The following is a 124,420-nucleotide window of genomic DNA, read 5'->3' on the forward strand; positions in this document are numbered from 1 at the left end:
TGATAATGATCTAGCATCGATTCGGTGGATTCATTCATTCTGCATCAGGCCTGCACCACTTTTGGTTAGGAACGCGATTTTTATAAAAACTAGTTGAACCGGTACCGCCCCCTAGCGTGGACACGGGGAATGCGATGCTGGTACAGCAGCATCCCTAGTAGGCGGCCCCGCTGCTTTTGCTATCCTACCCCAACACAGCCACAGGGGAGTTTTAAGGGTGACCCAGCCAGCCCTTAGAGAGCCTCAGTGCACGCGCAGCGGGCATGAGCAGAGCGCGCCCGGCTGGAGCAACACTGCCGCGTTGTTCCAAAAAGCCCCGGCCTGACACAGCCCTGCCCCCGGGCCCGCCTGGCTCTGAGCGGTCCCGCCTGGCAGCTGGCCTGGCGCCGAGCAGCCCAGCCCCGAGAGAGAAGCGCGCGCAGCATCCCAGCGCCTCGGCTTCTTTGTCTCCGCCAGTTCGCCTCCTCCCCTCGCTGCAGCCACCCCAAGGAGCCGCCAATCGGCAGGCGGGCGGAGCGCCGACCCCGAGGGGGTGTTGTCTCGCCGGCTGCCGCTGATTGGAGGCTTCCCCCTTCCCCATAAGGCCCGCTGCCCCCTCCTCGCGGCAGCATCAGAAATAGAAAGGGCGAGAGCGGAGCGGCAGGGCAGGCTGCGCTGCATCGTGCACGGGGATCGCCGCCCGCGGGAGGCCTCCGAGCTCGACAGATCCCGAGCCCCGCAGCCAGCCCCTGCGCCGCCGCGGGACGCGCGAGGCAGCCGCCGGAGCAGCAGCGCCGGTGCCCCCGCGCAGCGAGGAGGAAGCGGCGGGAGCAGCACGCGCCGGGCCTACAGCCGGGGCCGCGGGGAGCGGGATGGCGCTGGATTTCCTAGCGGGATGCGTCGGCGGTAAGAGGAGCGCGGCCCCTGCGATCCGGTTACGTAAGGGGCTGGGGGGCGATGGACGCGACGCGCTGGCGGGCGCTTCCCCGCCCTGCGGGCTGCTGCTAGCGTGGCAGCTTGGGTCTGCCAGTGGCTTCGGCTCCTAGCGGGGGCCGGGCTGGACCCATTGTCTGCCCGCGGCTGGGGCCGGGTGCAGGAGCAGGGCGCGACTCAGGCCGCGGAGTCACATTGCTCCTCGCGGCAACGCTCGTGCTGCTCAGCCCAGAACCCAGGGGAGGAGAGCGGGGGGGCTGAGCACTGCACCCTCCCCCAGCGGCGGGCCTAGGAATCCTCCCGCTCCTCTGCCCCTGCCCACGACGTGCCGAGCCTCTGTACTGAACTGCCTCTTCCCCGTGCACGACCCACCCGGCATGGCTCTCACGCCCGCAGGCCCCTCTTGTGGCCGCTCCATCACGCTGGTAGGAAACGTGCCTCGTTGCGGCATAAGCCGCTTTCTTATAGGCACTTAGGCGGCCGGAAGGAGGGGCCCCTTGTCACATACTTATTTCGTTATCAAGCTTGGCTCTAGGAACCATTCAGGTATTAGCCCTGGCGAGATGGAAGGTTAGAATAGCTTAGGTCAGTAGTGGCACAGTGCTTTACGGTAGCATTACAAGTATACACTAGTCCTGCGTATTTAAATAACGTCTAATGGTAACGGGATGAGTAAGGATCATCACTAAAGAATTTTTGGCACTAAGTTTTTTTTTTTTTAATACAGCATTATTCAAACACTTTCAGCAGAGGCTTCAGAATAGAAGGCAAGGAATCTTAGCCCTAGTTGAGTGTTGGGCATTTAATAGTGGATTTTAAAATAGCCATCTTTCTACAAAAGAATTTAAAAAACCAATAGAGAGACCACTGAATGGGAAATAACTTGCAAACTCAATACTATCAATTTTAAGATCCTTATTCAATCCTACTAGTTAAGGCAGTTTCGCCTCTCCCAAGTGTCACATCTCCACCCCAAATGCTGTCCATGACTCACTTCCACCCGGACTTAATTAGCTTCATTGCACAAGCTTCCTTTCATATACAGGCAGTCCCCGGGTTACGTACAAGATAGGGACTGTAGGTTTGTTCTTAAGTTGAATTTATATGCAAGTCGGAACTGGTACATATTGTACGGGAAACTCTAGCCAAACATTTCTCCAGAGCTCAGTTTTATTCTCCCTCACCTCCCTCAGTCCTTTATTCTCAAGCTGAGGTGTCTGCTGAGAAAAGCTGCTCCGCATCTCCCTGGTCTGCTGGGTGGGGCGCTAGCTTCGCGTCTCCCTGGTCTGCTAGGGGGAAAAGCAGCTAGTGCGGGGTTGCCTCACCCCGTTTGTAAGTAGGGATCCGATGTAAGTCGGATCTATGTAACCCGGGGACTGCCTGTACTCCTCCTGTAACTTCTACTCCAATTCATCTGAGAAAGTGGGTTTTATCCATGAAAGCTTATGCCCTAATCAATCTATTAATCTTTAAGGTGCCACAAAACTCTCCCTGTTGTTCTTACTCCTTGGCTTAACCATGCTGTACTGAGGACTTCTTCATTCCTGTCAGGAATAAAGCAAATACTATCAGGGATACGATTTTGGGGTACTGCTTTCCATCACAGCTGGAAAGACTGATGTCAGTCTGTTTTTCAAGAAGTCTTATTTCTCAGTTTTGCTCCTGTCTAATAAAGCTAGTATGAGACAAACCAGTCAAAGAACTAAGTCTATGAAGAAGTGATACCTGCAGTACCACATTTGCCTACTGAGGATGAAGACTTGACAGCAAGAAGGGATCACTGGATAATATAGCCTGACCTCGAGTCACATAGCACAGATTTTCACCACCTCTTTAGTCCAGTGACTTATTTGACTAAGCATATTTTCTCGAAAAGCATCTAATGTTGATATGAAAACATCAAGAGGGAGAATCCACCACTTCCTTCCCGATAAGTTTTTCTATGTGCCTGCCTGTACTATAATAAAGTATAGCTGATGTTAGTGTTACCCGCTCTTAGGAGTACTGTAGTGTGGATTGCTTTAAGAGTAAAAAAATACTACTGTTGTAATAGCTCCTACAATTGCCATTTGTCTTGTTGCAGGTGCTGCTGGAGTTCTAGTAGGACATCCATTTGACACTGTAAAGGTGGGTTGATTTTTTAACAGGTTTAACTTCTACACACACTAGGCAGAAAGAGTGCAAAAATATTTACAAGGAAAAAAATTATAAAGAGTGGCATTGCAGAAGCTTAAGCCTCATGATCCAAAACGTGAAGTAGTCCTTCTAAAATAGTCTTCTAAACTTGAAGGCCCAGATTTTTAAAAGCAAGTGAAAATAATTTGAATGCAAGATTGAAACCAGGGCAGGGTTTAAAGTGTCAAGAATTTTAGGTTCAGGCTTGCTTCTCTGCAACTGTTTATCACTAACATCTAAAACTGCCTCCACCCTCTTGTAACTTAATCCTGTTTTGTTATGAGCTGGAATTTTTCCTTTTAAAACAACTTCCCTGTTCATTCCAAAAGCATTAATACGCAAGTCATACCATTAGTGAACAAAAAGCAATTCACTGCATGAAGCAATAGTTTCACCATTTGACATGCTGTCTTGGGCTTTATTTTACCTTCCTAGCTAGAATTGAGCTTTTGTTTAGAGACATTGACTATCAGTAGTAGGTATTGTATACTGATGAATCCTAAATGTCTAAGTAGCTAGTGCCAGAAGGCATATTAGGCAAAAGCGTAGTGTTCTTAGAATTGACCATCTCTGGGAAGGTCTAGGAGCCTAAGGCTCCTAAGTGTTTGTCACTTCAAAATGGGGTCTAGTTACTTTGAGAGCTTTACTCTGAGTCCAGTTCACCTGTGAAGGCAGAATACAGTTAGAGCCCTGCACAATACAAAATTTGCATACACAAAAATGAGCTGCAGCTATCCTCAGCCACAGATGTAGCTATGACGTAGAGATTTGCAAACTTTCAGGGTTCTAAATATAGTTTCACAATAGATGTGCCCAATAGGGAGGTTACTTTACATGACTAACAATTTAACCAGTAAGCAGATGCTTATCAGTGATTGGTGTCTGTTACACTTCGCCTCTCAAGCCTTCTCCCTGGGAGCCAGGGGCTGGTGGCTCTGGTCCTGGGGAGACTTTGCTGCAGGCTCTGCAGTATAAGAGCTAAATTGTATGCTACACTCACTGCAGGCTCTGTAACAGACATTTTCAGTGGTTATATGATTACCCTATTACATGATATTGAAAATCACTGGTGCCCAATACTAAAACTTTAAACTTTCTTCCAGAGAGCATGCTATCTAATATTTAAGTTCAGATGAAGCTAGCTATCTAAATGCAATAAATAAGGGAAATAACCTTCAGCTATTAATGGTGTGCATCACTGTTTTTTAGCCACATGCTTTTTATTACAGAGATGACTTGCTAACTGGGCATTAAGTTCCTATCAGTCCAATGCAAGCTATTTTAATATTAAACTTAAGCACTTAAGGATATCTTTGCTGTTCAGCTGAATGTCACTAAACATTCTCATTTATTGTATTACTTGGATTTGTGACTTTAAAGCTGATGCAGAGGAAAAATACCAGGGCCTCACACCTGCAAAGATTTAAATCACATTTATGGCGTAGTTCTAGTTTCGTTGGCTAAAGTGAAACTGCTAACATACTTGCTTAATTTCAGGTTTTGGGAGCTGTATTAAGTCAGTGGAATTACTGATAGGATACAAAATAACCATATGCTCAAGTTTGAAGGTTTGATAGTCTAGTGTCGAACATACTAGCAGTTAAATTTTTTAAATTAAAATTTATTTAATGCTCAGTGAATGGGATTGGCCATAGACTTAAGTATCATGACAATTAATTGGAATACTGTCCATTTCCATAATTGTTTTAATAGTTGTTGGTTTATTAAATCCAGGGTAACACTCATTTTCATACAAATGAAGAAAATAGGTTTTTACTTTTTCATACTTGAGAAATAAAATACTAACCTGTATTAGTATAATCACCATTGAAGTGCAGGAGGAAAAAAATACGAAGAATCTGTAACCAGTCTTATAGCTGCATCAGAGCTAGAATTCTGCTTTCTCCTCAACATGTAAAACTTTGGTAGTGCTCATGCTTCATAAGGGCCAAAACATGGGGAGAGGGAGGGTGGGATTGTGGGGATGGTGGAAACATAGGAAAGAATACATTTCTAAAATCATGCTAAAACAAATCGAACAGTGTAATCTCAGAAATGGCAAACTTCCTTTCCCTGGTTTGTTGATGTAATGTATAAAATTGCTTTGTTGCTTTTAACTGCCTTTACTTTCTGAGCTAGGGGCTGTCTTCATTAACAGCAAAAGTGTTACTTTGTTGTAGATGACAGATAAGCCTCATCACTGGAGAGTTACCTAGTAAGTATAGACCAGGTGAACACTTCTGTTTCTCTCGGTCTTAATTTATTCCAAAATGTATGATTGGTTCCAACAGACAATCTTACATAGTCTCCCCCCCCCCCTTAAGTTTTAAACTGATGGGTCCACTACTAGTTATCTGAATTGGAGGGAGCGGGGTATGAGCATCCTTTAACGGGAACATTAAGTCTAGGCTTCTTCTGAAACTCATTTTCTGGCGTACATTTCTCACCATGTGCTTAAGGTTGTGCACAATGTGGTTATGAAACTGGATTTTTAGTTGATCCACTAAATCTGGAGGGTGTATTTGTTTAGACTTACCTAAAATGCACCAAACTTGTACATACTAAATCTTTTTGCTGCTTTTTTTTTTTTTTTTTTTGCTGTTCACTCATACTGAAATTATGGTAACTTGAAATTGTAAGACGCAGTTAGTTTTGGGTCTGTCTGTTTAAAAATTACCATGAATTGTCATGTGCAGGGAGGAAGATAATTTCAGTAGATTAATGATATAGAATAATTTTGTAGCTTTGCACACTAAGCCAAAATACATAGTATGGAAGTGTCAAACTATTTGCAGCTCAAAACATTATCCATAGCTCACTGCCATGTTTAAAATGCATTTATCAGACACTTACCTCCACTATACCAGTTAATACCTGTCTGCCCTGACCAGTTGTGACATATCTTCAAACAGCTGCCATTTAAAAAAAACCAAACTGCTCCCTTCTAAACTTGGTGGTTTTAAGCCTAATACTACCACCTCTCAGGCCTCAGGCCAGTATCAATCTTGTACCAGTGATAGGTTCACTTCTGCACAGTCAAGGCTACAAATTGAAGCATTATACCAGGGCTACTCAACTTTGGAAGCCCCTTGATACTCACAGCATGTTCTGAGGCCCGTAACTTAAGTGTGGTTGCATATACATAATATACATATACAAATAGCTTCTTTCACACTGATGGGCATGAATACAAAGTTTAAGGCAAGACAACACAACAAGCAGGCCCCATTTGAGTCAGTTCTGCTGATATTAATAAAATGCAATATTTACCTGATTTCCACTCATGACAGCACTTTTAATGAGCAATGACAGTCCAGAAACTTAACTACTAAAATGTGTATTAACAGAAGGCCATTATATTGATTACTTTTTTGTTTTGGCTCCCACCTACAGGCCTGTTCTTAAACTTTAGGCCTTGGAAATAATATACACTCGCTATAAGTCTAAGAAATTCCAAATTTTTTTGAATGTTCCCCACAGCTGACTTCCATTGCGCAAATTAGGGGGTTTTTTTTGGCATGACTTAAGACTGGGAAAGGGGAGGACTTAATGCTTTGGTTCCTACAAGTGTCAACGACTAGTGCAGAATGGATATATACTAGGGTGACAAAGCAAGGACAGGGTAACTTGGCTTTACAGCCAGGGGATATGAAAAATACTACCAGTAAAAATAAATTCTTATTCATGATAATGTAACTTTAAGAACTATTTGGAATAATCTTAATAGCTCATTTTACAGCTTTGCTACTTGTAGTCGTCCCAAATTTGGGTTGATAAATCCTTCATGCCACATTGATTTATTCAGTTATCTGTAGAAAATTTAAGATGCTATGATCTGTTTAAATAAAATTTCAGTACAGAGTGAGATTTAAGCAGATCTCTAGACAGGCAAAAAAAAGGGGTCTTCTGCTTAGCTAGTTCAAACTTCTTTAAAAGTGACCCATGATAGTTTACATATTACATGGCCCAGTTTAAAAGTTCAGGATTTTTCTCAAACACCGTAACACTTAGTTTAGTTTCAAAAGTATGAAGCTTCAACAAAAAGCCCTGGCCAAAAACTCTCATGACCCACACCTGGTCTTTGCTTTATCTTCCATTGACACCAGTGGGAGTTTTAAGCAGTTACTGGGGTCAAGAATCCATCTTGAAGATTGGGAAACTGCTGGTCTCTAGAATTAGGTTTTTTTTTAAATGTGGTTTTTCACTTTGAAATTGTAGCATATTGGACGGCTTATAGGTACCCCCTAAAAATGCTCACAGTCCTGCACTCTGGTAAAACTAGAACTTTGTTGTTTCTAACTACCGTGATAAGAAGCTACTTAGGACGCAAAATCCTGTTTAATCAGTTAACCAGGATCCTATAGGCTGGGCTTCTGGTTACTGGTAAGTATCACTGGGTGATGCTTATGGGTAACAAATTACATCTGTGTTAGCTACTAGAATATGGCTTTTTATGTGTGTGTATCTGAATGTACATTTTTTTTAAATGCAGGAGACAAAATGAGTGGGTGGATGGGTGGAATCAAATTTGAGTCTTCAGGACCTAGCTTAAATATATAATATGGGGCCACCTTCTCACATCCTATCCAATCTCACCATCAGTTATGGTAGCATCTTTCTGACCAAAAATATACCATTTTAGTCTAGAAAATCTAAGGGTGAAGTATATTGCATGGGGAGTGTATATATATAAATCAGAATAAAGATCACTTACCACCTCATAGCTTAGAAATATGCTTTAAAGCCTATTGAACACTTTAGGATATCACTTTTTAAAAATATAAAGCAGGCCCAGGCTTTTAATGAAGAGCCTTGTGATTTTTGGGTGCTCAATTTGAAATCCTCTTAGCAGTACTTGATTTTTCAGTGTGTGTTAAGCACTCACCCCAAGAAAAATCAGCTCTCACTAAGGTGTCTTAAGTTGGGTACCCACAAAATACTGGCCAGTCTTGAAAATCTTGATAGAGATTCTCAAATTGTTCATTTGAGGACTGATAGCTTGTCACTGGCCACATTCATGATTAGTTATAAAAATTCTCAATTACATCCCTAAGTGTTAAATATATCATTAAAATCTAGATTAAGGCGGCTTTAGTTTTTAGCATAGGTGAAACTTATAATCACTTCCCCCCCATTGCACTTTCAAAATGGCTAAATATTTTCTATTTCTGTAAATAGGACTTGATTTAATCAATGCTTCCCCCTTTCCCAAAGGTTTTATCATTGTCTCAAAAGCAATTAACTCTGAACATCTCTAAAATGACTGCAAGTAGCCATTTATGGCACTCTGGTATCTTAACTGTGTGCTTTGTGTAGACGCTACTATAGTATCTCTCTTTATATAGGTACCAAGCACTAATGTATCTAATACATTGAACTTGCCATGCAAATAATTTTTTTCCCCACTGAACTTCTTGTAGGTGCGTCTTCAAGTCCAAAGTATAGAGAAGCCTCTCTACCGTGGGACCTTCCACTGCTTTCAGTCTATAATTAGACAGGAATCAGTAAGTAGCCAACTTTTTATATAACGACAGATGCATTTAATGAGATTAGATAAATGGTACTGTTATAAACAGTTAAGTGTTTGCACCAAAAATTCATACCAGATTGACAAAGCATTGGAACTAATCTAGACCTGAAAAGAACTGGAACTGAAGCCACAATGCAGCTGTCAGTGACAGCCACACCATGACCCAGCTCCAGCTGCTACAGCGTGGGCTGTGGTGTGGCTGATCCTGGGATCATGCAGCCCACCCCTGCAGCCCACCCCAGGAGTGACCGGGCAGCCACTAGCCCCGTGGCAGTTGCCCTGGGAACAGCCAGGAAGGTGAGCGCTGCTGCACAAGGAAGTAGGCGGAAATAGGCACACACCTAGGGAACTCCCAGCATCTCCCAAAAGAGACCTATTTGGTTCCCTTGTGAGCCATAGGTTGGTGACCCCTGCAGTCAGACATGGTCTCTCAGTGGGGCATGGAGGAACATTCAGGGAGGCACATAGCAGGCCTAGGCCAGCCTCTACAGGGTGGCAAGGATGGAGCACTGAAGCTTTGCTCTACCCCTAAAAAGCTCCTCTAAGCCAATTGTGCAGTAACAGGATGCAGACAGGAAAATTTCAGGCACTGACTTGAAGTCTTTAAACAAAGATTGGAAGTCTCTCTGAAACTCTAATTCAACCACAAGTTACTAGTTTGGACACACACATAGCCGAGTAAAATATGGCTTGTGTAGGCAGGAAGTCAGACCAGATGGTCAGTTGGCACTGCAATCAGTAACTTTAAACATTTAACTGGCACTGGCCTTCTACAGAGATGCTTTTTAGAGTGCTAGCTGTTGATCAGACTGCTGCCTTAATGCAAACAAAGTGAATCTCTCCCCCTACCAGACATTTTGAGAAGTCAACGCAACAGTAGTATTGGAACTGTAGAAGCGCTTATTTTTCTGTGCCATCTTAGAAAATCATTTCACTATTCTTAAATAGCTATTTGTTTTTAATTTTATTTTCTAGGCATTTGGACTTTATAAAGGTATTGGGTCACCAATGATGGGACTTACCTTCATTAATGCACTTGTTTTTGGCGTTCAGGGAAACACCATTCGTGCTCTTGGAAAAGACACTCCTCTAAATCAGTTTCTTGCAGGTTCAGCAGCAGGAGCCATTCAGTGTGTTATCTGCTGTCCTATGGAGTTAGCTAAGACAAGAATGCAACTTCAGGGAACAGGTGAATACAATCTAAAGTCAAAGAATTACAAGAATTCTCTGGACTGCTTGGTTAAAATCTACCAAAAGGAAGGCTTGAGAGGCATCAACAAGGGCATGGTTTCCACATTCCTAAGAGAGACACCAAGCTTTGGCTTTTACTTCCTGACATACGACTCTTTGACCAGATACTTAGGTTGTGAAGTGGAGGATAGTTACATCATCCCCAAACTGTTGTTGGCTGGAGGAATGTCAGGAATTGTATCCTGGCTGTCAACCTACCCTGTGGATGTGATCAAGTCCCGGCTTCAGGCAGATGGAGTCGGAGGAATTGTTCAATACAATGGAATACTGGACTGCATTAGAAAGAGTTACCATGAGGAAGGTTTGAGAGTATTTACAAGGGGTCTTACATCTACACTTCTCCGAGCTTTTCCGGTCAATGCAGCTACTTTTGCCACTGTAACAGTCTTCCTTATGTATATGAGGTCAGAAGAGAATCTACGTGAATGTGAGCCAGGTCCAGCAATCCAGCAGCCTTCAAGCTTATGAATTCATTGTTCGGTGATCTAACATCTGTTACATGTTTATTTTCTGTTAATCTTATGGGGCTTTTTGTAAACGTTTTATCTATATAGAGTTTACACAATTTATCTGTATAAAAGCTGTTACTTAGGATTTCATCTCATCACTTCTGTAAGCAGTTTGCCTTTAATGATCAAAGTGTTAAAATGCAGGCAATGTATAGATCTGACTTTAGAAACATACTGTACAGACACTGCTGCCATATCGCTACATGTGGTCTGAAGAATCTCATCTCTAACCAGGTTTTCTTCCAATCAGGTTTTGAATGACCAAGTAGATAATATTTGAATAAAAGAGCATTTTTTTTGTATTTGACAGGGACACCTGTAGCCTTCATGTCCTGTTTTATACTATGCTGCAGGTGGTAGTGATAACTTACATGTTTTAAGACATATGGCTGAGGGCTACTGTCTCCTATGCTATTGTAAATTTCACTTTAGTTAAGTAGCCAGCCTAGTTTATTAGTCCATTAAAACTGGATCTGTTCCATAAAACTTCTCTTCCTTTTATACAGTTGTTTCATTGTGCTTAAAGGGAACATTCAAATCCCCCTACATGTTTCTTTAAATTGCAGTTAAGACTCAAGGCAGGTGAGATTGAGAGCATGATTTGCCTCTGCCTTCCACTTTATTCATTTGTGTGTTTGCATGGCATGTTAACTGGTTTTAGTGCAAGCAGCTTTCATTCTTCTGGGGAGCTTTATGTAACTACATGTCACTCCCACCATTCTCAGAATAGGCAATATGGCAGTCAGTGATACGTAACAGTCCTTTCTTTGTTACTGCTCAAATTATTAATATTAAACTGTTGGGTCACTTGTATAGAGTCACTTTTACATAGAGGTGGAGGCTCCATACTCCATAGAGGAGTAATGGATGGAGGTGTTACGCTGAAATGCCTAAAATGAGATTAGGGTTTGATGGTGGCAAATTTTAATCTGCACAATCCTAGTTTACTTTGCATTTGGTTACAGCACCTGGAAATGAAGTCATACTGAAAAGGCTTCTGGGGAACCTTTTGTTATCCATGGTAATTCTTAGTGTGCTTCAGAGGGATTATTTTAGTGACTTTAAACAGTTGAAGTTTGTAATAAGAACCACAATTGTATGGCACAAAAATGGAGAAGGAGAAACACATTAAAAGCATCATGCTTGCTCATTGAGGTAGTGAATGTTGAACATGTTACTTCTGTTTGGGACAGGTGCAATATGTGTATGCTTTTTAAAAAAACCTTTCAGTTCATAGCATTTTGTACTGTAACAAAATATACTGGAGAAACCTGTAAAGCTGGTATGTCTCTTTATACCTTGGAGGTATGTTGGGTGTTTTAGTGCCTACTTGCACTGAGATTCAAACTGAATGTGAAATGTCTAAGATGTATATGCACAGTTCAGAGAAAACAGTTACACCTCTGTATAGCATTCTGTATTTGACTGTAATATAAATGTAGGAAATAAATTTTAACTTACTTCAGTCTTCTGCGCTCCTTATATGACTAGAGAGGTAATTCTGTAACATCTGTATTTAACATACCTTTTGAGTGGTCTAAAATACTTGGCTTCCAAAAGTGTGTAAATTTTATGGCCTGAAAGAATTTATTCCACCTCCCCCCTGCCAGTTATGGCGTGTTACCATAGCTCAGCTTTCACATTCATGCTGAAAACAGCAACATTTTACCAGTCAGCAACTTGAAACATCTTTAAAAACAGTTTGTGGCCAAAAGAGTAAGGTAACCAGACATCCTGATATTAGGGATTTTGTCTTCTAGATCCAGCTACCTTCCCCCACCACGCTATTTTCCACACTTGTTAATTAGCTAGTCTCAAGAAGAGTGACTAGGTACACCACACTTCCTTATACAACAGCTCTGTGCCTACTATTTAGTTTTATAGTACTGATTACTTACTTATTCTTGTTAGCTGTGCTAATTCTCCAGCACTATGCTGGCTTGTTGATCAGAGGTAAGTTGATGCTTGAGCCAGAGTCACATGTGAATGCAGGGTGAGTTGCTAGTCTTTTTTTGGACAGGGGGAGGGAAGAGGACGAAGAGCTTTTCTGTTAAAGCAAACTTTTATAGAAGAAAAACTAAGAACCCAGTAATGCCACTTTTTAAACCCTAATCATACTTCTGAGGCAACTGCACAGAATGCACAGTTAATGCAAGCTGTTACTGGGACTTCTCATGCTTACTGGTATAATATTTAAAAAGCCATGTTGAGGCTTCTTACATAGAATCATAGGACTGGAAGGGACCTCGAGAGGTCATCGAGTCCAGCCCCCCGCCCTCAAGGCAGGACCAAGCTCCGTCTACACCATCCCTGACAGATGTCTATCTAACCTGTTCTTAAATATCTCCAGAGGGAGATTCCACCACCTCCCTTGGCAATTTATTCCAATATTTGACCACCCTGACAGTTAGGAATTTTTTCCTAATGTCCAATCTAAACCTCCCCTGCTGCACTTTAAGCCCCATTACTCCTTGTCCTGTTCTCAGTAACCAAGAGGAACAAATTTTCTCCTTCCTCCTTGTGACACCCTTTTAGATATTTGGAAAACCGCTATCATGTCCCCCCTTAATCTTCTTTTTTCCAAACTAAACAAGCCCAGTTCATGAAGCCTGGCTTCATAGGTCATGTTCTCTAGACCTTTAATCATTCTTGTCGCTCTTCCCTGTACCCTTTCCAATTTCTCCACATCTTTCTTGAAATGTGGCGCCCAGAACTGGACACAGTACTCCAGCTGAGGCCTAACTAGTGCAGAGTAGAGCGGCAGAATGACTTCACAAGTTTTGCTTACAACACACCCGTTGATACAACCTAGAATCATATTTGCTTTTTTTGCAACAGCATCACACTGACTCATTCAACTTGTGGTCCACTATGACCCTTACTTCCCTTTCCGCCATGCTCCTTCCTAGACAGTTGCTTCCCATCTTGTATGTATGGAATTGATTGTTCCTTCCTAAGTGGAGCACTTTGCATTTCTCTTTATTAAACTTCATCCTGTTTACCTCTGACCATTTCTCTAACTTGCTAAGGTCATTTTGAATTATGTCCCTATCCTCCAAAGAAGTTGCAACCCCACCCAGTTTGGTATCATCTGCAAACTTAATAAGCGTACTCTCTATCCCAATATCTACATCATTGATGAAGATATTGAACAGTACGGGTCCCAAAACAGACCCTTGCGGAACTCCACTTGTTATCCCTTTCCAGCAGGATTTAGCACCGTTAACAACTCTTTGACTACGGTTATCCAGCCAATTATGCACCAGCCAATTATACAGTCCAGTTAAAGGAAATATAGACCTGGTTATTGCCTTGGCTATAAACCTAACCATGCTGCACTTGATGGAGATGAGAAAAGGGTATGATATTGCAGGATGGTATCCCTAGCCTGTTTCTCTGGTGGTAGGTGACAGGAGGGATCACATGAGGATTACCTGTTGTGATCCCTCACTCTGGAGCTGTCATGGCTCCTTCCCCACTCTGGCATGATAAATGCAGAAGTGGGGGCCAGCAAGTGTACCCCAAAGCCTTATCTACCAGGCTTTGGTATAAAACTTCCCCCCAAGATCTTAAAAACCTAGATCTTGGGAATAAAACTTCCGCTGCCACCACCCAAATGTTGATAAAGAAATCAGGGGAAAGATCATTTGGGAAATCTTACCCCTAAAATAAAAATCAAGGCACACAATTAACCACTGCCAGGTTAATAAGAAAAGAAATAACTTTTATTATTACAACAATATTCCTGTTGCAACCATGACGACTAGATAGGGAGGTAACAAAATATACTCATGGAGAAACTCCATGGGCCTAGAACTTAGTTACAAAGAAAAGCCAAAACATCTTTTACAGTGCCAGATCTCAGATCCCATACCCAATCCTTAAAACAATAAAACCTAACGAAACTGCCTAAACTTTACCCTACTTACAGAAAATGAAGAATGGTGTCTTGGAGAGAGAGAGAGAGAGAGACATGCTTGTCCCTCTCTGTAGTTGCAGAGAGCTCCCTCAGAGAGACAAAAGGGAGAAAAAGAAAAAAACCCAAATTCCTTTGTCCCAGTTTGAAAAATCCCACCTACATTCCTATTGGTCACTCCACCTGGCTAGGTGTAGTTAACCCCTTAATCCCCAGGCTGCTGGCTAACCCTCATAATCATGACAGGAGCATCTGGTATTGGCCACTGTAGGCAGACAGAATACTGGACTGGATGGACCTTTGGTCTGACCCCATATGGCTGTTATGAGGAGAAACCCACTTGGGATGAGCAGGCTTCTTCTGATGGGTATTATGTGATCCTAAGAAATATGATCTAATTACTACCAGCAGTGGGGTGATCTCCATGGCAATTCATGTCTAACTATATTTACTGATGCTTGGCAGAGGGAGGCACATGTTTGACTTAGCTGAATTATCTGCACTTGGTTTTGTTTCCCAACCAGTAGAAGACTTAATGAAAAGAAACAGCAATCAGTCAGTTTGCTCTAAGAACTAACCATGACCTGTCAATTATTGCCAGACTGCTTCAGCTATCCTAGCAGCAACAGCACGTTGGAAGAGCAGGAAGCATGGAAAGAGTCAATGCAGCCTCAGAGCAGAAGTGGTTTCACCAAGGAAAGAGAAGGGTTGTGATGGGTAGGAAGAGTTATAGCAACACTTTGAAGGGTTGGCACATCACTTTGCACAAACCACACAATAGCCAGGTTCACTAGAAAAAGCTCAAACAGAACTCCAAAAAATGTTTTACTACTGTTAACAGGGTGGTGGAAAGCAACCATCTTGCTGCAGTGAGCCAAAACAGAAGCTAAGCCACTAATGGATGGACTAGGGAAATTAAATTGCAGTTAATCTAATTATATAGTCAATAAAATTTGTATTGACTACACAATTAGTCGATTAGGACAGCTCTGCAGAGCCACAGCAGGGATAGCTCCAGGAGTTGGCTCACCCAGCTAATGCTGGGTGCATTTTAAATGTAGTTAGAGCTGCCAGGCTCTTACTACCATTTAAAATGCAGAGGTGCAGAATCCCAGATCAGCAAGAGCCAGGACTGCACAGACCCAGCTCGCACTCAGTCCAGCAGCCCCTATTTGTGGCCATCAGGGCTGCTCTGGCACCTGCTCCTGCCCACAGTGTGCCCAACTCCCTGCTGAGACCCCTGTGGACAGGGGCTGCTGCTGGAGTAGCCTCCCCTCTTCCCCCACCCGCCTCTGATGGAGCAGTGGTGGGGGAGGGGCAGGCAGCACTACAGAGCCAGTGCTGGGGGGGAGGAACTGGCTTTTAAGCTGGGTCCCTCCAGCAACAGCTTGGGTTCCCCCTTTGCTGCCTCAGTGGGGCAAGGGAGAAGCTTATGCTATTGGGTAGTTGACTACTTGCTAGCATCCCTATGACAGACAAGAAAAAGTACTGCCTTTCCACCTTGTGTCACTTTCTGTTGGCAAGAGAAGCTTTCAGACTTCCACAGCTTATCTTCAGGTCTGCACAAGGGCTAACACCTTTCACCAGCAGAAGTTAATCCAATACAAAGTGGCTGAAGATCTCTTTTCTCTCTAATATACTGAAACAATCAAGAGTACAGCACTGCATACAACGAGGACATGGACAAACATGTCCATGTTTGGGGCTGGACTCGATGACCTCTTGAGGTCCCTTCCAGTCCTATTATTCTATGATTATTCTATGATCTGTGCTGCTTCTAACTATGAAATAAATTAGGCAGTAGCTTAACACCTCAATAGTATTCAGTTTGTGTTGCAAAGGATTTTTTTTTCCAGGAAAGCATTCAAATACCATGGAGTAAGTCAAACAGAATTACTAGATAACTGGGCACACAGCTATTGAATGTTGTGTACCTTCACCCCAGCTGAGATGGAGGAGACATACACCTGCTGTTAACAGCTAGCCAATTGAGGGACTACATCAGACTAACACATTGCTCTCAAATTACATTAAAAAGCCAAAGAGTTCTCAGAACTGTGTGTAATTTATCTTTCTATTATAAAAGTTTTTCAGTACTAGGGACTATGTTCTACCGTTTCCTCTATTTATTAGCTTTCCCTTGCAGGCTAATTAACAAAACGGTGTGGGGGAGGTCATAAATCCCATTTAAATAACTATAGGTTTTGACCACTACAGCTAAGACTACCACCTACCTCTTACAGAGAGTTTCAGTTCTAGGTCTCAAAACCTCACCTACTCTCTCTTTGTAAGAAAGAAACTGGACAATTTAAGCACTGGTTTAGGGTACAGCTTTGAATTGGAAACTATGCTGCTGTTACGTGGAAGGACAATTGTTGCAACTATTTCCTTTCTTTGACCCATTTAACAGAATGGGCAGACCCAGTTAACAAGACCCAATGACGACTCATTAGATGGACCAGTGCACATCAAAAGGGCCAAGCAGGCCCCCTCAGAACTGTGCTACGGCCAACTCCCATTTTTACTTATTAGCAAAATACACTGGCGTATTTAAATGTCTTATGACTTCATATAGTTGGGGCGCTCTTTATTTAAAGGGAAGACACATGTCAGCTCTTTATTCCTTGCCAAGGCAGCTCTTCCATGAGATGGATGAACACTAGTTTGGGGCAAATTTCTACTTCAAAAGTTTCTGTATCCCAGTAAAATCTCTCAAATTTGGTTTAGGGAACATATTACAGTGTTGACTGGCAGCCTTAGAAGAAAGGTGCACTAAGACATTATACTTTATCCCAGGACACAGGGAGGCAATTCCCTGTTTTACAGTAGGAAGGGGAAGAGAAGCAAAAACCATTTCACTTCAAGGTCCCACTGTAGTCAGCAGTAGCAATAAAACCCATGACTGAATGCTCAGTCCCACCCTCCAATCCTCAGAGAACACTTGGATACACTTGAACCTCTAAGTCTGGAAACCTTGGGAAACATGGTATGCTAGATTAAAAATCTTGCCAGGCCAGGGAAAATGCTGTAGGGTGTGACAACACGTTGGGGTTCCCACATCTCCTGCACCCCCGAAGTTGCACGAACAGACTCCACCAGCCAGTAGAATAGAGGGAGTTTATTGCTTCTCCAGGATACAGCACAGCACAGATGTAATTTGGTTATAGGGCAGGCCTAGGATGCCTCAGCCCCCCTTGATAAGGGGGAAACTGGGCCCCTAAACTCCAGCCCCTTTCCTAGGCTGTCTCCTCCATGATCCCAGACAGAAACTAACTCACTCTCCTCCAGTCCTGCCCCCCGGCCAGGGCAGCATTCCACCTTCCTTTGTTTCTCTCCTTAGGGGGGTAGCTGGTCAGACAGGTTGCGAGACCCTCTTTGCATAATGTCTCACTCCCTATCCTTCTGGGCTGTGGTACCGGCAGCAGCCAGTGGGGGTTAGCACAGAGCCAGCATAGAAAGCAGCCCAATACCCCCACTACTTCACAGTTCTCCCCCCTCCAAGAGCGAACTGAGCAGGGTCACTCCGCTCGTGACCTAGGGAAGTTCGGGTCCTCTGCGTGGGAACCCGCCCTGGGCACATGGGTGCTCCCCTTGACTCAGGCCGGCCGTGGCGAGGCCCCACATGAATTGGCTTCCCTCTGTCCACTCGCTGCACCACTCCAGGGCGACTGGCACAGGCCTGTCCTTAGTGGTTGCACCCACCCTTCCCCTGGCCTTGATCTCAGGCCAGAGTCTCTCGGGCCGGGGTCATGAGCCCAGCGAGCCTTCTCTGGACAGCCAGGGCGGCTTCCACACCTGATGCTCCATCCAGGGCTGTCTTCCCCTCCCATAACTCTCTCAGCAAGCCCAGAGGCTCCTCCATATGGGGTAGGGACCCCCAAGCCGCTTTCCTCCTGTCTTGGGCCTTCCCGCCCCTCTGGCAGGAGTCGCAGGACCGGCAGTACCGCTGCACGGCTGTAAATATCCCCGGCCAGTAGAAGTGTTGGAGCAGCCTCAGCCGGGTGCTCCGGATCCCCCAGTGACCCGCAACAGGGACGTCCTGGGCCAAATACAGCAGCTTGAGGCCATGCTTTTGGGGGACTATGAGCTGCCGCTGGACCCCCCATGCCCTCACCTTCCTGGGGGGAAGCCTTTCACGGAACAGGGACCCCCGCTCCCACAGGAATCTCTCCTGGCCACCTCCCCCCAGGGGCTGAGCCGCCCGGAGCCCAGCCTGGTCCCTCAGCCTCTGCAAGGAGGGGTCTGCCTGCACCTCTGCCTGGAATTCAGCCGCTGAGGCAGGGATCGGGACCTGTTCCCCACCTTTGCCTCGGCCCGGAGTCCCAGCCTGGCTGGACCCCGTGTCCACCGTGATGGTACTTTGAGGACCCTGTCGGGAGGCCTCCCCTGGATCCAGGTTACCAGCCCCTCGTTGGCTCTGGCTCCGGGTGGTGACTAGAGCCCGCTGGAATTCATGGGGCCACTCCTCTAGGTCATTCCCCATCAGCACCTCGGTGGGCAAGTGCGGGTGCACCCCCACTTCCTTGAGACCTTCCTTGGCCCCCCCCATTTCAGATGCACCCTGGCTACAGGCACCTTAAACAGGGACCCCTCTATGCCCTTCAGGGTCAGCTGCGTGTGGGGTAGTATCTGGACTGTGGCCACTATGTAGGATCGGGCCAGCGTCACCTCCGCCCCCGTGTTCCAGAAACCCGTCACCTTCCTACCATCCACCTCCAGGGGTATGAGGCACTCGCTCCGTAGGGGCCGCCCTGCCCCCACCCGGTACACGGAGAAATCTGCCTCCCGAGGGTCAGACCTCCCAGGGGAGGTGCACTGAGCATCCTTCCCCCCTCTCTCAGCTGAGGTTTGCCAGCCAGCCCCTGCCTCTGGGGCAGCCTGCCCTTCCTCCAGCCCCAGCCAGTTAACCCTGGAAAGTCCCCAGTCATGGGACCTGGTGCACTGAGCCCTCTTGTGGCCTTTTTGCCCACAGCGCTGGCAAGTTAGTCCCTGCGGGCCCCTTTGGGCTGTCTGTCCATGCCCTGGCTGGTTCTCTGGGGGCACAGACGACTTGTCTCTTGGGCTCGCCTCGTAGATGACTCTTGCCATCGCTCAGCCAAGATCCGGTCTCTACGCGATTCCCTTTCCCTCCAGGAATCCCGTTCACACCCGGACCGGCTCTCCATGAACTCATCTGCCAGTCTCCCGGCCTCCTGGGGGGGGTTCTCTGGTCTTCAGTCCTTGAGCCACAGCCTCAGTTTGGGTGTGTACACTTCATAGAACTGCTCCATCATGAACAGCCTGAGCAGCTCCTCTGCGGTCTGGGCTCCGACTCCAGACACCCACTTGCGGCAGTATTGCGCCAGGTGGGAGGCCAGATCCACATAGGTCTCCCGTGGCTCCTTCTGTACCCCCCGGAACTTCTTCCTGTACATCTCGGGGGTCAGCCCGAACTTGTGCAGCAGGGCCTCCTTGACTCAGTTGTAATCTCCTGGCTGTAGGTCCTCCAGCTGACCGAGCACTCCGGCGACCTCCTGGTTCAGCGCGGGGATGAGCTCCTGAAGCCAGTCAGCTGGGGGGACCCGTTTCAGTCCACAGGCCCTCTCAAAGGAGCTGAGGAACCCGTCTATGTCACCCTCGGTGCAGACTCACCAGTCTAGTGCTGCAGCGCCCCACGATTCCCAGGAACCGCTTCGCTCTGTCTCCAGCATGCCTGGCTCCAGGGCTCTTGCTTCTACTGTGCCTTGTCGCTCGCCACGGGGAGCTCCATCCACAGGGTGCAGTGCATCCCACCCCTGACACCAGTGTGACGACGCGTTGGGGTTCCCCCGTCTCCTGCACCCCCGAAGTGGCACGAACAGCAGCCAGTAGAAATAGAGGGAGTTTATTGCTTTTCCAGGATACAGCACAGCACAGATGTAATTTGGTTATAGGGCAGGCCTAGGATGCCTCAGCCCTCCTTGATAAGGGGGAAAACTGGGCCCCTTAATTCCAGCCCCTTTCCTAGGCTGTCTCCTCCATGATCCCAGACAGAAACTAACTCACTCTCCTCCAGCCCTGCCCCCCGGCCAGGGCAGCATTCCACCTTCCTTTGTTTCTCTCCTTGGGGGGTAGCTGGTCAGACAGGTTGAGAGACCCTCTTTGCATAATGTCTCACTCCCTGTCCTTCTGGGCTGTGGTACCGGCAGCAGCCAGTGGGGGTTACCACAGAGCCCAGCATAGAAAGCAGCCCAATACCCCCACTACGTCACACGGGGTATGTGAGAGAAGGGGTGGAGTGCTTACCTGGCACCCCAATCCAAAGGGGACACGTGACTCTGCATCCTGCATCACTACCAGGCACCAGCCCCCTCCCACCATGAGACCTTTGACTTATGGACACAAATATGCATAACTTAGATGCTTTGGACAAAATACCTCATGTAACCTGTCCATTTTAATGTAAGAATCTGCTGGATCTGTATCTCTTATTTTGGTATGTTTCACTCTTGTATGTAAAGTTAGAAATACGGAGTATAGAATGCTTTATGGTTTTCACTGTAGAAATTAACACCATCAAGGGTGTTCCCCTCAAAGTCTGAGTGATCATTGTAAACAGCCTCTTTTGTCCTTTGAGTCTAAGCAGTGGTCAGTCTTAGGAATACATATGACCATCCCAACGGGTAGGTCTGACCAGGTAATTTTCCATAGAAGGTGGAGGAGAGAACTCAAGTTCCCATCCAAAGTGGAATCTATAAAACAATGGGAAGCTAGCTGTTCCTTTGCCTGTGGCTGGCATGTAACTCCCAAGACAATGAACCAAAGACCCCAGGGGAAAAAGAGCTTCCCTGGCTTACAGATTTACCTGAAATAAGAACCATTTTAGTAGGTCAGAACTAGCTGTGCTTTCTGTTATTTTAAATTTGTAATCTACTGAAATTCAGCCTGTTTTCATTTGCAGCCACTTAAATCCTACTGTTTGCACTTAATAAAAATCACTTATTTACTATCAAACCCAGTATAAATAATTGTTCCCTGGGGGAACAAATCAATGTGTACATCCTCCTTTCATTGTTAAAGGGGGCTTACCTGAATCATTTATTTGGGATTCTGATCCCATTTGGGGTTGGGTTCCTGGAAGCTGGGCCCAAAACTACATTCTCCTGAGACCTGAAAAGATTCAGGATCTGTATTGTTCTTTTATTTAGGGGAGTGGTAGTTAGCTCAGCTCTGTGCCTTGGCTGGGAGAGACAGGGTGGTGAGAAGCCATAGAAAGCAAGGAGACGACTGTCAGTGGTTTTGTCAGCACACCGGGAAGGCATGCCCATGACATTATCTGTGACTAAGGATGTTAAATTTAGATTAATCAACTAATCGAAATCAATGTAATTTGTATAAACTTCAATTACCTCCGTGTTGGAAATGAATCCAGATAAGGAGACCTCAGTGTTGGAAATGAATCAAGAGCCCTGCTGGCTCTTGCTACGTTTCAAACGCAGGGGGAGCATGAGGCCAGAGTGGGACTCAAGCAGTCCCCCACTGGCCCTGCACTCCCTCCGGGGCAGTCTGCTTGAGTCCCCAGCTGGCCCCAAGCTCCCTGCACAGGCTTTGCTTTTGAACTATAGCCCCTCTGGGGCTCTTGCACATTGCAAACGCAGGAAGCGTGGGACCAGCGGGGAGCTGCTTGAGTGCCCCACTCAGCTCTTGCTTCTGTGATGCTTCTGCATTTGACATGTAGCAGGAGTGGGGCTCTTGCTACATTTCAAAGGTGGAAACACCGCCAGTTCCCCACTACGCCTCTGTCCCCACCCCCACAGAGATGGGTGCTGGGGGAAACTGGCTTTTAAGCCAGCTCCCCCCCCAGCACCAGCACCCCCCCTTGCTGCCTCTCTCTGGGAGGTTCAGTCAACTCTCTTATAAGCACATGCTTATTGGATAGTCAACCAGTCGCTTACAACCTAATCTGTGACTGCGCTCCATTAACACTAGCACCCTATTTTTCTAGCTGTGGTAGCAACAACCAACACTTCTCCTTCAATGCATTCAGCCAGGAGTGTTGAGCACAAGGAATAGACGTGCTCTTCCCCTTCTTTTATACCGTTACAGCCATTATCAGGGATAATCAGAGGGGATCATTTGATTTAAGCCCTCACAATTACCTCTCAGAACACTGGGAAAATTTTAACAGCCCTTAAAAAGCCAGAACCACACACAAAAAGAAGGAAAACAAGAGGACAAAATTAACCAGGTTACCATCCACAAAGGAGCTGACTCAGCCTGTTCCACCTTTGGAGGTAGAGAAAGTTCTGGAAGAATTCCTTCAGGGCAAGAAGCTAACCTGGTGAGCCAGTCCAGTCAGCCAAGACATCTGCCGCCTCTTACCGCATAAAGACTGAAGAGAATGATCTCATCTCCACTGAATTTATGGGCCCATCCCCCAATGTAAGAACCTCCTTTTTTGGACAGGACCAGGAAATACACAGGCGGCAAGTTTTGGGGGAAGTGAGACTTCCTGTGCTCTGTTCCTCTTCTTTAGCACCTATCGGGCACTATTCAGTCCATGGCTCATGAGCCACAAGTGGCTCTTTGAGATGTAGCCTGTGGCTCTTCAAGGCTCCCTTCAGGAGACAACCTTGCCTTGTATTAGAATGTCAGTGTGGTACTATTCATCCTTCCACCTAGATTGAGACTATTTGATATACACACAAAAGTTGAGGGAGTAGATTTCATTAGGATATTGCAAAGCTCTTACTGCAGTGTGAAAGCTATGAATGTCTAAAGAAATAGGAGCTAGCCTGCTCTTAGACGCTGGCCCCAGTTACCTGCTGCCTGCCCCAGCCAGGCTCTGGTTGCCAGCTGCCCCGAAGCTCTGCTCCAGCAACATTTGTGGTCCTGCCGTGCTCGTTTTCTGCTAGTCATTCCTCCCTCACCCCCACAGTGCTCCAGCAACATCTGGGGCTGGACAGAGTCCTGGACTAGAGAGATTCAACTTATACTATTACTAACAATGGGGTTCCCCAAGACATAAGTTCCAGACTCCAGAAAAGTGCCTTTGTTCAACGAACACATACAATACTGTGAAGTATACTCAGGGCCTATATTGCTTATATTTTTACGGAATAAAAAAATAAAATAAAAACTTCTAAAACCTAAAAATAACCTCCAAGATAGACTTGTAACAGGTCACAACTCCCAGCTGTGGTGCCTCCTGCTGGTCACTCAGGAACTAGGTCTATCTTCAGCAGATGCCTCCTTCTGGTAGGTGTCTCACCCATCACCACTCTGGACCCATGTCGCTCCCAGATCACAAAGTCCTCTTTAGGACACTGCTCTTAAAGCAGTACTCACCACAATGTTATGTCACCCCTGGATGGGAGCATAAGCAATCCTTAAGTCTCACCTGCCACTGAGATCTAGCCCCTTTGTCTCAAGGGCAAGCCAGTCTTCCCCATCTCTCTCTCTCTCTCTCTCCCCCCCCCCCCCCCACCTTCTCCTGAGCACCTCCTTATATACTGGGCTGCTTTAGCAAGCTGTCCTCTGGTTGGCTCCTTCCAAGCTCTTCTCCTGCCCCCCCCCCCATCGGCTAGGACTCTGTGCAGGCTCCCTCCAGCCTGCTTTAAGCCCTTCAAGCCAGTGTGGGGCAGCCACCCAGCCAGAAAAACAAATTAATCTGAGATTGAGAAAATACTTAGTAAAATATCCAACAGATGTAAATATTAGCATTAAACACACTACAACTGGTTCAAGTTTTTTTTAAAAAAAACTAATCTATATGCAGATATGCCTACATTATAATAAACATTCAAAACTTTTCAGCATTTAGTCCGAGTTTGAAAAAACCTTAAGTACACAGTGGTTAAACACTGGAATAAATTGCCTCGGGTGGTTGTGGAATCTCCATCTCTGGAGATATTTAAGAGTACGTTAGATAAATCTCTATCAGGGATGGTCAGACAGTACTGGGTCCTGCCATGAGGACAGGGGAGTGGACTCGACCTCTTGAGGTCCCTTCCAGTCCTAGTATTCTATGAATTCTGATTCAAGTCTTTCCAGTAATAAATATGCCCACTTACATGTATATTAAGCAAAGAATGAATGACTACGAATTACAATGAAATACTTGTTACAACCATAGCAGTTGTACTGAAAAACAAAAATGTAATTTTATACAGCAACATACATTTAAAATAAACTGTGTGAATCAAATAACTATAGTACTTGCCATCAGTTGGGAAAAAAAATGGGAATATGTCCTCTGCTGAACAAAGGCCTTTAAGTTTGCAGTGAGGTCAATCAAGACAAGATGAAGGCAATTGCACATATGATTGTCAATCAGAATGGAGCAATTATGTGATTTAATGATTGTTGAGAATACTGACTCAGATGTCAAGCTAAAACAGTCAAAATATTAAATGCCACCTTCCTTAAGTGGGGATGCAGGGATGGTCTACACAGTTTCAATGTCATTTCAGTGTGCTGCATCTTAAGTGCTTCATCTGCTTGTAATTCAGCAAGCTCCAGTTGTAGTATTCAACATCTAGAAAGGATGTTTTTGTTTAATCACACTAAGTGCCATTTGCTTGTACCACAAATGGGCTTACAAAAACAGGAAGAGGTCTTTAACACTTCCAATTTCTTGGAACCTATGCTGGACATATTGAAGAGGCTGGTCCAGAGATGTTGCCATCTGTTTCACATCTGCAGTGTCCCAGCAGCTTAGCAACATTGGGAGATGCAGCATCTCCCCAGTTTCCAAATCACTCTTGAAGAAATTACGTTAAAACAAAAAACAGCGACACTGCTGTGGAAATCCACTACATTTTTGTGACTTCTCCCCTGTAGCTTTAAGTTGAAATAATTTAAGTGGCCTATTAAAAAAAAATCAACAAGGAAGACCAAGGTACTCATGCTTGTATCTCTTATGCTCTTCTCCCTTGAATATTACATCTTCCACATGAACTCGAATTTCCCACAGCTTTCTTAGTACTTTTTTGGTCAACTAGCAGTTGTCATCCTCAAACAAGCGAAAAGCTTTCTTTCAGAAGTGTCCATGTTGCAATGAGGAGTTAAGACTGAAGAAAGTTGACAAATTCAAATCGCCACTGATATTCATTTAAACATACCACTAAGCCTTCCACAAAGTGTGGTTTGATGGATTATGCAGTGATAGAAAAAAATCAAATTGAGTTCAGATCTTGCAGGCATTTTGAGCCGTCAGTGAGTATCAATCATGGCAGGAGCAACATATGTAGTAACTGACAATCTGAGTCACTTTCAAACATGACTTAGAACAGTTTGAACAGAATTAAACAAATCCTCACTCGTATGTCATAAGGAAGACCTCCTCCCTCCAAATTTCTCATTAAAATACAAACAAACAAAAAAAAACGAAAACAAAAAACCCCAACCAGTGCTAGGCTGTGCTGTGTCCCTGATATCTTAAGATTCATCCTTTGCCATGGCAAGTTTTCCAGTTTCTCTCAACTGCTTGAAAACATCCTATGCCATTATCTCAATGCACTTAACAGTTGTTGTGTCAACGTGGCAGTTGTCTGAAGGCATCAGTGTCTTTCATCTCTGCAAAACAGGGTTTTCAGCTGCAGTAGCCATACTCTGCAGAAGGATGCCTCACTAAAGGATGCAATCCAGCGTGATCCTAAACAGGAACCCGGGTCAAAATTCATATGCTTTGTTTCATAGAGCTGATTGCTGTTCCCACTTTTAACATCCAGTTTGTTTACAAATTAAATGGAAGGGTGGACCAACACTTAACTGTTTTAATTTCAGGGTTTTCAAACACAATGATGTACACGGAGACCTTAAGTGTCAAAAACACTGGAGGTGGGAGTATGTTGGCTCCCCTTTGCGCCTTCTGCAGTTCTTGAGGCTTCAGAGTGGTGAAGAGTCCCAAGTCCCAACACGACTCCAGAAAGGGCTGAAGCGGTGATTTGCAGCAGGACTGAAGGGAGGCAGGGAGGGAGAGGCAGAGGCTCAAGAGTAAAAAGGGAAGAAAATCTCAGAGCTGCCACAAGCCATTGAACTCTTCCCTCTCGCCTGTAAAAGTGGCAGCTGCTGAGGGACAGAGAGCACCCATCGGCTTCCTGCAGCAGCCCTGATTGGGAGTAAGGAAAACAGCCAATCGGAAAAGGTTTCTCCAAGACAGGAAATAAGCAGCCTCAGCAGCATGGGTGGAATTGGACAGTCTCACTCTAGGGTCTGACACCCAGGGGTGCCCATTTAGATTTTCATTAGGGATGACAGGTAGCATCCCAGGGGCTACTTGGCTTTTGGCTGTCAACCCATGCAGCTGAGCTCCCATCGTCATAGCTTAAGTTCAGGTGCACCAGATTGATCTTTGATAAATGTTTGAGGAGCCTCCTGTCTCCCCCCTCCCTCCCCATGTCTCCCTGCCAGACTGAAGTGCTGATCCAAGAACCTCCAGTAGGGCTGAAACCCTAAGTCTCAGCATGCCTCTGCTTGGGCTCCAGCCCCAAAGCAAGCATGCTTGGACTCAGGGCTTCAGCCCACCAGGAACTGGTGCTTCAGTCCTGCAGGACGTGCTTTGGGACTGAATTACACCCCATGCAGGGCTGAAACCCGGACCAAAGTTATCTGCTGAAAAGGCTCTCAGTCTGGATTTGGGCTTTGGCCACCTACTGACTACCTCCTCCCTATACCACATCAAATTTGCTGATGTTCGCAAGGCAGGCTGAAAGTGAAAATGGTAGAAACAGTTTGCAAATTACCTGGAGCATGTTTAAGACTATTTCAAGACCAGATGCTTTGAGAACAGAGACCTAACACATAAGCATAAGTTCTTCCCCTCTGAGAGTTGGAATACAGGAAGTGTAAGAATAATTGGGTTATCAAATGTGCGTGATGCATAGGGCACAGACTAATGCCCCTTCCCCGAAATTCCCTGGCAACAAGCAGCGCTGGGCCCCAGCAAAGTTTTGCTCCCCTTACCTCAACTTGCTCGCAGGCTCAGTGGCATGATGCAAGTTCTTGTGGGTAGCAGACTGGCAGTGTTGAATTCCTCCTGCTTGCAATATCTTCAAAGTCCACAATGGGAGTTGATGAATCAGTGAAGTGTAGAGCTTTAAGAATAAGACGTGCCAATTATATTTTTAAAAGCTACTCCGAGAAGTGAATTTAATTTAGTTATATAAGCTATTAAATAAGGTTTATTCTATAGGTATTCCTAATCATTCACCAAAGTTACGTAAACACAATTGTGAATATGCCCCATTTAATAATGAGTCAGCATCTACTCAGGAGATCCAATACTCTGACCCAAGCTGCTCAATGGGACCTCTGCTTTCCCATACACAATATAAAGACACTTAAAAAAATTAATGGAGATTGCCTGTCTCCTAGAACTGGAAGGGACCTTGAAGGTCATCGAGTCCAGTCCCCTGCCTTCACAGCAGGACCAAGTAGCATCCCTGACAAATTTTTGCCCCAAATGGCCTCCACAAGGATTGAACTCACAACCATGGGTTTAGCAGGCCAATACTCAAACCACTGAGCAATCCCTCCCCCCACTCACTAGATGACACTGGTGAGTTATGTTTATAGCAGACCAATACAGAATGAAATTCAATAACCTGGCTTCAAATGCATTCTTGTTCCAGTGGCAAAATTGGCTGAAGATAAAGTGCAATGCTTGCTTCACCCGAAACCAACCTCAAAAGAAGTGTCAAACAAAATAGGTACCACTTCCCACAGAGGGGAAAGAAATACACCTTCTGAGGTAAAGACACTCAGACACCATGCATGAAGTATTAAAATGCAGACATATGCTTAGTAACACTAGATTAAGTTCTCGCTGTCCCCTTCAGAAAATGAAATGCCACATTCATGCAACTATAATGATCAGTTTCTGTAGAATAGAAGCTAACTATGAATTATTCACCGCTATGCCCCCCCCCAAAAGCCACATTATAAAAAAAATCCCAAAACTAATATTGTCTTACAGATACTCCAGTGTAGTTAGCCAACACTCCACTTTTCTTCTACCCCTAAAACTTCCCAAAGCCAGAGAGATGCAGGATCTGTTTTAGGAATAAAATCACTTGTAGATGAAAATCCTTGCTATATGGAAATTGGGTTATTGGTTGTGTAACTAGTTAACATTGCTAGTTGAAACTGAAATCCAACAACTTGGAAAAGAAGTTGCAGTACAGAAGTTTAAACTTGTAAAATCTTGATGGATTATATTCTTATCACATAGATGCAGAGAAGTTTACCAATATTTTAGAATGTTAAGTCTGTTTTGGAAATTCCTTTAAGACAATACCCATGAATTTTTGTGCGCATTCTGGTATGTGTTATTCTTTCACTGTTTACTACAGAACGTGCAGATTTCTTACTCAACATTTGTAACAAGAGTTAGTAATCCCTTCTGATTAAATCATGAAAATAATAGTGTATGTTAAAAACTTAGTGTTTTTAATTGGGAATTTTCAGGTCTTTTGTTCCTTACTCCAAATAGATCTCCATTACTGCACCTGATCCAAACTTGAAGGCTAGCTCAACCAAGCAACAAATAGTTTTCTTAGTAGTCAGACATCACCAGTAGTCAAACCAACTCCATACATTGGGTAAGTAAAGAAGCAGGCATGCACACACCTCTACTCCATTTACCCCTTACCTTGACTAAGGAGAAAAGCACTGTATTGGTTCCACTGATTGGCTGGCTCTGGAGGCAGAACACCACCAATTCTCCAACTCCATTATCCCAATTAATGGGAGTCCAGGTTACTCCCAAATCCAGGATTACTGTCACCAATTCTGACTAAAGTTACCACTTTCGTATATTATGTTTTGCTACAGATGTATTACTTAATCAAAAATCATTGTAATTGAATGCCAAGTAAAGGAAACTTGAGTTTTATTTAAGCTTCCAATTTCTGGGAGGTTCAAGAACTGTAATTATTCTGGACAAAGAAAATGAAAATAGACTGTGCTTACAGATTATCTTCTGCCATACTCTTTTCTTTAGGACCACTGTTTTATTGTTGTCCTTTCTATTACATGGGATGTACATATTATCAGGTGTTAATAAAAGGTCAGTGCCTGTACAATACATTCTACAACTGAGCACCACTTTCCGTAACTGAACAGGCAAAGAGAAATTACACTGAACATCAGCATGTGGCAGTATTTTTCCAAAAAAAGTGACTAAAATGGGTTTAAATTGATTAACACTATTAAATCACATCTAATATTTGATACTACATGATTTCATTACAGCTATACGATACAATTATACAAAAATGTGTTAACATCAAAGAATACAACCAAAATTAAGATAGCAAACAAAACCTATATAACTTTTTTCTTTACAGGAAAATACTTTTGAAGTATGCATGTAACTGCCCATTCTTTTAAAGAAAATCTACTGCAAGCAAAGTTATCAACCTCCAGAAAAATCACACATAGCATTACTAAGCATATCCCCAAAAAGTGTACAATATGCACACTTGGAAAATACAAAATTAAAAAAATTGTAAGCAACAGGTGAGCTTCATATTTATAAGAATGTGAAAAGAAGTCCAATTTTAGCACTGTTGTATAAAGAATTGTCTCTTTTTGATGCAAGTTCATGTACTGTCCCCTCCTGTTGGGAGCACACTTTACAAAACACCGTGTTCTTGAAACTGGATTACAGAGCAAGGTAGAGCATCTTAGCAACGTCATCTTAAAAGTTTTTATTTATTTTATTTACTACTTTATCAAAACGTGTCCTTTAGGTGGGTAGGGTTCTTTTTTTTTTTTAAATTCTTTCCTAGAAACAATATACAAAGGGGAGCCATATTTATTCCCATACTCCTGTAAGATGCTTTGAGAGTTCAAGAGCTTTCTTCTCGCTTACTTTCACTGGTTGTTTTTGGCCTTAGCATGTGTTAAGATGTGAGATTTCAGGTTAGTTGATTGAGCGAACTTCTTATTACATCCGTCAAACGGGCACACATAGGGCCTGTCGCCAGTGTGAATTCGCACATGCGTGCGTAAATTGAAGTCCAGTGAAAATCGCTTTCCACATCCTTCAAACGTACACTGTTGAAAAGAAAGGTGATAGCTTAAAAACAGTCTCAACTGGAGCAACAGATACTTAAGTCAGCAAGATATTCTTGGTTGCATTACTGGATTCCCTTTACCAATATTAGGTCCCGATCCTGCAGTACATTTTCCCTGAAAACTCATAGCAGTATTAGACTACCTTTGCCTCAGACAACTCTGCCAGTCTTTCCATATATGCACATCATTCATTACATATCATCTAACATGATTTTTTTTTTAAGTGAAAGCCTAAGGAGAAAACAGATAACTGGTATTTTTTCCTCAAATTAGTTGCAATATACATAGTAGATTACTATGAATAATAATTCTGGATTCAACAAAACTTCAAGCTTGTAAAAGCCAAGCACTTACTCTACACACTCCTCCTTTGCATTCTTAAAAAGGAAATTTAGCTAAAATTAAGAGACTTAGCTGAAAATCAGAAGTAATACTATGCATTACAATACTATTAAACAACCAATAGTTGAGGTCAATTTGTTCACTTTAATTTTCCCTCAACCTTTCAGTCAGAACAAGCTACAGCTATAAGCACTGCATACCCATACATCCACCCTGAAACTGAAGCTAGTGCAGAGCTAGCTTATTTCGTGATGAATTGTGTTGATCATGACACCACACTTATTGATCTATATCAGCTGCATGCTTGTTTCTGGGAGAAGTTTTGAAGACGTTACAGCTAACACATGATGGTCTAAAAAGCTGAGGACTTCTCTATTCCCTATTAGGTCTTCCACCCATAACTGCAAACAGTGGCAGAATTGGAGCCTTCTTAGTTTAGCAAAGCAATGGAGATTAGGGATGTTAACAGGTAACTGGTTAACAGGTCACCCAGTAAGCAGCCTTAATAGGTGATGCTTACTGGTAACAATTAACCAGTACCCAGGGAACAACCTGCCACAGGTGGAGGACTGCCAGCTCCCAGCCTCTCTGACGGGCCCCATGTGGAGCCAGAAGCAGCTCCTGCTCACCACTGTTTAATTAGTTGACTAGTTAACTGATTAAACAGGATTTTAAATCTCTAAAGGAGATTGCTGGAAAGAGTCACATTAGAACTTGGTAACTCCCCTCTCACCTGTTCTAAAAAAGCAGCTAGACTCCATTCAACTGCAGAGGCTCTGAAAGACTCTGCCATTTCCCCCTTGTTTTGGGGGAGAGATGGGCTACTGTTCAAATAAATATTTTATGAGTTGTTGCCAACTCAAAATAAAAGGGAGAAGTATAAAGCATGAGTCAGCTTCTCAACTGTCTTTAAATGAACACAGAGTAGTTAAAGCCTGGATCAGATTTTTCTTTTGGGGAGGGATAAGGAGCTACAAATAAAAGAAATTTATTAACAAAAAAATCTCCACAGCCACTGGAATATTCTTTCTAGAAAAAGCTTACTGATTTCAAGGCATCAAGTTCTATGAAAACTATAGATTATCAGAGTGATGCCTTTTGGCATTAATCTAATCAAGTCTCACTTCCTGTTCTGCTCAATGCTGTGTTAATTACACAGGAAGTTAAATTCATGTGTCCCATCTTCAGGTGAATACCCTAACCACTAAGCTAGAGAATCACTTAGAGATTAGTAATGCAGATAATGACTTGTGGACTTTATTCTTATAGCTACTAGGAACAATATTTTGTGACTATAAAAAAACCACGAAAAAACAAACAAAAAAATTGTAAGTTGAGGGTTTTGTAGTGAAAAAAAAAATCTCATTTTTAGAATATCACTGGTGTCTTGTGACAAATTAGTTTCTTGAAGAAACAAATGAAAAATAGATATCTTAACATGAATCACTTATTTCTACATGTTGTATAATTCAGAGTCTACAGTAATTTTTGAATGGTATTTATCATAGGAAGTAGGCTGGGGCCCTCTGGTGGCAAGAGTTCAAGAATCTCCTACATTAATTGTCAGCATCAGAGAATATTCAGTGGGTAGTTGATGGCTTTAATTTGTAAGCTAACACTCAGAACTTGAAAGTTAAGCATCTTAGTCAATAGTGCATCAAATAGAGCAAGAAAAATAAGTGTCTGCTGACACAGAGGACAAAGTGGAGACAAACGATTTTTCACCCCACAGGTAACTGTTTTAGCATCCCCACTGTAGATTTTAATGTATTCAGGCAATTTGGTTACAAATGTGTTCCAAAAACCACTCTAAAGAAAAATCCACACAATGAATAAATATATTGTTGTCTAGTTTTGTGATCTTGATCTGACAAGCTACATAGTATGATTCTGAGTAGTGAAAGACATTCAATCCATTTATGCATCCTAACGAGCATAACCTGAGGCCTTATTTACACTGGAAAAAAAGACATCACATTAAAAAAAAAGGAGGCAAAGAGTTCTCAAATACAATATTGAAAGACTACTAATTTCCAAAATATACCTTGAAACAGACAATCATGATTTTGCCTAAGTATGAACAATTAGTAACCAGAGAACTTATGCCTTGGACTAACTTCTCTAAGGATCTGAGCCAAAACCCTGTAAATTCAATGGAAAGGCTGCTATTAGTACCAATAGACTTTGGATCATGCCTTGATTTTGCATGTTGAGTCACCACATGCAATTTTATTTTGAGAAAAGGTGCTTCCTTGGAAGGGAAGTCATCTAAGCACACAGTCTCTTGTAGTTTAATTTTTGTTTTTAAAAAAAGCAAACATCTGCATGTCTCAGAAGGGACCATACCTGAAAGGGCTTCTCTCCAGTATGAACTAGTTGATGTCGTTTTAGTTTGGAGCTCTCCACAAATGCCTTGCCACATTCTGCACATACGTGTACTCGAGGACCATGAGTATGCAGGTGCTTCCTCATAGCAGAGTTGTCCCTGAACATTTTTGTGCATCCCTTAAAGAGAATAATAATAAACTTAATCACTACACAAACAAGTTGATAAAATTTCTAGGGTTTTCATAGATGAAAGTTTAGTTACTACCCCCTTCTCCCTGAAAAAAAAAAAATCTTAATAGAAGCTGGCCCTGGAAAGAAATATCCCCTCACAATGACACATTTTACTTTGACTTAGGTTAAAAATATAAAACACTTTACAGCAAAATCACCACAGCTTACTACTGACTATGAATATAAATTTAAGAGGGGGGAGGGGGGAGAATTAAACTCCTCTACTCACCCATACAACATTAGTGTACTACATGTAGTCAAGTTTTATTAATAAAACACTGCATCTTCCCCATAAGATTATATCCTATTAACAGAAGCACAGGTGAATAAACTGAACAAAAATTCATGGTAGTCCAAGGGCTAGCAAAAGGTAAAATGATGGTAGTCCACCGCTACCTTTGGTGGGCCCCATATTCTTTGGTGCAAGTGTTGTCTGTCTCTGTCCATCTCCTACTGTCCCTCTTTCTTCTTTCTTTGTCTGTTTCCCGTTCCTGACAGAGAAAGAAGCAAGAGGGTCTCCAAGGCACAGCAGCTACAGAAGAATGCACTGAGAGCAAAATGAATCTGACAAATTGACTAGAATTACAAAGGTAACAGCTGTATGGTTTCTAGGAAGCGGGAAGGAGGATCTGGTCCTGGTGGGTCATGAAGCCTGACTTGTGGGGCCAAAAACTTCGATCCTACATGCCATCACCTGTCATCCCCTCACCCAAAGGCCACAATCTGGTAGCTACATCATAGGAAAGCAGAATACAGATCTCACTCCTGAGTCTCTGACCTCCATGTAAAGTGAGCCCACCCCCCACTTCTTGAATCTGCAGATTTCACTTATTTTTTGAATACTGCATTTGCAGACAGACTCAAGACAAGATTAGTCCTACTTAGTCATAACAGATCTTGCCTGAGCTATCCTCTTCTGCGCACTCCCAATCTACTGATTTCCCATGCCGAGATTTGGAAAATTATGGTCCATTTTTACAGAATCCTACTTTCCCAGGTATTCTACTTTATCAATATTCATGCTACCTTTAAAATCCCCATCTCTTTCACCACACATTTCTTCTATCCCCTTTCTTACAATCAATTGTGCTCTTATTTCTTCTTAGTTGGTCTGTTTCTGCCATCCTCTCTCTAAGCATCCTTTTTAATAAGTGTTTTTCCAACAGTCCTGCAAACTATAAATACAACTAAACACCAACCAATACCTAGATGAGGGACAGAAGTTAATTACTTATTAATGTTACCCCCTAATTTTTATGTAATGCTTTCATCAGACCCTAGAAGGACTAACCAAAAGTGGTAAATATAAATACCCATTTTACAGTGGGGAACTTGATGCACGGAGGATGACACCCAAAGTCACCTAGCAAATCAGAGACATCTAGGAGTTCAGCCAGTGTCTCTTGAATCCCATGTACTAGTGGACAGAGACTCTTATCTACATATTGTAAGGCAGCCACACCCTCCCGTATACTGGTAAGCAAGCCTAACTTTGTAATCATCTCTTTACAAAACTAGTCTACAAAAGGAAGATGACTAGCTACAATGTTAGTAAGAAGCTTCATATTTTATACATATGCCATTATATAAAACAAGCTAACTATATTATGAAAAAGGTCCCTTAATGTCTTTTTGGCCAGCTACCATGAAAATGAATGGACTCTCAGAATCAAAGCATAAATACAGAATCCTGCTGTTCCCAGCACTTGAACTGCAGGGGCAAGCAGATTGCAACAGCCACATTTAGGGTACATCTAGATTACACGCTTCTTTCAAAAGATTCTTTTGAAAAAGCTTCTTTCAAAAGATTTTCGAAAGATCATCTAGACAGCCACAACTTTTTTTGAAAAAGCGATCCGCCATCTGGATGCTCTCTCTCAAAAAAAGCTCTGTTTGTGGTCAAGAACACCTTCTTTCAAAGAGCTCTTTTGAAAAAAGTTCTTCCTTGTAAAATGAGGCTTACCATTAGTCTAGATGCTCTTTTTCAAAGAGGCTTTTTCGAAAGATACTTTCAAAAAAGCCTCTTTCGAAAGAGGCTTGCAGTCTAGACATCGCTATAGAAATGTGTCCATGCAGGGCCCTAAATAAGTAAGTATTACTTTTACTGCATATCTGCTGGATGTTTGTTAACTTATAGGACATTTATTCGGTGCAATCCTAGTATTTATCCATTGCAATCCTAATACTGAGTATTTTAATGTATTTATAAGGCTACTTAATTGTCAATGTATCAAACAATTTTGATTAAAAAACCATATCAGATTATTGGGGGGAGGGGGGGAAGAAATCAGAACAAATCCAAAAATCCACAGTGAAACTACAGGTCGAACCTCCCTTGTCCAGCACCTTCAGGATGTGAATGGCTCCGAGCCAGAGTTTGCTGGGCAACGGGAGCTCAAGGCTCCCTACCAAGGTGTAGGGCTGCGCTCCTTGCTGTTGCCAGCCTTTCTGGGGATGAACTTCTGAGGTTCAACCTGTATTTCACAGGGCCCTAAATATCAACAGGATGAGTTTCTTGGTCTCACCCCCCCCCCCCCCACCAGCATAAGAGTTGAGGCAATGGATTTGTGGGATCAAAACAGAATTTCATGGGAAAGATAGACACCCTTACAAATTCAACCCACCTAAGTTAACTTAGCTACCAGGGCTTTCCTTGTGAACAAACATAAGATGGGAATACACATGAACTCACTTGTCAATGGATCTCTTAAGGCATGAAACATTTTCATAGTGCCTTGTTTTGTTAATGGATTTCAGACCCCATATAAATTTTGAGTGTACATGAAAATAAACCACAACTGCATGAGAAGTACAAGCTCAAAAAACAGCAAATGATTTAGAGATCCACCTTTCAATCTGCAGGCTTCACTCTTTGGAAGCTACTTCCATCAACCTGGCAATAATTTTATCTGAACACATCTGAAGTTCAGAAAAGCCAAGGAGCCACCACATCTAAATAGAGTTTTCCCCAAGAGCTTTACAATCCTTTTGATTAACAGGCTTTCAGATTTCCATGTATTTATTCAAAAGCTGAACTTCACAAATGAGCAACATAAAAAAAAAAAAACACAACATACTGGAAGGGGAAATTATATTGTTTTTAAAAATCCTAACTATTCCGTGCAGAGAAGAAACAAAGACTTGAGAGGTTTGGGGTTTTTTTTGGTTACGCAGATGTAACCAAGTTGTCCTAAGAGCTACTCCTACATTGATAAAGGAACTTTTTTGGGAGAGGAAGTGGAAGAGAAGCAGTAAATACTACTTTTGTTCTCCCACTTGACAACACAACATTAGAAACAGAATTAAAGCAGAGAAATAAGAGCAAGATTAAATCAAAGTTGCGAAGAATAATTCTTTGAGAGAAGAATAATTTAACTCCAGGTCTCCAATTTTAAGGAAAGGTGAACTTGCATCCTGAAACCATGAGAGTAAAAGTCACCATCTAAATGCTAAACAGGAGGTCAATGCTCCCAGAGTGGACACTTTGGCTCAAGCCTAGTATGGAACAACATCTTCTCTACAAGTTACTTATCTGCAATGAACACTATTAAATATCTACCCAGACAAGCATTATTGGTATGTAGGTAGTGTGAGCCTAAGTCCCATAACTTGTAATGACTTCATAATCAAGGCTGGGTACGTCTAGATCTCAGAATATCTTGGACCATTTAAGAAGAAGTTCACCCCATCAAATAAGTATTCTAAGTTACTATGGACCAGGCATTACGACAACAGCATATAGTAGCTATAGAGACATTTTTACAGAAGTGCTAACCTTAAGGAGAAGGGATATGAATGCCCTCCTTTAAGTAGTGGCCACAGAAAGGTCTGAGAATTAAGTAGTCCAGAGCAGTGACTCATTCTGGGTTAATCTGTACCTCTGAGGCTACTCAGGTTTTTTAGGGGATGCAAAGTCAGCTAGACATTTGCCTAGTTTTACAACAGACTACATGAGAAACACTACTGAAGTCAATACAAACTACAATTTCACAAACAATGTTAATATTGCTTTGTATAATATACAATAAAAGTACAATATTAATATTCAAATTGATGGTAAAAATAAGCAAGCAGTCAGTTAAGTGTGCTATGATACTTGCATGTGTGTGTCTGATTTTCTAAGTTTTGAGTGAACTGAAATTTGGGGTAACCCAAGACAAAAATCACTCTTGAAAGAAGTACTGTAGTCTGGAAAGACCGAGCGCCTAGACTCTAGGGCTTTGTCTACACTACATGCTTTGCCGAAAGAGGCAATACAAATCAAGTGCGGATTACCATTCTCATATTTCATTTGCATACACTTTAGTTCATTTTTGCACAAGGGGTTTGCAAAATCTTTATGCCTCGCATAAAGATCTTGCGCAAAAAGGGGTTTCTGCGCAAAAAGGAAATGTCCATACAGTTTGTTTTTGTGCAAAAAACAGAGCAAAAGAGCATGTAAATGAGGCATGAGAAAATGCTAATACACAATTTGCATTGCCTCTTTCGGCAAAGCATGTATAGCCGTAGCCTAGGTATATATCTACAATGCAGCTGGGAGATAGCCTGGATAGAGACTTGTGCTAGAAGGGCTCACACTAGCGTGCTAGAAATAGCTGTGTGGACACTGTGGCAGGCTCACACTAGCCAGACTACCTTGGAGCCAGGATGGGCTTGAGTTAGACCTGGGGTAATTCTGAATTCAATATTTTAAAATAATTCTGAAAACTGGGCAACACACACCACTTATATAATCATGCCAGTTTCAATTATTTTGGTATTTCAAAATGCCAGTCAGCAAAAATTCCCTTAGCAGTAGAGAGAGATGATTCTCCTCCCACAACCCAGTTCCCACGTCACTGCCCTTCCTTTCCTACAGCCCTGTGGGGAATAGGGAGAGACACACTCTCCTAGAGAATCCAGAGGGAGAAATAGCTTGATGATAGGTCCTAGACTTGCAAGAATTTCCTGCACACCACCACCACTTCCTTCTTTCAGTGTGCTAAGTGCAGCTATTGGGAATCCCCCTAGCTTTGTGCTGGGTCTTGTGGCCCCCTATCTGCAGCCCATTTCTGCAGAGACAAAAAAGGAAATTCTGCAGATGCAACATTAATTACTTCATAATTCTGCATTGCACAGCAGCAGAATTCCTCCAGTAATAGTTTGAGCTCAGGTGCCTAGCTTGAGCGTCTGTCACTGCCACTATGTCTGCACAGCTAGTTCTTGTACAAATCCACATACCTGAGCTGGGGAGTTACCACCCATGACCTTTACTGAATGAAGTTTTCCAGTGATCCTCCAAGTTAACAATATAATCGAACCAGATGAGATACAGCAAGACAGAAACTTAAAGAAGTATGCTTTGGGTTGAGTCTAAAGGATTAACGACGTACTTCATAGTGTCCAATGGAAAATTACATTACTAGGACAAAGAGCCCTGCCATCCTCCTATGACCTCCCTTACATGCAAATAAGGCTCCTTTTTGCATTACAAAATTCAGTTTGTTGGAAGAGTTGAAGAAATCTTTTAGCATCTAGAAAGCACCTAAAGAGGAGGTGACTGTATTTAAAGAAATAGGCCTCAATATTTAGCCTTAACAGAAATATTTAGTTTATTCTTTCCCTAACAGAGAAAGAATTAACCACACCAAATTCAGTTCCCCAAGGGACTGATCACTGAAATGCTTTAAGTTGTATCTTAAAGACAGACTTATCACTTACTTTGTGAGGACATGCTATCGTTCTTGGAGCATCATCTTCTTTAATTTTTCGTGGCTTCATTCTTATAAGACAAAAGGAGGAAAAAAGAGGATACTGTGAGTATAAAAGCAACTCTCTGAAAAACCTCTTGGCTTTAATATTTAAAAATCCTTCAAGTTACAAACACATCAACTGCACTTGGAATTTATTTATGTATTTTCCCCTCACTACAAAATTTAAAGATACAGTATTTTTGCATTTTCAAAAAAGCAGTTTAGTCCATACAAACCTTAAAATCTGATGATCTTCAGATGAACTCTGATACAGAACACTGTACATTTAAAAGTAGAACTGTCAGTTAACAAGCAACACAAAAGTAATTATATTTTAAAAGTCAATTAGTTTTAATCATGTTAACAAAAAAATTAAATTTATGAATATTTTAGATGTTTTCTACATTCAAAAATAACAACTTCAGTTACATTATAGAATAAAGTAACCGTGCTCATTTTATATTTTATCTTTTTACAATGCAAATATATGTAATAGTATTTTTCAATTAAAGTACTATAATCTCTGTAGTGAAAGTGCAACTTACAAATGTAGAATTTTCTTCCCCCTTCACATAACTCCACTCAAAAAACAAAATATAAAACTTTAGCATCTATTAAATCAATTCAGTCCTACTCCTTCAGCCAAACATTAATAGAAACAAGTTTATCTACATTTATGAGAGATAACACTGTCCACTTATTTACAAAGTAAAAACAGTTGAAGGTGAAAACAGGCCTTTGGCATGGCATTTTATCTATGCTGTAAATTGACATACATTAGCAAATGTAGAAAACATTCAAAATTTTCATAAATATAAACTGGTATTCTATTATTTTTTAACAATGCAATTGTGACTTTTTTAATCTTAAATGACTTAAAATATCTCAACAACAGCCGCCCCAAGGTAAAGCTCCTTTGTAATCCTCTGAAAACAGAAAAGTGTCCTCCCTTACAGTAAATGTAGCTTCTTTTAAATGAATTATCTACATGTATTCTATTTGTGATACCCACAGAAGCTATTCACGCTGTCCCTGTACCCTAGATATCTGCCTATTCACCAATATAGAATCCCAAAGAAGTTCATATCTGAAAAGGGTACTGGATTATGGAATTCCTAGACACAATACATCTCAAAGAGCCGTCATTAAATGTTAAAATTAGCTCTTACATCGAAGTGATTTTTTTTTTAACATTGCCACCAAAACAGTTGTTTGCTTGGAGACTGACAGTATGAATACTGCTTAAGCAAATGACAGATCAGTGCTACCAAAATGGTTATTCAATCTGGAAGTCTCTACCAAATAGTGTCTTGTAAATATATGGATTAAGATCCACACAGCAACTCTACGCATTTCAGAAGTGGCAATTATTTTTTGAAAGACGCAACAAGGACCACCCAAGTTCCTCAACCCCAATAGGGGATGTGTGTCTTCCAACACCAGAATCATCTTGTCAGGAGTGCCTTAGCTCTGTCGTTCTTTCCCCTAAGTGGATAGTCAGCTAATTTGGTACCAGAGATATCTTCTTTACTTGATAGATCAACTTAGTATTAGCTACCATTTCTTCTGGTATCTGATGGCACAAACAAGGAATTGTGTCACAGTTAACTGCATCCATCCATCAATATAACAGGGCATTTTATAACCAAATAGCACACAGTTCTTGAGCTCCATAGGAGCAGGAAGCCCCAACAGTAAAGATGCAAGTTAAACAGTCCATGACCACAACACATCCCACTAATGAAGGAGGATATCTTTTGGTTCAGATGATTATTCTAAAGGATTTGAGAGCACTAATCCTGAATGTCTAGGGAACACAGATCTGAGTTGCCTGGCTGCTAAGAAATGTGCCATTGCTCCAAAAACAGTGCCACACCACCTGTTGCCACTGTTCCTTAAAGGTGGTCTGAGGTGACCCACTATTTCAGAAAATAGTGAGTAGCTTTGAGATAAAGTGAAGTCAAGCGGTCTTGACAGTTGACTGCACACAGTAATACGATCAGGGCCTTGTCTTATGCCCAATTACTTAGGAAGCAAGCCCAACCAGGATTGGATAGTTGAAAATTAGAGATTTCTGGGTTGTACCATTGAGATACAGGACAGACTTGAGCACCAAGTCCAACTTATCACAATGACAACTGGAGCCTCAAGGTGCTTCACAGTATTAAGCAGGTGCAATCATTAGGGCACTGGTCAACTGGCTTTTTTAAGTCGTCTTGATGTGACAATTGGACAGAGCTGTTGAGCTTTATTGCCAAATACATAGGGTATGTCTCAAAAACAGCTGGCTGATGGAATAAGGGATCTTCCGGAAAAGGGCTTATTTTCCGCAAGATCCCGTCTAGACTGGCGCTTTTCTCCAGCAAAACCCCGAGCCGGAAAAAAGCAGCAGCCATGTTCATGCAAATGCCGCGGGGGATATTTAAATTCCCCGCGGAATCTGCAATTCTGAAGTGTCTCGTTAGTATCCCTTTTACGGAAAAGGGTGCCAGTGTAGACACAGCCGAGGCGCATAGATGAAAAAAACGGAGGAGCTAAAAGGAAAAAAAAGGAAGAAGATAGAGAGAGAACGTTATGACTAAGACTCAAGGCTGTGGCAACTTCCCACCCATTTTCCCCCTTTCTTTCTTCACATTTTACTTCCTCTTCCTTAGTTTCTTTTGCTGTTTCTAAATAGTTCAGCCACATAACAGTCCTCAGGAAAAAAAAAAGCCCAGCTTAAGCTACAGTTTCTAAATAAATATGCCCCTCCCCCCAGAAAAATAAGATACCACTGTCCATAAACAGCAAAATTACAGCTGCTGCTTACTTAGACTAGGTTCTAGTATCAGACAATCGTGGAATAGTCTCAGCCAAAAGGCAGAGATGTGATAGCCCAACCCACGTCCCTTCCCATAGACCAGGAACAGCAAATTGCTGCCATAATGGTATCTGCCAGCTCATGGTTACAGAAGAGCACGGAAAAAAATTGCTAGGTTATTGAAAGGCACCTTTCATATTAATGCACCTACAGCTGGCTGTGGATCTGGAGATTAACTGTAGCCTCAGAACTTACTTCCCATGGATAATAAGCAGCATGTAATAAGGTGATTTCTGCAAAACAGTACTGTATTCTTCTATGAACATACAGAATGGAAGACACCAACAGCCCCTCTACATAACACTGTGTAGCCAGTTTTCCTATTTCCTCATGAATTTTGTACACAGAAACAAGAGAAAAACCTAATCTAATTATGACTAGATTGTTAAACCATAAAAACAGCGATGGGGGTAGACCATGTCACTTTCAAAATATTACTAGATGTGGGGATACTGTGAGGTGTGACACTGAGCAGATCAGGAGTGACTACAGGGCTCCGGGGGTACGGGTGAAGGAGTTTGGAGCGCAGGTAGTATTCTCTTCGATCCTTCCTGTCAAAGGTAGGGGCCCAGGCAGAGACAGGTGCATCCTGGAGGTGAATGCCTGGCTGTGAGGATGGTGTCACCAGGAAGGCTTTGGCTTCCTCGACCATGGGATGCTATTCCAGAAAGGGCTGCTAAGCAGGGATGGCGTCCACCTTACGAGGGGGAAGACCCTATTGGATACAGAATGGCTAACCTAGTGAGGAGGGCTTTAAACTAGGTTTGACGGGGACAGTTGAGCAAAGCCCACAGGTAAGTGGAGAACATAGAGACCTGGGAGATGGGACGGACATGGGAGGGAGCGTGGGCTACAATGGCAGAGAGACAAAGGAGGGTCAGGGCAAAACTGGGAGGCAAGGTCAAATCAGGATCTTAGATGCCTATCTACAAATGCGAGAAGTATGGGAAATAAGCAGGAAGAACTGGAAGTGCTAATAAATAAGTACAATTATGACATTCTTGGCATCACAGAAACTTGGTGGGATAATACACATTATTGGAATTTTTGTATGGAAGGGTACAGCTTGCTCAGGAAGGTCAGACAGGGAAAAAAGGGAGGTGGTGTTGCCTTATATACTAAAAATGAACACACTTGGAGTGAGGTGGAGATGGACATAGAAGACAGAAGTGTTGAGAGTCTCTGGGTTAGGCTAAAAGGGATTAAACACAAAGGTGATGTCATGCTAGGACTCTACTATAGGCCACCTACCCAGGTGGAAGAAGTGGATGAAGCTTTTTTTAAACAACTAACAAAATCATCCAAAGCCCAAGATTTGGTGGTGATGGAGGACTTCCACTATCCAGATATGTTGGGAAAATATGCTGGGCACAGACTATCCAATAAGTTCTTGGACTGCATTGGAGACAACTTTTTATTTCAGAAGGTTGAAAAAGCTGTTCTAGATTTGATCCTAACAAATAGGGAAGAAGAACTGGTTGAGAATTTGAAAGTGGAAGGCAGCTTGAGTGAAAGTGATCATGAAATCCGAGTTCACAATTCTAAGGAAGGGTAGAAGGGAGAACAGCAAAATAGAGACAATGGATTTCAGGAAGGCAGATTTTAGTAAGCTCAGAGAGCTGATGTGTAAGGTCCAATGGGAATCGAGACTGAGGGGAAAAACAACTGAGGAAAGTTGGCAGTTTTTCAAAGGGACATTGTTAAGGGCCCAAAAGCAAGCTATTCCGATGTGTCAGAAAGATAGAAAACATGGCAAAAGACCGCCTTGGCTTAACCACGAGATCTTGCATGATCTAAAAATAAAAAAGGAATCCTATGAAAAATGGAAAGTAGGACAAATTACAAAGGATGAATATAGGCAAACAGCACAGGAATGCAGGGGCAAGATTAGAAAGGCAAAGGCACAGAATGAGTGCAAACTAGCTACAGGAATAAAGGGAAACAAGACGACTTTTTATCAGTACATTAGAAGCAAGAGAAAAACCAAGGAGAAGGTAGGCCCACTGGTCAGTGAGCAGGGAGAAACAGTAACAGGAAACTTGGAAATGGCAGAGATGCTCAATGACTTCTTTGTTTCGGTCTTCGCCGAGAAGTCTGTAGGAATGCCTAATATAGTGAATGCTAGTGGGAAGGGGGTAATTTTAGAAGGTAAAATAAAAAAAAGTCAAAAATCACCTAGAAAAGTTAGATGCCTGCAAGTTACCAGGGCCTGATGAAACACATCCTAGAATTCTCAAGGAGCTGATAGAGGAGGTATCTGAGCCTCCAGCTATCATCTTTGGAAACTCATGAGAAACAGGAGAGATTCCAGAAGACTGGAAAAGGGCAAATATAGTGCCCATCTATAAAAAGGGAAATAAGAACAACTCAGGAAACTACAGACTAGTTAGTTTAACTTCTGTGCCAGGGAAGATAATGGAGCAAGTAATTAAGGAAATCATCTGTAAACACTTGGAAAGTGGCAAGGTGATAGGGAACAGCCAGCATGGATTTGTAAAGAATAAATCGTGTCAAATCAATCGGATAGCTTTGTTTAATAGGATAACAAGTCTTGCGGATAAGGGAGAAGCAGTGGATGTGGTATACCTAGACTTTAGTAAGGCGTTTAATACGGTCTCGCATGACATTCTTATCAATAAACTAGGTAAATACAACTTAGATGGGGCTATTATAAGGTGGGTGCATAACTGGCTGGATAACCGTACTCAGAGAGTACTTATTAATGGTTCATAATCCTGCTGGAAAGGCATAACAAGTGGGGTTCCGCAGGGGTCTGTTTTGGGAGACCAACAGACCAGGGAGTCGGGGAGCAAAGCTGGGGAGCTCGCAGGCAGCGGACAGCCCAGACGGTGCGTCTCGGTCCCCTGCCTGCGTCTCCCTGGTCTGCTGGGGGGCAGGCGCAGCTAGTATGCCCCCCCAGCAGTCCAGGCTTTTCTCCGGACGCCTGTGGTAGAGCAGCTGGGGCGCTGCCGGTTGGTCCCGCAGCACCGCTCTGGGCGCTACTGGACCAACCCGGCAGCACCCCAGCTGCTCTGCCCCAGGCGTCCCCAAGTCAGCCGCTGCTGAAACTGACCAGCGCTGACTACAGGAAGCCCGAGGCAGAGTTGCTCTGCCCCAGGCTTCCTGGAATCAGCCACTGATCAGTTTCAGCAGCAGCTGACTTGGGGATGCCTGGGGTTCTTCAGTTGAATCTGTATGCAAGTCGGAACTGGCGTCCAGATTCAGCCGCTGCTGAAACTGATCAGAGGCAGATTCCAGGAAGCCCGGGGCAGAGCAACTCTGCCTCGGGCTTCCTGTAGTCAGCCGCTGGTCAGTTTCAGCAGCGGCTGAATCTGGACGCCAGTTCCGACTTTTATACAGATTCAACTTAAGAACAAACCTACAGTCCCTATCTTGTACGAAACCCGGGGACTGCCTGTATTGGTATAGAAAGTACGCTTATTAAGTTTGCAGATGATACACGCTAGGAGGGGTTGCGACTAATCTGGAGGATAGGGTCATAATTCAAAATGACCTGGACAAACTGGAGAAATGGTCTGAGGTAATAGGATGAAGTTTAATAAAGACAAATGCAAAGTGCTCCATTTAGAAAGGAATTATCAGTTTCATACATACAGAATGGGAAGCGACTGTCTGGGAAGGAATATGGCAGAAAGGGATCTAGGGGTTACAGTGGACCACAAGTTGAATATGAGTCAGCAGTGTGATGCTGTTGCAAAGAAAGCAATCATGATTCTGGGATGTATTAACAGGTGTGTTGTGAGCAAGACACAAAAAGGCATTCTTCCGCTCTACTCTGCGCTGGTTAGGCCTCAGTTGGAGTATTGTGTCCAGTTCTGGGCACCGCATTTCAAGAAAGATGTGGAGAAATTGGAGAGGGTCCAGAAAACAGCAACGAGAATGATGAAAGGTCTAGAGAACATGAGCTGTCAGGGAAGATTGAAGGAATTGGGTTTATTTCTTTCAGAAAAGAGAAGATTGAGGGGGGACATGATAGCAGTTTTCAGGTATCTAAAAGGGCATCATAAGGAGGAGGGAGAAAACTTGTTCATCTTGGCCTCTGAGGATAGAACAAGAAGCAATGGGCTTAAACTGTAGCAAGGGAGGTTTAGGTCGGACATTAGGAAAAAGTTCCTAACTGTCAGGGTAGTCAGACACTGGAATAAATTGCCCAGGGAGGTTGTGGAATCTCTACCTGTGGAGATATTTAAGAGTAGGTTAGATAAATGTCTATCAGGGATGGTCCAGACAGTATTTGGTCCTGCCATGAGGGCAGGGGACTGGACTCGATGACCTCTCGAGATCCCTTCCAGTTCTAGTATTCTATGATTCTATGAAAAGCAAAGGTGTTAAAAGAGATTTACTGAAAGCAATTTCTACAAGCGTTTACTATTTTAGGAAGGTTTTGTCCATCCTATTGCTCCTATGCATCACAATTATATTGGCAGACTATGCCTGACAGTGATAAACACATAATGGCCCGTAATTTTGAGGTTTGTGAATTATGACAGCATTCCTAAGGTATTCAAATAGCACAGGAATGGCTGCAAGATCAGATGAAATAACCTTAAAGACAAAAATGACTTCAAGGAAAATCTGAATTAGGGCTGTGAATAGTCAACCGGTAAGCTTTGCCCTTAATAAGTGAGGCTTACTGGATCTGGTTAACCTACAGGGGCTGCAGCGGCTCCCTGGTCCACAGCAGGGCAGAGGCAGCTCCAGGCAGACTACAGCACCCCCACCACCACCCACCTCCCTTTAATCAGTTAATAGGTTAAATGCGGCATTTAACTGGTTAACCATTTAAACAGGATTTTACATCCCTAATCTGAACAATTGTGTGCTCAAAACTTAATTTTCCTGTTGGTTTATGGAGCTACTCACTAGAAATTCTAAGACAGCAAAAAGTAAACAATAAGCAAATCATATTTTTTATAAAAATGTCTCCTTGGTACAAAAACAAAAGTACTGCACAAGACCCAACAGAACCCATGTGATAGTTAAAGCTAAAAAACTTCAAACTCCAACCCTGGCAACAACTATCAACAACAGTTTGAGTATTAAGACAAGCCATAGCATAACATTTAGTATTTTCAAGAATGATTCACATTAAAATATCCAGAGGAGCATTAAATACATTCTGTAACAAAGATAATCACTCAGTTATAAATAGCACACCAGAACCAAACATTTACATTCATTTTTAAAAACAAATTAACTAGATACTAGCCTAATGAGATGCAGCCACAGCAATATACACACACAGGATATATACAGAACTAAATTGCTTTGACAAAATACCTCTACATAATACTGACAAATTAAGATCAATGCAAATGTTTTTCGTGTAATAGAACCTTGTTTTGAAATTAGTTTGTTATAGATAAAATGTAGGACTACAACACCTACATATTATAAGCACACAGGAGGAATTCTCAGGTCTGCTGCAGGCCCACTAACTAGAAATTTTAAAGGAAAAAATCCCAGTTTAACCATTTCTTAGCATTCAGGACAGCAAAAAATATATTTTTACCAACATTAAAAAACTTGTGTCACCATTTAATTGAGATGTTCTAGTGCCTCCACACTTTGACTACCATGTTTCAAGCCCATGCTCCAATCATGTTACCAGCAATCTGTCTTCTTGCTATCCTTGTGAAAGTCTTCCCAAAGGCTTGTATGTTAGCCTAATTTGGGGAGAAATACTGCAGTTTGCACATGTTCAGTAAAGGCTACCAGAAGCTGGCAGCTTTACAATCAGATTTAACATGCACTGAGCATACTCTAGTGCCACACAGTTCCTACAGGCAAGCTAAACTGCACATGTGCTTCCCTTAGATTGAGCGTGCCCATTCATAGACACAAATGTGTTTACCGAAGTAGTTCTTTCTACCTGCTGGTGAGCCACTTGGATACCACAAACAGGAAGACTATATCCTGTTCTCAGTCCTACTGTGCTATCACCTAAAAAACATAGAAGGAAGATGATTGGTGACTCATGGGAGGGGCAAAAAGGGGTAACTGCCCCCCCACCTCCACCGGCAGTCAAGTGCTCCTTCAGCAGCCAGCCAGGCAAGGAGAATAAGAGGTGGGACAAGAGCAGGACCAGAAGAGACAGGGGCCTGTGCCTCTTCCAGGAGAATGCTGCCCAATGAAGAGCTGCTTTAGCTAAAAGACTGCAACAGGCTGCACCCTGCCCAGGTTCAGCTTTTGGGGGTCGGTGGCTGAGTGAGCTGGAATCCCTCTTCCTTGCTCAGTTGCAGTCACTGCAGCTAGACTTCTTCCACGCAGTTATCCATTGTACTGGTACTGTATCAGAGGCAGCAGTGGGAAGAGGGGAGGATCTGGTGCTGTGGGGAGCCAGCTTAAAAGCTGCTGGACCTGGCATGAGCCAGGACTGAGCAAGGCTGGCTCAGTTCTGGCTCATGCCAGCTCTGGGACCTACCCCTGCTGTGGCTATACTTATATTTCCTGAACTTTAGCGCTCACTATGCAACCTTATTCTTTTGAAGTTTTTTTGCAATATTATAAAGAAGATATAAAAAACTAGGGGGCTGCACTCCCTGCTCACTCCGCTCACCAACCCCTTTCATGAGAGATAAGCAACTTCAGGACTCTCCCTGGCCCATTGGGGAGGTGGAGGCGGCCCCCCAGGCACCTCCCCACTGACCCCAGGCCCCTCCTCGCCAGGTTGGTACTTTCCCTCCCATCCCCCAACACATAGGTTCCACCACCAATGCAATGAAGCAGCTGTTTTTAAAACACTGGCTGCCTCCTGCCACTTGGTGACTGACAGAGCTTCAGCCAGCCACTGTGCAGCAGTTCAGGGGGCCAGTGTGCACCCCAGTCCTCCTCCCCCCCTTCCCGTGAGTCCCACTACCACCCACCACAAAGGAGAGGGGCTGCAGGATCCAGAGTTATATGGTGATGTCACTGTGGTCCTGCAGGAAACACTTTTTTTTAAATAGGTAAAGTAAGATATTTTCTCTTACTAAGAAAATATGGATCAACAGATTGAGAAACTGTACAGAACCAGTCGTTGAAAAACTAAATTTGATAGAGCACTGAACATTTGGATGTTCTTACTATGGATGTAAAATCTTGGTTAATCAGTTAAACATTAGGTTAACATAATGCTTAACTGATTAACTGACTAAAGCAGAATCTGGGTTGGGGAGCTGCTCCAGCCCCCATCAATTACAGGTTAACTTTTCACATCCCTATTCCTTACTGTGCTGATGAACTTTTGACTATCCCACATCTGATTTGTCAAGCCTAACCAAGAAGTAACTCTCTCACTCAAATGCATTTCTAGCCTCATGTAATGTTTCAAACAGCAATAGTAAGGACACACGTGAAGATGCAACTTGAGAACATCTGATTTCTATAAGCCCTACAAAAGACTAAAGATCAGGGAGTGGAAATCTGCCATAATTAAAATAAATCAAATTTTAGAAGATTATAGCATTTGGTTAATGAAAACAAAATACTGAGAATATTCTAATGACAAGTTCCTTTGAATGTTTCACAGGCTCCTTATGTGAAGTAATATAGGCCACATGGAGTCAGGCAAAAGTAATTAGACAGCTAGTATTCACATTTTTGAAGGTTTAAGAAAACAAAGGACTAATTCTTTTTAGATTTAAAACATATATTCTTTTGTGACTTACCTAGCAAATTCAGCTAGTTGCTTGGGGTCTGAAAGATCAATGCCAGGTATTCCTCCAGGAGGAAGTTTCTTTCCTGTCATGTACTCTGAGTAATCAGGTGGAGAGTTCTCACCAATAATCTGTTCTTCCACCACTGTTTCATGGTCAATATCTTTTTTATCATCTGAAATAGACAAGATTACGCTGGACATTTACATATATAAAGTCAAACAATATAAATCTATCATAAGCCTTGCACGACCAGTATTTCAATGCTAGTTCGCTACTGCCAAATTCTAACGTTCTCTAGCCAAGTCAGAACACTTCTAGATTCCTATGCTACTTGTAAGCAGTTAAAAGGAATTGGGCAAGGTGAACACACACACCCCTCTCTTAATTAGATGTATACAGATCTAGTTATAGTGCTAAAATTATGGCGACAACTAGCAATCATCAGAGATGAAACATACTTTCCAAAATCCACCCCACACACACACACACACACACACAAAATATGTCTGGTGACATAGATAAGAGCATATTGCTCCTCCAGAGATTATTTTTGAAGGCAAAACACTGATAATCTGATGGAGGATTTTAGTAACCAAAGCCAAACAGGTATGTAAAAGATAAAAGGAAGACAAAAAATAAAACATCTGCTTTCCTATTCCTGACCTGGTTCCCTGCAGCAAACCACAATTTATCTAACTTTGACCTGATATTTAGACCTAACACTTAAGTCAAGTTAGCTACATTGCTTATGGCTACGAAAAACAGATTGTGAAAGATGCAAAATTTAGGTTGACACTAATTCACTCTAGCTGCAGCTAGGTTAACAAAATATTTCCTCAAGTAACCTACTTACTACTGCCGTTCAGAGAGGTAGATAACATACAGCTATAAAAAACCTCTTCCATTGATATAGGAAGCATCTATGTTGAACCACTGTAGCATAAACAGAGCCTAAAGAGGATCTCTTTACAGTTCTTGAGACATTACAGCATTCAATATCCTCCCTAAGACAGCAAGAGACCAAGCTTGCACTTCTATTATGAAATACTAGAAAATGTACTGACATTGCTCAGGTCCTTCAGGGCAGGGAATGTGGGGAATGCAGGAGTCAGGGCAGGGACTGAGAGGTGTGAGGGGCCTCAGAGGAAGGGGCAGCCACTGGATGCTCTGCAGGGCCAGCCTGGGGCAGCAGGAACTGTGCTGCCTAGCTGCCAGCTGCTGCACAGAGCTTCAGGGCAGTTGGGGAGGCAGGGGCACTCTTGCTTGATACCACCTGTGGTCACTGTGCAGTGTAACTCTCTTTGTTACCACAGCTCTCTTTCTGTTTGAGAAACAATCCCATTTCCTACACATCCCATTTCTGGGAACAACCAAACCCTGATCTTGCTTTAAGTTATAAGAGGAAGTTGCAAACCAAATTTGGTAATTCTAGCTTCTACCACTGAAGAGGTGTTCTTGAACCAAACAGACTCACTCTCTCAGATATAGGCAGTCCCCGAATTACGCGGATCCGACTTATGTCGGATCCGCAGTTACGAACGGGGTTCGTCTCCCTGGTCTCCAGCAGACCAGGGAGAGGAAGCAAAGCGGCGGAACACGTGGGCAGCGGACAGCCACGGCGCGTCTGGGCTGTCCCGCTGCCCCCGTGCTCTGTGGCTTTGCTCCAGACACCTGTGGTACAGCAGCTGGGGCGCTGCCAGTTGGTCCCGTAGCGCCACTCTGGGCGCTACTGAACCAACCGGGCAGCACCCCAGCTGTTCTGCCCCAGGCGTCCTGATTCAGCCACTGCTGGTCAGATTCAGCAGCGGCTGAATCAGGACGCCTGGGGCAGAGCAGCTTGGGTGCTGCTGGGTTGGTCCAGTAGCGCCGAGGAGCGGCGGCGCTACTGGACCAACCCAGCAGCACCCCAGCTGCTCTGCCCCAGGCGTCCCCAAGTCAGCCGCTGCTGAAACTGACCAGTGGCTGACTACAGGAAGCTCCTGCCCCGGGCTTCCTGGAATCAGCCGCTGATCAGTTTCAGCAGTAGCTGACTTGGGGATGCCTGGGGTTCTTAAGTTGAATCTGTATGTAAGTCAGAACTGGCGTCCAGATTCAGCCGCTGTTGAAACTGATCAGTTTCAGCAGCGGCTGAATCTGGATGCCAGTTCCGACTTACATACAGATTCAACTTAAGAACAAACCTACAGTCCCTATCTTGTATGTAACCCGGGGACTGCCTGTATATAGTAATTATATTTTACCAGCATATATTTCCAAAGAGCCTATTACTGCTGTGAAGAGCTCTCTACCACATGATTAGCCATATTCTTACTCAGGGGTTGGCTCTATTACCAATCTTTTCCACAAACAAAATGCTTTTGCCCCAAATTACTGATGTTTTCTGCTTTTGTGAGTTGACTCAGGTGGGGCTGTAGGAAAAAGTCCAAGTGAGGATTTCAGTCCAGCTGGTAACCCACCATTTGTAGTGAGCGTGCAGGCTAAGCTACATGTGCAGTTATCGTTAGGAATGTAAAACCTTGTTAGTTAGCCCATTAAACAATATGTTTAACAGCTGACTGATTAAAAGGAGCAGGTTGGGGCCGCCAAGCTAGAGCAAGCCCCTACCCACAGGGGATCCAATTCACTAGAACAATGCATATAGCAGCTTAACTTACTATAGCACAAAGAACCATGGGATGTGCCCCCAGAAATCCTAGCCCCACACAGGTGAATAAAGCATCACTAGCTCATACCCAGGCTAAGCTAATCAATTAATTACACAGGAGCTAGCACAGGTGAAGAATCTACTATACCTTGTATCTCAGTTGCTGGCTGATTCACCTAGATCAGTGGTCACTAACCAGGTGATCCTGACTTGTTTGGTGGGGAGGCAATCAAGTGCTGGCACTTCAGGTGTCCCTCCCCCACTACCATGTTTCTCCTGCACCCTGCCTTGGAGCTGCCGCCTGGAGCCTCATGCTTGCTGTACAAGGCAGGGAGCACTGATGTCAAGGTATCTCCCCTCTGCCCAGTGCTGTACCCCATTTTTAGAGGTGGGGGGCATGCAACAGAGCTCAGGATGGAGGAAGCTTGCTGGCAGCTGCTCCCATGTCTGAATGTGTTCAGCATACTTAAAGGGGCAAAGAAATCTGTCACCCTCACACAGTGTCTTTGTCACTTACACAAATATTATCTTTCACACTCACATCCAGATTAAAAGCAGTAACACCAACACCACAAGTGTGTTATTTTAGGTTTTTTACTTAAATTTAACTCTTGAGTAGTGAGTTCAAAAATGTCTATCCTGTCATAGCTGAAATAATTATCCCTATGGTAATTAAAAAAAACTCTAAGTTTTTGGTTTCTAGTGGTAGTGCAAATTACTTCAATATCATGCAAACAAATTCATTCCTTCTAATTTTTTCCATCCATGGGCAGAACACTGGCATCTCCTGGAATCAGGCTCAATTTTCTGGAGGCTCCTGCAGCCAAACTGGCTGCTAACATTCCAACAATACATTGGAACGAAGCCCAATTTCCCCCTGCGCTGCCCCTGAAGCGGCTAGTTCACCCCAGCAGCTTCCGAAAGAGGTTGGGAAGGGGCATTCACACACTGCCCTTGCCTTCAGGCACTGTCCTGCAGCTTCCTTTCAGCCAGGATCAGGAACCACAGCCAATGTGTGAGGGCAGTACCTGTAGACAAAGGGAAGCTAACAGACACTTGCCCCTCTAGCTGCAGAGCTGCTGCTGGACAAGCCAGCTGCTTTTGGCAGTGGCACAGGGTCAGGGCAGGCTTAGCCACATCAAGCCACCACCCAGGAACTGCCTGAGGTAAGTGGTATCTCAGGCCTGAGCCTCACTCCTGAACCCAAAGTCCCTCCCAGAACCTGTGCCCCCAAACCTTTGCCTCAGGCTCAGCTTAGGCTCCCTCCCACATTCTGAACACCTCAGTCCAAGATCAGAGCTTGCCCTCCAATCCCCTGCCAGCCTGGTGAAAGTGAGTGAGGATGGGAATGGGGAGATGAGGACGGGGAGAAGAGGGCCTTGAAGAAAGAAGGGATGTAAAAAGGTTAACCAGTAGGAGGTAGAGCCTCAGGCAGGGTTTGGTTCCAGCCCTGCAGGGCCCACCAGAGCAGCCCCTATCCATGGCAGGCCTGGCCACTCCCCCTGCAAGTTGCCTCCCCAGGAACAACCCTGCTGCTGCAACAAAGCCTCTTTCTGGCCAGGGGAAGCTTAAAATATAAAGCTTAAATACTAGCTTTATACGGCAGACCCCACAGCGCAGGCAGTCACTATGATTTTTAGCAGTTACATTTTTGCATCCCCAAGAAGGAGATGGGTCAAGAGTATCTGGGTATGAGGTAGCTCCTGGAATGCACTTAAATTTAATCTTTCTAAGCACAGGACCACTTACCTAGATATTTTAGGCTTAAGGACCCCCTCCCCCCCCCCGCTTTACATCCCTAATTTGGGCTTTCACATGGTTGTAAAGGGTTAATCCTTACCATCATACTTACTTAATCGGCATCCCACCTGGCCAGAGCAGCCCACAATGTGCTCCAGCACCCCCACCTCTATCTGTAGTGCGATGGGCCAGTTAAACAGTTTAACTGGTTAACATTTTTAATGGGATTTTACATCCCTACTACAGATTATCTTTATTTTCTGAACATTTTGTATTTAACTAAACATATGTTTAGCACTGTGTTCACATACTTGACGTGCCAGAGCTTTTCCAATAGTAAAATGGGACAGGACTAATGTGCTCTATCTAGAATTGACTTTATGGACAAATGCCAGGTTTGCCCCCCACCCTCCCCAAGAACCACTTTATCAGTATGCAAAGACACTATCGGCACTCTCTCCTTAAGAGTGTAAATTCCAATATTTGTTTGGCTGACCTGACTAACTAAAATCTTGCAGGGGACATACAAAGATACAGCCTTTATGAGAATTAGGAGAGATTGTAAGAGGACATTTAGCATGATACAGACATCTCAAAGTGGAATCGTGTGTCTCTGCTGAAGATACAAGAGAGGATGCTTGAGTAAACTCTAGACCTGAAGTGGAAGTTTTTCCTAGTGGACATTTCCAGTGCCCTGGATATGTGATACACAAGTGTAAGTTGGGCACCTTCAAACTCCTAGTGATACTATTGTGAAGGAAAACTATTCACAACTGTAACTCAAGCATGCTCAAGCTAACTGTATTGTGAAGTTGTACCCTTATATGCAACTTATTGACTTTGATGCAACTCTACTCTGCGTGCCCGATTTTAAGTTAGAATGTGCTTTGTAATGACATTGTATTATTGGATTTTACCTGGAAATTGAAAGGTGTCCAAAACACCTCATCAAGCAGCAGCCTGGCACTGTGGTAGGAACAGTGGAAATGGTCATATTTATTAGACCTGATCATTAGGATCCTCCACACTTTGTGGCACAAAAAGACAAAATTCTGTAGCAAATTCTCCCAAATGCCATGACTGAATCTTTAGCTTCTGTAGTCAATTTTGTTTAGATGACTTACTTTGAGATCTCGGTTATCTGACCCCATGAATGACAAAATAGGGAGAATATACTGCAATTCAAATAAATCCCCTTTCTGGGAAAGTGGAAGTGCATAAGGGAGCTGCACCAACTCCTAAAAGGGCACAAGAACAAGTCACTTGTTACCTGGTTCGTTAGCCAAATTCTTGCAGCCTCCCCCCACCAATCCTCAAGATACCACAAGTTTTGCAGTCTTTGAACCTCAGTAGAGGCATAGGACAAGATGCACCTAAGAGTTAGTGTTTCAGGCCTTCCATCAACTTGGGAAGAGGAGCATAAACTGATGGAATATTAAACCACCCTTTTCAGTATTATCTTCATTATCACATGGTAAGGGTTTTTTTTTTTAATTGAAAATCTGGAATAGAGTTCTGTAGGTGGGGAAATATGTAGTATTCTATGCCAATAGTCATGGTCTTGCACTCACTTTCAGCATTGTTCTGGACAAGAACAAGAAGAGTTAAAAGTCATACAAGAAAATTTCTGTGCCAACACAGCATACTGTGGCGATTGGTTGCTGACCTCTTCCAGGAAAAGGACTGCTTAGTTACTATGTTTGGAAGACTTTTTTTTTTTGAAAAGCGAGCAACATTCTCCAGTTAAGTACCAAACCTCCCATTACAACTTTCATTCCATCCCATCTAATTGACTAGAACAGCGGTTCCCAACTTCTTCCAGATGGGGACCCATTTTGACAATCCAGGAAGACTTGGTGACCCAGGGCAATTCAAAAAAATGTGTGAACAGCTTCATAAGAGCCGCCTGGGGAAGACACCCGGTGACCCTTTTGAAATGTAATGGCAGCCCATATTTGGGTCCCAACCCATAGGTTGGGAAACCCTGGACTAGATGCTTTTCCTTTAATGTGCATTGCTCATATTGTGAGCAGTGCTGTTCTCTGTCCTCTTTACCCCATTCTGATGCATCACTACATGATACATGAATTGCACACATTGATCTGGTCATAACTAGAAGCAGGTATGCCACCAGTTAACCAGTAAGCATCTAATGGGTAAGTCCTGGCCCATGTTATCATTGGAAAAAGCTTACCAGGAGATGCTTACTAGTTAATGGTTGAATGGCAGCCCTTGCTGCATGTGGTGCAGGGCACTACTCAGGCCCGGCCAGAGCAGCCGATGGCACTGCAAGCAGCCTCTCCCCCACTGTAGACAGGGGTAACTGCTGAAGTTAGGGATGTAAAATCCCATTTAAACATTTATGTAAAGATGCCAGGAAACACTGGGACAGTGGAAGTTAAATAGCGGTTAGGAAGCTAATGGAAATTCCATCGAATACTCAATCAACTACTTGATTAGTCAATCAAGGGGTTCCACTGTGGCTCTGCTTTTTAAATGTAGTACGAGCCACTCTTACTACATCTAAAAAGCAGAGCTGCAATGTCCAGACTGAGCAGTCCCGGCCTGCGCCATTTTGCCCCCCCCCCCCCCCGTGCCTCTGCTTCCCCCACTCCCCGCAGAGACAGTGCTGGAAGGAACCAGCTTTTAAGCTGGCTCCCCCCCACTTGCTGCCTACGCTTATCAGGTAGTCGAGTAGTCACCTTAATCACGACAGTGCAATTAGCTCTCCATCTCAACAAACATCCAGTGTAAGGGAATAGAAAGTCACAGTGTCAGGAATTATGAAGTTACAGTACCAATGAATTCCTCCTACATCAAGGTATATTGTCCTTCAGTGATCAAAGTAATATGCCTTGCACAAAAGTTCTTACAGAACTTACAATTATTCCAAGGTAACTCACTGCAGCATAGCCAGAAATCTCATTGGTTTGGGGGTGACCCGTCTGCTCCTCCGTAGCTAAGCAATAGTACAAACATTTGTCACCTCCAGATAGTATTTTGTTACACTTAACCTGTACCTGACCTTAAAGGCCACCTAGTCAAAAATGTAATGGTGCGGCTGTCATAAGAAGAGGGAGAGTGGTGATAAGAGCAGAACAAGTGTTTAATGCACCAAAAGGACTGTGTGTACATGTCCATGCTCATCCCCCTTGTAACACAGCAAAAACATTTTATTCTAAGAACTAAGCCAATAAATCAGCATTAAACAAAGCAGACACATCGTCAGCTACTGAGCAAATGCTGAAGAGCGCACAACTGAAAGTTAGACCTCAGACCACTGTGAGATTTTCTATACTAAGTCCTGGATTGGTACTAAAGGTTACTGCACTTGTTCAAACAACCAACACTAGATTTTTCCTCTGAACAGAACTAGAAACAAATGCTGCCCACTGCTGGGAAAATTCGGTTCTCACCTATTCAGTGGTGTACTGCACTCTGCAGACCGGGGGGGGGGGGGAGGGGAGGGGGGGGGGAAGCAGAGCCAAGCCGCAGAGCGCGTGATCAGCTGACAGCCCAGACGCGTCTGGGCTGTCAGCTGGCCGGGCGCTCCGCGGCTTGGCTCTGCTTTGCCCCTCCCCCCCCCGTCCCCCTGGTCTGCAGACCGGAGGGGCGGGGGGCAAAGCAGAGCCAAGCCTCGGAGCGCGTGGGCAGCGGACAGCCCTGTCCGCTGCCCACGTGTTCCGCCGCTTTGCTTCCTCTCCCTGGTCTGCTGGAGACCAGGGAGAGGAACGGCCCCGTTCGTAACTGCGGATCCGACATAAGTCGGATCCGCGTAACTCGGGGACTGCCTGTACCTACAAATCCAGTTTAAAAATCCTGTATCTGATTTAGAACTTCCATATCCATCATAAAGAAAAATTCTCTCCCTGTAGGAGGATCAGGAACATGAAATATGATCTCCTATTTTACTGGAGGACTCATGGGGAGGAAAGGGGGTTAGATGTCGTGTGTACTTTCATTTTAATTGCAAAGAGCAAGTCTGAAACTGACCCTTTAAAAAAAAAAAAAAAAACACACACACATACGCACACACACACACACACACACAAACAAACCAACACCCCCACAACAAAAAACACCTTTTCTCTATATGGTGACCAGGCATTATAGTTCATTTTAAATAGATGATTAAAATAACCAAGACAATTTGACTAAAAACTGAAAGACTAGGACTCTAGGGTAGAAACAGCCAAATAAGAGACAACTTGATAAATAAAATGTTACAAATATGAGACTCACTCATATATCCTTTTTTTTTAAATGTCATGTTTTTCAATTATAAGGGTGAGAGATAGACTGTTCCAAGTTTGACAGCAAATTAATATTTTGATACAAAGAAATCCATGATTCTATGAATCAGAACAAAAAAAAGTTTGTCCTCTTCTTGAGGCTATAGTTCACTCACTACTTGCCTCAATTGGGAATAAGTTCTCCCTATAAGCACCCAATCTCAGTTCTTCATTACATGGAGATTTTTGCACCTTCCTGAAGTACGAGTCAGGCATTAGATGTCTGGTCTGCTTAGTATGGCAATTCCTGTGCTCCTAACAGGCAGTACTAGATGCTAGAAAGATAACAGCCCACAAAGCTCACAAGTCAAAACTTCCTAGATACTTTTATGCAAGGCTAAGCATAATCTTAAACTGACTTAAAAAACACACACCCCCTAACTCAAGCCTGGGCAAAAAAAGGAAAACCAAGCCACCAGATCTGGCCCAGGGACATCTGCAGGGAGCCACAGGCAGGCTCCCCACTTGCCTCGCCCCACCCACACGCAAGGCTGCCTGGTGGTTTCCTTTTAAAATCTGTGAGCCTGGAAGCAGGGGCCGGGGAGGCAGGGGGCACGTGGGGTGGCGCAGGTGGGCGGCCAGGCTTTAGGAGCAGATCCTGCCCCAGGCACAATCCCATTGGCTGGTTTTTTCCCAGAAACTGGCCAATCAGAGCTGCCTGTTTCAGTAACAGGCAGTGAAGAAGCATCATGCCCCCTCCGCACCAGGGCTGGTAGTTATTCAGAGAGCACATGGCTGAAGCCTGTGTGGGGACGGGGCAGGCAGGCTGCTTCAGGAAGTGCTGGGCTGCTGGCTGGTAACTCTCCTGACCAGAGCCAGTCTCTAGCACCCCAGCTCCCTACTCCACATACCCAAATCCTCTGCCCCCAATCCCGTTTCCCATATCACAGTCCCCTCCTGCCCTAGCACACAACTCAAACCCCTTCACCCCCTCCTGTACCCCAATTCCTTGCCATAGGTAACAATCGAGCCCCTGCACCCCAGTCCAGTGCCTGAGGTCTCAATCACCTTCTTCACCAAAACTCCCTGCCTTACCCCAAGCTCCCTTCAGGGCCTAACCTCCATCCCAAATCCCGCACCTCCTCTAATAGTATCATGGACGAATGAGGCACTCAGCCACTTTGCATATTCTTGGAGTGCATGTTCCCCCCCCCCCCATTAGGGACATGAATGACTAGTTGCTCCCCGCTTCCCCCCCCCCCCCCATCAGAAAGAGGCAGCCAGTGAAAGGAAGAGAAGGGGGTGCTTCAAAGCAACAGCACTATGTGGAGCCGAGGGTCAGCTGGGGACTCCCCATTGACCCTGGGCTCCATGAGTGCTGCTGCTCTGAAATGCCATGGGTAGCACAGAGCCAGTGGGGGAGTCCAATGCTTCAGTCCCCTGCTAGCCCCGTGCTCCTCACACCACTTTCGCCTTTGAAGTGTGCACTTCAACAGCAGAGGTGCCCTTATTGACTAATCAACATTTAAACATCCCTAACCTCCCCACCCCCCATCAAAAAGTATAGCCCCCCCTGCCCTAACTTCAGCACAAAGTCTCAAAACTCAGGAGGCCCATTGAGATGGAACTAATGTATATTATGTTTATAGGTTGCGTATTTTAGCCCCCCCAAGACCACTACATCTTGTATTTGAGGGAATTCTGTGACAAACATCGAAACAAACACACCTGTTTCAATTAGTTGGGTTATTTATTTTAAAGTACCTGTCAGCAAATGTGTCTAAACACACACAACTCCATCCCTTCTCAAAAAAAGGGAGGAAGGGGGGGGGGGAATTAAGGAAATGATTTTTGTGTTAATATGTCTTGTAAGGAATCTATTTAATATGGAACTTATAGTTTAAATGAACTACAGTAAAACTCCATTAGTCTGGCATCCAATGCTCCGGACTCCCAGAAGTGCTGGGGCAACCGGACAGGCTTCCCCTGTTCACCTGCTGCTGAAACTGACCATCAGCTGAATCGGGGAAGCCGGGAGCAGAACAGCTGGGGTGCTGCCAGGTTGGTCCCGCAGTGCCGAGGAGCGGTGCTTTGGGACCAACCCGGCAGCACCCCAGCTCCTTTGCCCCAGGCGTTGGGATTCAGCCGCTGCTGAAACTGACCAGCAGCGTCAGTTTCACTAGCTGGCTGAATCCAGACACCTGGGGCAGAGCAGCTGGGGTCCTGCCGGGTTGGTCCCGCAGCGCTAAGGGGCAGCGCTACGGGACCAACTGGGCAGTACCCCAGCTGCTCTGTCCCAGGCGTTCCCAAGAGTAGCTGGAGTGCTGCTGGGTTGGTGCCGTAGCGCCGCTTCTCGGCGCTGCGGGACCAACCCGGCAGCACCACAGCTGCTCTATTGCAGGCATCCCCGATTCAGCTGCTGCTGAAACTGACCAGCAGCAGCTGAATCGGGGACCCCTGGGGCAGAGCCGGACTATCGTAAGGGGGGGGCTATGAGGGGTCTGGGGGTGGCATCTCCGCCCAACCCCACTCCAGACCTCCCATAGCCCCCCCCCCTTCTGATAGTCCGGCATATCGGATAATCCGGCACCCCCTGGGTCCTAAAGGTGCCGGATTATCGGAAGTTTACTGTACTTTAATGCAGAAACATATTTCCTGCACACCTCAGAAGGAAACACTTGGGAGAGTCATGGGTGAGGTAGGAGCTGAAGGAGAGAAGGAGCCTGGAGGACTGTGGGGTGGGAGAAGTATGGAACAGGGTTTTTTTTGGGAGAGGGGATTGTTAGGAAGTTGAGGAGCCTCCCCCATGCAGATCCTTGCTGCCCCCTATCCTAGCCTCCCCCATTCAGGCAGGCACATCTTCCCCTCCCCAAAGTGTCCCATAAGCCCCTTTTCTGTTCAAGCCCTGGATCAATACTGTCTCCCCACTAATTCCTGATCTCACACTTCAGTCTGTGTTCCCTTCCCACCACATCCTCTGCCATTCTGAACTCCAGTTTCAAACACATGCCAACAGCTCCATGTGCCCATCTTTACCCATCCTTTACTTGACCACAGTGTGAGAAACAAGTCTCTCCTTTTCCACCCACTGTTTGACATCTTTGACACTACAGCAGCCCCTGATGGGCACAAGATGCAACTGCTGTGCCTCGCCAGAAGAATCTATTATTTTGAAGGGGGGGGGGGGGGGGGGGGGGGAAGTGCCACGAATTCCACACAGCCACCGAATTCTCCTAGCAGTAATCTTGTTAATTCCTGTCCGAGCACACAACATTCATGTTTATTTCTGGTTTTTTAAACAATGCACAATAGTTGAAGGGGATGACTTAGTCCTTGTCTACTCTCAGAAACTTCACAACTAAATCAATGCAACACTTTCATGGTATTACCAAATTAAATGAAATCAATTTTTGCTAGTCAGTCTGTTTTAAGAGACTTCACAGAATGAAGTGCAAATTTAGTTGAATCTATACAATGCGCGTGAAGTCTAGGCCCTTGTCTTTTCAGTTTAGAGATTAATACATACAAGTCTCTGAAACTACAATTTCAATACTATCTTCTCAAGTTGGCAAAAAGGTCCATGCACAGCACTTTAACAAGGTTCAGTAAGAGTACTAACAGAATGGGATTTTTAAATTTTTACTAGTCCCCTGCTGCCTCTATCAGAGAGGCACGGGGGGGGAAGAGCCATCTTAAAAAGCCAGTTCTCCCTCAGCACCATTTTCACATGGGAGGGCAGGGGAGGCACAGGCATAGTGGAGAACTGACATGAGCCAGGAATCACCTAGTCCCCAGCTTATGCCTGGTCCTCCCTGCTGCGCCTGTGCTTTTAAGACGTACTAAGAGCCTGGTGGCTCTTAATACATTTAAAAAGCAAAGCTGCAGTGGGGTTAGCTCCTAGGGTTGGGAGCTAATCCCAATGCAGCTCTGCAGTTTTCCCCCTTATCAACTAACCAATTAGTAGAGGGAAATTCCATCGACTAGCTGTTAAACGCCATTTAACATCCTTACCCCTGCCCTGACCCCATGTAGCCAGTTAACCGGATCAAATTTAGGTTAACCTAATCTTTGACCTGTTCGCTGCTTAGCTGCGATTTTGCATCCCTAGTCCAAAACCAGCACCAAAATCAGGTACAACGAAGAGCAACAGATCTAGTAAGTTACAGATTTTGTTCAGCGAGAAAGATGAACAGCAATGCATTATATTGAATCAGTATACATTGCATTTAAGAAGGTGTATAAAAAAAGTGTGTATTCTTATGCCACAAAAGTTGCAGAATTTTCCCCACTACAATTATAAAATCAGGGCTTTTTCCTCAGAGCGAGCAGTAAGTACCATTCATCCCAGAGATGATTTTCTCAAATCATGAATGGCACTGGAAGGATACCTCGGAGATGAACTTGGCAAGCACGTTCCTCCACTGACTAGCCTCTCCGTACTACCAAAGACTTATTATAATTCGCAATAATTTGAAGAAATATTTGATAGATCAGGGATCATTGTGCTATATAGGAAGTCAGCTTAATAGCTAGAAAGCTTAAGTTAGCTTGAAGAACTGCTATGAAGTATTACTGTTTTCAAACTAACATTAAATAACCTTGCAATTATCAAGTTCTGATATGGCAGAATACAAAAAGGAGACAGGAGCACTTAGACAAGCCTAAATGGTTACCAACAACACACAGTACTGTAACGGATTTAATCATTCAACAAAAGTAAATAATCAAGTTAAATACATAGGCTCACATCTAATAGATTACCATACATGCATGATTTTACAAGGTGTATGGTAATGCTCATTTGCAGAAAAGCACTTCAATAATATTGGAAAACTAATGAGCAGTAATTCATACTGCTCAACTGAAGGCAAAAGGTCCTTGGTTCCCCATTCAAATACCCAGAGGCAAGTTACACCAAATCTAGGTCTTGACATACCACCTGTTTAGTCTTCTCTTTGATGAATTTCAATTCCTAAATAAGAAAGTCTTGCCCATCAATTAAAGATTTGAAAAAAAAAAAAAAAAGTAAAAACCCAACAAATAGTCCTGTAGCACATTAGAGACTAACAAAAAATGTAAATGGTATCATGAGTTTGTGGGTACACCCCTCTTCTTGAGATGAATAGAGTTCAAGGGTTCAAGGTACAAATAAATAGCAGAGAATACCCAGGACCCCTAAACTCCATTTATCTAAAATGGGCTGTGCCCACAAAAGCTCATGAAACTATCTATATTTTGTTGAGTCTCTAAGGGTGTGTCTAGACTACATGCCTCCGTCGACGGAGGCATGTAGATTAGCCAGATCGGAAGAGGGAAATGAAGCCGCGATTAAAATAATCGCGGCTTCATTTAAATTTAAATGGCTGCCCCGATCTGCCGATCAGCTGTTTGTCGGCAGATCGGGGCAGTCTGGACGCGATGCGCCGACAAAGAAGCCTTTCTTGATCGACACAGGTAAACCTGGTTTCACAAGGCATACCTGTGTCGATCAAGAAAGGCTTCTTTGTCGGCGCATCGCGTCCAGACTGCCCCGATCTGCCGACAAACAGCTGATCGGCAGATCGGGGCAGCCATTTAAATTTAAATGAAGCCGCGATTATTTTAATCGCGGCTTCATTTCCCTCTTCCGATCTGGCTAATCTACATGCCTCCGTCGACGGAGGCATGTAGTCTAGACACACCCTCTGGTGCTGCAGGACTATGTGTTGTTTTTAAATGTTTTCAGTTAGAGTTCATCACGCAATCCAACTTGGATTAATGCAACTGCACTATAGGTGCATGGGGGGGGGGGATCCTGCGGGGGGCCAAACCCATCCCTATTGGCAGAGGACAGTGGGAAGAGTACTTAGAGGAGTGACAGGACACCTTTTACTTACGGCCCATGTCTATCACAACCCTGGAAGTACTACTATGAAATAACTACCCCATGTTTTAACAAGCCGCCCGTTATCTCAAAATATTTTTCAGTGCACGCACGTTGTTCTAACTCAGCATCCCTGTTATCCCTTAACCCTCTTGGAACAAGGGTGTCTCAAAATAGGGTGTTATTTTGAAGCCTGGCACAGTGTAGACACTCCAAATTTCAAAATAAGCTATTTTGAAAAAAATCTAAGATTTGTCTCATTTTGACTTTAGGGGGCTGTGTAGCCTCACCTTTACAGACTAACATGGCTACAACCCTGAAAACTAATGATTTGTTCACTCCACACTGTATACAGTTTTAACTTAGTTGGATCAGTGATAAACATTTCAAAGCCACAAATGTAAACCATATTTAGGTGAAATTCACAATGTCAAACTTTTAATATCTTTCATGGTAATAGTATACTCCCTGTAAAGAGAAGTGGAGTTTTGGGGATATGCTTTTGATGTTATTCTAGTACCCATTCTGTTTACACTCTGGAAATTCTGAAAAAACCGACTTAATTGTTAAGTTTCAGGACTTTTACTTGTGTTCATATACCACACTGACCATGTGTCCCAATTTTTCCAGGACAGTCCCAATTTTAAGTACCCTGTCCCAGTGCCCCATCAAGTAGTGCAATGTCCTGAAAAGCCTTACTGGACATTTCACTACTTGATGAGGACACGGACTTGTGGGAAGAAGTGACTGAGTCCATGCACCGCCACTGCTCCTGGCACAGTGCAGCAGCAACAACCATCCTCTCCCCCCTCCCCCCATAGTGCGTAGGCAGCTCCCTTTGGAGCTTTGCCAGCTGGGACAGGCTTCTGGTGGTGTGTGGTTCTGGCCATTACCCCACCCACTGTAACAATATGGCTTTTCTGTAGCCGTATTGGAAAGCCTGTGCTAGACCTGAACCAAAGCCGCCTTCTGCAGCCAGACTGAAGAGCAGCAGCCATTAACTATAAGGCCTGGAGTCGCATACAATTCCATCTAAATTGTATTAAAAAGTGTCACACCAGGCTGTGAGGAGGCAACTTTGTCCTGATAGTTTCCCCCACTGTCACCAGATAAAGAAAAGGATCTCAAGATGGGTAAAGAAAACTTAAGTCACACTATTCTGTCTGGCAAGAAACTGCTTATCAATACTTGAGGTTGTGGAATCCTCATTCTATGATCAGTGTCATTACACTTTCCTATTGTTTGACTGTGATATCAGTCTGGTTTGTAACTGTTTCTGTCTGTTGTATAATTAATTTTGCTACGTGTAAATCAATTAAGGTGGTGGCATATGATTGGTTAGGTAATTGTTATGATTGGTTAGTAAAGTTATACTAAAATAATTGGTTACGGTACACTTAAGCAAGACTCAGGTTTCATTATATAAACTGGGGTCCAAGAAGGAGAAGTAACAGAAGCAGAAGGAAGGAAGCAAAAGGCTGGAAGAAGACCAAAGGGAGACAAGGAACACCAAGAAGAACTACTCACCTCTGAGACCCAGCCTAAGATAAGAGATGCCAGGACTCTCCTGCACAACCATGATGTGTAGCGGCTAAGATCCAGAGAGACTGACCTTGCCTGGCCAACAGGGAAAGTCTGCCTGTCTTTATCAGGATTGGTGAGCATGACATGGTGTGCTTAACATGTATATTCTGCTTGTTTGGGAATTGTCAATAAATAGAAGATAAGGATATTACTGTGTGAGGCTCTTTCAGTGGCTAAAGATCTTGCCACCCTGCAGGAAGATGCGCCCTGAGCCCTAGGAACTGGGTACGGGTGGGTGTGTAAATTAACAGGGTTGCACCCTGAGCCCTAGGAACTGGGTAAAAGTGTGTGTCCCTACAGTGTGGAAGGGATGGAGAAATTTGTGCAGGTAACACCTACTGCACCACCACTATCCCCCATGGGACTACCTCTGTCACATGGGGTCCCGGTCCAGCCATGCAGCCTCCCCCTCCACATGTGCAGGCAGCAGCTTGTTATAGCAGCTGCTTCTGCCAGGAGGGGGAGGGGTGGCAGGGTCCAAGGCAAAAGGTACCAAGGAGATGCTCCCATGTGCTTTTGAACTGTCTCCTGTGCCCCAGAAGAGGCTGCACGGAACCTGGGTGGGGTGGTTGCCACTCCCTCGGAGCATGCTCAGTTCCCATTCCCCCTCCCCAAATGTGCTGCCGCTCTCTCCCCTGTGCCTCCTCTCACCCCTCTGGGGGAATGGCAATGAGCCTAGTCTGGCGGGGAAGGGTGGGGTTTCTTCAAACATCACCATGCCCACCCAGTGGTAAGCCCATCCTGGTGTTGCACCCCACAGCTGCGCTGGGATCCCTGCTGCATCGGGGGTGCGGGGGAGGAGGGCTGAGCTCCCTCTCCCTTCCCACCCCTGGGGGAATGACAGCATGCTGTCTGGAGGCTTTCCCCACTGCAAGGGGATGCCAAGCCAGGTAAATGTCCCCTTTTATGCCCAGGCCCTGCACCAAAATCCCCTTCACTCACTTCCATCTGCCCCCCCAAACCCTGCATTTCCATCTTGCTCTGACACCCTCCCCTTGCTCCTATACTCTCCTGACCAGACACCCTGCCCCAAGACTCCTCCTGTATCTTCCCTCCTGGCGTGACTCCCTACCCCAAACTGCCGCCCAGCACCCTTCCTTCTGGCCAGAGACCCTACACCCAACTAGTCTCTGCACCCTACGTCCCACACAGACCCTGCAACTTCTCCCCCTTCTGCAACCCATCCCTACTGCCCAGATCCTGTACCCCATCCCTATCCAACATAATGGCAGTCCTGTCCTGCATACTGAACTCCTTTTTTTGGTCCCCCACGCCCAAGCCTAAGGGAGTCCATAAAATCCACTAACTCCAGAGCCCCAGAAAAATAAATGTGGCCTTTGGGAATCCCTGAACTAGTGCCTCCCTCTGAGAGGTAGCAGAGAAGAGAGAAGTAGCTGGTGCTGGAGGAACTGGCTTAAAAGCCGATTCCCCCCATAAAGTCTCTGCTGTGCCATCTCCCCCCGGCTCTATCAGAAGCGTGGAGGGATGGGGGGGGGGGGGAAAGTGCGGGGAAGAGGAGAGAAAGAGGAGGCTGCTGCAAAGCAACCTCTGTCCACGGCAGGCCGAGGCTCACCATAGCAGAAGCTACTCTGGCAGCAGCCCCTTTCTGTGGGGATCCCAATGGAAGTTGGACTCCCACAGACAGAGGCTGCTGCTGCTGCCAAGCATTCCCTGTTGATGGTGGACTGGTCTGTCTGCCGTGAAGAGGGGCTGCTGGACTCAGTGCGAGCTGGGACTGAGCAGGCCCAGTTTGCGCCAGTCGCTGCACCTCTGCATTTTAAATGTAGTAAGAGTTCAATGGCTCCTCTTATATTTAAAATGCAGAGCTGCAGCATGGGTGGCTCCCAGAGCCAGAACTGCTGAGTCCCAGCTTCAGCCAGCTCCTGCAGCTACCCCCATTGTGGCTCTGCAGAGTGGAACCTATCAACTAATCACGTAGTTGATACAAATTGCATTTACTATTTTATTAGCCAGATAACCACATTTAACATCCTTACCTTGAACCTCAGTCCTCTTTGTCCCATCCCCATACCTTGTGGGCTGGAACACCAGAGGATCGAGGTGTCTCAGTTGGGGACGAGATGAGTGAGGGTTGGGGGTTTTTGGAGGAGTTGTTTTTGCTTCTCATTTGTGTGGTTCCCAGCTGACTTTTCTGTGGGTCAGTGGCCTCCAACCCAAAAAAGGTTCCCCGCCCCTACCGTAAAGAAACCATTGAAACCTTGTGTTGGTCAAATTAATATTTTACTGTATTTAAAATGAAGTTTGATAACCACACACAAGAAAGTTAACACTTAGTCTGCTTAATAATTTAAATTAAACCATTCACCCTATCCGCAGCACTAGCAAAATAGCTCAAGCATAATTATGTAATTAATGGTGCGTTTCCATTAGCAACTGGTGGTCCATGGCAAGGTTTACACTGAGCCAGGTGGTTCACGTTCCAAAAAGTCGATAATCACTGAATAGAGGCAGCCCAGGCCTCTCCTCCAAGTTAATGCAATTAAAGTTGGATTAATGCAATTACAGTATAGTTGCATGGGGAGGTCCTGTGGGAACCAAACCCATCTCTATCGGCAGAGGACAATGGGAGTTCTTAGAGGAGTCACACAACACCTTTTACTTCTGGTCACGTGCCTATCTTAACCCTTGAAGTACTACCTCCAAGGGTGGGACTTTATGTGACAGGTGGGAGGGGCCTAGGGATGGGGGTGTGGCTAATTAGGCTGGGGCATGGCTCCTGTGTGTCTATTTTTGGTTCAGAAGATATGGTCACCATATATATACACACACACACACCCACACACCACTCCAGACTCTGCTTTTACATTTTATAGGATGAACCTACTGAATAGTCTTGGTGACCCTCATAACATTAACTACACATGTCTATGAAGCCAGCTACACTGTACAGAAGTATCTAATGTCTACACAGAGGTGCTAGAATATCTTCATTGATAAATAGGCATTCCCATAAGAGTAAAGTAGGAATTCAAAGTCCTACTTAACTGGTTAGATGTGATGTTTAACTGATTAAAGGGGCACTTCCCCCTCCCGAAAGGCTGGACAGGAGCACACACCTGCCACAGACAGAGGCTACTCCAGCCCGGCCCTGTTCACAGCGGGCCCTGGCACATCACAGACAACCAGAGCAGCCTGTCTATGGCGGGCCCCACTCTGGGCTAGAGCAGCCCCCTGCTTCAGTCCCTACCAGTTAAGAGTTAACTGAAACCAGTAAGCATCACCCGCTAAAAATAATGCTTACCAGCTAATCTTTCACGAGGGATGTCAATGTGTAATCATGGCTTGCTGCAGACAGAAGCTGCTCTGTGGGATGCCAGCACAGCCTCTGTCTGTGGGGAACTCATACTTTGCTGCTGCCCCATACTGCTGTCTCTGTATTAGGTTTATGAGGGAGCTGATTTTAAATTGGCTATCCTCACAGACCAACTCACACCTGCCACCCCATGCTACTGCCTCTGTATCAGACCAGATTAGGTGCCAGCCCCACCTCCAGGGACTATCAAATAGTCATGTAACTAATAATATTTTGTGTGGTTACATGACTATACAATTAATAGCTATTTAAGATTCCTAGTATAGTGGCCCGACCAAGCTGCCCCCCATTTTAGCAGTTAAACAGTTTAACTGGTTGGGGGGGGGGGGTCTAGATTTTTTTCATACCCAATACAAATACCACATTCAAGAGATGCAGCTGTGTCAGTAAGGTCCCAATGTAGATCTGCCCTAACAAAGTTGCCTTGATTGCCAAGAGAAGACTATTAGTATAAGAATTAAAAATAAGCATCTGCATCTTTGCACCACATTTACCCTGTAATCTAGTTTGTTGTGCCAGTGTGATTCAAAATCTCTGATAAACTGTGACAGAGGGAAGTCTCAGAGGGTCAAGCCATGTTACTCATAACCTAAAGTGAGTAGTCCTGAGGCACTTTAAAAGACTAACAAATATATATTATCACAAGCTTTCATGGGTAAAACTCACTTCAGATGAGCTGCAGTTTAAAAACAAACAAACAAAAAACCACCACAAATTCTCCTCTCATTAGTAATAAGAAAAAAAACACCGAAATCAATGAAGTTACCATAATGTAAAATGGGTATGTATGAGAGAATCAGGCTCATTAATGATATTATGCTTCATTTAAACCAACTAATTTGTATGCATAAACTTTAAGCAAGCACTCAACTGGGCACTTTGAAGTGCAGAATTCATATGCACAGTGTCACAAACAGATTTTGACAGTCTCCAATAGCCCTTTACTCAGTTGTTCCTCTGTCGTTTATTTTCAGCTATTTTAACAGTAGCTTCTACAAACCACAACTAAGCATAAGCTATAGCCAGACGCGAGTGTACAGTGGGTGATGCTTTAGTATAAACTGTATTTTTCTCTCTCCAACCTACTTGGCCACTAGAAGTTAAAATTCAGAGTATAAATTTTAAGTTATATGGTACTCAAGTTAGAAAGAATCTCAGAAGGGTAGCCAGTTCGTCTGTAACTGAAAAAAACTTAAACAATGAAAGTTTCTAAGGGTGCTGCAGGACCAAACAAAAATGTAAATCGTATCATGAGCTTTCATGGACACAATCCACTTCTTCAGATGAAGTGGATTGTGTCCACAAAAGCTCATAATATGGTCTACATTGTTTGTCAGTCTCTAAGGTGCTGCAGGACCATTCATTGTTTAAGTTTTTAACATTAGGAATAGTTTGCAAGGGAAGACTGAATTCCTCAATACTCATGCAACAGCCACATTAAAACAGTTCTCTCAACAATATGCATTGTAAAAGTTATGACACTGAATTATATTCATAAATGTCTGCAAATAACTCATTTACTAAACACATTAATACCAGCAAACTATAGATTCTTACCAAAACACCCAGCACGTAACAACTCTGCACTGATAGGCAACCTACTATATTGTGTCTCTTCCAGAAATCTACCAAGAACTTTTAAAACAAGGGGAAGAAAACAGTATGAAACGCATTGCAAGGCATTAGCAATCCAGAAACAAAATCAGATTGATTCCTAACTTTGCAGACAAGACCTTTCATTATTCCTATCATAAAAGATTAAAAATCTTATATCATGCTAGACATCACACTTCTTTTCGAAAACTTTCTTTGCCAGGTGCATTTTTTTATTTGCTCCTAAAATGTAGATGAACTGAAAAGCTTCTGACACAACTATTACTAAACGGAAAAAGGCAGAGCTGGAACATTTCAAAGGCCAGGATAGGATCCACAGCCAAATCCTCCTCCCACCCTCCAAGATGCCACCAGGGACCAATGCTTCCCTGACATAAGATCCACCCCCTTCTTCTGGGGGGGGGGGGGGGTGGAGAGTTCCAGGCTCCTATCTTGGGTATATCTAAGGGCCCTAACACTTTGGTATCCACCAGATATAGACATACCACCACCACCCCACACTTGAGAGGTGTTTCCCCTCTCTTAGCCTATACTCCGCATGACAGCCAGAGGAGCCACCCACTCCCAACCCCTCTATGGCAAAGGGCTGGAGCACTCAGTGCAGAGGCTGGCTCACCCACTGGGCTCGCTTGGAATCAAGACAGTTGTAAATGCCTTCCCAAGCACAGCACTCACGCCTCGTCAAGCAGCGCCTGCAATCTCCCACTGCCCCCAACGACCAGCTCGCAGCTAGGGAGCCGAAGCAGGCGGCGCTCAGGCAGCCATTTATTCCCCTCCGCCCCCCTGAAATAACGGTCACGGCCTGAAGTACACGCGTCATCCGGGGCTGCGGCCCATGTTCAGCATTAAAATGCAGCCCAATAGGGCCCCGGGTGCGCGGCGGACAGAAGGGAGGGGAGGGAACCGCCCGGCAGAGCGAGACTGGGCGGAAAGGGGAGCTGGTGGAGGCTACTGCGAGGGCGGCAGCACGGGCAGGGGGGAGAAGAGGCGGAGACCCGAGCGCTGAAGAGCGGGAGCAAGGAAGGGAGAGAGCCGACGGCAGGGGAGAGGGAACGGGGGAGAAAGAAGCGAAGGGGGCGGAGATGGAGCCAATAGAGGGGCGAGGAGAGGAGGCTGGGTTCGCCCCGCACCGTGCCCGCCCGCACACCCCGCCTCCCCCTGCTGCAGAAACTACGCCATTGCGGCCTACTCCAGGAGCCAGCAGCGCGCTGCCTCCCCTCCCGCTCCCCTCCCCCCCGTCGCCATCTTGGCAGCCGCCGCCATCTTTCCTTCCCCCCGCCGGAGCCGGGCAGGAGCAGGAGCAGCAGCAGCGCAGACCCCGCCATCTTTTCGGGGGAGCCGCCATACTTGCCCTGGCGATGAACATGGCGGCGCCCATCACACACATCAAAACATGGCCTCCCTTCAAAACAAAACCGGCCGGGCAGAGCTGGTGGGACACCGGCGGGGCCTAGTGCCCGGGGAGGGAGGGGCCCGACGCGCACTTACCCGAGGCCCACATGGTGACCGAGAACTCCCCCTCCAGGGTCTTGATCTGCACCTGCTTCTGCTCCCACTTCCTGCCTCCACCGCCCTCGGCCCCGCCGCCGCCTCCCCCGCTCAGGTAACTCTTCTTGCTGCTCTTCTTTCCGCTGCCGCCCTTCTTAACGCGCCCTCCGGCCGAGGACGAGCCACCACCCCCACCGCTCTTGCTGCCGGCGGCGGCCACGGTGACCAGGGTCTGCTCGATATACTCGTCCTCCCCGGCGGGGGCAGGCACCGGGATGAGGATCTGGTCCTCGAAGCCGTCGTCGGCCCGCAGCCCGTCCGAGTCGTCTCCCCCCACCACCTCCTCGCGGGTCTGTACCAGGATCACCTCCTGGTGATGGTGCAGGTGGAGCTGCCCCCCGCCGCCGCCGCCCGCGCCGCCCCCTGCTCCGCTGGGATCCCCGTCCGAGACTAACGGCTGCAGGGCGATCATGGGCTGGTGGTGGTGGTGGTAGTGATGGGGCGGGTGGTGCGGGCCGCACTCCTCGCAGCATTCATCCTCGTCGTCCTCGTCCTCATCCTCCTCGCCGCCCACCACGGTGGTCTCGATGGTCTCCACCGGGATGGTCTCGACCTCGATCTCGTGCAGCTCCACGATCTCGGCCGGCATCTCCGAGCCGTCCGTGGCAATGTACAGGGTGTCTCCCGAGGCCATGGCTGGCCGAGGGAGGGGACGAGCGGGTGGGGGCGTCCGCTCCGCTCCCCTCGGTAGGCAGGCGAGGGGACTCGGGCTCCTCTCGCTTCCCTTCCTTCTCCTCCCCCTTCCACACAAACACCAGGCAGCTCCTCGCAGCCAGCGAGAGAGGGAGGCAGCCAGCCGCCAAATCCCGGCTACGCTCCCTCGCGAGACTTCCACCGAGACGGACCTCAGCCCCTGGAGGCTGCTGCTGCTGCCGCCGCCGGGACTCACCCCTCACGCTAAGCAGCCTATCACACCGCGCCTAGCGCCGGGGTCACGCCCCTCACCTCCTGGCAGCCTACTGGAGAGCGTCTGGCCCCGGGGCCCCGCCCTTTTCCATAAACAGCCTATCGCTGGGCAGTAGGGCACGCCCCCTCGCTCTTCCCAGCCTATCCCCGCTTCGTGCGGAAGACCCGCGCCGACATTGGGGAAGGAGGACGCTGTCCCGGCCGCTCGTTTCGCCCCCCGAGGAGACGCTCTGCGAGGTTTCTAGGGTCTTGACTCCGCTTCCCGCCGGATCTCAACGTCGGTCGGGACATGCCGGCGTTGTGCGTGCCCCGGGCAGCGCGTCCCCGTCGCCTCGCCCTCCGGTCTGCCGGGCCGAAGGGAAGCCCGGCCGCTCCGGCGGGAGGAACCAGCCGACTGTGGTGGAGCCCCGGAGATCGCACGCTCCCGTCCTCCGAACACCTGGCTCGGCGCCGCCTGTGGACGTTTTCCGTTGTTGTTCCTAAGGCCGAGGTCCGGTAGCGCTCTGCTCAGCGAGCCTCGCGCGGTGCGTCTGACGCTTTCTAACGAACTTGCATCAGATTGCGGTGATGCCGTTTTAGTGCAGCGCGTCCCCGTGTTTCAGGGAAAGGCTGTTTTAAGCCGTGTGGCCAAATCAAATATTAACCGGCAGACATGCACCCTCGGAGGTGATTGCAGTGGGATCTGTGCAATAGGTAAGACGAAGAGGAAATTATTGTGAACCTACAGTACTTCCACAAGCTCGGATAATTAGGTTTACTTCGTCACTGCTATGCGTCTGTCTGTCGAAGGAGAAAAAGTCAAACAGTTTAGGTTCGAAAGTGAAGAACCTCTAGCGAACTACAAAAGAACCTGCTACTTACTACCTCTTGTCTATTTAAAGGAAAACTCAAGCTGTATCTTCTAAACTATTTTCCTTCTGTCTCTCTTCCTCCCCTTCCCCACCATATCTCAGCGTCAGTGTGGGAACGCTAGTGTAAGACTGTAGATCCGATTGCTGGTAAACCTCTCTGTGGCCTGGACCTGCTCTGAGCAGCAATCTAAGAACACTAGTAGTCTAACCCGATTCTACCGTGTTTGCTATTAGTTAGATAATTGTACAATGAAAACAACTGGAGTGTTTTGTTGGTAAGTGTTGGTCTGGTAAAACAGTAATGACTGATAGCTGCATTGGAACTTGTCCTCTCAAGGAGGAGGGTTGGGGAAAATTTTGTCACAGATTAAACAATGTCAAACTAAATTTGATTCAAAGTTTCCAGTTAGTAAGAATGAATTCCTTTTAAAAGCTTATAGAAATGATTCAAACTTATTTAGGAATTCCACAGTAAAATTGTTTTTAAAGTTTCCAATACATTATAATAACAGGTAAGAATTACTGCATGATTATGTTGTTTGTTTTCTTTTAATCCTTTCAGGTGCCTTAGGCCAATTCTAAAAATTGTGACACCACCTCCCTTCTATTTCACCTAGGCTACGTCTATACTACAGGCTTTTTGTGCAAGAATGGACATTCTTGCATAAAAACTTGCAGAGTGTCTCCACTCCACACGTGTTCTTGTGCAAGTAAATTTACAGTAAAGCATCAGAAGAGAGGGCTTCTTCCGCAAGAGTTATTCCTCTCGCCACCAGGAATAAGCCCTCTTGAGCAAGAAGGCAGTGTGGATGAGAACAGGGGTTCTTACCCATTTTAGCCATAGAGGTTTCTTGCGCATCAGCTTTCTTGTGCAAGAGAGTGTCTATACTGCCACGGACGCTCTTGTGCAAAAGCACATGGCAGAGTGGACACGCTTTTGCGCAAGAACTCTTGTGCAAAAGTTCTTGCGCAAAAAGCCTGCAGTGTAGACATAGCCCTAAGGACTAGAGATGTTAAATATTGGTTAATTGAATAGTCAATGAATTCTTACCCGTTAGTCGACTATTCTATAATCCCCAGGGGTGAGGCTGGCAGCCAGTGCACTCCTGTCCCACTTCCGAGGAGCCTCCTGCCACTCCTCACTGCTACTTCTGTATCAAAGGCAGCAGCGCAGGGTGCCAGGTGGGAGCTGGTCCGCAAGAGGAAACAGTTTAAAAACCTGTCGTTCCGCGTGGCTGCCTCTGATATAGAGGCAGCAGCTACTGTCCGGGGGAGGGACAGGGTCTGAGCCACAGTGGTGGTTGGTCCCAGAACCAGCGCGAGCCAAGACAGCTGGGCAGCTGGCCAGCCTGCTAAAAAAAATTATTGGTAAGGGTGGGAGGAAATTCATATAAGCTATACATTAACCTATAAGCTTTTGCTTATCGGTTAATTGACTACATTATTACATCCCTACTAAGGACAAATAATAACCATCTCCAGCAATTTGTGTAGGCTGCCTAGTATACTTGTGCCAAGTTCAGCAAAACTTCAAACATGAAACAGAGTTCAAGTGATCAGTGCCTTAATGAAACAAGATGAAATCATATCAAAACAAGTCATATGAAAAATCAGCTGTAGCTTTTCAATGTGATATAGAAAAGATTTAAAATATAGTAAATGTAGACTATAACCAACAGGTATCCCTATTTCCTAATCACTTTCTAACTTTGCGCTCTCATACTTCCTCCTCTGTGTGACTTGATCTGCAAGCCCTTGATTTTGGTAGGACTACTCACAGAGGCAGCAGCATGGGGGCCAATCCCCACTTAAAGGCTGGCTGCCCACAAGCACCAGCTCCCATGGTAGATAGAGAGGCAACAGCATGGGGGATGAAAGGGAAGGTGGGAGTCAGTTCACGTGGAAAGTGGCTTTCAAGCGGACTCCCTATGCATATTTGCTCCCCACACTGCTATCTCTTCATCTGGGCAGCACTGGGGGGAGGGGAGAGGTGGTGCTCTCAGAGCTAGATTAAAAGTTGGCTTCCCGGAGCACTGGCTCCTGCCTCCCCACCCATTTCCAATGGTTACACATTTACACAAATAATAGTTAACATCCCTAGTTTAGGCCCTACCTTTCTGTCACACTTCTCTCTTCTTCTTTTGACAGCCTCTCTCCTTCCAAGATCAACACAATTTTCCCCCAGGGGCTATTTGTGTTCTTCATTAATCTTAGTAGAAATGATTTTCTTTTTTTTTTCCCTTCCCTTTTTTCAACTTATTTTTTTCCTCTCTCACATACTTCAAGCAACTTAACTGTCTTTCTCCTCCAGAACCAACCCCCCTTCTTTCTATGCTACTTCTACCACTAAAGGTTTTTTGTTTTGTTTTTTCTCCCAAACTGCCAAAACCCACTGCCTTGGATCGCTCTGCTTCTAATATTCCATCCTTTGTCTTGTTAAAGTTGTATCATCCAGAACACTCTACCCAATATTTGAATAGCTGTGGAAGAAAATATCACTTCCCTTGTAACCTAGCACCAATCTATTCTATATTAAGGCTGATGTTTTTGTTTACCACTGTCTTTAAAATATATATACTAGGCCATTTTAGAAATAGGTAAGTATTTGTGAATTGCTTATAAATGACCTCAAATATCAGACACATTTACATCCTAGTGGAAAATAAAGTCACTGGTTCTTAAGACCAGACTCTTTTCTTGGCTCATACTCAGTGTAGCAAGGCAGGTTCCCCCGGGACTCCTAGTCTGGTTCCAGCTACACCCAGCCTTGCCTTTTAGTCTCTCTCTTGCTTGCCTTATTGGAGTTTTCCGGCGTCGTCAGAGTTCCAACTCAGTCCCAGGTCCCTCACTCGAGAACTGCCCCTTGTCGCTACCTGAAGACGCTGCGCTGGCCCTCTGGCCCTGAGAGTCTCTTGGGTTTCTCCCTGTGTTCTCAGCACCTTTGGGGGGAAGCATGGCCTCGTAGTCCAGTCAGGATCTTCCTTTCCCCCGTCCTTTGGGTGCGCTTCCCTTTTTAAACCAGCCACCCTCCTTTTGGGCTGGCCCCTGGGGATGATATCCACGCGTCCCCCGCCCGTCCTGTAGGCTGGCGCATTGGGAGGACGTCAGCCTGCGCCCCCTGTCCTGTGGGCTGGCACACAAGAATGACCCCAGTGTGCGTCCCCAACCTGTCCTATGGGCTGGTGCTGAGGGGTGACAGCCCACTGCGGGCTCCTTTCACCCCCTCCCCGGAAGTGCCTGGGCCCCATTCCCCAGCGCAGTCAGATGCCTCATCTCCATGGTGCAGACCTGCGCCGGGTCCTAAGGCCCCAGGCCACCAGGCGAACGTGTCCTCTGCCCTGCGCTCAGAGTGCAGGGGGGCATGTCCTGCTGAGCGGAGGGAGGCAGCTCCCTGTCACGCTCAGAATAAATTCTATGATGTCAGGCTACATCTACACTGCAGGCTTTTTGTGTAAGAAGAGATCTTCTGCAAAAACTTCTTGAGCAAAAGCGCATCCATGCTACAAAAGCTCATCACAAAAGCAATGCGCTTCTGCTCAAGAAAGCGTCCATACTGGATGGACGCTCTTGCGCAAGAAAGCTCTGATGGTCATTAACAATGGCCATCAGAGCACCTGTGCTTTTTCTGATAGGCTTTCTGTACAAGAAACCCATTAAGTGTCCATACACACCTTTTTGCGCAAGAACTCTTGCGCAAAATGGAGTTACTCCTTCTAGAAAGAGATATACCTATACCACAAAAAGCCCCCGGTTCTGCCGTTCTACTGTAAATTTTCTTGTGCAAAAACACGCTTGAGGTGTGGATGCTCCGTGCGGTTTTGCACAAAAATTGGCCGTTTTTGAGCAAAAAACCTGCAGTGTACACTTAGCTTAATTGTAGCAGGTATTACCGCTACCTGGGAAATACTTTCTATTGATAAAGTTTAGACAAGGAGGGGGAAACCTGAGGTAAATTCAGGGTGGAAATGTAGACTGAGGTATAGATTGAAATACTGTCAAAGCTAAACCATAGGAAGGTTTCAGAGGGGGTATTAGTCAGCTTCAGTCTCTTCATTGACTCTGCCTTCACCTCTACATCAGATAAGATTTTTATCTTTAAGGTCCTTCAGAAGTTACCCAGCTGGGATCCCCCACTGTGGGCAGGGGCTGCTTCATGTAACAGAGACAGCAGTGAGGGGGACAGGAGGGAAGCTGGTGATGGGTTTCCCCAGAGTGGGCAGGGCTTGAACCCTCCATCTCCCACTCTGGAGGCAGGTACTTTAATCCATTGCACAACTGGAGGAGCCCCCCAACCTCTAACAGAGACAGCAGTGAGTGGGAGCACATGGAGATGGTGCTAAGGGGAAATGGCTTATAAGCTGGCTTCCCCCCCGCCCCCAGCACCAGCTCCTGCTCCCCACCCTGATACAGAGGCAGAACGGGGGGCAGAAGTGAGCAGTCGATTCTACCCAATAAGTACACTCTTGAAAGTTCTCTACACCTGAGCTATGGGATATTCTGAGATGGGTAGTCCCTAACTCTCTCCTGTTGACGTTTTTACTGTCAAGAAATAATGAAACATGACTGGTGCAGAGGGACAGGATCCAGGGACTCCTACATTGGTGCTCTAACCCCGGGACCGCAGTGTCATTTTCACATATATTTTCTCTGTTGCACTCTGGCCCAATGATTGTTCCACTGTCATTAAATAGTCATTGGGCCAGGGAAAGAGCTAGAGAGACTCTGTAGCTTGTGCTTAGGGTACCCACCTGGGCAGTGGGAGAGCAGGAGTCCAATCCTCTAGTCTATTCACTCATTATTTATCTACAGCAGAACTGCTTCAACAAGATACACCAAGGGACCCATACAGCAGACTATCCCATTGCTCAATGGTTAGAGGATTGTAACTGATACGGCCATTTCTTATAATATCCGTAGAAGCCATTATCGTGATAAAGGATTGTATGTAAACCCTCTAGAGCCATAGTGACCAATGCATCGATCGCGATCAACTGGTCAATCATGAGGGCTCAACCAGTCGATCATAAGGCATTCGGGGCACCCCTCGTTTTCCCCCAGGCCCAAGAAGCCCCACTACCTACCTCCAGCGACAATGGAGGTAGTGTCAGCTACCTGCGGTGTAGACAGAAGTCCTGCAGCTTCATGCCACTTCCGGGGGTTCTGGAATGCGCTGGGTGCTTCTCTCTCCCAGGTGTGTGGTGTGCCAGAAACTTTCTAGGGGGGAGGGTGAAGGTCCTCACAGGAGGGCTTTCCTCCTCTGCGGGAGGGCGGAGTCGTCCCCAGAGGAGGCATGCACCAGGGCTTCCCTCCTCTGTTGGGGGGAGGGGAGTTGTCCTCGGAGGAGGTGCATGCTGGGGCTTTCCTCCTCTGCAGGGGAGAGAGGAGGATTCCTGGGAGGGGCGCTCCCTGCCCCCATTGGCACCCTGCCCCTACCCCAACACCCACTAGCACCCTTCCCCAGTACCATATTCCCTGCTTCCACTAACACAGTTGGGGCCACATTAGTGAGGCTTGGAGGGTTACTGGAGGAGTTATTTTTTGCATCTCACTTGTGTGGCCCCCGACTGACTTTTCTGTGCGTCAGTGACCCCTGACTCAAAACAGGTTCCCCACCCTTCTCATAAATAAAGACAATGCAGAAACTTTTTGTGTTTGACATTGTATTTTATTTAAAAATGAAGTCTGGCCAACAAACCCCCCAATTGGGGCCAAGCCCCCATCTGTATGCAGCATCATAACACTCCTGAACCCCACTACTCAGAACCTAGATCTGAGCCTATCATCACTGGACCTCCCTGCTCTGAGCCCCTCACATACCCCAACCCAAATTCCTGCACCCTCACATCCACAAGCCTGTGGCTTGCTTAGTACCCCAACCCTCCATCTGACCCTAACACTCCCCAGCCTGGAGCCCCCTCCCTGAGCCAAAATCCCCTTCTCCACCTCCTCCTGCATACAAATTTCCTCCCAGAACTTGCACTTCTCACCCCTTCCCACACCCAAATCCCTCATTCCCAGCCCAGAGCCGACACACTCTGTCTCAACCCAGTGAGGGTACGGCTAGACTGCAGGAGTTTTTCCAGGATTCCAAAGATATCCCGGAAAAACTTCCGCATCCAGGGACACGTTTGTTCTTCCTCTTTTTATAGTGGAAGAGCAAACAGGCTCTTTCGGTAACCCCTGTATTCCTCGTTCCACAAGGAATAAGGGGGCTTCCGAAAGAAGGGTTTTTTCTGACATTTGGTCCAGTCTAGACAGGCCAAATGTTGGAAAAACCTCTTCCTTCAGAAGAATAGGGGGGAGGGGGGGGGGAAGGGAGCAGTGTAGCGTGTATAAGGGCTGGGGATAGCAAATGATGGAGAGGAGAAGAATAGAGAGGGCGGGGCTTCAAGGAAGGGGTGGGATCTTTGGGGAAGGATGGGGCTGTAGATCTTGGCTTGTTCTGACATTTAAAAAGTGATCCTGGATGTAAAAAGGTTGGAGAGCACTGCTCTAGAGAGCACGTGACAGAAATGAGACCTGGGAATTCAAAAGACTATACTGAAAATACACCAGACATGGGCACCTATAGGGAAGCATCTGTGTGCAAATTTAGACTCAGGGAGAGTCTATAATTTAGTTACCTAGGAAACTTTTATATGGGGAAGTTTGGTGTCTACTGGGCTAGCCAGCAGCCAAGCAAAAGTTTTCAAGATGGCAGTGGTGCTGCTCCGATGATGCAGGTGATGCAGCCTGATTCTGAAGTTTAGGTGCCTAAATTGCTTTATGGTCTGTACCATTTGTGTTCAGGAACATAAATGCTGGCTGAAATGTAAATTTAATGCATACACAGAAATAGGGTGAAAAATAACCAAACAAAATAGAATACCCTAGGGTACGTCTAAACTACATGGCTCCGTCGACGGAGCCATGTAGATTTGTTGTTTTGGCAAAGTAAAATGAAGTCACGATTTAAATGATCGCGGCTTCATTTAAATTTACATGGCTGCCATGCTGAGGCGACAAACAGCTGATCAGCTGTTTGTCTGCTCAGCGTGCTAGTCTGGACGCTCCCCTGCCGACATCAAAGCCCTTTGTCGGCAGGCCCAGTAAACCTCACCCCACAAGGAATAACGGGGCTGCCGACAAAGTGCTTTGATGTCGACGCGGGAGCGTCCAGACTAGTGCGCTGAGCGGACAAACAGCTGATCAAATGTTTGTCGGCTCAGCGCGGCAGCCATGTAAATTTAAATGAAGCCGCGATCATTTCAATCGCGGCTTCATTTGACTTTGCCTATGTGTCTAATCTACATGCCTCTGACGACAGAGGCATGTAGTCTAGACACAGCCCTACATGTATATTCTTAATTAGGGAATATTAATATCTATTTACAGGGCTCGCCGAGCCGTGGCGAGCCCCGCTTGCCAGCCACACTGTCCAGTGTTCTGCGCATGCGCAGATCGCCCGAACCCAGCTCTTCCAGGTTGTAATCTACTCACCATGGGTGAGTAGATTACATAGTTTGTCGAGCCCTATTTATATAATATTTTGTTGCCTTAAAAGCAAAAGCATACCTGTCTGAGATTTATTAACAGTTTATATTGGTATTGGAACCCTAGAATGAAAGTAAAACTGTTCCTGAAATCCCAGAACGGCAGCATTGTCCATGATTACAATCCCTAGGTGTAGCTCAGTACTCATAACATGGAACAGCAATTCTGTCTCTCATAACTGAGAAAATAACCATAAATCCTAATAAAGAACAAAATAAAATTTTTGTAAAATAAATTATTTCCAATTTCAGTACAATGCAGATGGCTTTCCAGTCTATGCTTTATACTATTATAAACAGGAATCATATAATCATAGGGCTGGAAGAGACCTCAGGAGGTCATCAAATCCAGCCCATGCCCAAAGTAGGACCAACCCCAACTAAATCATCCCAGCCAGGGCTTTGTCAAACAGACTGAAAATCCTCTAGCGATGGATTCTACCACCTCCCTAGGTAACCCATTCCAGTACTTCACCGCTTTGTTCCTGAAATAGTTTTTCCTAATATCCAACCTAGACCTCCCCCACTGTAACTTGAGCCCATTGCTCCTTGTTCTGCCATCCCTCACGACTGAGAACAGCCTCTCTCCATCCTCTTTGGAACCTCCTTTCAGGAAGTTGAAGGCTGATATCAAATTCCCCCCTCACTCTTCTCTTCTGCACACTAAATAAGCCCAAATCCATCAGCCTCTCCTCGTAGGTCAAGAGCTCCAGCCCCCCTAATCATTTTGGTTGCCCCCCGCGGGACCTTCTGCAATGCGTCCACATCCTTTCTATAGTGGGGGGGCCCAGAATTGGATGCAATATTCCAGGTGTGGCCTCACCAGAGCCGAATAAAGGGGAATAATCACTTCTCTAGATCTGCTGGCAATGCTCTTCCTAATGCAACCTAATATGCCATTAGCCTTCTTGGCTACAAGGGCACAATGTTGACTCATATCCAGCTTCTCATCCACTGTAATCCCCAGGTCCTTTTGCTTGGGATTCTTCCGTCCGAAGGGCAAGACTCTGCATTTGTCCTTGTTGAACCTCATCAGATTTCTTATGGCCCAATCCTCTAACCTGGTAGGTCACTCTGGACCCTATCCCTGCCTTCCAACGTATCTACCTCTCCCCCAGCTTAGTGTCATCTGCAAACTTGTGGAGGGTGCAATCCATCGCCTCATCCTGGTCATTAATGAAGATGTTGAATAAAACTGGCCCTGGAACCGATCCTTCAGACACTCCACTTGAAACTGACCGCCAATCAGACATTGAGCCATCGATCACTAAGCTAAGGGGAGAGGTAGATACATTGGAAGGCAGGGATAGGGTCCAGAGTGACCTACCAGATTAGAGGATTGGGCCAAAAGAAATCTGATGAGGTTCAACAAGGACAAATGCAGAGTCTTGCACTTGAGACGGAAGAATCCCAAGCAGTATTACAGGCTGGGGACTGACTGTCTAGGTAACAGTTCAGCAGAAAAAGACCTGTTGGGCCCGACAATCTAGTCAGTTTTCTATCCAGTTTACAGTCCATTTATCCAATCCATATTTCCTTAACTTACTGGCAAGAATATTGTGGGAGACTATCAAAAACTTTGCTAAAGTCAAGATATATCACATCCACTGACTTCCCCATGTCCACAAAGCCAGTTATCTCATCATAGAAGCTAATCAGATTGGTCAGGCATGACTTGCCCTTGGTGAATCCATATTGACTATTCCTAATCACATTCTCCTCTTCCAAGTGCTTCAAAATGGATTCCTTGAGGATCCCTTCCATGATTTTTCCAGGGACTGAGGTAAGGCTGACTGGTCTGTAGTTCCCTGGATTGTCCTTCTTCCCTTTTTAGAAGATGGAATTCTTTCGGGAACAGAATTTTCCATTTGGATGTTCATTTATCCACTACCATCATAACTTCACAGAGACATAGAAAAGAATTGTCAATGCAAAAAAAGTTGTTAAGATTAATCTTCAAAACTGATTGACTCTGAAAACTATTCTTGGTGTACGTTTTACTTTAAGAATTTCACTAGATAGTACAATATAATATAATTATCTAAGCATTGTTGTTATGCTCATCACCATGGTAACTAGGTGCTAAAATCAGTCTTTGAGCCAATTCTACTGGATGAGAAAGGTTAAGAATAAAAAAGAACCCTTTTTGGTATATCATGATAAAAGAACCATCATTTTGATATTCACTGGGGATTGAATTGGTACCCCCAGAGCTAAAGCAGAAGCTTCTTCAGCTTGAACTAAACGTTTGCTCTCCTAATTGCCTCCTTAACAGATATCCTTTGTGCATTGTGGAGTGAATAGAGAGAGAGTTACACTTGCCTTCACCCCTAAATCCAAGCACAGTCATATTTCTCTAATTCTGTGTCTAGATTCCAGGTGATTGAGCACATTATAGACAGACTGGTAGATTAAAAATGGAATAATGTTGAACAATGAATGTCAAAGAAGAATTATTTTAATTAGAAGTGCCAATGAATGCTAATTCAGATCTAGAAAACTAAAATACTAAATACTGTAGTATACAGAAAATTCATTTGTGACTAATCTAACTGACCACTAGGTGTCAGAATTTCAACAAAACAGTATTTTACAAAGCAAAGAAAAAAATCCATCCACTGATGGTCATTTATCTTGCCAACAGTTCTTTTGAACGTCTTTCTGAATTCAGAGGAGAGTTGCAGGTGCAAATAAGCAGCAAGATATGGCGTTAAGAAGTTAGTTTATGCATAAGGGAGAAGCGGAAGTACAGTCATTATTTAAATAGAATGAGCACATTATCTTGGATCACTTAATTGTTATAATAAAATCAATAATTTACATCATGATTTTTACTCTGTGTCACTAGACTGGGAGTCAGGAGAGCTGGGATGAATTTCCAGTTCTGTCAAGAAATTGCTGTGTGATTTCAGGCAATTACCTGTTCCATGTTTCAATTTTTCTGCCTGTAAAAGGGGTTTAGAGCAGGGTTACTCAACATGCGGCTTGCAGCCTGTTTGTTTGCGGCCTCCGGGGCAGTTTGGGTTTACGCAGGGCTCAACACACAGCCCGCGTGTGGGATCCTTTGAACAAGGCCTCCACTGGGAATGTGCTCCATAATGGTGAGTCAATATAATGGTTTTCTGTTGATACGTGTTTTAGTAGTTAAATTCCTGGACTGTCATTGCTTATTAAAAGTGCTGTCACATGAGTGGAAATTGGGTAAATATTGCATGTTATTAATATCAGCAGAACTAACTTAAATGAGGCCTGTGTGTTGTGTAGTCTTGCCATAATCTTTGTATTCATGCCTGTCAGTATGAAAGAAGCTATTTGCATATAATTGCATGTACATGCAACCACACTTAAGTTGTGGCCCTCGACATATGCTGTGAGTATCATTGTGGCCTCCAGGGTTTCCAAAGTTGAGTAGCTCTGGTTTAGAAAGACCTATCTGCCTCTGTAAAGTACGTAGAGATCAATGGATGACGAGTATTATATAAAAGCTAAGTATTAATGCTTAATAGTCTGAACAGAATAAATATCTGAAATAAGATTTTCCGTATTTTTCATATACTATATTTACAAAGGTGCCTCTTAATTAGTAATTTATGTACATAACAGAAAATAATTATATTCAACACATTTTTAATGTGTAATTTCAACCATAATAAATCCTGTGAAACATAGTTTCTAATCAAATGAATTCGCTGATCTTTATTATATTAACATCAATTGATCAAAATAGCTATGCTAATGAAACAAGACATTCAGAGAAACATAAATGCAGGTGTCACACGCTAACTCAGTGGGTTCTTAATGGGATACAGAGCTTTTTGCTTGTATGTTGCAGGTCCAAATTTAGATCACAGGTCAGTAGAGTACATCTACACAGTAGTGTTATTTCAGAATAACTGATATTATTCCAAAATAATAGTCCACATCTACACTAAGGGGCTGTGTCTAGACTGCATCTCTTTTCCGTAAAAGGGATGCAAATTAGACACATCGCAATTGCAAATGAAGTGGGGATTTAAATCCCCCCCGCTTCATTTGCATAAACATGACTGCCGCTTTTTCTGGCTCGGAGCTTTGCCAGAAAAAAGCGCCAGTCTAGACGCGGATCTTTCGGAAAATAAAGCCGTTTCTGAAAGATCCCTTATTCCGCTTAAAAGCTCCGAGCTGGAAAAAGCGGCAGCCATGTTTATGCAAATGAAGCAGGGGGGGGATTTAAATCCCCGCTTCATTTGCAATTGCGATGTGTCTAATTTGCATCCCTTTTACGGAAAAGGGATGCAGTCTAGACACAGCCAGGATGTTAAAGACTCGTCAACTATCTGATAAGCATTTGATTATCGGATAGTAATGTCGACTAGTCAGTTCTTCCCCCTCCCCCCTGCCTCTATAAAATAGAGGCAGCAAAAGTAGGGGGGAGAGGGGTATTTCAAAGTGGCAGCAGCTAGCTGATCCTGGGATCAGCTATGCAGCGAGCTGCCCCTTTAAAACACCGCCTTTGCAAGTATTCAAAGGGGCAGCCCTGGAGCCCAGGATCAGCTGGGAATTCCCAGCTGATGCCGGGCTCCCTGTGGCATTTCCCCGGAACCCGGGATCAGCTGAGGAGTCCCCAGCTGACCCCGGGTTCCACACAGCACTTCCCTCCCATCCCTTTGAATTACATGGAGGCAGCATTTTAAAGGGTCAGCCTGCCGCACAGCTCATCCCAGGCTTCAAAGGGGTAGCTGCCATTTAGACCGGGGTCAGCTGGGGACTTCACAGCTGATCCCGGGCTCCACTCGGCATTTCCCCAGGACTCAGGATCTGCTGGAGAACTGCTGCATGGAACCCGGGGTCAGCTGGGGACTCCCCCAGTTGATCCTGGGTTTGCGAGTAGCCTGGGCTCAGCTGGGAAGTCCCCAGCTGAGCCTGGGCTCCCCTGCCTCCCCTCTGAATCGCACAGAGGCAGCAGTTTCAAAGGGGCAGCTGCGGCACAGTTGATGAGCTGTGCAGCGGCTGTCCCTTTGAAACTGCAAACTCCACATGATTCAAAGGGGCAGGGGAGCCAATAGCATGGAGCCTGTGGCTAGCGGGGGACTGTGAATCCCCCGCTGACCCTGGCTTCCATGGCTTTGAAATGCACAATAGCCTCCGCTGGGGACTCTTGTGCATTTAGAAGCAGGCACTTGCGTGGAGGATGGAGTCAGCAGGATTTCCCGTCTCCCCTCACTGTACACGAAGTTCCACATTCCTCCTTTGAAATATACATTTCAAAGGAGGAATGCAGAAGTGCCTATCAACTAAACAGCTAGTCGATGGAAATTCCATTGATCAACTAGTTAGTTAACCGCATTTAACATCCTTAGTCTACACTACAAGTAGTTATTTTGGCATAACGTCAAAATAATGTTGAGCTGGAGGACTTCTTACTCTGACTCCTGTAACCCTAATTTTATGAGGGGCAAGGGAAGTCAGAGGAAGAGTGCTCTTCCTCAGACTTTTGCTGTGTAGACCGCGCCAAAAGCTGGAATAAGCTTTTTCGACTTAAGCTACACAATTGACGTAGCTCAAGTTGCGAAGCTTATTTCGGCTTTAGCCCTGTTGTGGAGACATACACTAAGATATGTAAGAATATTCTGTGATTTATGTGAAATTACTTGGTAATCACAAAGCAGAAAGACATCAATAGCTCAGTAATCACCACCTAATGGATTCTTAACATTTAGCCTTGTTGTGGACAGTGTTAGCAAAGAGGCCAAGTAGGTTAATCATGTAGCCCTAGTAAAAATAGTGCAAAAGAGAGAAGATGCTAAAAATAAGGGTGTGCAAGGTGTATTATTAGCCCATCAATCAGTGTAAATTCCATTTCTAGACAAATGTTGCAGAGGCACTGCTCTCCTACATACCCTTCAATTAGTAGCATACATCTCACTAAATCACATACATCCCAAATCTTAAGAACAGCTATACCAGATCAGACCAAAGATCGATCCAGTGTCCTGTCTTCCAACAGTGGCCAAAGCAAGGTGCTTCAGAGGGAATGAATAATCATCAAGGGTACGTCTAGACTACATGCCTCTGGTGACAGAGGCATGTAGATTAGGCTACCGGACATAGTAAAATGAAGCGGCGATTTAAATAATCGCCGCTTCATTTAAATTTACATGGCTGCCGCGCTGAGCCGACAAACAGCTGATCAGCTGTTTGTCGGCTCAGCGCGATAGTCTGGACGCTCCCCTGCCGCCATCAAAGGTATTTGTCGACCACCCAGGTATGCCTCATCGCCGCTTCATTTTACTGTGTCGGGTAGCCTAATCTACATGCCTCTGTCACCAGAGGCATGTAGTCTAGACGTACCCCAAGTGAACCAACTTCTGTCATCCATGCCTAGCTTCCAACAACAGAGGTTAGGAACAGTCAGAGCATGGTATTGAATCCATGTCCAACCTGGCTAATAGCATTGATGGACCTATCCTCCAGCAACTTACCTAGTGGTTTTTTTAATTATAGACATAGTATCAATCTGACATTAAATTGATGTCCATGTAATAAGTAATAGCTAAGTTATGTGAAGAGTCCATTCTACAGGTATCTAGAATCCCTAAAGAGAAATGGCCCCAAAGAAGCACTTATATCTTGTTAAATATTTACTACCATAGTCTACATCCCAGTGCAAGTAGCAAAAACTCCTTCCTTTTAACTTCTACTCTTGACTTTTCTGATAAATGTGTGCCATATTGCAGCATACTTTACACTCTGGCTTATAGTGTGTGATAAAAGAACTGAAACTATACTATTCATTATAATGGTCTTGTTACAACTCTCCTGCAGCACGAAGTACTTACAGATATTTCCAGGCACAGTTATTGCTAATCCATTCCTTTCTCTTCAAACTGTGGCCATTTCCCATCTCTGTATAACCCACCCATGCCTTGTCATTCTAACCCATCCCATCCTATCCCCATATAATCCATTCTAACAAAACCATCCTATTCCAACCTCTTGTATCCCAACCCACCTAGTTCCATATATTTCCATTCTAACCTATTGTATTCCAACCCATCTCTAGAACACATTCCAACCCTACCCACTTTATTCTAACCCATTGCATCCTAACCCACACATATAAGCCATTCTAGCACACAGCATCCCATTTCATTCCAATCCCTTGTACCCAATGCAGCCTGTATCCATGTAACCCATTCCAACCCATCCCATTCTAACCCCTTGTATTCCAACGCAGCCTATGCCAGCCCTCTGTATCCCAGGGCAGTCCCAAGGCAGCCCGTCCCCTATGGCCCAGACTAACCCCACAGAGAATCATAGAACACTAGACCTGGAAGGGCCCTTGAGAGGTCATCCAGTCCAGTCCCGTCCCGTCCAGTCCCCTGCCCTCATTACAGTCTCTCTCATGCCATTCCAACTAGTCCCACCGCAGGGTAACCCGATCTCCCCCACACCGGTGTCCTTGGGCAACCCACTCTACCCTCGGGGTGCAGCACAGTCCAGGGCAACCCAATCTCCCCCACACCTGGCTCATCCCACCCTCCCCCTTGGCCCCCAGCCCAGCCCAGGGTAAGCCCGTCTGACCCACATCTCAGCCCGGTGGCTCCCCCTTCTGAGCCGCGGAGGTCAGAGTTGGGCAGCTGGGCGGAATAGAGGCGACCCAGCCCCGCCAGCAGAGGGGAACAAGGGGCTGGTCGGAGGCACAGAGCAGCCAGTCCCGGGCCGGACTGGGCGGGGAGGCGGGGCCTGGCCGAGCCTGCGCCCGCCCCGCAGGTGAGCCAGGCGCTATAAAGCCCGGGGCCGGGGCGGGGCGCGCTGGCAGGGCGAACATGGGCAACAGGGTGACCCGCGGGGACTTCGAGTGGGTTTACACGGAGCAGCCGCACACGCAGCGGCGGCGGGAGATCCTAGGTAGGCGCCCCCCGCGGGCAGTTCCTCCCTTCCCTGCTGCCTGGCCGCGATCAGCGGCGCTGCCCCTGCCCTTTGCCGGCTGCTGTGATCTCGCTCCAGTGCCTGGCGCCCCCGCCTCAGCCAGCGCTCTCGGGGCTGAGCAGCAGCCCTCGGGTCCCATCGCTCGCCCCTTCCCGCAGGCGGCGCTCCCCCGGCGACACCTGCTTACGAGCAGCCGCTGCAGCGCTTAATGACCGCTCGGACCCTGCCCGTCCCCTTCCGCGGACGCTACTCTTGTGGGAGCTACTCGGCCGTCATCTGGGGCTCTTGCCCTGCGCCCTTGCCCTGGCTGTTCATCTGCTCCTTCCTCTTCTGACTCTCCGCTCCCTTCCTGGGAGAGTCACTCGGGTGAGGGAACTTCAGCAGCCCGTTGCTCGGGCCGGATGCCCGAGGGATAAGCTTACTGCTCAGCGGTGTCGTTCTGCAGGACAATTCCTGCTCCACCTCGCAGACTCCTTTTACTGGAGTCTCCTGTCTGGCTTGAAAAGGCGGCGCTAGCTTATTGGTGTACTAGGCTTTCCCAGAGCTAAGCGGGTTACTTTGGACTGGAAGGATCAGCATTCCCTTTCCAAGGGACTAGCAGCAACTTGGAACAGCCGGGCAATGAGCCATAACTGGAGGTTGTACTGAACGGAATTGTAACACCTGCCAAGAGCCAGCAACTGAACTGGGGCAGATAGCGATCAGACACTTAACAGGTGCACACTGCTCACCACAGGGCAGGGTACAATTCTTCTGCCTGTGTGAAAATGCCTGGCAGGTGATGTGTTGTGGGGGAGGGAGGGAGAGGAAGAGGCCAGCCATTCAGAAGACCATTGTCTTGGGGAGGGGGAAATCCCTTTCTGATCACTGGCAATATGCCTGGGCATAGATTAAAGTTGTAAAGATGTATCAAACAGGAACTGGATCACCAGAAATATGGTACAGCTTGAAACTCTCTAATCTGACACCCCTGGGACCTGACCAGTGCTGAACCAGAGAATTTGCTGAACCATGGGCGGTCAATATTATTGTTGAAGCAAAAACCCGCTCCTCTCTGTTTAGGCAGCTAACAAACAGCTTTATTAATTAATAAAGCACAGCATGAGCCAAATATGGTCCCAGCAAAGCCGGGGCCAGTAAGGCTGGCTAATACAATTAATCCTAGTATTTTATACCCTTAAACAAACAAGTCTGACGTCAGGGCAAGAAATCAAAGCAAACTTCAAAGAGGAATTATCAGCAGAGAAAGAAACAGGTTTAGAGGGAGTTCGAGCTTCAGCTCAAAATAGTTCATTAACACATACCAACAGCGCATCCTTCTGGCCTCTCCCCACCTCAGTGAAGGCCAGTTCACTCCCTCTAGTATACGTGCAGACACAAGAAACTGAAATGGCTTTTGTTATACAGAATGGCTTCTAGCTAAATATGAAATGGTTTCTACATTATCTAACAGCATTACCAACACTTCCACTGCTTACTGGGCTCTTAGAAGATATTTAGGGGTAAAATAGAGCTAAAAATAGTACAGAACTGTGAGAGCCAGGACTGGTGGCTATAAACAAATGTTATGGGATCATGGGAAAGTTAGCCACACCCATAAGTGGACATCTGGCTAACAAAAATTATGCTGGACTAGAAAGGTTCAATTTGTACTTCACAAACATTCAAATCTAGTTAAATCTTTAGTGAAATGAGGTCCTTAGGATACTTTCTCAAAAGTAGATTCACACTTTTAAGATTGAAGGGGACCATCATAATCTTCTATTTTGACCTGCTGCACATTGCAGGCTACAGAACCTCACCTACTCAAGACAGCTCCTTTTCTACCCTTATGCCCTTCACTCCCCCTGCTGGACACTTGTAATCTTCAAACAGTGTGTTGTAGAGTTAAATTCTTAAGTGAATGAGGAAGGAGCATGATCTTTCCAGTTATCAAACAGACAATGAATAGATTGGCTAGGGTTCCTAAAGATAAGTCTATTGAGTATATTGGTGGTACAGCACAAAGTGTATTGTAGTTAGGGATGTTAATGGTTAACCAGTAAGCCTCCCCCTCAATGGATGAGGCTTACTGATTATGGTTAACTGGTAGGAGCTGGAGCACTCACCCACCTGCTGCAGGCCCAGTCACACTTCATTTTTTAAGTAAATTTCCATCACACACACTTGTTTCTGTTCGGTCTCAGTTCTCACAATTATTTTCTTTTACTACAGGCAGTCCCCAGGTTACGTACAAGATAGGGACTATAGGTTTGTTCTTAAGTTAAATTTGTATGTAAGTCGGAACTGGCTCCAGATTCAGCTGCTGCCACTGAAACTGACCAGGGGCTGACTGCAGGAAGCCGGAGGCAGAGTTGCTCTGCCCCCAGCTTCCTGGAATCAGCCTGATCAGTTTCAACAGCTGCTGAATCTGGAGCCTGGGACAGAACAGCTGGGGCGCTGCCCAGTAGGTTCCCACAGGACCAACCGGGCAGCACCCCAGCTGCTCTACCCGAGGCGTCCCGCAACAAAAGCCTGGTCTGCTGGGGGGGGGCACACTAGCTGCACCCCCGACCCCCCCAGCAGACCAGGGACACCCGAGCAAAGCCGCCCAGGCGGCGGGACCCCCGCCGCCTGGGTGGCTTTGCTCCTGTCCCCCTGGTCTGCTGGGGGGGGGTCCAGTGGCTTTTCTGGACCCCCCCCCCCAGCAGACCAGGGGGATAGGAGCAAAGCCGCCCAGGCGGCGGGGGTCCCGCTGCCTGGGCGGCTTTGCTCCCGGGCAAACGAGCAAAGCTGCCCAGGTGGCGGCTTTGCTCTGGTGTCCCTGGTCTGCTCAGGGGGTCCAGCAGCTCTGCTGGACCCCCCCCCCCCAGCAGACCAGGGAGACCAGAAGAAGCTTTTCTCGCCCCGGAGGACACGGGTGGCGACCCGCCGCCCGTGAGCTCCGGGGCGAGAAAAGCCCCGTTCGTAAGTGCGGATCCGACATAAGTCAGATCCGCGTAAGTCGGGGACTGCCTGTGTACTCAAACAGCAAGTTTGGGTGAGCTGGGATAAAACTGCTAAGTGAAGGTATGCTGGTCTGTTGAGAATCAAGGATCTAGGCTTTCTGAGGCTATTCAGAGATCAGGGGATAGCGATCACTGAAATGACTGATGAAGGTGCCTCTGACAACATGCAGGGCTGGTAGAACCCAGAGGAAAGTTCTTGAGTGGCTAGCAGGGCTGGGTAGGGGTGTGTGTGTGTGTGTGTCAAAGGGGGTAACACTCAACTCAGGTGGTAATAAGGTCACTCACACCCATAGGTGCTCCAAGAAGTGTGTCGCTCATGAGGAAGAGAGAGCCCATTAAAACATGTGTATTAAGCTGTTCCCCAGAAGGATTAATAAGGCATTGGACTACAACTCCAGAGTCTGGGATAAACTTGCAGCTTTGCCTTAGCCATTTTGCTAGTCAGGATGGAAGTAGTTTTTGCCTATCCTCCCACATCTCCCCCTACACCCCAGTGGCTAAGCCAAGAAATAGCAGCTAGCTATTCAGTATAAAGCCAACAAATCCAGCCACTTGGAGCAGAGCAAAACAAAGCTAAATGGCACAGCAACATGGCCCTCCCTGGAAACTGGCATACAGGGCATCTGCTCTGCCTGCCCACCCCTAGAACTGGTCCTGACCACCACAAGCTCCCTGTATTACAGCTGGATCTAGGTAGTTCCTAGATGACCTCCCCCTTCCAAGAATAGGGTCCCACTGAGCTAAGCACTGTACAGACATACAAAGTGTCTAATAAAGTAGATTCTCACCCTCAAAGCTGTGTCTTTTTCCAGTGTTTCCTGGCCCCAACAACCCAACACACTTTCTTATGAAGCATCCCAATTCATGCAGTTACCACCACCTCAATGCAAGGATTCCAGGCCCACTGCCAGGAGGATTCTAAAGGGCCCAGAGCTGCTGGCTACTGCTAATGCAGCAATGGTGATACCTGGAGTCCCAGGCTCTCTAAAGTGCTGCCAGAGTGCCATGCAGTGCAGCTCTAGAGTGGCACAGAGAGGAGGGGGCCAGTGGTCCACAGTCTGGGCAGCACAGAAGGCTGGCTGTCCCAGCCCTATCCCTTCCACCTGGGACCCTGCCCTCTCTGTGAGCACAGAGCCGCCCAATCCCCTCCTTTGCTCAGGGGCCTGGCTGAGCTGTTGGCTTCCCTGGTGGATGCAAACTATTCTTCTGCACTCTGGAATATACTGAATCAATCTTATCTTTACCCACAGACAGGGCCATCTTCTGATTGTCATATTCCTTATCACCAGTCATTTGATGTTCATAATTACTTTGAGGGTTTTCCATTGACTTTTTTTCTGGATTGGTGCAAAGATGGACACGTGAGCAAAATTAGCCATCTTGTTTTACTATACTTGAACAAGTTTGGGGTGACATGGGGCAATAGCCCACCAGGGTGCCAACTAGTAAAGGGCTCACATGGTTCTTTACAAGCAACTCCTGTCTCAGACCTACCAAACTTATATATCTCACGTTGTTTCCTTAAACAACAAATAGTCTGGTAGCACTTTAAAGACTAATATGTAGATGGTACTACTAGCTTTCTTGGGCACAGCTCACTTCTTCAGATTGATATTTAGCCATGAAAGGTAGCATATGAAGCTTCTTCTGAAAAGTTGTAACTCATCAATACTTAGTCATTGTTTGTGAGATGTGTGTACAACAAAATATTTAAGGAATAATGTAACTTAAATTATGGCCTTGGAGTGAGAGAGTCACCAGCGAATCATTTGTCTCAGTAATGGGCCATTCAAGCAAGAGGGAGTTGTCATATCTGAGGCCACTGTCCCTGGTCTTGCTTCTCTATAAACTATCTCTATGCAGAATATAAAGGTAAACGATGAAATAGGAAGCAAGTGAAATAGGAATCAGCAGGTGCTTCCCCTACCCTGAACACTCCAAGGCAGGAGTGAAGTAGAGAAGGTATTTAAGGCCAGATCTCAACTACTGGAGAAAGTTGACCTAAGATACACAACTCCAGCTATGAGAATAGGGTAGCTGGAGTCTATGTACCTTAGGTTGAATTTCTGTGGTGTCCCCACTATAGTAGGTAGATTGGAGAAACTCTCTGCTTCCTGTACTCCTTGCAATCCAGTGGAGTTCTGCCATTAGTGATCGATTTAGCAGGTCCTTACTAGACCCACTAAATTGAACACTGGGGGATTGATCTCTGGGCAAGTGAAGACAAACCCCTAAGCTACGTCTACACTGGCTTGATTTTGCGCAAGAACTCTTTTGCAGAAGAGTTCTTGTGCAAAAACTCTTCCAGAAGAGCGCGTCTACACTGGCATGTGCCTTTGCACAAAAGATGTGCTTTTGCGCAAGAGCATCCTTACCAGTGTAGACACTCTCTTGCGCAAGAAAGCTCTGATGGCCATTTTAACCATAGGACTTTCTTGCGCAAGAAATTCATGTTGCCTGTCTACACTGGCCTATTGAGCAAGAGGGCTTATTCCTGAGCAGGAGCATCAGAGTTCTTGCGCAAGAAGCACTGATTTCATACATTAGAACGTCAGTGTTCTTGCGCAAGATCGCACCAATGTAGACACAGCCCTAGTCTGTATGGGATTGTAACATGGCAACTCACCACTATGGTGCCTCCTGCTGGTCACGCGAGCAATTAGCTCTTCAGCTCTGGAGCACCCCCTTCCAGCCAGTGCCTCATCTGCTGTTACCTGTTTGTGTTAATGGTTCTGCCACTTTACATTGGGACCTGCTTCCCTCCCAGACCACAACATCCTCCCCTCTGGTACTGCCCAGCCACAGTGCACCCATACTCTGATGTCCTCCCACTCAGGGAACCCCAACCTTCTATACCCACCTTGCCTCAGTGACCCACTGCCATTGTCATCTAGCCCCTTACCTCAGGGGCCAACTGCAGTCTGAAATGGTCACTCATGACTGCCAAGGGGTGTGGACTTGCTGTCCCCTTCTGCCCTGGCTGCCTCCCTGCAGCCCTTGTGCCTTCAGGCCTTGCCTCAGGCCCTACAGTCTAGGGGTGAGGTCAGGTCAGAGCTCCTTAGCTCTGCCTGCCTTCCCCCAGCACTGCTGTCTCAGGAAACCTCTAGCTTTCCCGGCAGCACTGAAGCATGAGTGAATGTCTCTCTTCTCTAGCAACCCTCCTTTATACAGCCCTCTGCTGGGCCCTAATTGGCTGATGTGTCACAGCTGCTTACTTCACACCCCCAGCCCTCTCCTAATGCTGGATTTAACCCTTGTTAGCCAGTGGGGCAGATGCCCCATCACAGGGATACACCACCAAGCACGTTGTCAGCTCTCAAATAATGGGATAACCACAGAGAAGAAGGAAAGACAACAGGTCACAGAGAAAATAATGGATAGGAACAGAACCTCAGGAGGAGAGAGAGAAAGAAAGGAGACTACTAAAAAAGGAAAAACAAGATAGAGTAATTCCATTGAAACAGAGCAAATATGAAAGCAAGAAATGGGAGGGAATGGCACAAACAGGGTAAGAGACAAGTCATCTTCATCCTTTGCCCTTTGAATCCAGGAGGTGCTGTGTGTGTCACTACCAGGCCCTGACTGTGTTCACGCACAATGGGTGGTACCAATTCTTAATTGTAAGATAAGATGTCATTTAAAAATCAAAGCAAACACTATGAACATTAGTTTCACTTAAAGGCATTCAGTAATGAGCAGGATATTAAGGCTTCTTAGATAGACAGACTTCACTTGCATGCAGGGTCAGATCTAGGTTATAAAACCATTCTAATAAACTTTACTGGAAAATGGTGTTTTTCTTCACAGAAAAATTCTTAAACTTACTTTAAAAGAACAGAGGTGCTTAAATACAGATGAGATAAAGACTGACTCAGTTAATCTGGCTTAATAGTTGAAAGTGACAGAGCTAAAAGGTAAATCCAATTACTGTTGTCCAATCCAAGTCTCTAGGACAGTGGTCCCCAACCTTTAGAGGCTGCCGGGCGCCAGGGGGCGTGGCCATTTGCCTGCCGGGTGCCAAAGGGCGGGGACACATGCACGGGGCCGTGCCCGGGGCCGGCGCCCTCCCCCCTGCAAGCGCCACGTGCCCGGGGCCGGCGCCCTCCCCCCGCAAGCGCCGTGCGCCCGGGTCCGGCGCCCTCTCCCCAAGCGCCGCGCGCCCAGGGCTGGCGCCCTCCCCCCAAGCGCCGCGCGCCCGGGGTGCGAGCGGCCAATTCGCGGTGCTCCTGAGGCCGGTGTCTGGCTCCAGCTCCATGCATGCACTACGTGCCCGGGGCCAGGCCAGCCCAGAGCACTTGGCGGGCGCACCGTGTTGGGGACCACTGCTCGAGGATGACACAACCATTTTGTTCTATGTTAAGGAAAACAGTGTAATTGATGCACAGTCAACCTGTAGAAGTCATTGCCAGGGAATATTATGAAGCCTAAGACTACAAGTGTTTTTTAAAAAGAATTAGAGAAGTTCATGGAAGATATGTCCATCAGTGGTTAATGTCTAAGATGGTTAAGGATGCAACCCCATGCTATGGGTGGCACAAAATCTCTGACTGTCAGATGCTGGCACTGGATCACTCAATAACTGCCCTTTTTTGTACATTCCTTTTGAAGCTACTGGCCTTGGTCATTGTTGGAAGACAGGATATTGAGCTAGATGGGCCAGTGGTCTGACCTACTATGGTTGTTTTTTATTCTCGCACTTCTACAGGATAACTTTTTTTGTGAAAAAGATTATACCGATACGTACAGCACTGCAGCTGCACCAGTACAGCTGTGCTGCTGCAGCACATGTGGTGAAGATGCTCTATGCCAATTGGAGAGAGCTCTTCTTTTGGCATAAAACCTACAGCCATGAGAGGCATATGCTGTTTTGACAAGAGAACCTCTCTCACCAACATAGTGCTGTGCACACAAATGCTCGGTGTGACTTGGGTGTGAATAGTCACACTCTTCATTGATACAAGGTTGGCTGATGTAGACTGTAGTGTAGACATAGCCTCTATGCCCATGGTGTCCAAAACACTAGCTACAGATGATTATTTGGCTGAGTGAGTGTGGCTAGTTGACTTGTACAACGTGGCTATTTGGCTGGTTGAAAGTGGCTAGTCCGCTATAGCACTATACTACTACAGGATGTGCCTGTGATGAATGAGTTCAAAGTAGCTGCTGTTGACCCTCATATCATGCTTCTCTCATGTATACTTTATACTTCAACTTTATTGATTATTTTAATCTGAAATAAACCATCTCAACTGAATGCCCTGATATGTTTAGGAAAGATAACAACCAACCCCTCATTTAGGCTCAATGTGTTTTATTCTTAATTTGGGCAAATCAAGTTCCGATTATAAAAAAATATTCCCTGCTTTTGCATACTGTTGAATCCATAAGTGACTTTTCAGAAGCCTTTTAGGCCAGTGTCCTACTTTTCTGGGCCCTGGTTTTAACAGCAAGTTCTTTTTCTCATGATAATACCCGCTGTAATATTGGCTTTGTTCTAACTCTCAATAAAGTGATCTTTTTTGGCCATTTGTGGTGATTTGGTGGTGTTCTTAATGTTGGCCAAATTATCTCATGGGTGCAGTGTCTCTTGTCTCTCACCAGCCTGCCTCATGGTTAGTTAACAGTTGTATTGAAGGCTATCTGCTCCACGAACTCTACAATGTAATAGAGAAATTAGGAAAAGTGGAGGGAGAAATTAAGGGTTGGTGAGTGCAACATTTCTGTAACTAAAGCCATCTGGTCTATCATACGTTATTTGATGCAGGATAACTTGCTGGGGGTTGTGGATGAAAGAAGAGATTAAAACACAAATTGGATTTGCTTATTCAAAATATATTGGCTTTGATCCTTCTTCCATATAAATACTAGATCAATTAAAGGGTGCAGCTGTGTTGTAAGGTTAAGTAGTCTGTTTTTTGGTGCCACTTGTTTGTTCTGGCAGGACGTTGTTTCATTGTGACTTCAAGTTTATTTCAAAGGGCACTGTCCTGGAGGCTGAGGTGTCATGGGTTTTTTTTAACCTTGAAAGCCTGGTTTGAAAAGGAATGTCCTTACGTCCAAGTGTAACACCAACAGGGGCAACCGAACCTGGCACGGCCCACCTGGAGCGTAGGTCATGAACCTCTACTGCTTGAGCTAAAAGCTAGCTGGCTTTCAGCTAAGGCTGTAAAGCAAACTCATTCTTTCTCTCTCTGAAAGTGATCAAAGTGAACCACACCCAGTAAGTACATAAGTTGCACAAGCATGTTGCTGCTATTGTCATCTACTCATGGGTAAAAGTAAAGAGGAACATGAGAGAATAAAACTTTTCCCTCTGCTAAACAAAGGTATAGTTCCCCTGGCTTTGGGTAATGCTGCTTATCTAGAGCCGTACAACCTCCCTTCTATTTTCTCTCTAATGTGCATAGCAATGCCACTATAAACATTAAATATGTGATGTGAGCAGGCTTCTCATGTCAGCAAGGAGAAATTGCCCTGCTGTTAAGCCACTGGCAGGCCTGATTGGATCTTCACCTCTTGTTCTGCATGCAAGAATGGACCAGTTAGTCAGATCTCTGATACAACATTAGGGGGAGCCCAAAGGAAAAGATCAAGAACAAGGGAGTCACTGCTATAAGTAGCCTTGGTACACATCAGTTCCACACTAAAGTTATTGATGCTTGTAGGAACTGATGCATTATAAGCCCTCTCATTCTCCACTCTTAAGTCACACCAAAAAAAAACCCACCCAAACTTGCACAAATGAAAGTCACACTCAGAAAAAAATTCCTCGCTTTAAGTTGTTTCACTATAAGTCTAAATGTTTTTTTGGAATGTATCTTGGACTTCTAGCAAAGACAGCCTGTAACCATTAGCAGATTTTATCTGTGACTAATATTTCTTGCCATTCTGAAAATGAAAAATCTCTGTTTGAAGTTATATTCCTATCCTGCACCCTTTTGACTGAGGGGTCTTAGCAGCAGGAAGACAGTAATTCTACTGCACTAGTTTAGCATATAACACACAGGTAATAAGATGACTGACTAATAAACTGCAGTACAGGCAGTCCCCGGGTTACATACAAGATAGGGACTGTAGGTTTGTTCTTAAGTTGAATCTGTATGTAAGTCGGAACTGGCATCCAGATTCAGCCGCTGCTGAAACTGACCAGCGGCTGACTACAGGAAGCCCGAGGCAGAGTTGCTCTGCCCCGGGCTTCCTGGAATCAGCCGCTGATCAGTTTCAACAGGCTGAATCTGGACGCCAGTTCTTACATACAGATTCAACTTAAGAACCCCAGGCGTCCCCAAGTCAGCTGCTGCTGAAACTGATCAGCGGCTGATTCCAGGAAGCCGGGGCAGAGCAACTCTGCCTCGGGCTTTCTGTAGTCAGCGCTGGTCAGTTTCAGCAGTGGCTGACTTGGGGACGCCTGGGGCAGAGCAGCTTGGGTGCTGCTGGGTTGCTCCAGTAGCGCCACTCCTCGGCGCTACTGGAGCAACCCAGCAGCACCCAAGCTGCTCTGCCCCAGGTGTCCTGATTCAGCTGCTGCTGAAACTGACCAGCAGTGGCTGAATCAGGACGCCTGGGGCAGAGCAGCTGGGGTGCTGCCAGGTTGGTCCAGTAGCGCCCAGAGCGGCACTATGGGACCAACCGGCAGCGCCCCAGCTGCTGTACCACAGGCGTCCGGAGCAAAGCCTCGGAGCACGGGGGCAGTGGCTATCCTGCTGCTCACGTGCTCCGCAGCTTTGCTCCCCGTCTCCCTGGTCTGCTGGTCTCCAGCAGACCAGGGAGACGGGGAGCGAAGCCTCTGAGGACGCTGGCAGCGGGACAGCCGCGGCGCGTCTGGGCTGTCCACTGCCCGCGTGCTCCCCGGCTTTGCTCCCCGTCTCCCTGGTCTGGGGAGACGTGGAGCAAAGCCACGGAGCACGCAGGCAGTGGACAGCCCAGACGCGCCGTGGCTGTCCCGCTGCCGGTGTCCTCAGAGGCTTTGCTTCCTGTCTCCCTGGTCTGCTGGTTTCCAGCAGACCACGGAGACGGGCAGCAAACCCCGTTCGTAACTGCGGATCCGACCCAAGTCGGATCCGCGTAACTCAGGGACTGCCTGTATTTTCAAAACCATTTTTGACTAGGGTGACCTCCATGAACAGCTACCAGTTAATGTCTTATAGCCAACTAATGTGCCTCATTCTGACCCGTTTAAAGGGAGTGCTAGGGTAAACTTCCTTAACTGTGTGATAGTTGAATTAAAATAAATAAGTGAAGATATTTTGTTTCCCATGGACAAAGAACAGCCATTTACTTCACTGCGACCTTCACTGCATAAGGTGAACGGGTGGGGGGAGAAACCTAGAGAGAGAGAAAAAAAAAGTAAGCTGTCCATGAAAAAGCATAATGCCTGGAGCAGGCTTCCTTTGAATACAAGATGGGAGGGAGGCAACGTCTCTCCATTTTTAAAAATGCAGTGCAGCTTTCCTTTCAACTGTGCAATGCAAGTAGCCAGAAGATGGTGACTAAACCAGCACTAGTCAGCCGCTAATCCAGTATTGTAATGTTTGAGTCAAAAATCCTGAAGGGGAATGTCCTTGGTGTTAAAAATCTGTTAGGCTGTGACTGGTACCAGAGGTTTCACGTGATACAAACCCTATTTAAGCAAAAAGCAAATTGAGGTAGGATCTGACCCAGCATCCCTCTGAGCTACTCTTGCTCTGTCGGTACCAAAATATCACCTACCATGAAGGATGTTTAATTAAGTTGCTATGCAGCAGCAAACATCTGAAGAAGGGAGTTGTATTTCACAAAAGCTTATGCCCTAATAAATTGGTTAGTCTTTAAAATTCCCTTGTCTACTTTTACTGAAAGACTAACACAGCTACCCCTCTGAAACCTATTAAAATATTAGATTTCTTCATGTAGTGCTGCACAAGTTATTCAAGTAATCTTATAGGAGACTCTTAAAGAACCAATGTTTGTTTAGGACACAGAGGACTGATAGCTGTTGTTCTTTGGCCTGTGTGGCTGCCTAACATCCATGACAAGTTAACCATGGTGGTATCAAAGGCTCTGAATGTGTGTATTAGTTTTAGAGGTGAAAACATTGTTATTTCTTCCTGTGCCTTGTGGGATACCTTAGCCCAATTCATAGATAAATGTTGACTCTGTTACGCCCACTTTAAATTCTTCTTAGTCAACAGATCTCATTCATCTGCATATTTTTTTAATTATTTATAGTTAAACTACAATGATCAGTGATTGATATAAAAGGTAAACTTCATCCCTCAGAACAGTCAAAAGCTGAGCCATATTACTGGGGTGGGCCAATACCACTTTGAGGGTCAGATCTGGTTATCCAGGGTTAGCCCCTGTCTGATGGAGTGTCCTGATCCATGCCACTTCCTGCCACTCCCATTGGTGGAAATGGCGATCGGCAGACAATGGGAGCTGCAACTGCCCATACCTGTGGAGGCACAGGTAAATACAGTAGCAATGGCCTGCCAGGGCTAACCCTGGTGAATAGCCACCGTTTTATTGCCCATCTCTGCTCATTTCCATGGGCCATGATGTTTTCCATAGGTTGAGCAACAAAGTAATGAATACTTTGTATGTGCTATGCTCATAAACCAGGGGGCCTTTAAAAGCCTCATATCTTGTTTTTTCTGCTTTGTCAGTTCTGCAATCCCAGCTATTCTTTTCCATTAATTTTCTGGTAGTGCAATAATGCCAGAGGAGACTAAAGGATGTGAAAAATAGTCAATAAATGTTTGGCAGAATTAACCCAAGAACAAACTTTCTGTGCCACTATTATGCCAATATTTACCATAGGTTTTCTCCTATACCGTGTCTCTGAAGTTAACTACAATCTTATTCCTGAGCTAAATGTATGCAAATAGTAAGGTACTTGTATTACAAGAACATAGTGGCTGTGTCTACATTGGCAAGATTTTGCGCAAAAGTGGCTGCTTTTGCGCAAAATCCTACCGCCTGTCGACACTGGCCGCGAGTATTTGCACAAGAATACTGACATTCTAATGTACGAAATCAGTGCTTCTTGCGCAAATACTCTGATGCTCCCACTCAGGAATAAGCCCGCTTGCACAAGAGGCCAGTGTAGACAGGCAATGTTAATTTATTGCACAAGAAAGCCCGATGGCTAAAATGGCCATCGGAGTTTTCTTGCGCAAGAGAGCATCTACACTGGCGCAGATGCTTTTGCGCAAAAGCACATGCCAGTGTAGATGCTCTGTTTTTCCGTTAAAAGTATTTGCGCAAAATCATGCCAGTGTAGATGCAGCCAGTAAGTACAGTCAGTAAAGCTGATTGTACTGACTGTAAGCATGGCTTGATCAAAGTTGCTTTTAGGTGTGGTTGGTCCCTGCATTTTAGTGCAATATACTGTATTTTGCCCAATCTGACAACCTCTACCTCTTAAATATATATATGCAAAAATATTCTAAGCCACTAAGCAGTTTTAAAATAAGACCTGACAAGCATCTGAAGATGCTTTCCTTTTAATACATAAGTAGACACTTTTCCTGTGGCTGTTCTTGTTAGTTAGAAATGCATTGTATGTGATTTAATGCCTGCCTCCAATGGGCCATCTGACCAAAAGGACTGCATGATGCCATCCTTTAGGATGCGATGTTATGGAAGGCATTGTGTCTTAAATGCTGCTAGCTGACTGGGTATTGAGAAATGATCTTATGTCATATTAAAATCTATTCACTTTATCTGAAATCAGAATGTGGCAGTTCACATGTGTTTATACAGCACTTAATAAAAGGGGTCCTGGTCTGACTAGTGATCTTTTTAAAAAGTGATTTTACAAGCTGCTCCAGGCTGGGTGCATCTTCCTGTATATTTGTACAGTGCCCAGCACAATGGGGCCTCTGGGAACCTCCATTATAAATAATACTGAATTACTGAGATCAGACACATCTACGCTATTTAACAATCTTTATTTTAGTACAAAACATCTATATCCTGTATATGTTACACCTGTCACTGCTGCCAAGGTCGCAAGACTCATTTGCACTGCCTCTGATGTTTACAGTATCCACAGCAGCAGTGTTCCACACCTTCATAATCTGATGTCAATGAAATGGCAAATGTGATGTAATGGTCAGATGACATTTACTAGTACTAGTTACAAAATTCACCCATTAGTCAGTGTGGACACACATGCACTTTGCAGCCACAGTTCGCAGATTAAGGAACTGATCCGCAGTATTCCCCATGGGTGTTATAGTAACTGATGTATAGTGCAGAAATAAAAAGGATCCAAAGATGGGTGATAAGGACAGGAAAAGATAGAAATGATATAGGATCTCTTTAAAGAGGGTATAATAGGAGGCTATAATAAAATGCAATAGAAAAGATAAATTGAACATTCTTCCCCCTTTCAAATCGAGTGGACATTCAATAAAACCAGAAGGCTTTGTATTTTAAACCGATAAAAGAAAATACATCTTTACATAAGTAACCCATGAATTCATTGCTTCATATGCTGAGGGAAAGAGCTCTTCATGATTCAAGATCAGATTACTTGGCATAGGTGAGAACATTGAGGCTACGTCTAGACTACATCCCTTTTTCGTAAAAGGGATGTAAATTATATGTATCACAATTGCTAATGAAGCGAGGATTTAAATCTCCCCCGCTTCATTAGCATAAAAATGGCTGCCACTTTTTTTCGACACGGAGCTTTGTCAGAAAAAAGCGCCAGTCTAGACGCTGATCTTGCGGAAAATAAAGCCTTTTCCGAAAGATCCCTTATTTCATAGAGGGATAAGGGATCTTTCGGAAAAGGCTTTATTTTCCTTTAAGCATATGGTATTGTATCACTGGATTACAGTGGCAATTCCACAATTCTAGGTCCACTTAAATTGGTGGGACTCCTTGTGTCAGGGTTGCAGAGCCAGGTTCTTATTCAGGTTACTAATTTAGCTCCTCTTTATCCCTTCACAACCAATCCCACCCAATCGACCTTCTAGCTCTTAAGGAAGAATAGTAGAGGGCCAAGATTTCCCCACAATACAGTCAAATTATTTTTATTGTCGTAAAGACCTAAATCATACCTTACAGAATGTGTAATGCCCCCTGGAAGAATCTGAATGAATGATCCTTATGTAAACCATATGATGGTTGTTTCTTTGATAGTATTGTTGCTATTAAAGTGCATGATGGTCCATGAATGCCCATAGTTCCTGTTATGGGCCTTAGAGTGGCAAATACTTTGCATTTATATGGCACCTTCTTCCAAGGATTTCAGTATTAGCTAACAGCTAGAATTAATTGGAAATGTTGAGTACAGTCTTTCACTAAACACTGTTGGCTGTGTCTACACTGGGCCACTTATTCCGGAAAATCAGCCGCTTTTCCGGAATAAGCTGCGAGCTGTCTACACTGGCCCTTGAATTTCCGGAAAAGCAACGATGCTCTACTGTACAAAATCAGCTGCTATTTCGGAAAAAACTATTCTGCTCCCGCTCGGGCATAAGTCCTTATTCCAGAACACTGTTCCGGAAAAGGGCCAGTGTAGACAGCCCAGTAGTCTTTTCCGGAAAAAAGCCCCGATCGCGAAAATGGCGATCGGGGCTCTTTTCCGGAAAAGCGCGTCTACATTGGCCACAGACGCTTTTCCGGAAAAAGGGCTTTTCCGGAAAAGCAGCCTGCCAATGTAGACGCTCCTTTTCCGGAAAAACTGAAAACGGAATAGTATTCCGTTTTAAGCAGTTCCGGAAATTCATGCCAGTGTAGACACAGCCTGTGGGTTAGCAGTTACAATAGAACTTCTTATAGATACACCCCAAAAGAGGAAAGTGCTAAATAGGACACTCTGACCAATGAAAGGTGTATGTTGCCAAATACTTCCGATATAAAAGACATATAATATGTTCCTACTATATAACAAATGCCTTTGTAATGATTTTTAAGGGAGTAGCTGCAAATATTGAGAACTACTTACATTGGATTGGATAAAGCATTAGTAAAATGTTCAAGATTGAAGCCTGTAGAACTAGCCCAAGGAATGCATCAGATGCCTTGGCACCAAGGAAAGATATTGCAATCAGAGCCACATCAGATTATTTGGGGGTTTTATGTATGGCATTCATACTTGTCCCTGTTGTACAATGTTAGTAAGGCTAATGACTATGAAGATGTGGAAAGCTACCTTTTAGCTTCCTTCCTTTCTGCTGATAATTATAGCATTGGTTTCTCTTATGATGTCATTGCACACAAGGACTGATTGTGATGTAACCATTTGGTGATTTTAAAAAGGTCAGATCAATGAGTAAAAGGCTTGAGTGTTTTCCCTTTATTAGGTCTGTACAAAAGAGCACAAAGGCTTGGTCTAGGAATGTATTTTGTGTCCAGTATTCTGTCCCCATGCTAGCACCTGTGGTTTGTGGGTTATCAAAATACCTCTGTCTCCTTTGGGGTCCATTCAATGGGTCTAATATCAATCTGTCACTTTTCAGCTCTGGATAATGGCAATCAGATCAGATGAGGCAACCAGGGAAGTGATTCACTTGACACAAGATGCTCCTGTGGTTTTTACTCGGTGGCCCTTGACATACAATCAAAATTCCACTCTCCACTTCCCCAATGCACATGGTATTGGGGACCAGATATGCAGGCTATCCCAAATAGTACACTTGCTCAAAAAAGGTTTGGTATAGGATAAGTGTTTGAAACTACTCTTTCAGTAGGGTTTGTGCACATTATGTGAGTGTAACACTGTTCCTAGTTCTGCAAAACTAGGGCCCTGTGCATATTCTTTTAATGGAAGAAATTAGAGACGAATGCAAGTGGTGATCATGCTTACTTACCTGATACTTAATGAGTTTTTTGTTTTTTGTTTCCCTTCAGCCAAATATCCAACCATTAAATCTTTAATGGGACCAGATCCCCACTTAAAATGGATTGTGTCTGGAATGGTGTTGACACAGCTTCTAGCTTGCTACTTGGTGAAAGATTTATCTTGGAAATGGATTTTCTTTTGGGCTTATGCTTTTGGGGGCTGCATTAATCACTCAATGGCGCTAGCGATCCATGATATTTCACACAATGTTGCCTTTGGTAACAAGCAGACTAAGTGGAATAGATGGTTTGCAGTGTTTGCCAACCTGCCAATTGGGCTTCCTTACTCTGCCTCCTTCAAGAAATACCACATTGACCATCACCGGTACCTTGGTGGAGATACTTTGGATGTGGATATTCCAACCGACTTTGAAGGCTGGTTCTTTTGCACGCCCTTCCGGAAACTTATTTGGGTCATCCTCCAACCATTCTTCTATGGCCTGAGACCTCTTTATGTGAATCCCAAAACTGTTACTCAGATGGAAATATTTAATGCCCTGATACAGTTCTCTATTGATTTTATAATCTACTACCTATGGGGCCTGAAGCCTGTTATTTACTTAATAGCAGGTTCCTTACTTTGCATGGGTTTGCATCCTATTGCTGGGCACTTCATAGCAGAACATTACACGTTCTTAAAAGGCTACGAAACCTATTCTTATTATGGACCTCTCAACTGGATCACCTTTAATGCAGGCTACCATATGGAGCACCATGACTTCCCAAGCATTCCTGGGTGCAAGCTGCCAATGGTAAGTATAGATGTTATAACTGAAGTGGATCACTGTGATACTTTCTAGAGCAGTTTAATTTGGCATGGCATGTATTCTAGCAATAGCCACTTTTAAGTAAGGCTAAAGCATATCTTTCAACCCACCAAAAGGCTCTTGTGCAAGAAAATAGAAGTCAGAGCCAAAACTGGGGAAGGGTGCAAGAGGGCTTAACAATATTATATTAACTTTTTTTGCATGAAAAACATTACCCATAGCTTCAGCTTAAGTTTTGCCTCTTCAGCTTATTGTGGTACATAGTACATATGCAGTGGTGGAAATAAGATGAGTAGGTTTTATGGGATGGAGGTATATCTAGGTCTAAAATAGTGCCCTTCATATATGGGCCCTGAGCCTTCGGGGCCTCATCCGGCCTTCGGTTCCTCATCCCTGCTTCAGTTCTTGCTTTTCCAGACTGAAGAGTCCCAGTCTTTTTAATCTCTCCTCATATGGATGCTGATCCTTACCCCAAACAATTTCTGTTGCCCCTATCTTTACCTTCTCAAAACCCACTGTATCTTTTTTAGATGGGGCAATCACATCTGCCACTCAGCATCAAGATGTGGCCATAACAAGACTTTATATAGAGGCAACAATATTTTCTGTCTTATCTATTTATTTCCTAATGATTCCCAATATTCTGTTACCTGTTGTAGATGTTTAGGGAACTATCAAACAATGATTCCAATATTTCTTGAGTGGTAATAGCTAAGTTAGACCCCATCACTTTGTATGTATAAACTTAAACAAGTAGTCTAGTAGCACCTTAAAGACTAACAAAACATGTAGATGGTGGTATGAGCTTTCTTGGGTGCGACCCACTTTGTGTACTCTGTGTTACTCAATCTTGGGGGGGTTTTGTGGTTTTTTTTTTTAAAAGATCTTTGTCACTCTTTGCAGTCAGCTTTTGAGTAATTTTGTATCATCTGCAAACTTTGCCATTTCATTATTTACCTCTTTTTCAAGATCATTTGTGATTACGCTATGTCTACACTGCCGGGGAATTTCAGAAAAAGATACGCAAATTGCGAAAAAGAGACACAAAGAGGTTTCTCCAACATTTGGCCCATCTAAAATGAGGAATACAGGGATGCTGAAAGAATGTGTCCACTTTTTTGGAAACTGTCCCAAAAAAGAAGACGTGTTCCCTGGACGCGGTAGAGTTTTTCCTGGATACCAGTCTAGACATAGCCTTTGTTGAAGAACACCAGTCTCAATAGAGACTCTTTGCTTCCTATCTTTCAAGTGAAGTACGGGGCAATGTTTGCATGATCATGTAACAATCTTTCCATTATAAGGACAGCCTTTTGTTATCTTAATCCTCTGCCTCCCTCTGTTTATAAACAAACACCCTGATGCAAAGGCAAAGCTGGGAGCTGCACAAGCTCTGTTGTAGTTATGAGCTGGGTCTGGGGCTAGTGATGCGCTTTAAGCCGATCTCAAGTATGAAATTCAGGGGTTTAAACTTGGGGGGGGGGGAGACTCTAGTCTCCTAGTGCCCCCTAAATGGTGCCCCGGGTGAGAGAAAAGGGTTGGATGACAGAACTAGTTGAGACTCATGGACTTACGTGGAAGCATGTCTCATTGGTAAGTCAGAGTATACAGTCTATGTTATGATGAAATAAAACTTTAAGAGTTTGTTATAATGTTGGAGCTGGTGGTCTTTGGGTGGACATTTTTACAAAACTCATTTTTTCCAAGGGTGTGTGTTTAGTGTAAAAAAACACCTTTGACTTAAATTCAGTTTTGACTTGTCAGATTATTCTTTACTCTTCAGTTAACAAAAGCCTCCAAAACATAGAAGACCAATTAGAAGAAAACAAAATTAATGTTCACAGGGAAAATATTTGTTCAAGCAGCCCAATTTCACAAAATTCACAACAGTAGCAAATGTATCTTTGCTTCTAATCTCTATTTTAGCAGTAAGATCTGACCACCTAGTGCATCCCCAACTCAAAAGCAATGATGATAGACTAGTGAGCTTACAGCTAACACTCAAGGGGATAGCTCCTGGCCCTTAATCATATGGAACTTTTGTGGGCAGGACAAAACCAGTGGAAGAAGCTGTTGGAACAGGCCAAATGTGTAGGTGCTAAGATATCTATGGCATATATGCAAAGTGGTTAATAAGCACCTAACCAGGGCTTTAGACACTAATAGATCAAAGATTAACATGCTGCACCTGCTCCAGGGAGCTGGTCTAAGAATGATGTGATATAGCACAGGGTACAAGTATGGCAACAGTTGGAGGGACCATGGTGTACGTCAGGGGTGGGGAACCTTTTTTGTAGGCCACTGACCCACAGGAAAAAAAAATCAGTTGGGGGAGGAGCAGGGAGGTTGCACACAAGTGAGAAGCAAAAAAGAAAAACTAAACCCTTGCTGATGTGGCCCCTGACTGAGACAGACACACCCCACATTCTCTTTGTATACCAGAGCCTAGGGAGGCCCAGGCTAGTAGATTGTGTGCTCCAGCTCCATGGTGGGGGAGCTGGTGTGCCAGGGTGGGCTCCCCATTGCTTGGGAGGAGCTCTGAGCCTTAGGGGCTGGACCCAGGCAAGCTGAGGGCTGCATCTGGCCCCGGGCCTTAGGTTCCCCACTCCTGGTATACACATTCTGCACTGGTTCACTTGGAGCAGGCTGGCTACAATGGAATGAGTGGTCCTTTTGGAGCACTCCGCTGCATGGGTTTGAAAAATTGATTTGCTGAATAAACTATTTGCATGTAGGAACATCTCTTGAAATAACTTATTTCATAAGCTCTACCTAGCTGCAGCGATCACCTTGGAATTGTTGACTTCTCTAGGCCCTTTAGGTGTAGAATCCCTGGCTTCTTCAACATGTACAAAACAGGAACAGTTGGTGTGAATATGATCAGGTTTCACAATGCAGAAACAAGGGACTAAGTGGACCTTGTACTGCACTTTGATTTGTTTATCAGAAATTGATAGTTAGCTTCATCTGCTACCACAGATGGCTCATTCAGAATGTCCCAAGTAACATGTTTACCGTTGGAAAAATCTGCATCGCTGTGACCCTAGAAAGATCTCTGAATAGAAACAGGAAATATTAGGCTATGCTGTAACCTAGAAGCTGTTAAAATGGGAGCCTCATAGGACGTTAACCGAACTCTATTCTTTAAGGAGATGTGAGATGACTGCTTTTCTAGTATACAGTGAAAGTAAGTTCCTGTCCTTTAAGTATCAGTTTAACTGCTAAAGCAGGGGTGGGCAAAAGGGACTCCAATCCAGCCTGTGGAGGCCCTGCTGCTCCCCCACCCCCAGGCCAGTTAGAATCTGGGCGCAAGGGAGCCCATGAAACTTCCTCCCGCCCTGTGAGCAGCATGCATCTCTTCAAGCAGTGCGCGGCGCTTCACAGGGCAGGAGGAGACGTCACATGCTTCCTCACCCTCAAGCCATGATTGGCCTGGAAGCAGGAGGAGCGTGCGAAGTTTCCTCCACCCTGCCCTGCGTGGAGCGTGCCATACGCTTGCGCAGGGTGGGGGGAAGGCGAGGGAAGCTTCGCACAGCTTCCCTGCCCCCAGGCCAATCAGGACTTGGAGGTGGGAATTACAGGGGCGGCTTTAGGAAGTGCGGGGCCCAATTCGAACAGTTTTGGCGGGGCCTCACCACCCAGGATTTTTTGTTGAGCGCAAAAAAAAACCCACCCATGCCCCCATAACCACACACAAATATCACATCAGAAGTAGATCTGATCAAAATGTATATCAATATAGTTGAACATTTTCAAAAAAAAATGCCATCTTTTATTATGCAAAATTTTACACAAAATTAAATCAGTTGCCTTAAGTGCAGGTCAAATATTTTCAACTGCAAGCTATCCAATCTTTTCAATAAAGTTTAAAGTTTGATTTTTAAAAAGTTACCAGAGAGTGTTGCAGTTTTGTTACATTGATTTACTTTTTCAATAGCAAAAATGGAGTTTAAGAAAGTGTCAGTTCTGTGGTCAAATTCCAGTCCTTTGTGATTTCAGCACCAATGATTTCACTAGGTAATATGGTACCTCACCACCATTGCCTCCTTTGCACTGCCTTTCAACACATTGCATGTTGAGCCCAAGGTCAGTCTACACAAGATTTTAATCAATGATTTTTGCTCAAGCGATCACTGAGACAAGACAAGGACTCTCAATTGATTCTAGTCAGCTCTGCCTTTAAACACTTTTAAGTGTCAGATATAACTGAGGACTCCCAAATAGACTCTACACCACCAGAAATAAAACCTGTTTCCATCTTCTGTGACTTTCAGTTAGATGTGACTCACTAGCCTCTGCTTAGAGTTCAAGCTATGATAGACCCTAAGTCAGGTCATATTAAGTTCAGGTCTTTTAATCATACAATATGGATAACAACATTTCATTCTCCCAGTTCCAAGTTTTAAGTGAATTTCAAACCAAAAGAGCCAAAATTGATCACCTTGACACAGCAAGTGTTTCTACAGATCTCTGTGGCAAAGTAAGTATGTCTATATAAATAAGGTCTGCTTGTGAAGCCTTTTCTTACAGTTGATTAACAGATGGCAGTAGATAGCTCGTTCAGACCACTGGCTGATAATAGTTAGTCACCCTGACCAGTCATTAACCATAGTCATAGACTCACCCTACTCTCCATTGTCTTTATGATTCTCTGATGACCTGTGACAAAAAAGGAAAGGGAAACTGAAGGGAGAGACCTCTCTAAATTCTCCAAAGAGCAGTATTGCCAACCCAAAAATCACAAGGAACACCTACACAAAGTTATGAGAATGGTCTACAAATCATAAGTTTTTAAAAAAAAATAAAACATGTTGGATTTTTATTGCCCTTTTGTTTCTTGAGTATTTAGGGTTCATGTTTTAAAGCTTTCCTCTTTAGCTGTAAAGCCCAGAAATAGAGAACTTTTTAAAAATGAAACCTGAGATTCCTACATAATCAATTGACTCCAGGCTTTTAGCAAAACACCAAGGGTATGTCTAAACTCGCGGCTTCTTGCGCAAGTAATATGCAAATGAGGCTAAGCGTGGAATATCGCCCAGCCTCATTTGCATACCTAATGAGCCACCTTTTTTTCAGAAGAGGCTTTTGCGCAAGAAGGAGCGTCTAAACTGCCCCTTCTTGAGCAAGAAAAACCCCTCTTGCGCAATGCCGTTCTTCCTGAAAAGTAATAGGTGTAACGGCATTGCGCAAGAGGGTTTTTCTTGTGCAAGAAGGGGCAGTGTAGACGCTCCTTCTTGCGCAAAAGCCTCTCCTGAAAAAAAATGGTGGCTTATTAGGTATGCAAATCAGGCTCAGCAATATTCCATCCTTAGCCTCAGTTGTATATTACTCGCGCAAGAAGCCGTGAGTGTAGACATAGCCCAAATGTTTTGAGACTCATGATAAAACAATGGAGGAATTCTTGTGAGCCCATGCTTTGCCCACAGTATAAATACAAAAAACCAATATCTTCTCCAGTATCTCATTAGGATGTTTAGTGAATTCAACAGCTCCTGATATGAACAGGTATCAACCTAGTTTTTCATATTTGAGATGGGTTACCAGGAATCATACATGACAATATGAAATCTTTCCACTCTCAAGTCAGCATATTCACAAAGCACCTATAATTTTGATCCATGCATTTATTGGATAGTGAAAGAGAAAGGAGGGGAATTAGTGTAGATAAATGTTCAAATAAAAAAAAAAGCCTGAAAGAATTAGGACTGGGTTCCTACATCTCACATTCAGAACTGACTAGGACACTTATGACCAGATTTTCAAAGGTGTGTAAAGATCAAATAGATATCTTTGAAGATCCGAGTTGGCAACTGTCTCTTTAGGAGATTAATTACCTTTGAAAATCTGAGCTTAGATTTCCAAGTCCAATTTTCAAAAGTGACTTGAGTCACTCAAGTGCTTTTGAAAATTTTAACTGGGGGCCTAAAGAGAGAAAAATAGACAAAAGGCAGGAGATATGGTATTCCTTTTAAAAACGTGTGACATCTATTTTTAACTACATTTTATATTATTTTTCTCCCAGGGGCAACTGAACCCTCCAGCCCCCTCACTAGGCCACGCCCCCCCCCGTAGATCTATCATCTTATGCATGTGCAAGATCTGTGAGAACTGTCCCATGAATCTGCAGTTAGCGTCTCTGGCACCTGCTTCTAAGTGGCGTCTCAATGTTGCCACATTCACCTCCAAAGAGGGGGATTCCCAAAGCAGGCCCTTTGGGATTCCCAATGGGCCCACTTCCCAGGGCTCATTGATCTTGGATCTGGCTTCCATCCCCTTTGTAGCTGCCCAGGGGTGCTCACCTTCCGCCTTATACATTTCCACCTCATTCACCCCACAGGGCCAGTCTCCACCTCACTCGTCCTAGGGACTATTCTACCAAGACGTAATACAAAGTTTCCATGTAAAAAGGCTCAATACAAAGCTAAAAACTTCAATGAGAGAATGATTAATACAGAGATGTGTCTACATCTGCTGCAGGGAGACACCTCTGCCTGCCACCACCCCTCTCCCTCAGAGTCTACAGCCCCATCGCAAAGCAGGGAAGAGGAAAAAAAGAGTGAGGCCCATCCAATGGGACTGAAGCAGTCATGAGCAAGCCATGCCCGGGAGCCATTCTCCTGTCCATTGCTGGTGCAGTGTTGCTTCATGCACGCTGAAATGCAGTCACCTTTAGGGTGGGCTGGACAGCTGTTTATCACCTTCACAAGGTTTCAGGCAGGGGGCAGTGCGGGCCGCCTTCCTGCAGAGCCTCCATCAGAACTACTGTGCCCTCCTGGCTTAGGAAAAGAATAAACAGGAGGATTGGAAATTAACCCACCCCGTCTCACGTCACCTAGGCAGGGAATGAGCCATCTACATTAGGCCCCAGATGGAGTATCATGTCCAGTTCTGGGCATCACATTTCAGGAAACATGGAGAAACTGGAGAAAGTTCAGAGAAGATCAACACAAATGATGAAAGGTCTAGAGAACATGAGGTATGAGGCAAGGCTGAAGGAATTGGCCTTGTTTACCTTGGAAAAGAGAAGACTGAAAAGGGACCGAAAGCTGAGAGCAGCTTTCAAGTATCTAAAAGAGTATCATGAGGAGGAAGAAAAATTGTCCTCCTTGGCCTCTGAGGTTAGGATGAGAAGCAATGGGCTTAAATTGCAGCAAGGGAAGCTTAGGTTGGACATTAGGGCTGTGTCCAGACTCAGGGGTTTTTTCGGGAAAAGTAGCCTTTTTCCGAAAAAACTTCCCCTGCGTCCAGACTCAAGCCGCGTTCTTTCGAAATTAAATCGAAAGAACGCGGCTTTTCTTTCGATGGCGGTAAACCTCATTTCACGAGGAAGAACGCCTTCTTTCGAAAGTTCCTCTTTCGAAAGAAGGCGTTCTTCAATGTAAATAGGGCATCTTCAAAAGAGAGCATCCAGACTCACTGGATGCTTTCTTTTGAAAAAGCAAGCCGCTTTTTCGAAAGTTCAATGTGCAGTCTAGACGCTCTCTTTCGAAAGAGGCTTGCAGTCTAGACATAGCCTAGGAAAAACTTCCTGCCTGTCAGGGTGGTTAAACACTGGAATAAATTGCTTAGGGAGATTGCAGAATCTCCTCATTGGAGATATTTAAGACCAGGTTAGACAGACACCTGTCAGGGATGAGCTAGGGCAACTCAACTTTGGAAGCCCCAGGGGCCACACTGATACTTACAGAACATGTGGAGGGCCTCAACTTAAGTGTGGTTGCATATGCAAGCAAATATATACAAATAGCTTCTCTCCCACTGACAGGCATGAATACAAAGATTAAGGCAAGACTACACAACACACAGGCCCCATTTAAGTCAGTTGTGCTGATATTAATAAAATGCAATATTTACCCGATTTCTACCCATGTGACAGCACTTTCCATGAGCAATGACAGTCCGAGAATTTAACTACTAAAACACATAAACAGAAGAACATTACACTGACTACTTTTTTGTTTTGGCTCCCACTTGCCGGCCACGTGTTGATCCCCACATAAACCCAAACTGTACCACGGGGAGCAAACAAACTGGCTGTGGGCAGCATACCAAGTTATTAATAAATATATTTAAACCTTTACCTTTTCTCTCTGATGCCATGTCTCCTCTCCTTGCTCCATCATCTCCTCTGGTGCCTGCTGCCCCCCCAACTCCTCACCCTCCTCTGCTGTCCTGACTCCTGCCCTTCTCACTGCCCTCAGCCCTCCTGTGACCTGCCCCCCTCCACCAGCCCTTTACTCCCCCCTGTGCCCACTCCTCCAGTAGCCCCACTCTGATCAAGTGAGCTACCCCTCCTCATCCCCTCTCCTAACACCTCCGTCTACACACCTGCCCTGCCTCTCTCCTCTGGTGCTAGTCCCTCCCCTGCAGGTGTCTGCCCTTCTGCTTCACCCCAGAATCCCCTGGCACCTGCACCTCCCCTTAGCCCTGCACCCTCCTGGTGCCTCCCCCTTCCCTTACTGCCCCTGTCCCTTTTGCCCTCTTTTTCCCGGATGCCCACCCCCTCACCACTCTGCCCCGTTCCCCTCCTGCCCCTCTGTGCCCTCACATGACTTGCTCCATCCCCATGTTTCTCATGCCCACCCCTTCTTTCAAACCTTCTCCCAGCACCTCCCCCTCCCCCAATGCCCTTCCCCTCTCCTGTCCTCTCCCAGCATTACTCTGTCCCCCCCTCCCACTGACACCTCCCCTCCTGCCCTTTCCCTCATTGTCTGCACTTGGCCGCCTGCCATTTGTCTCTTGGTGCCTTCCCCTTTCTTCCCCTTCCCCTCCCCCTCCCCACAAGCCCCTTTTCCTTCCCCTTCCCCTCCCGCACAAGCCCCTTTCCCTTCCCCTCCCCCTCCCCCGCTGCACAAGCCCCTTCCCTACCTTCTGCCTTCCACGTTGCAGGGCTGGAGTCTGCACTCAGGCCCCGGAGTCAGAACCCAGAAACAGTCACGCAACATGAGTCTGAGTAGTTTTAAAATCCTGGGCGTGACGTCATGCCACGCCCAGGCCCCGCCCACCTGCAACACCACAAATGCCAGCATCAGGTGGTGAGGGGGAGCCGCACATAGTAGAGACGGTCCAGGGCCAAGGGGGATGCGCTGGGGGAACACGCGGAGAGAGGCGGGGGGGGGGGGGGAGGTTCGGGGCCTGCTCCAGGCAGAGCCAGGGGAGAGACTCAGCTCCACAAATTGGTGGAGCAGGGCCCTGGGCTCTGAATTGTAATGCTGGCTGGCACTTCTGGGTTCAGGGGCGCGGGGCCCGATTCTGTCGAATCGGCCTAAGGCCGGCCCTGGGGGAAGCGCATGACATCTCCTCCTGCCCTGCAAGCAGAATGTGTACTTTGAAGTGCCGTGTGCTCCTCACAGGGTAGGGGTAGGGTGGGAGGAGGCTTTGTGTGCTTACCCCCACCCTCAGGCCAATCAGGGCCTGGGGGCGGGGGATTGTATGAAGCCTCTTCCCACCCTGCCACGGGCATGGTGCCTAGTGGGAAGGGGGTGGAAAGGGGCTCCCCCACTCCCAGACCTATTATGGTCTGGGGGTAGGGAAGCCCAGAAGCATTCTGGCCCTGCTCCTTCTGGATTAGGTCCCACTCCTTCCGGACAAACATTTTTGAAGTGACCCCTGGCCAAAAATTATTGCCCACCCCGTGCTAACGGCTGTCTAGCCCTTGGGCAATTTTTCCCCCTATCAAAATTAATATTGAAGTCACTTCTAACCAGGGGTAAAAAAAAAAAAATCCATTCTACTTATCGGTAGTGAAAATGCTCCAAATTATAAGGGTAGAGAAGAGCTGCATATCATTAGAAAAAAGGGTCTGTTGTTACAGTGGGTATTGCTTCAGGAAAAGGAGTTATTCATTAAACTTGTGGGGGAAATACAGGGTAGGGTGTGACAAATAACTCGCAGTTATGCTTGTTTGGATCCCAAATTAACCTGATAGCAGGAGCAGTGGAATTAACTAGCTTTTGAACGGTTACATATTTTATGCATACCTTGGAATTAGCACATGGCACACAACTATCTAACGTAACTTTATCACTGTCCATGTCCTCCCTCTTTCCTTAGACTTTCAGGAGTTTATGGCAAGGACCTTATGTTGTTGTGTTTACATAGTATCTAACCCAAACGGACTGCTGCAACACTCATTTTAGAAGATGAGTACAGCTGGAGTAAAACATTTGGAACTGCAATAGCACCTAGGAGCATCATGCATGGCCCTGTACTAGGTGATGTACAAACTGAACAAGATTGTCCCTACTCCAAAGTGCTTGTAAGCAGTGTAAGAGAAGAAACATCAGGTGGTCAAAGGGGAGTTCAAGCAAACAATGAGTCAGAACAAGTTAGGATAAGCATGGGCCTTAACCCACCAACAACTAGTCATCACATTTTTTGTAGACATTTGGGCAATGCTTCTGGCTTCCATAGAGCCTTCCCATGTGACACCATCGACTCTCTATGAACACTGATAAGTTAAGCCTCGCACCAGCCCTATGAGGAAAGGAAGGGTTAGTATCCCCACTTGGCAGAAGGGAGTGTGTGTGTGTGTGTGGGGGGGGGGGGGGGCGGCGGAGACACAGCTGTAAAATAACTTGCCCAAAATACTGCTAGAAGCTGGTGGCGCAGCCAGGAGAAGGATTCAGGAGTTGATTCCCAATACTTCAGTCACAATGCCCTCATTTTTCTGTGAGATAACGGTGATGAAATCAAATGAAATGTAGTAATTGAGGGCTCTAGTCTATAGCAGGTAATGAAGATGAGGATAGGTAACTTCTAACTTACTCATTAGGCCAAAGTACATTTTGTAGCAGTTGGTCAGGTTTTTATTTTAAAACTTGCATGAACATACTTTTCTTTGTCTAACTCAGTATACATGATTCATGTTCTGTAATGCTGTTAGCTCACAGAACAACCCAGGCTAGGTGTTTTCATGTTGGATTTCTTTGTGGGGCAGCTTGACAACTATTACAAAGGAGAACTGTGTAGAACTTAGTTGCTTTTATTTCATTACACTTTCCACTCTGTCATGATTCAGGAAACATTAGGCCATCAAACTTAACCCTGAGTGTGCTGGTATTTTTCCTAGCTAATCAGTGTTTAGGATAGGGAGTATATACAGCTGCTATCTTTAAATGCTGAATAAAAAGTTGGGAAATTAGTGTTTAGAAACCCAGATGATAACTTGAACCATCCAAACATAGAAATGTTGTCTGCATGTAGATACTTCCTTAAATCTGCTACAACACCACAAACAGATTCTTAAGGTAAGGTTTCCAAAGCTGAGTACTTTGTTCTCTGTCTCTATTGGAACCAACCCTAGAGCTGTGTTGGTGCAGACCCTCATCTGCTGGGGTCTGTTACAGGACTGCCATTCTTAACTCAACTGGTGAGAGAAAACTCTTTACACAGCCCCACTAGATCTGCCACTTCAGCTTGCCATTTTGCCCTCCTGCAACAGTGAGACTACACCAAATCATTTTAGGGTGTCTTTTGGGGACCAATCCTATAGAGCCAGGCTTCACTCTCCAAACCAGTGGATTTGGGGAGCTGTAACACCCTCTTCCCTATGCACAGTGGAACAATGTTGGGAAAGCTTCCTGAAGCATTAATGCTGTTCCTGTTTGGATTTAGGCAGAAACAGTTTTGACTAGGATCTAACTTTGCTGGAAGCATATTTTACTGAAACCAGTATTTGGTGTGCCTATTATCTGGAGGCACTTCTACATGAGATACTACAAGCATGTTGGGGACCATACAATTCTGGGCACACTCAACTTGTGTAGTGTGCACTGGTTTAAATAGTTACTGTCAGGCCCCGTGATGAACACAACTGGCTTTGTTCAACTCCCTTTAGAATGTGGGCAGGAGTTTGTCAATTAAGCAAGACTGTCTCATGGGAGAGGAGCACAATGTAAAGAGAAGCCTGATGTCTGTTGAATAATTAAACAGCCTGTGCCCATACCGCTGTGGCATACAGAGGAAATCTCAGTGCTTCGGATGTGGTGGTTCTGCTCAACAGGCCTCAGTCCTTATGGAACCTCTGCTTTAGCATGAAGTGAGGGAGGAGTGGTGAAGAGAAATATGCTGTTAGCAGAGTAGACTAATAGCAATATCACAGTGTCGACTCACCATTGCGCACCTCCTGCTGGTTGCTCTGGGAAATCAGCTTTCATCAAGAGGGCATCGCCTCCTGGCTAGCGTCTCCCTCATCTGCACTCACGTTCTGGACCTGCGTCGCTCCCAGACTGTGGCTTGCTCTTTGGGACACTGTCTTCCAGCAGCACCCCTTGCAATAGTCTTTCAGGGGGTGAGGTTATCAGCAGCTCTTCATCTAGTATCTGCCACCATGGCCAACTGCAGCCTTAGTCTAGCCCTCGCTTCAGGGGCAAGCCAAAATCCTTCCAGGCCTCACAATAGTGGTGGCAGCTGTCTACACTGGTGCGATCTTGCACCAGAGATGTACAAATAAGGCTAAGCATGGAATATTGCTGAGCCTCATTTGCATATCTGAGCCACTATTTTTTGCAGAAGAAGCTCTTGTGCCAGAAGGAGCAGTCTACACTGCCCCTTCTTGCGCAAGAAAAATCCTCTTGTGCAATGCCGTTATTCCTGAAACTAATCAGCATTGCATAAGAGGGTTTTCTTGCACAAGAAGGGGCAGTGTAGATAGCTCCTTCTGGCACAAGAGCCTCTTCTGCAAAAAAAAATGGCAGCTCATTAGATATGCAAATGAGGCTCAGCAATATTCCATGCTTAGCCTCATTTGCATATCTCTGGCACAAGATTGCACCAGTGTGAGGGGACCTCAGGCCCGCATACTACTCTGGGTCCTGACCCAGGGACCCTCTGGCAGCAGCCTTGTCCTGCCCTTCTCTACTCCCCTTTCCTGTCTCTTATTTCCTGAACTATTTCCTCTATGACTCTTTACACCCTCCTGGCCCTTGTGGCAAGACCAGCAGCCTGGCAAGCATCAGGCAGGAGCCTCCACCTCTAGCCCCCTGAGCCTGCCCAGCATTGCTCTCCTGAAGGTGCTTCTCCAGGAACCAGACCCAGCACCTTTCTTGGTCAGGGCCTGCCTAACCACGCTCTGCTGAGTAGGTTCTTTTATACAGGGCTGTCACAGAAAGCTGCACCCTGAATGGCTACTTAAAAGCCTCTCCCTCATTGGCCAGGGCTCTGTGCAGGCTCCCTCCAGCCTGTATTTATCCCTTTCCACACGGGGGAACAGTTGCCCCACCACAAGCATGTAAAACCAAGCCCCTGTTTATTGAGGGACATTTAAAAAGATGCCCATGGCACTACTGCAAGGGAAAGGCTGTTACTTGATATCCTGGCTGAATCAGTTTACATAAAATACTCTCCCTAGTTTCACAAACGCAATTGCATTTCTTCCCCAGCGGTGGCTGCATTTCAGAGGAGAGGGAGATGATCTAATAGCTTTAAAGCAATGTTTTTCCAAGTTGTCCGCAGATCCACTCTGTGAAAGCTGCTTCCTGGCCTCTCCTGTTTGTGTATTTACTGGATCTGCAGCTACGGAGCTTCGTGGTTGCCATTGACTGCGGTTTGCCATTTGTAGCCCAGAGGAGCTGCGGGACGCAGTGTGGACTGTGCTGCTTCTTCCTGCAGCTCCCCTAGGCTGCAAATGGCAAACCACAGCCAATGGGAGCCACAAGGCTCCGTGGCTGCGGAGCTGGTAAATCAGGGGTGGGCAATAATTTTTGGTGGGGGCCACACTTTTCTGTGGAGGACATGTGGGGTCTTGGATAGAGGTTGAATGCAGAAGGGCGCATGGGGTAAGGAACCGGGGTGCAGGAGAGAGTGTGGGGTTTGAGAGGGACTTTGGGTGAAAGAGGGGGTTGTGATCTAGGTCAGAGAACTGCGGTGTAGAGTCAGGGAGGGAGTGTGGGTGCAGGAAAAGATTCTGGCCTGGGTAAAGGAGGGGGTACAGCAGTAATCTTCAACCTTCTTAACCACAAGATCACTTTCTCAATTTGTGCAATCTAAGATCTACCTCAAACCCAAACACCCTTACTCCACTTCCTTCCCACCCTTTTGAGGCTTGACTCCTGCTCCACCCCTTTTCCGAGGCTTCCCCCCGTTCACTCCATCCCCCATCCTCACTCACTTTCACTAGGCTGGGGTAGGGAATAGGGGATGCAGGCTCTGGTCTTGGGCCAAGAGGTTTGAAGAGTGTGAGGGACTCTGGACTTAGCCAAGGGTTGGGGATTAGGGTCCAGGAGGGGGTTCTGGCCAAAGTCCCCAGCTGACTCCAGCTCGGTGCAGCACTGCCTCTTGGAAACGCTGCTGCCATGGCATTTCAAAAAGGGGTTGGGTTCTGGAGTGGCTTTGGGGATAGGCCATTTGCCTGGGTAGTACAGGGTGCTGGGTTCAAGTCTAGCTCTCTCTGGGAGTAGCTGGACCACTAGCACAGGCTGATTCCCATATTAGGAAGGCAAGATAAGGGACCTGCTGAAGGTAGGGAGGTGGAGTATGAACTCCAGGATAGGGCATCAGCCTCTGGAGCACAGGGTGATGGGCTGGGATCCACCCACCCAGACAGCAGCCTTTCAAAGGGGCAGAATTGTGGGAGCCTGGGATTAGCTGCTGACCCCAGCTCCATGCAGTGTTGCCCCTTGGAAATGCTGCTGCCACAGTGTTTCAAAGAGGCAGCAGTAGCACTAGGGGAGCCCAGGATCAGCTGCAGTCCACAGTGAGCTGCCATTTTGAAATGCAGTTGCAACGTTTCAAAGGGGCAGTGCCACGGAAGCACCTGTGATTAACACATTAATTGTACTCTGTGATAATTGCAGGCGTTAACACATGTTAATTGATAGCTCTAGTTCTAATACTACAAGGAGTCCAGTGGCACTTTAAAGACTAATATAATTATGCCATCATAAAATTGTTACTTTTTAAGGTGCCACCAAACTCGCTGTTGTTTTTTGCTGAAACAGACTAACCTGGCTACGTCTGAAGCCTGTTCTACTATTGCAGCTCAGTCCTGCACAGTAGTTATAAAATGCAACATGAAGAATCTTTTCTAATGGCAACCATAGCATTTTACAACATGGCAGAACGTGATAACGAGAACGTAACCCTGGTGTCCTGCAACACTATCTTGTGGGAAATGGGTATTGTTTATAAGGCTTATAGATTGCTTTCAGCCTTTGCATTTATTTAGCTCTGTTTATCCAAATCATTACTAACAGTCACTTCCTCATCACTTGCGTGTTAGGAATGCATTACACAATACATGGTAAAAGAGAAATATAAAAAGAGGTACATGAATTTACAATGGGAGGAACATAGTTACACTTTAACTTTAGCAGACTTTCTTAAACCCATTCACTGAAGGTCAAAAGCCTGCATATAAATGGCTCCCTGGGAAGACTGGCTCATAAAAATCAAAGTTTAAATGCGGGAAGGAACGGGGGAATGTTTATTGCATTCAGCATCCTCACTGACTTCCTAAATAGTGCCCTTTAATTAGTCGGTAAATAATGTTCTGGAAGGAAACCTGCTTTTAGCTCTGCAGCTTTCCCTGGGACACTATAGCCTTTGTCTAAAGGGCTGAGTTAAATTTTTAAAACATCTGCCTAGGTAAGAATGATCTTGGCAGTTTTGTGCAAGTGTACAGCAGATCCACTGATTTTCTCATTGCTACACTGAAGTACATGCAGAAACAGTGGGGTGAGCTGTAATAGCAACTCTAGCACTACTCTATTGCTAATGCTAACCTTGCTATAGTCCCCCCAATTCCATATATTTTTAAAATTGCTTCCTTTTCATGCTGTCCCTACATCCTGCAAAACAAACTCTTCTCTGCCAAAGCTACATTTCAGATCTTTTTCCCCCTAAAAATATTTAAAAATGGCTTTAAAGTCACTTTATATATTATCACTTGAGTTTCATTTACAGCCCCCAAATGAAAACTTAGCTGTCTGAATCGGAAAAGCAGTCTGCATCTAATTACAGCAATAGAGGGGGCAAAGTGACTTTTTGTTGCTCGGAGATCATGTGTGCAGCTAGAATACCAGCTAGTAATGGTGCATAGGGAGAAACAAAACTGTGGCCAAGGCAACACTCTGAACTGGCTTTGCTCTCTCTCTGGATTGAGGCATTTTTCCTGAATCATTAACCATGTTCATAATTGGGTGTCATCCAATATATGAGTTATGCTGTGGTGGAGTCCTGATAGCTCATAACAAGGCCTTGTTTTCCTGATGAATCAGAGTAATTCAGGTATCAAGTTCCCTCCTCAAAACCAGAACATCTCTGAAACCATGTCTACAGGAAAATTTAACTAAATATGCCAGATTAGCTTCAGATTAGGCTAACAGCAACTATTAAATGGGGAACTATGAAAAGGTACAGAATTTAGATGTTATCACTGAAAAGACTTGATTTCTGCATTTTTTTGTTTCTACTTTAAAGAGGTCTGTAGCTGGAATATTTCAGCTATAGCTATAAAGTGGACTGAGTGTTTATTAAAGAGGAAAATAACTAGTTCATTTTTCAGCTAGAAATATTTGAAAATGCTCTAGCATTCAGAGTCATACATCACATTTTGATATGGAATGCTTTTTACTGAAAGACAATGGCGTTGATCTTAAAGTTACATTGGGCAAGTAAGGCACAATCTAAGTTAGATACAGAAGAATCCCTAACAATGCAATGCTGATTACATAGGTCTCTTGTTCATTTCAGGTGAAGAAGATAGCAGCAGAATATTATGACAACCTCCCTCAGCACCAGTCTTGGGTTCGAGTTCTCTGGGATTTTATTTTTGATGACACCATTGGTCCTTATTCACGGATTAAGAGAATATGCAAACTAGCACCCGAAAACCAATAGATTTGCTTTAGCATCTTCATTAATAATGTAAAAAAAAAATCTATTTTTTGTGAACTGAATTTTCAGATATAAGAATGATCTTAATATTTCTATGCACTTACCTTTTCTGTAATACCAAGAGTGGTGAAATATTAAAGCAAACCATAGGCACTGTTTTAAAATACTGTAACTTTTATTCAAAGGCTTTTTTCTTATATAACGTTGTTCTTGGGCAGGCTATCATACATGTATATTTACAGTGAAAGCTTCCTATCTGAACCATCCTCTCTCGCTTGGTGAAACTGTTACATTTTAAATCCAAATTCAACTCCCTCCCACTCTCGTCAGGGCAACGCATGGCTGCAGTGAGATTCACCTTGGGCCCATGCTATGGAGCAAAATGGTTCTAATCATGGGAGGAATGGAGAAAACTTACTTCAAACAGGTGGTTGGTTGGCTTGCCCGTGCAGGTCAATGCAAGCAGGAGGTAGTCTGCATTCAAGAGCAAATTAGACCCTCGGCTTCCTTGTCTAAAGGAGGGCTATGGCTGTATTGTACAAGCGTCTTCAACATTACAGTCGGTGTGCTACAGCTTAGTTTCTGAGCATTGCATCAGGATCAATGGCTGCTTCAGTATTTCTACAGCCTCATGTGGGCTGGGGAAGGCAGGAAAACCTATGGAATCCTCCTGTTGTGAGCAATGCTGCTAGGATTGTCTCCTCTAGGGACTTTCTGCTCTGGAAAGTGAGTGTAAAAATGAACAGGGAA

General features: G+C 45.3%; 3 protein-coding genes across 7 annotated transcripts; 2 read left to right on the forward strand and 1 right to left on the reverse strand.

Annotated features, from left to right (window-relative positions):
- The first annotated feature begins 465 nt into the window (after nucleotides 1-465).
- SLC25A29 (solute carrier family 25 member 29) lies at nucleotides 466-11,842 on the forward strand. The gene is made up of 4 exons (XM_006123783.4): nucleotides 466-885; nucleotides 2,996-3,039; nucleotides 8,508-8,591; nucleotides 9,593-11,842. The coding sequence occupies exons 1-4, from the start codon at nucleotides 852-854 to the stop codon at nucleotides 10,334-10,336; spliced, it is 906 nt and encodes a 301-aa protein (XP_006123845.2). The 5' UTR covers nucleotides 466-851; the 3' UTR covers nucleotides 10,337-11,842.
- Nucleotides 11,843-29,127: 17,285 nt separating this feature from the next.
- Nucleotides 29,128-72,920, reverse strand: YY1 (YY1 transcription factor). Of its 5 annotated transcripts, XM_075926569.1 has the most exons (7): nucleotides 71,175-71,965; nucleotides 70,443-70,520; nucleotides 49,498-49,660; nucleotides 39,204-39,245; nucleotides 38,936-38,996; nucleotides 33,023-33,181; nucleotides 29,128-30,313 (listed from the first exon to the last, which is right to left on the reverse strand). In XM_075926569.1, the coding sequence occupies exons 1-7, from the start codon at nucleotides 71,884-71,886 to the stop codon at nucleotides 30,131-30,133; spliced, it is 1,398 nt and encodes a 465-aa protein (XP_075782684.1). In that variant the 5' UTR covers nucleotides 71,887-71,965; the 3' UTR covers nucleotides 29,128-30,130. The 5 variants fall into 5 exon arrangements, with proteins under 5 accessions (XP_075782684.1, XP_075782686.1, XP_014429416.2 ...); XM_075926571.1 differs by lacking the exons at nucleotides 70,443-70,520; nucleotides 71,175-71,965 and adding an exon at nucleotides 71,988-72,920; XM_014573930.3 differs by lacking the exon at nucleotides 70,443-70,520 and having other exon boundaries at nucleotides 71,175-71,962.
- Nucleotides 72,921-89,055: 16,135 nt separating this feature from the next.
- On the forward strand, nucleotides 89,056-123,842 carry DEGS2 (delta 4-desaturase, sphingolipid 2). The gene is made up of 3 exons (XM_075926574.1): nucleotides 89,056-89,226; nucleotides 106,080-106,822; nucleotides 123,527-123,842. Exons 1-3 carry the CDS (start codon nucleotides 89,145-89,147, stop codon nucleotides 123,671-123,673), a joined length of 972 nt encoding a protein of 323 aa, XP_075782689.1. The 5' UTR covers nucleotides 89,056-89,144; the 3' UTR covers nucleotides 123,674-123,842.
- The last annotated feature ends 578 nt before the right edge of the window (nucleotides 123,843-124,420 follow it).

The sequence above is a fragment of the Pelodiscus sinensis genome, chromosome 4 (genome assembly GCF_049634645.1).
Source record: "Pelodiscus sinensis isolate JC-2024 chromosome 4, ASM4963464v1, whole genome shotgun sequence".
Taxonomy (NCBI): Eukaryota; Metazoa; Chordata; order Testudines; family Trionychidae; genus Pelodiscus; species Pelodiscus sinensis.

Coding starts and splice junctions, on each gene's coding strand:
- SLC25A29 (XM_006123783.4), top strand. CDS start 852: ATGGCGCTGGATTTCCTAGCGGGATGCGTCGGCG. Junction 886..2,995: donor CCTAGCGGGATGCGTCGGCG/GTAAGAGGAGCG, acceptor GTCTTGTTGCAG/GTGCTGCTGGAGTTCTAGTA. Junction 3,040..8,507: donor ATCCATTTGACACTGTAAAG/GTGGGTTGATTT, acceptor AACTTCTTGTAG/GTGCGTCTTCAAGTCCAAAG.
- YY1 (XM_075926569.1), bottom strand. CDS start 71,886: ATGTGTGTGATGGGCGCCGCCATGTTCATCGCCAGGGCAAGTATGGCG. Junction 49,661..70,442: donor GTTACGTGCTGGGTGTTTTG/GTAAGAATCTAT, acceptor TGTCTATTTCAG/ATGATAAAAAAGATATTGAC. Junction 30,314..33,022: donor CTGGAGAGAAGCCCTTTCAG/GTATGGTCCCTT, acceptor TCTTTTCAACAG/TGTACGTTTGAAGGATGTGG.
- DEGS2 (XM_075926574.1), top strand. CDS start 89,145: ATGGGCAACAGGGTGACCCGCGGGGACTTCGAGTGGGTTTACACGGAG. Junction 89,227..106,079: donor GCGGCGGCGGGAGATCCTAG/GTAGGCGCCCCC, acceptor GTTTCCCTTCAG/CCAAATATCCAACCATTAAA. Junction 106,823..123,526: donor CTGGGTGCAAGCTGCCAATG/GTAAGTATAGAT, acceptor TGTTCATTTCAG/GTGAAGAAGATAGCAGCAGA.